General features: G+C 45.6%; 1 long non-coding RNA gene across 1 annotated transcript; it reads left to right on the top strand.

Annotated features, from left to right (window-relative positions):
• The first annotated feature begins 100,377 nt into the window (after positions 1–100,377).
• On the top strand, positions 100,378–101,048 carry LOC122944093. Its single transcript, XR_006390940.1, has 4 exons — positions 100,378–100,592; positions 100,698–100,769; positions 100,844–100,954; positions 101,033–101,048. It is a non-coding gene; the product is annotated as an uncharacterized LOC122944093 (long non-coding RNA).
• Positions 101,049–144,179: the final 43,131 nt, after the last annotated feature.

The following is a 144,179-nucleotide window of genomic DNA, read 5'->3' as shown; positions in this document are numbered from 1 at the left end:
AATATAACTACTATAATACTGCCCCTATGTACAAGAATATAACTACTATAATACTGCTCCTATGTACAAGAATATAACTACTATAATACTGTCTCCTATGTACAAGAATATAACTACTATAATACTGCTCCTATGTCAAAAATATAACTACTATAATACTGCCTCCTATGTACAAGAATATAACTACTATAATACTGCTCCTATGTACAAGAATATAACTACTATAATACTGCTCCTATGTACAAGAATATCACTACTATAATACTGCTCCTATGTACAAGAATATCACTACTATAATACTGCTCCTATGTACAAGAATATAACTACTATAATACTGCTCCTATGTACAAGAATATAACTACTATAATACTGCCTCCCATGTACAAGAATATAACTACTATAATACTGCCTCCCATGTACAAGAATATAACTGCTATAATACTACCTCCTATGTACAAGAATATAACTGCTATAATACTGCTCCTATGTAGAAGAATATAACTACTATAATACTGCTCCTGTGTACAAGAATATAACTACTATAATACTGCTCCTATGTACAAGAATATACCTACTATAATACTGCTCCTATGTAGAAGAATATAACTACTATAATACTGCTCCTGTGTACAAGAATATAACTACTATAATACTGCTCCTATGTACAAGAATATAACTACTATAATACTGCCTCCTATGTACAAGTATATGACTGCTATAATAGCGGCCACTATGTACATGAAAATGGAGTTTATCTATTAGGAGATTGTATTGTGTAGGTGAAGATGTGATTTTGTGATGATACAATTACATCATCAGAGAAAATAAAACCATGACGGCAGGAGCTGTATTCGTTTCTGTGCGCGCTCTCTTTGTGCCAGGTTTGTCATCTTTTACAGTCATTTTCTCTTGCTTCCTAGTATTGTTCGTTTCATTCTATGCCACTACAAATGGCTGAACACGTTCTCATTACATCGAAGCTTCCGTCCCGGCATTCCATCGGAGGGATTGGGCTGTTTTAAGAATTAGAACTAAAACCTTGTAAAATATTTGTGTCTTTGGGCACGTGGGTGTCCCCTATGTCCTCGGCTTTTTTAACTCTTCTTGGCTTAGGCTTGTCAGCGAAGTAACTTTTCTCATAATTTTTTTGCATTTGTGTTTTTTCTTTTCTTATTTTGCATTTATTTGAAAATGCAGAACAGATGCCATAATGGCTGAGAAAGGAAGGCAGCGGGGTAGAAAAATTCTGATATCTTTGATTGCAAGTATTTTCTGGCTTCATATGAGAAAGAGTTGTGTAAACTTTAGTCCAAGTTTCTTACTACATAGAAGATTGTGGATCGCAACCGATGCGTAGCTTTAAGGCCCTGGGCTAGAGAGCAAAAGTGATTGCAGAGCCCATGTTCTAATAGCCAGAAACATGACTGCATCCTCCACCGAACCTATAGTGACAGGAAAGGCCAATACTATTGGCACCATTTTTCATGTCTCCCTATCATCTTTTTAAAGTGCGTGTATCAGCAGGATCAATCTTATTAAGCCAAGCATGCTTTCCATTAGGATTGATCCTGCTGATAAAAATGATACCTGTCTTGTGAAAATCGGTTGTTGCATTCCCGGGGCAAAATACTTTTATTCTATATGCCAGAGAATGTTTCGGGGCACTGAGGGGTGTGGCCTAACCGCGCCTCTGCTTTCCAGTGCTGGCCACACCTCTCAGTGCACCGAAGCCTTCTTTCATGTAAAGAAGAAAACCAATTCTCACAATATGGGTATCATTTTAATCAGAAGGATCAACCTTTCCAGGCAGAATGTCAGATTTAATACAATTGAGCATCAGGAGGGATGACATACACATGTCATAAGCACTATATATGATCCCAACCAGTGAAGCCATGAGCATTCTGAGCTTGTACCTTGATGATGTCTCTGGCACAGACAAAGCAAAGAAAGGCAATTGTATTTAGACAGACGAACAATATGGCAAGTTCGGGATCTTATAGGGAAAGACTTAGGGATTTACTTAGATTGATTTAATTAATTGATAGTGAGAGGTTTTAATTAGGGACAGGACTCGGGTCAATTACTGTACTGTGTGTTACTTTCCTGAAGACAGTCATTCGTGTCCATTGAGGCTTTGCTTTCATTGCATATCAATATTTAAAGCTACAGTACTTCTTTTTCTTTCTAATTTTCAGGAGTCAGCTAGCAGCCCAATTTAATTCTGAAATCATACGTACTGGCTGATGTTTTTCTAAATACCATAGTTGCATTAGGCACTGTACAAGTTTCCTTTTTATTTATTTTTTGTAAAGAATGTTATTGTAAGTTTTCCTCAATTATTAATAAGTGTGCCAAACTGACCCGGTGCATTCTGCATCATCACAGTCAGCACGGGCAGGCATCTGCCCCAAGAAGGGATGATTTTGGACAGATTATTCAAAACAAGCCACTTCTTATTCTAATGCTACTGTGTGTGTATAAAAACCGGCATATATTTTCCCCTAAAATTGATCATTTTTGGACAGTTTTTAATTTTTTAAAAGTAAAGAAATCAGACAATGCAGTGTATTATTAAACAGTCTGTTTGTTACCAGCGGCTACCATGTGTCTACCCATGGCTACAGCATATGTCAGTGTCACTCTGACATTACTAATGCAGTCTTTTCATTAAGGAGCTTGAAAAAGGTTAGATACAGTCCTAGGAGACCCCAGAGTGGAATACACAACTTTCTAGGGCATTCTGAGAACTTAGGTTGAATTTGTTCATGCATTAATTAAATCTGCCAACAAAATCACAGGAATTGGACCTAAAACTAATTTCAAGAAATTGTAAATACCTGTGTGAGCCAGAAATTACCTGTTTGCATTTATTAAATTCTGGCTGCCTGTAGCTACCACTAGGGAAAGTGTGTAAGGAGTTCACTGTATGCTGTTCATATACTGGTTTCAATAATATACCAGAATGAGTAAGCTCTTAATCTCCTTCTAGCAGTTCCTGCCAGCAGGCATCTCCTAAGGTCCACCTAGTGGTGGCTATAGGCATGCAGCTCCTAAGCTCCCTCTAGTGGTGACTGTAGACAGGTAGCTCCTAAGCTCTCTCTAGTGGTAGCTACAGGCATGCAGCTTCTAAGCTCCCTCTAGCGGTGATTGCAGACATGTATCTCCTAAGCTCCCTCTAGTGGTGGCTACAGGCATGCAGCTCCTAAGCTCCCTCTAGTGGGCAGCAATCAAAGTCCTTCTAATGGTGAGTGCAGGTAGGCAGCTCTTAAGCTCCCTCTAGTGGTGACTGTAGACAGATAGATCCTAAGCTCCCTCTAGTGGTGGCTACATGCATCCAGCTCCTAAGCTCCCTCTAGTGGTGGCTACAGGCATCTAGCTCCTAAGCTCCCTCTAGTGGTGGCTACAGGCATGCAGCTCCTAAGCTCCCTCTAGTGGTGGCTACAGGCATGCAGCTCCTAAGCTCCCTCTAGTGGTGACTGTAGGCAGGTAGCTCCTAAACTCCCTCCAGCGGTGGCTACAGTCATGCAGCTCCTAAGCTCCCTCTAGTGGTGACTGTAGGCAGGCAGGTCTTAAGATCCCACTAGTAGGCAGCAATCAAAGTCCTTCTAATGGTGAGTGCAGGTAGGCATCTCTTAAAGTGATTCTGCAGTTTGTTTATACTAATAATCTATCCTCTGGATAGATCATCAGCATCTGATCAGCGGGGGTCCGACACCCGGGACCCCCGACGATCAGCTGTTTGAGAAGGCCACTGCCTCCAGCAGCGCCGCTGCCTTATCACTGTTTAGTGCTGGGCCAATGACGTCACGACTAGTATCAACTTGCCTGGGCGCGGCTAATATCCGTTCACTTGAATGGAGCTTAGCCGCACCCAGTCAAGTTAATACTAGTCGTGACGTCACTGGGCCAGCGGTAAACAGTGAGAAGGCCGCGGCGCTGCGGCCCCCGCTGATCAGATGCTGATGATCTATCCACAAACTGTAGAACCCCTTTAAGCCCTCTCTTGTGGTGGCTGCCAGCAGCCAGAATTTTATAAGCAAGGATATAAAGGACCTTTAAAAATTTTCTTTCTAAGCATTTTTCTAATATTGTCCATTAACTGAAGCCGAACTTACTGCTATAAAAATAAAATGCACATTATCTGCAATGTTTTATTTTCTTGCCCCACCTTTGCAGTAACTGTTCAAACTCTGAACTCAAAAGAGTTCACATACCTTTCCTACATAGACCTATTGTCTAGTTTTAGGTGATCACAGATCTCCTATTGGTTATAATTTGATTTGAGCTGGAACTGCAATAAAACTATACGAAATGAGCATCAGAGTCTTCCAGGAAAAATATTTTCTGGCCTGGAAGCAAAATGTTTATAAAGGATCTGATGGGTTAATTAGAAAAACAAATGAAATTATGTGGAAATTCTAAATTCTGAGTAATATCTACTTCTTGTAATCAGTGAAGTCTGAAATACATTGTGACTATCAGTGCTGGCGGGATCACAGTAAAGTCAGATTTAATCTACACTAATTACTACAATTATACTTCTCCTCTGAGGTCTACGCACAAAATACAAGAAAAAGTGAAAAATGTACATACATAATGAAAGATTTGGATCTCGTTGACCCAATCATCTTTTTTGTGCAGTAATGTGGATCAGGTGTGCTGACTTATAAAATACAAACCACACGTTTACCAAAATGTTGATGTGCTGATCACTGTTTGTAACTAGGGATGAGCGAACTCGAACTGTATAGTTCGGGTTCGTACCGAATTTTGGGGTGTCCGTGACACGGACCCGAACCCGGACATTTTCGTAAAAGTCCGGGTTCGGGTTCGGTGTTCGTCGCTTTCTTCGCGCTTTTGTGACGCTTTCTTGGCGCTTTTTGAAAGGCTGCAAAGCAGCCAATCAACAAGCGTCATACTACTTGCCCCAAGAGGCCATCACAGCCATGCCTACTATTGGCATGGCTGTGATTGGCCAGAGCACCATGTGACCCAGCCTCTATTTAAGCTGGAGTCACATAGCGCCGCCCGTCACTCTGCTCTGATTAGCGTAGGGAGAGGTTGCGGCTGCGACAGTAGGGCGAGATTAGGCAGATTAACTCCTCCAAAGGACTTGATTAACTGATCGATCTGCAGCTGTGGATCATTGAGCTGCTGATCCTCAATTGCTCACTGTTTTTAGGCTGCACAGACCGTTTGTCAGTCTCATTTTTCTGGGGTGATCGGCGGCCATTTTGTGTCTTGTGGTGCGCCAGCACAAGCTGCGACCAAGTGCATTTAACCCTCAATGGTGTGGTTGTTTTTTGGCTAAAGCCTACATCAGGGTGAAGCTGTCACACCAAGTGCATTTAACCAGCAATAGTCTGTTCATTTTTTGGCCATATACAAAATCAGGGGCAAGCTGCGCCTGTCACCAAGTGCATTTAACCCTCAATGGTGTGGTTGTTTTTTGGCTAAAGCCTACATCAGGGTGAAGCTGTCACACCAAGTGCATTTAACCAGCAATAGTCTGTTCATTTTTTGGCCATATACAAAATCAGGGGCAAGCTGCGCCTGTCACCAAGTGCATTTAACCCTCAATGGTGTGGTTGTTTTTTGGCTAAAGCCTACATCAGGGTGAAGCTGTCACACCAAGTGCATTTAACCAGCAATAGTCTGTTCATTTTTTGGCCATATACAAAATCAGGGGCAAGCTGCGCCTGTCACCAAGTGCATTTAACCCTCAATGGTGTGGTTGTTTTTTGGCTAAAGCCTACATCAGGGTGAAGCTGTCACACCAAGTGCATTTAACCAGCAATAGTCTGTTCATTTTTTGGCCATATCCCAGTCTAATTCTGTCACTAAATCCATACCGGTCACCCAGCGCCTAAATACTAGGCCTCAAATTTATATCCAGCTAAATCTGTCCCTAGTGCTGTAGCTGGGCGAGTTATTTAGTGTCCGTTCAAGCACATTTCTTGTTCTGGGTTGAAATACAATTCCCAATTTAGCAATTTCATAATTTAGTGGTTCCTGCTATATCAGAGCTCTTTGAAATCTATCCCAAAAAGGGTATATAATATTGAAGGTGCACATAGGGTCATTCAGAGTAACTTCACACACACCCGCTACTGTGTATTTCCAAGTCTAATTCTGTCACTAAATCCATACCGGTGACCCAGCGCCTAAATACTAGGCCTCAAATTTAATTCCCTCTAAATCTCTCGTTACCCACCGCTGTACTGTTGTTGCTGGGCAAGATATTTAGTGTCCGTCAAAGCACATTTTTTGTTCTGGGTTGAAGTACAATTCCCAATTTAGCAATTTCATAATTTAGTGGTTTCTGCTATATCAGAGCTATTTGAAATCTATCCCAAAAAGGGTATATAATATTGAAGGTGCACATAGGGTCATTCAGAATAACTTCACACACACCCGCTACTGTGTATTTCCAAGTCTAATTCTGTCACTAAACCCATACCTGTCACCCAGCGCCTAAATACTAGGCCTCAAATTTAAATCCCTCTAAATCTCTCGTTACCGTTGTCCTGTTGTAGCTGGGAAAGTTATTTAGTGCCCGTCAAAGCACATTTTTTGTTCTGGGTTGAAGTACAATTCCCAATTTAGCAATTTCATAATTTAGTGGTTCCTGCTATATCAGAGCTATTTGAAATCTATCCCAAAAAGGGTATATAATATTGAAGGTGCACATAGGGTCATTCAGAATAACTTCACACACACCCGCTACTGTGTATTTCCAAGTCTAATTCTGTCACTAAATCCATACCGGTGACCCAGCGCCTAAATACTAGGCCTCAAATTTAATTCCCTCTAAATCTCTCGTTACCCACCGCTGTACTGTTGTTGCTGGGCAAGATATTTAGTGTCCGTCAAAGCACATTTTTTGTTCTGGGTTGAAGTACAATTCCCAATTTAGCAATTTCATAATTTAGTGGTTTCTGCTATATCAGAGCTATTTGAAATCTATCCCTAAAAGGGTATATAATATTGAAGGTGCACATAGGGTCATTCAGAATAACTTCACACACACCCGCTACTGTGTATTTCCAAGTCTAATTCTGTCACTAAACCCATACCTGTCACCCAGCGCCTAAATACTAGGCCTCAAATTTATATCCATCTAAATCTCGTCCCTAGTGCTGTGTAGCTGGGCGAAGTTATTTAGTGTCCGTTCAAGCACATTTCTTGTTCTGGGTTGAAATACAATTCCCAATTTAGCAATTTCATAATTTAGTGGTTCCTGCTATATCAGAGCTCTTTGAAATCTATCCCAAAAAGGGTATATAATATTGAAGGTGCACATAGGGTCATTCAGAGTAACTTCACACACACCCGCTACTGTGTATTTCCAAGTCTAATTCTGTCACTAAATCCATACCGGTGACCCAGCGCCTAAATACTAGGCCTCAAATTTAATTCCCTCTAAATCTCTCGTTACCCACCGCTGTACTGTTGTTGCTGGGCAAGATATTTAGTGTCCGTCAAAGCACATTTTTTGTTCTGGGTTGAAGTACAATTCCCAATTTAGCAATTTCATAATTTAGTGGTTTCTGCTATATCAGAGCTATTTGAAATCTATCCCAAAAAGGGTATATAATATTGAAGGTGCACATAGGGTCATTCAGAATAACTTCACACACACCCGCTACTGTGTATTTCCAAGTCTAATTCTGTCACTAAACCCATACCTGTCACCCAGCGCCTAAATACTAGGCCTCAAATTTATATCCAGCTAAATCTGTCCCTAGTGCTGTAGCTGGGCGAGTTATTTAGTGTCCGTTCAAGCACATTTCTTGTTCTGGGTTGAAATACAATTCCCAATTTAGCAATTTCATAATTTAGTGGTTCCTGCTATATCAGAGCTCTTTGAAATCTATCCCAAAAAGGGTATATAATATTGAAGGTGCACATAGGGTCATTCAGAGTAACTTCACACACACCCGCTACTGTGTATTTCCAAGTCTAATTCTGTCACTAAATCCATACCGGTGACCCAGCGCCTAAATACTAGGCCTCAAATTTAATTCCCTCTAAATCTCTCGTTACCCACCGCTGTACTGTTGTTGCTGGGCAAGATATTTAGTGTCCGTCAAAGCACATTTTTTGTTCTGGGTTGAAGTACAATTCCCAATTTAGCAATTTCATAATTTAGTGGTTTCTGCTATATCAGAGCTATTTGAAATCTATCCCAAAAAGGGTATATAATATTGAAGGTGCACATAGGGTCATTCAGAATAACTTCACACACACCCGCTACTGTGTATTTCCAAGTCTAATTCTGTCACTAAACCCATACCTGTCACCCAGCGCCTAAATACTAGGCCTCAAATTTAAATCCCTCTAAATCTCTCGTTACCGTTGTCCTGTTGTAGCTGGGAAAGTTATTTAGTGCCCGTCAAAGCACATTTTTTGTTCTGGGTTGAAGTACAATTCCCAATTTAGCAATTTCATAATTTAGTGGTTCCTGCTATATCAGAGCTATTTGAAATCTATCCCAAAAAGGGTATATAATATTGAAGGTGCACATAGGGTCATTCAGAATAACTTCACACACACCCGCTACTGTGTATTTCCAAGTCTAATTCTGTCACTAAATCCATACCGGTGACCCAGCGCCTAAATACTAGGCCTCAAATTTAATTCCCTCTAAATCTCTCGTTACCCACCGCTGTACTGTTGTTGCTGGGCAAGATATTTAGTGTCCGTCAAAGCACATTTTTTGTTCTGGGTTGAAGTACAATTCCCAATTTAGCAATTTCATAATTTAGTGGTTTCTGCTATATCAGAGCTATTTGAAATCTATCCCTAAAAGGGTATATAATATTCAAGGTGCACATTGGGTCATTCAGAATAACTTCACACACACACGCTTCTGTGCATTTCCAAGTCTAATTCTGTCACTAAATCCATACCGGTCACCCAGCGCCTAAATACTAGGCCTCAAATTTATATCCCGCTGAATTTGAATACAATACATTGGGCCAAATAATATATTTGTTGTTGTGGTGAACCATAACAATGAGAAAAACATCTAGTAAGGGACGCGGACGTGGACATGGTCGTGGTGGTGTTAGTGGACCCTCTGGTGCTGGGAGAGGACGTGGCCGTTCTGCCACATCCACACGTCCTAGTGTACCAACTACCTCAGGTCCCAGTAGCCGCCAGAATTTACAGCGATATATGGTGGGGCCCAATGCCGTTCTAAGGATGGTAAGGCCTGAGCAGGTACAGGCATTAGTCAATTGGGTGGCCGACAGTGGATCCAGCACGTTCACATTATCTCCCACCCAGTCTTCTGCAGAAAGCGCACAGATGGCGCCTGAAAACCAACCCCATCAGTCTGTCACATCACCCCCATGCATACCAGGGAAACTGTCTCAGCCTCAAGTTATGCAGCAGTCTCTTATGCTGTTTGAAGACTCCGCTGGCAGGGTTTCCCAAGGGCATCCACCTAGCCCTTCCCCAGCGGTGAAAGACATAGAATGCACTGACGCACAACCACTTATGTTTCCTGATGATGAGGACATGGGAATACCACCTCAGCATGTCTCTGATGATGACGAAACACAGGTGCCAACTGCTGCGTCTTTCTGCAGTGTGCAGACTGAACAGGAGGTCAGGGATCAAGACTGGGTGGAAGACGATGCAGGGGACGATGAGGTCCTAGACCCCACATGGAATGAAGGTCGTGCCACTGACTTTCACAGTTCGGAGGAAGAGGCAGTGGTGAGACCGAGCCAACAGCGTAGCAAAAGAGGGAGCAGTGGGCAAAAGCAGAACACCCGCCGCCAAGAGACTCCGCCTGCTACTGACCGCCGCCATCTGGGACCGAGCACCCCAAAGGCAGCTTCAAGGAGTTCCCTGGCATGGCACTTCTTCAAACAATGTGCTGACGACAAGACCCGAGTGGTTTGCACGCTGTGCCATCAGAGCCTGAAGCGAGGCATTAACGTTCTGAACCTGAGCACAACCTGCATGACCAGGCACCTGCATGCAAAGCATGAACTGCAGTGGAGTAAACACCTTAAAACCAAGGAAGTCACTCAGGCTCCCCCTGCTACCTCTTCTGCTGCTGCCGCCTCGGCCTATTCTGCTGCTGCCGCCTCGGCCTCTTCCTCCGCCTCTGGAGGAACGTTGGCACCTGCCGCCCAGCAAACAGGGGATGTACCACCAACACCACCACCACCACCACCTCCGTCACCAAGCGTCTCAACCATGTCACACGCCAGCGTTCAGCTCTCCATCTCACAAACATTTGATAGAAAGCGTAAATTCCCACCTAGCCACCCTCGATCCCTGGCCCTGAATGCCAGCATTTCTAAACTACTGGCCTATGAAATGCTGTCATTTAGGCTGGTGGACACAGACAGCTTCAAACAGCTCATGTCGCTTGCTGTCCCACAGTATGTTGTTCCCAGCCGGCACTACTTCTCCAAGAGAGCCGTGCCTTCCCTGCACAACCAAGTATCCCATAAAATCAAGTGTGCACTGCGCAACGCCATCTGTAGCAAGGTCCACCTAACCACAGATACGTGGACCAGTAAGCACGGCCAGGGACGCTATATCTCCCTAACTGCACACTGGGTAAATGTAGTGGCAGCTGGGCCCCAGGCGGAGAGCTGTTTGGCGCACGTCCTTCCGCCGCCAAGGATCGCAGGGCAACATTCTTTGCCTCCTGTTGCCACCTCCTCCTTCTCGGCTTCCTCCTCCTCTTCTTCCACCTGCTCATCCAGTCAGCCACACACCTTCACCACCAACTTCAGCACAGCCCGGGGTAAACGTCAGCAGGCCATTCTGAAACTCATATGTTTGGGGGACAGGCCCCACACCGCACAGGAGTTGTGGCGGGGTATAGAACAACAGACCGACGAGTGGTTGCTGCCGGTGAGCCTCAAGCCCGGCCTGGTGGTGTGTGATAATGGGCGAAATCTCGTTGCAGCTCTGGGACTAGCCAATTTGACGCACATCCCTTGCTTGGCGCATGTGCTGAATTTGGTGGTGCAGAAGTTCATTCACAACTACCCCGACATGTCAGAGCTGCTGCATAAAGTGCGGGCCGTCTGTTCGCGCTTCCGGCGTTCACATCCTGCTGCTGCTCGCCTGTCTGCGCTACAGCGTAACTTCGGCCTTCCCGCTCACCGCCTCATATGCGACGTGCCCACCAGGTGGAACTCCACCTTGCACATGCTGGACAGACTGTGCGAGCAGCAGCAGGCCATAGTGGAGTTTCAGCTGCAGCACGCACGGGTCAGTCGCACTACAGAACAGCACCACTTCACCACCAATGACTGGGCCTCCATGCGAGACCTGTGTGCCCTGTTGCGCTGTTTCGAGTACTCCACCAACATGGCCAGTGGCGATGACACCGTTATCAGCGTTACAATACCACTTCTATGTCTCCTTGAGAAAACACTTAGGGCGATGATGGAAGAGGAGGTGGCCCAGGAGGAGGAGGAGGAGGAGGAGGAAGAGGGGTCATTTTTAGCACTTTCAGGCCAGTCTCTTCGAAGTGACTCAGAGGGAGGTTTTTGGCAACAGCAGAGGCCAGGTACAAATGTGGCCAGCCAGGGCCCACTACTGGAGGACGAGGAGGACGAGGATGAGGAGGAGGTGGAGGAGGATGAGGATGAAGCATGGTCACAGCGGGGTGGCACCCAACGCAGCTCGGGTCCATCACTGGTGCGTGGCTGGGGGGAAAGGCAGGACGATGACGATACGCCTCCCACAGAGGACAGCTTGTCCTTATCCCTGGGCAGCCTGGCACACATGAGCGACTACATGCTGCAGTGCCTGCGCAACGACAGCAGAGTTGCCCACATTTTAACCTGTGCGGACTACTGGGTTGCCACCCTGCTGGATCCACGCTACAAAGACAATGTGCCCACCTTACTTCCTGCACTGGAGCGTGATAGGAAGATGCGCGAGTACAAGCGCACGTTGGTAGACACGCTACTGAGAGCATTCCCAAATGTCACAGGGGAACAAGTGGAAGCCCAAGGCCAAGGCAGAGGAGGAGCAAGAGGTCGCCAAGGCAGCTGTGTCACGGCCAGCTCCTCTGAGGGCAGGGTTAGCATGGCAGAGATGTGGAAAACTTTTGTCAACACGCCACAGCTAACTGCACCACCACCTGATACGCAACGTGTTAGCAGGAGGCAACATTTCACTAACATGGTGGAACAGTACGTGTGCACACCCCTCCACGTACTGACTGATGGTTCGGCCCCATTCAACTTCTGGGTCTCTAAATTGTCCACGTGGCCAGAGCTAGCCTTTTATGCCTTGGAGGTGCTGGCCTGCCCGGCGGCCAGCGTTTTGTCTGAACGTGTATTCAGCACGGCAGGGGGCGTCATTACAGACAAACGCAGCCGCCTGTCTACAGCCAATGTGGACAAGCTGACGTTCATAAAAATGAACCAGGCATGGATCCCACAGGACCTGTCCGTCCCTTGTCCAGATTAGACATTAACTACCTCCCCATAACCATATATTATTGGACTCCAGGGCACTTCCTCATTCAATCCTATTTTTATTTTCATTTTACCATTATATTGCGAGGCTACCCAAAGTTGAATGAACCTCTCCTCTGCCTGTGTGCTAGGCCTAAATATATGCCAATGGACTGTTGCAGTGGTGGGTGACGTGAAGCCTCATTCTCTGCTATGACATGCAGACTGATTCTCTGCTGACATGAAGCCAGATCCTCTGTTACGGGAGCTCTCTCCTCTGCCTGGGTGCTGGGCCTAAATTTATGACAATTGACTGTTGCAGTGGTGGGTGACGTGAAGCCTGATTCTCTGCTATGATATGAAGACTGATTCTCTGCTGACATGAAGCCAGATTGTCTGTTACGGGACCTTTCTCCTCTGCCTGGGTTCTGGGCCTAAATTTATGAAAATTGACTGTTGCAGTGGTGGGTGACGTGAAGCCTGATTCTCTGCTATGATATGAAGACTGATTCTCTGCTGACATGAAGCCAGATTGTCTGTTACGGGACCTTTCTCCTCTGCCTGGGTTCTGGGCCTAAATTTATGAAAATTGACTCTTACAGTGGTGGGTGACGTGAAGCCTGATTCTCTGCTATGATATGAAGACTGATTCTCTGCTGACATGAAGCCAGATTGTCTGTTACGGGACCTCTCTCCTCTGCCTGGGTGCTGGGCCTAAATTTATGACAATGGACTGTTGCAGTGGTGGCTGACGTGAAGCCTGATTCTCTGCTATGACATGCAGACTGATTCTCTGCTGTCATGAAGCCAGATTGTCTGTTACGGGACCTCTCTGCTCTGCCTGTGTGCTAGGCCTAAATATATGCCAATGGACTGTTGCAGTGGTGGCTGACGTGAAGCCTCATTCTCTGCTATGACATGCAGACTAATTCTCTGCTGACATGAAGCCAGATTGTCTGTTACGGGACCTCTCTCCTCTGCCTGGGTGCTGGGCCTAAATTTATGACAATGGACTGTTGCAGTGGTGGCTGACGTGAAGCCTGATTCTCTGCTATGATATGAAGACTGATTCTCTGCTGACATGAAGCCAGATTGTCTGTTACGGGACCTTTCTCCTCTGCCTGGGTTCTGGGCCTAAATTTATGAAAATGGACTCTTACAGTGGTGGGTGACGTGAAGCCTGATTCTCTGCTATGATATGAAGACTGATTCTCTGCTGACATGAAGCCAGATTGTCTGTTACGGGACCTCTCTCCTCTGCCTGGGTGCTGGGCCTAAATTTATGACAATGGACTGTTGCAGTGGTGGCTGACGTGAAGCCTGATTCTCTGCTATGACATGCAGACTGATTCTCTGCTGTCATGAAGCCAGATTGTCTGTTACGGGACCTCTCTGCTCTGCCTGTGTGCTAGGCCTAAATATATGCCAATGGACTGTTGCAGTGGTGGCTGACGTGAAGCCTCATTCTCTGCTATGACATGCAGACTAATTCTCTGCTGACATGAAGCCAGATTGTCTGTTACGGGACCTCTCTCCTCTGCCTGGGTGCTGGGCCTAAATTTATGACAATGGACTGTTGCAGTGGTGGCTGACGTGAAGCCTGATTCTCTGCTATGACATGCAGACTAATTCTCTGCTGACATGAAGCCAGATTGTCTGTTACGGGACCTCTCTCCTCTGCCTGGGTGCTGGGCCTAAATATATGCCAATGGACTGTTGCAGTGGTGGCTGACGTGAAGCCTCATTCTCTGCTATGACATGCAGACTAATTCTCTGCTGTCATGAAGCCAGATTGTCTGTTACGGGACCTCTCTGCTCTGCCTGTGTGCTAGGCCTAAATATATGCCAATGGACTGTTGCAGTGGTGGGTGACGTGAAGCCTCATTCTCTGCTATGACATGCAGACTGATTCTCTGCTGACATGAAGCCAGATTGTCTGTTACGGGACCTCTCTGCTCTGCCTGTGTGCTAGGCCTAAATATATGCCAATGGACTGTTGCAGTGGTGGGTGACGTGAAGCCTCATTCTCTGCTATGACATGCAGACTGATTCTCTGCTGACATGAAGCCAGATTGTCTGTTACGGGACCTCTCTGCTCTGCCTGTGTGCTAGGCCTAAATATATGCCAATGGACTGTTGCAGTGGTGGGTGACGTGAAGCCTCATTCTCTGCTATGACATGCAGACTAATTCTCTGCTGACATGAAGCCAGATTGTCTGTTACGGGACCTCTCTCCTCTGCCTGGGTGCTGGGCCTAAATTTATGACAATGGACTGTTGCAGTGGTGGCTGACGTGAAGCCTGATTCTCTGCTATGACATGCAGACTAATTCTCTGCTGACATGAAGCCAGATTGTCTGTTACGGGACCTCTCTCCTCTGCCTGGGTGCTGGGCCTAAATATATGCCAATGGACTGTTGCAGTGGTGGCTGACGTGAAGCCTCATTCTCTGCTATGACATGCAGACTAATTCTCTGCTGTCATGAAGCCAGATTGTCTGTTACGGGACCTCTCTGCTCTGCCTGTGTGCTAGGCCTAAATATATGCCAATGGACTGTTGCAGTGGTGGGTGACGTGAAGCCTCATTCTCTGCTATGACATGCAGACTGATTCTCTGCTGACATGAAGCCAGATTGTCTGTTACGGGACCTCTCTGCTCTGCCTGTGTGCTAGGCCTAAATATATGCCAATGGACTGTTGCAGTGGTGGGTGACGTGAAGCCTCATTCTCTGCTATGACATGCAGACTGATTCTCTGCTGACATGAAGCCAGATCCTCTGTTACGGGAGCTCTCTCCTCTGCCTGGGTGCTGGGCCTAAATTTATGACAATTGACTGTTGCAGTGGTGGGTGACGTGAAGCCTGATTCTCTGCTATGATATGAAGACTGATTCTCTGCTGACATGAAGCCAGATTGTCTGTTACGGGACCTTTCTCCTCTGCCTGGGTTCTGGGCCTAAATTTATGAAAATTGACTCTTACAGTGGTGGGTGACGTGAAGCCTGATTCTCTGCTATGATATGAAGACTGATTCTCTGCTGACATGAAGCCAGATTCTCTGTTACGGGACCTCTCTCCTCTGCCTGGGTGCTGGGTAGTGTTGAGCGCGAATATTCGAAAAGCAAATTTTTTTCGCGAATATCGCAACTTCGCGATTTCGCGAATATTTCGAATATAGTGCTATATATTCGTAAAAACGAATATTCGTTTTTTGTTTCCCCCCCCCCCCCCACAAAATTACAGTACACATATAATTGATTGTTTCCCAAAGGTCCAACAGCTCAGATCTTACTCACATTGCCTAGAAAGTGATTGAGGCGCGAATCTTCGTAAGGCGATTTTATTAGCGCACATGCGAATATCGGCACGTCCCAGAACAGAGGCAAAGGGCTTTGCATTCATACATTAGTGAATTGAGTTGCGAATCTTCGTAAGGCGATTTTATTAGCGCACATGCGAATATCTACACTTGTCCCAGAACAGAGGCAAAGGGCTTTGCATTCATACATTAGTGATTGAATTGAGCTGCGAATCTTCGTAAGGCGATTTTATTAACGCAAATGCAAATATCTACACTTGTCCCCAGAACAGAGAGGCAAAGGCCTGTGCATTCATATAGTATAGCACCATATTCGCGAATACGTAGAACTTCGTAAAATTCGATTTACGAATATTCGTATTTTTTATTTTACTTTCCACCTTACAGATTACATTGATCTGTACTCTGTCAACTACTGTCATCACCCCCCACTGTATCTCGATTGATTCCCAAAAGTCTCACATTCCCTAGAAAGTGATTGAGGTGCGAATCTTCGTAAGGCGATTTTATTAGCGCACATGCGAATATCTACACTTGTCCCAGAACAGAGGCAAAGGGCATTGCATTCATACATTAGTGATTGAATTGAGTTGCGAATCTTCGTAAGGCGATTTCATTAGCGCACATGTGAATTTTGCATAGCATATGTATTATGCGATAATTCGAATTATCGCATATGCGAAATAATAACGAATTTGAATAATCGCGAATATTTTACGAATATTCTTTCGAATATTCACAAAATTTCGCGAATTCGAATATGGGACATGCCGCTCAACACTAGTGCTGGGCCTAAATTTATGACAATGGACTGTTGCAGTGGTGGGTGACGTGAAGCCTGATTCTCTGCTATGACATGCAGACTGATTCTCTGCTGACATGAAGCCAGATTGTCTGTTACGGGACCTCTCTCCTCTGCCTGGGTGCTGGGCCTAAATATATGCCAATGGACTGTTGCAGTGGTGGCTGACGTGAAGCCTCATTCTCTGCTATGACATGCAGACTAATTCTCTGCTGACATGAAGACAGATTCTCTGTTACGGGACCTCTCTCCTCTGCCTGGGTGCCGGGGCCTAAATATCTGAGAATGGACTGTTCCAGTGGTGGCTGACGTGAAGCCTCATTCTCTGCTATGACATGCAGACTAATTCTCTGCTGACATGAAGACAGATTCTCTGTTACGGGACCTCCCTCCTCTGCCTGGGTGCTGGGCCTAAATATATGCCAATGGACTGTTGCAGTGGTGGCTGACGTGAAGCCTCATTCTCTGCTATGACATGCAGACTAATTCTCTGCTGACATGAAGACAGATTCTCTGTTACGGGACCTCCCTCCTCTGCCTGGGTGCTGGGCCTAAATATATGCCAATGGACTGTTGCAGTGGTGGCTGACGTGAAGCCTCATTCTCTGCTATGACATGCAGACTGATTCTCTGCTGACATGAAGCCAGATTCTCTGTTACGGGACCTCTCTCCTCTGCCTGTGTGTGTGCTGGGCCTAAATATATGCCAATGGACTGTTGCAGTGGTGGCTGACGTGAAGCCTCATTCTCTGCTATGACATGCAGACTGATTCTCTGCTGACATGAAGCCAGATTCTCTGTTACGGGACCTCTCTCCTCTGCCTGTGTGTGTGCTGGGCCTAAATATATGCCAATGGACTGTTGCAGTGGTGGCTGACGTGAAGCCTCATTCTCTGCTATGACATGCAGACTAATTCTCTGCTGACATGAAGACAGATTCTCTGTTACGGGACCTCCCTCCTCTGCCTGGGTGCTGGGCCTAAATATATGCCAATGGACTGTTGCAGTGGTGGCTGACGTGAAGCCTCATTCTCTGCTATGACATGCAGACTGATTCTCTGCTGACATGAAGCCAGATTCTCTGTTACGGGACCTCTCTCCTCTGCCTGTGTGTGTGCTGGGCCTAAATATATGCCAATGGACTGTTGCAGTGGTGGCTGACGTGAAGCCTCATTCTCTGCTATGACATGCAGACTGATTCTCTGCTGACATGAAGCCAGATTCTCTGTTACGGGACCTCTCTCCTCTGCCTGTGTGTGTGCTGGGCCTAAATATATGCCAATGGACTGTTGCAGTGGTGGCTGACGTGAAGCCTGATTCTCTGCTATGACATGCAGACTAATTCTCTGCTGACATGAAGACAGATTCTCTGTTACGGGACCTCCCTCCTCTGCCTGGGTGCTGGGCCTAAATATATGCCAATGGACTGTTGCAGTGGTGGCTGACGTGAAGCCTCATTCTCTGCTATGACATGCAGACTAATTCTCTGCTGACATGAAGACAGATTCTCTGTTACGGGACCTCTCTCCTCTGCCTGGGTGCCGGGGCCTAAATATCTGAGAATGGACTGTTCCAGTGGTGGGTGACGGGAAGCCAGATTCTCTGCTATGGAACCTCTCTCCAATTGATTTTGGTTAATTTTTATTTATTTAATTTTTATTTTAATTCATTTCCCTATCCACATTTGTTTGCAGGGGATTTACCTACATGTTGCTGCCTTTTGCAGCCCTCTAGCTCTTTCCTGGGCTGTTTTACAGCCTTTTTAGTGCCGAAAAGTTCGGGTCCCCATTGACTTCAATGGGGTTCGGGTTCGGGACGAAGTTCGGATCGGGTTCGGATCCCGAACCCGAACATTTCCGGGATGTTCGGCCGAACTTCTCGAACCCGAACATCCAGGTGTTCGCTCAACTCTATTTGTAACAATATAACTACTATAATACTGATCCTATGTAAAAGAATATAACTACTATAATACTGCTCCTATGTACAAGAATATAACTACTATAATACTGCCTCCTATGTACAAGAATATAACTACTATAATACTGCCTCCTATGTACAAGAATATATCTACTATAATACTGCTCCTATGTACAAGAATATAACTACTATAATACTGCTCCTATGTACAAGAATATAACTACTATAATACTGCTCCTATGTACAAGAATATAACTACTATAATACTGCTCCTATGTACAAAAATATAACTACTATAATACTGCTCCTATGTACAAGAATATAACTACTATAATACTGCTCCTATGTACAAGAATATAACTACTATAATACTGCTCCTATGTACAAGAATATAACTACTATAATACTGCTCCTATGTACAAGAATATAACTACTATAATACTGCTCCTATGTACAAGAATATAACTACTATAATACTGCTCCTATGTACAAGAATATAACTACTATAATGCTGCCTCCTATGTAAAAGAATATAACTATTATAATACTGCTCCTATGTACAAGAATATAACTACTATAATACTGCTCCTATGTACAAGAATATAACTACTATAATACTGCTCCTATGTACAAGAATATAACTACTATAATACTGCTCCTATGTACAAGAATATAACTACTATAATACTGCTCCTATGTACAAGAATATAACTACTATAATGCTGCCTCCTATGTACAAGAATATAACTACTATAATACTGCTCCTATGTACAGAATATAACTACTATAATACTGCTCCTATGTACAAGAATATAACTACTATAATACTGCTCCTATGTACAAGAATATAACTACTATAATACTGCTCCTATGTACAAGAATATAACTACTATAATGCTGCCTCCTATGTACAAGAATATAACTACTATAATACTGCTCCTATGTACAAGAATATAACTACTATAATACTGCTCCTATGTACAAGAATATAACTACTATAATACTGCCCCTATGTACAAGAATATAACTGCTATAATACTGCTCCTATGTACAAGAATATAACTACTATAAAACTGCTCCTATGTACAAGAATATAACTACTATAATACTGCTCCTATCTACAAGAATATAACTACTATAATACTACTCCTATGTACAAGAATATAACTACTATAATACTGCTCCTATGTACAAGAATATAACTACTATAATACTGCTCCTATGTACAAGAATATAACTACTATAATACTGCCTCCTATGTACAAGAATATAACTACTATAATACTGCTCCTATGTACAAGAATATAACTACTATAATGCTGCCTCCTATGTACAAGAATATAACTACTATAATACTGCTCCTATGTACAAGAATATAACTGCTATAATACTGCTCCTATGTACAAGAATATAACTACTATAATACTGCTCCTATGTACAAGAATATAACTACTATAATACTGCCTCCTATGTACAAGAATATAACTACTATAATACTGCTCCTATGTACAAGAATATAACTACTATAATGCTGCCTCCTATGTACAAGAATATAACTACTATAATACTGCTCCTATGTACAAAAATATAACTACTGTAATACCGCCTCCGATGTACAAAAATAAATATACAAGACTCAGGCAGTTTGTACACACCAATGGTAGGATTATAAGGACTCTGAAGCCTGAGGAGTTTTTCTAGTAAACAGCCATAATAGTCTTTATCGTCTGTTCATCTAGGACACAGAGACAAGGTAGATTCTTCAATGTTACAACTAACATCTGGGGAGAGATCCAGTTTTGGATGGGCCTGGTCATCTCTTATCGAGGTCCTGTACAATGTGCTCCAGCAGAGATTCTGACTAGGGATGAGCGAATCGACTGGATTCACATAAAAGTTTGTTTGAATACTGTACGGAGCGAGAATGTATTGGCTCCAATCTCGCAAGACTTTGGGTAATAACTTCAAAAATTAATTTCTGCTGTTAAAAATCATTTCCCAAACTCAGGTTTGGTTCCAAGTGGTACCTTGGAACCGAACCCGAGTTCTGGAAATGGTTTATAACAGTAGAAATTATTTTTTCTGCTCCATACAGTTTTCAAACAAACTTTTATGCGAATCGATTTTGGATGTTTCTTCTAAAGTCGATTCCCTCATCCCGAATTCTGACCTTAAAGTCATTTTTCAGTTTGCATCAACGTCCCATAAAATTATCCTATATGAAGTTCGCTGTCATTGTGTAATGTATTTCCTTTACGTTTATCGCTTCTCTCTCCTGTTCTGGGTTGTGGTCACATGACCTTGTCCATGCAGCTCTTTCTTATTTCCTGTGATGTCATATCCATGGGAGGGGCAGTGATAGAGGTGTGTCTATGTAACTAGCCGGACTTTGTCAGGTGCGGCAATAGGGGAGTGTCTATGTAAGTAGCTGGTGGGAGGAGCTATAAACTAGCTGGGTGTTGTTAGGGGCGGTGCTGGAGCTGTGGCAGAAGAAGAAGTGCATCATGGGTTTGGTTGGATACAGGAAAAGGAAGTGCTTCATAGAGGAAGGAAACCAGAGGGATCTGTTCCCATGGTAAAAACAAGTCAAAGTGGAAAAAAAAAGTGTGGGGAAATGTCCATGAAGAAGCAGCTAGATATCTGGTAAAAAAAAAAAAAAAAAAACAGTAATCCTGAAAATGCTTTTCTGTGAGCTCAATCCTGTCTTCAGGTGCTGCACCTCACATGATGAAATAAAGAGGAAAGAGGGGTCCAATTCTAGCCTTCCTGGTCCCTCCTGGGTGGCCCACCAAGACCACAGAAGTTCCTCCAGTGCCCGTTTTGGTGCTAATTACCACATTTATCTTGCTAACTCCTGATCCCCCAGGTGTCTCCTCCTCATGGCGGCCATGGTGTTGCTTTGTGTCTGTCTTCTTGTGTAGCACATTTCACACGTGTCGTCTGGATTGTTTGGCTCGTGCTCTTTGTAGACTCCAGGGATTGGTTGTGTCCTGTCCTGCGTTCCTGCAGATCTTCAGGGATGATACAAGGTCCTGTACATGTGCATGCTCTACCATGAGATGAGCACCTGTGACATTGGAGGTGGCTCTTTAGCCCATGGGGGGCAGTAGGGGACAGGGATGCATTTTACAATTTTCTTTTCATCATCCATTTCCCCCAAATATGATATCCATTTCATAGTGGTCTAATAGAAGAAGGAAGCTGTAAACATTGTGGGGATTCTCTCTGGTAGGCAGGTTAGCGGACGCAGCATAGAGGCAAAGGACTAGGTTGTAAATCACTCTTCAGTGTTTATTCACACTTATAAAATACCACAACAGTCCCTTTTCAGGCTTGGTGCTTGTTCACACACGGAAAAACAAGTTCACCTGGTATTCCGAGTGTCAGTTCACACCCGGCTGAATGCTCAGCCTCAGAAAGTCCACTTGCAGGCTTTAAGGCGGCCATCTCGCCTGACACACGGTCTTCAGACCTCAGCACAGAGATCTCCAAAGCTCCACTGTGAGAGGGACCTAATCCACACCACCTGACAGTGCTGGCAGTTTTTTTTAAGCCTGCCACAACCTGGCCTGGAACATGGGGGGTAGTCACCCACCCAGCACTTTGACTACTCCCAGTAACAGCCGTCCCGGATCAGCTATACAGCTATACTAAACTGGCTCTTACTCCACCGAGGCCAGGAACCTCGGTGACACATACCTTCCAACAGCGACGGACCCTCGCGCCTTCGTACAACATGTTCACCCTGAGCTTTCTGGTTCATGAATATCACTCTACAACTTGAATTTCTATAATACTGCCCCTGTTATTGTGCTTGTTTCCTGGCACTGGACTAGAAGGACATCCAAATACACCATTTGTGTTCCTCGTGTCATGACCTGCGCACCATGGCATACTGTAGGTAGCTGCAGCCACTACCCAATGGCAGGTGTGAAGGTCTCTTCAGTGCATTGGACTTCTAGCTGTGGAAAAACCACAACTTCCAGAATGCCCTGAGAGCCTGCAGGGAATGCTAGGAGTTGTAGTTTTGCAGCAGATGGAGCAGCCAGAGGTTGGAGTCCATTGCTGTCGCTCTTGATATGATTGGATGGAGGTGAATCTCTGCTCTGGTCACACACAAATCGATTGCCCTTCCTTTATGTAAATTCTCATTTGGGCTTCAGGAGACGTCACTTCTATTTTTAGTGAAGCGTCCTCCTAACCTCCTTTCCATCACTTCTTATTAATGTCTGTTTGATACAGGACAGGAATGTCGGAGCAGGCGCAGGAAGGGTGGACGCAGTGATCTGTTGGGGCTCCCACCCTGGAGGAAGGAAATTCTGTCTGACAAAAGTGTTTACCTGTAGAAATTCAGAGAGTGCGCAGCTTCAGCCATTGGCAGTGACCGAGCGGGCGCGCTGGGAGAGGACATGCTGTTCTGCGCTGCGCTCACATGTGGAAACGCTTTGCAGATATCGTTACATTGTTACACTGGACTATAAATATATCATGTGTTAACAATGGGCGATCGCCTCGATAATGTTATCACCAGCGGAGGCAGAAAACAAAAACCTCATCAGTCAGCACAACAGCAAGAGGCAGATCGTGTCACCACCATCGCTAGGCTCACGGATCACGCATCCCGGGGCCCCTGGGATCTGATACCTGCAGCCCTCCACTCAGCTGCTTAAAGGGGTCCTCCGGTCTTCAAGCTTTATAAAAAAATTCTAAAGCTTTCTAATAAATTGTGTGCATTAAAACACTATTTTCAACATCTCTGCTTGTTGGCAGTGGAGAATATTTATTAAGGGGATTAAAACCTGAACAGGCATAAAACTTCTTGCATTTGAAGGATTCTTATAATTTCCAATCTAGATAACCTTCTATGAGCTAAACAACTACGTCTCCAGACTGATACATTTTACCTGCGCTGATACATTGTTACCAAATATCAGCACAGGGATGGGATTGCTGCTGAGCTTAGGTCACAGAGGATTGTCTAGATTGAATGCAACTATATCAAACCCTCCAGTATTATGCCAGGAGGAGTTTTTAGGCATGAATGTTTCCATTCACTGACATCAAGCAGATATCTTAAAAGAGGTTATTAATCAAAACATTAAATGTATCAGGTTTCAGAATGTTTTGTTATGCAATAAGTTAGATAATGATGACATCTTCAGGATAGGACATCAGCACCAGTTCATAGGGGGGGGGGGGGGGGTCTGACACTTGAACCTCTCACCAATTAGCAGCTGGCCCCAGAAACTATACAGTGGATACAGCTGGAAGGGGAAGGCTCTGTTCACTGCCTAATGGCCATGCCAGGGCTCTGCAGCTCAGCTATCATTCAGGTGTCACCAGTGGTTACAGCTTCCCAGTGGAGGGACCTCGAACAATCGGATACTGATTTCCTATCCGGAGGATAAGTCATCAATATCTTTCTTTTAAGCTTTATGTTTTACAACATCCCTTTTATTTATGTAACGCCAACATATTGCAGAGCGCTGCACAATTAGAGGAAGCGACAAACATGACGAGGCAAATTATCAACAAACAGGGAGACAAAGGATAGGAAATGCACAGCAGGCGCAGGCCTCCATTGTGGATTTTTTATGGGGTCTCCTTGATCTATAGCTCTGAGGTTCCAAAGTACGGCAGAAGTGAATCTTTAAGGGTACGACTCTGCCATGTCCTGCGCCCCAGTATCACAGTGTAGCAGGACAGAAATGAGGGGGGTCACAGCATGACTCACACTTTTGCCATGACCCTAGAATTACAAAAAATCCAACACTTCTTCTGGAATTTTTTGCAATTCTCGGGTTGTGGTCGTGGCAAACATGCAAGTGGCGCTATGACCGTATTCATTTCTACACTGCGATTCTTGGGGCGTGCGACATGTGTCATAGCCAAAACCACAGTGTAGCTGAGCCCTAAATGGAGATTCCTTGAGGTCAGACCCCCACAGGTCACAGTGATAGGGTATCAGCGATTAGTGATGGGAATACCCCTGAACTTGACAGATTTCTGGTGGCTTCTTGCTAATTTTTGGTTTTGCTTGATGCTTTAATTGCATTTTGTTCCTGAAAATGTTGGGCCAAGTGAGTAAGAAACAGCAGTTCCAATGCTTACCAGGTCCCTCCTGGTCTTCACCTTCTGGTGCCAGCTTGACACATAGGCAATGCCTGGAGCTGCCCGCTCAGCTGGTCATACGCATGATCTCAGTAGTGTAGTTGGTGGGGCTGGGAGAGGTTCCTGCATCGGGAGGAGTGGACAATTTAGTCCCTGGACAGAATCTGCTGATGTAAGTTGTCTTTATATTCCACAGTTGTACAGCCAGAGAAGTGAAGATGAGGCCGAGGAGCTCACAAGTCTCATCATGACCTCAGAATATTTCTATCTGTATGTTTATAATTATGTTTTTTGCCTTTTTTTCTTGCATTCCAGATTTCTCAGCTGCCAAGATTCTCCCAGTGATACAATGTATCCACCACATTCCAAAAACACAACAATCCTAATTATTTAACTGTCTGAGGGATCGTATAATTATCTGTAAATCATCATCCATCAAACTCATCATCGATCGCAGCAACTGCCATGAGCGCATCCAAGGGGGATTTCACTCAAGATATTGCATTGCAAAAGCATCCTGGAGGTAGTTAAAGTGTAAGAATATGCCATCATTTGTATGTACATTATTATTAAAGCCCCATTCATTCCATAGCGCTGTACATATGATAAGCGGTGCACATACATAATACAGACAATTGCACTAAACATGAACAAGACGAGTTACCAAACTGGTACAGAAGCCCGCGAGGGCTTACAATCTACATACATGAGGGGTAACACTGTATCTGACCATTGAATGACTGCATTGTTCACCTGTTTTCCCCTTTGCGGGCTTCACCTCTAATTGTCAGTTTTCCCTGAGCTAGCGGGCGTGGACTCGCTGCTATGATGTCCCTCATGCAGTGCAGGAGGACACTGCCCCCGTATCTCTCTGTAGCACCACCTCAGAAGTAGCAGCAGCACATAGGACATTATATAACACTATGCAGCAGTATAGCTGTGAACCCAGCACTGGGGTGAGAAAACTGACTAGATGTTGCACCAGTGTCTCTATGTCTTTGACTCCTAGCAGCTTACTTCTCCCTTCTCCATGAGCAGCATGCAATCTGATCCCTCAGGTCAAGAGCCCTGATGAGATAACCCCCTCAGCGCTGGATAGTGAAGAGAGGACTTCAGCAGGTAATGACACATGAGCTCATGTCCAAACGGTCTCTCTTAACCGGAGCATCCTTTCAATTATGATGAGGGGCTTCACCACACCATTTTTGCCCCATTTCTGGACCTCCTCAATGACTTCATTTTTTATTTTTAACATTTCTTACATTTTTTTCTTGACATTTTCCATCCACATCAGAGTTTAACCCATGAACATGATGATGACGATGATGATGAAGGCTTCCTGTGAGATAAGGAGCTGTGACAACTGATTTATGTGTTATTCTAGTGCAGGCATGCTCCACCTGCGGCCCTCCAGCTGTTGCAAAACTACAACTCCCATCATTCCCTGACAGCCTACAGCTATCCTACAGAAGGGCATGGTGGGAGTTGTAGTTTTACAACAGCTGGAGGGCCACAGGTTGAGCATGCCTGTTCTAGAGGATCAATTGTTTCTTTTTAGATTACATTTTACCTTAACTCCTTAATGGCGTATTCCCATCTGGACATTTATGACATAAACATAGGATATCCCATAAATGTCCAATGAGAGTTCTGGATATACATGCGCGCTCAGCTATTTTCAGGAGCGATATACGGGAGAGCTGCTCATGCACTGGCACCAGTCTCCATTCATGGTGGTGTTCTTGAGATAAGAGCTGGTATAGGCCTTGAAGGTCTACATGTGGGGCTTTAATGACTAGAATTTCCTTAAAGGGATAGGCTAAAGACTGAAACTTACGACATCTACAAGATTGGGGACAGATCACTGATTGGAGGACGTCCCATGTCCCCCATTTGAATTTTTATACCATTTTTATTTGCTTGTTAAGGCCTCTTTCACACGACCGTTTTTTTTTTCCGTTTTGCGGGCCGTTTTTTGCGGTCCGTATACGGAACCATTCATTTCAATGGTTCCGCAAAAAAAACGGAATGTACTCCGTGTGCATTCCGTTTCCGTATTTCCGTTTTTCCGTTCCGTTTAAAGATAGAACATGTCCTATATTTGGCCGCAAATCACGTTCCGTGGCTCCATTAAAGTCTATGGGTCCGCAAAAAAACGGAATGCATACGGAAATGCATCCGTATGTCTTCCGTATCCGTTCCGTTTTTTGCGGAACCATCTATTGAAAATGTTATGCCCAGCCCAATTTTTTATATGAAATTACTGTATACTGTATTTGCCATACGGAAAAACGGAACGGAACAACGGAACGGAAACGGAACCACAACGGAAGCAAAAAACGGAACAACGGATCCGTGAAAAACGGACCGCAAAACACTGAAATGGACATACTGTCGTGTGAAAGAGGCCTAATGTGCATAAAACTGCCAAAAAATAACATTTCTCATTTCTTTTGCATTTTTTGTCTTTGTCTTTAAAGGTACCACTATCCTGTTAGGACGGGCGCTCCATACAGTTGCTTTGATGCCTGTCATGCAGAGCTTTAGCGTCTGGCGGTTTTTATTTATTGCTTTATCTTAAATACTTTATGTCTTTGCTGCAACAAGTCTGAAATCTGTCCTGACCCAGTCCCGCTCACACAACTGATGGGTCGTTACAATGTACAATGCAGAAACTTGGAGCTCTGTGTCAGGAAATCTGAACTCTGACTCCTGATGTTTTATGAAATGAATCAGAACCAAATGTTGGGTTCCCAGAGCCGGTGTTAGCAGCTGACCCCCACACAGGACAGAGAAAACAATAGGAAATACAATGTAACAAATTGGAACTCATTTGTTTTGCAGCAGATTTGTTATTTTGCCCCTTTCCACTAATGATCTATCGCTCTAGTCAGTTTCCTGTGTGGGGAGGGGGCACTTTCTTTCACATCAAGGGTCTCACGTTGCTGGGTGAACTGGTGGTCTCTCCTGTTTTCACACAATATAAACATAACACAACCTAAATCTACTGTCACCGGCGGCCAAAATCGTCATATTAATTGGCTCTTTCCAATCACTTGGAACAACCGAGGATTTAAAAGGTGATGAAAAAAAAATGGTGGCTGCCCCCTTAACCTCATGTGAGACGCGGGGATGGGGGCTGCAGTAAATGGAACAAGATGTGCAGCTCTCGGCACGGCCATAATAACCGCTCTCAGATTGCTGCATGTGATAAGGTGAGAGATTTTATCTCAATTAGGTTTGGAAAGTAATCAGCGTCCGGAGGCCTCGGCGCGACGCTTCACTTTGCACGTATTAGGGCTTTTGTTATTTGCAGTATTGGCAGTATATTCAAGAGTATTATCCCCCCCCTCCACTCCAAAAAATTGCTATAACACAACTAGGAATGGTGGCGATTACAGCGGGGTCTCCACCCAGCTTTCCACAGACCCTGAATGGACAATAGTTACCAATCTATTAGAAGGTTCTCCCCATATTTCACTGACCACAGGGTGTCCTTCTGCAGGGACCCTCAGCCATCAGAACCAGGCAGGAAGCATTCCGTTACTCTGCAGTGCCACCACAGGTGAAAGGAGGGATTACACAATTCCCATGGAAATCAATGGGCTGTTCCTGTATTGCATGGATTTGTCAGGTCCTCCAGAGTTATAGCTACTCTTCGTTCAGGCAAATAGATCAGGGTCCTGAACACGGGGCCCCTCTATTACTGCAATTCCAAGGTTTCATGCTTAGTCTATTTAACATTTTTTAAACAAGACAATCCCTTTAAATCCTTCCCTATTGATAAATATTTTGCCTATGTCTCCATTTCCCTGTTCTAGCATTGTATTCATGAATCAATACAAGTCATATCCTAAAATGGTGCAGAAAGGTGCAGCACTTTTATAAAAAATGGTGCAAGTTTTGAATGTCTAAAAGATGTGCTCCTTTTTCTAGTTATTTGGGCGCCATTGTACATCCAGACTCTGAATTTTTATCTTGCTTTCCTCGTGAAGGTTTACAAGCAGCGCTAAGGCTTCTCCCTTCCTTCCTGCAATTACTTTAAGACTTTGGGGTAAGAAGCTGACCGCAGCCCTGACTTGTATCAGTGGAGGTACCCCTCCTCACAGGCAGTACCGTCTCAGTCATGTAATGCTCAGGATTCCAATTTATTGCACTTGAAACCAAAATGTATTCCAGATGCGGCTCGCAGGGCCTCGGCAAGGTCATAGCCAAGTTGAGGCACTCTGGTTGACCTGTGGTGACCTCAGGGTGTCCTGTAAATTTGGAGGCTTCCCCCCCAGCTGAGCCGTCAACCTACAGTTGGGACTTTTGGTTGAGATGTTTCAGAGCTGCGGTGCAGTGCCACTTACGTCCACTAGGTGTGCTTCATCTCTGTGTTGTATTATATTGCAACATTGTAACAATTCAATTACTACTACTGTTTTCTGTGATTACAGTATAGCGCACCACAAAAGCCCCCACTTATGGCTTGGTTGATAAAAGGGCATAATCGAAAAAGGCACAAGGTAAATAGCTATGGTTTTGTCATGAGTAGCACTTTTTTAATGCTTTGTTCCCCATATTTAAAGGGAATCTATCACCAATGACCCTCCCTTTACAACTGCATATACACATAGCTGTGGTCCACTTGATTAAAATGCTGTTTTTCTTTTGTTCATACAAGGCTCTGTTCATGAGTTATGATACTTTTTCTTGACATGCAAATTAGGACTTTGGTATAATGAGAACGCACCAGTACAAACCACTGTGCTGCCCATAATAATCTCCTGAGCTCTCTCTAGTAGTGGCTGTACATATCTGTATGTAGTAATCTCCTGAGCTCCCTCTAGTGGTGGCTGTATATATCTGTATGTAGTAATCTCCTGAGCTCCCTCTAGTGGTGCCTGTATATATCTGTATGTAGTAATCTCCTGAGCTCCCCTAGTGGTGGCTGTATCTATCTGTATGTAGTATTCTCCTGAGCTCCCCTAGTGGTGGCTGTATATATCTGTATGTAGTATTCTCCTGAGCTCCCTCTAGTGGTGGCTGTATATATCTGTATGTAGTAATCTCCTGAGCTCCCCTAGTGGTGGCTGTATATATCTGTATGTAGTATTCTCCTGAGCTCCCCTAGTGGTGGCTGTATATATCTGTATGTAGTATTCTCCTGAGCTCCGTCTAGTGGTGGATGTATATATCTGTATGTAGTAATCTCCTGAGCTCCCTCTAGTGATGGATGTATATATCTGTATGCAGTAATCTCCTGAGCTCCCTCTAGTGGTGGCTGTATATATCTGTATGTAGTATTCTCCTGAGCTCCATCTAGTGGTGGATGTATATATATGTATGTAGTAATCTCCTGAGCTCCCTCTAGTGATGGATGTATATATCTGTATGTAGTAAGCTCCTGAGCTCCCTCTAGTGGTGGCTGTATATATCTGTATGCAGTAATCTCCTGAGCTTCCTCTAGTGGTGGCTGTATATATCTGTATGTAGTAATCTCCTGAGCTTCCTCTAGTGATGGATGTATATATCTGTATGTAGTAAGCTCCTGAGCTCCCTCTAGTGGTGGCTGTATATATCTGTATGTAGTAATCTTCTGAGCTCCCTCTAGTGGAGGCTGTATATATCTGTATGCAGTAATCTCCTGAGCTCCCTCTAGTGGTGGCTGTATATATCTGTATGTAGTAATCTCCTGAGCTCCCTCTAGTGGTGGCTGTATATATCTGTATGTAGTAATCTCCTGAGCTCCCTCTAGTGGAGGCTGTATATACCTGTATGTAGTAATCTCCTGTATATACCTGTATGTAGTAATCTCCTGAGCTCCCTCTAGTGGAGGCTGTATATATCTGTATGTAGTAATCTCCTGAGCTCCCTCTAGTGGTGCCTGTATATATCTGTATGTAGTAATCTCCTGAGCTCCCCTAGTGGTGGCTGTATATATCTGTATGTAGTATTCTCCTGAGCTCCCCTAGTGGTGGCTGTATATATCTGTATGTAGTATTCTCCTGAGCTCCCTCTAGTGGTGGCTGTATATATCTGTATGTAGTAATCTCCTGAGCTCCCCTAGTGGTGGCTGTATATATCTGTATGTAGTATTCTCCTGAGCTCCCCTAGTGGTGGCTGTATATATCTGTATGTAGTATTCTCCTGAGCTCCCCTAGTGGTGGCTGTATATATCTGTATGTAGTAATCTCCTGAGCTCCCTGTAGTGGTGGCTGTATATATCTGTATATAGTAATCTCCTGAGCTTCCTCTAGTGGTGGCTGTATATATCTGTATGCAGTAATCTCCTGAGCTCCCTCTAGTGGAGCCTGTATATATATCTGTATGCTGTAATCTCCTGAGCTCCCCCTAGTGGTGGCTGTATATATCTGTATGCAGTAATCTCCTGAGCTCCCTCTAGTGGTGGCTGTATATGTCTGTATGCAGTAATCTCCTGAGCTCCCTCTAGTGGTGGCTGTATATATCTGTATGTAGTAATCTCCTGAGCACCCCTAGTGATGACTGTATACATCTGTATGCAGTAATCTCCTGCACTCCCTCTAGTGGTGGCTCTATATATCTGTATGTAGTAATCTTCAGAGCTCCCTCTAGTGGTGGCTGTATATAACTGTATATAGTAATCTCCTGCTGCCTGACCATGCCATACCTAGCACTGGGCCCCACCAACCAGCCATTACTTATATAGAAATTCTGTCCCTAGATCAGCACTCCTTCCATACACCAGGTGATTTTAATTAGCCTAGTATTCATTAGTGGGGGTTAAATTAGCCTATCGTGCTCTCAGCTGAAGTTTCTGTGAGCTTTGACAACTGTTCACATGGTGCGGTGCTGCACGGGGGCCACTGTGCTGTTTTTCTGGCTGGTTGGTGGGGCCCAGTGCTAGGTATGGCATGGTCCGGCAGCAGGGGTGCTGTTTGGCTGCTGGGTCCCAATGTTAGGTTAGGACCCACTCATAGAGGCAACCTTGGCGTGGTGAGTGGGCTTATGCCTTTTGATCAAAATGTACACTAATGCCTCATTCAGCATGTAGCATAGGAGGTGATACACATGCGCTATTTAGTGCTTTCTCCTGCAGTAGTGCAGGGATGAGATCAAAGTAAAGCAGTGGATGTGCGATTCATTTCTTGTCTTTTCTCCCTTTATTACTTATATAACTACTATAATACTGCCTCCTATGTACAAGAATATAACTACTACAATATTGCCTCCTATGTACAAAAATATAACTACTATAATACTGCTCCTATGTACAAGAATATAACTACTATAATACTGCTCCTACGTACAAGAATATAACTACTATAATACAGCTCCTATATACAAGAATATAACTACTATAATACTGCTCCTATGTACAAGAATATAACTACTATAATACTGCTCCTATGTACAAGGATATAACTTCTATAATACTGCCTCCTATATACTAGAATATAAGAATATAACTACTATAATACCATACTTTCCACTGTGTTCAAGAATATAATACTGTTTGCTATGTGCAATTTGATGACTGCTATAACAATGCAATGTAAATGTTTTAGCAATTTCATATTGTTTGTTTTGTAAATGATTATACAGATCTGCGCTGTCACTCGCCTGGGATGCTTCATCTGTTCTCACTTATCTGAATAACAATCTTTTGGCACAGTATAAACTGTAAGTGTCACAGTTCGATGAATTTTACATTATTGTTATATCTATAGTTACTGAGTGTAATTATTTGGAGAGTCAGTGATTTTTTTATTTTTTTTTAGCACCGATAATAACATGTTAAATGTGTGCAGCATCAAATTAAGAACAGACATGACGGTATTCAAAAAGACAGTGAACTTGGTGTCAGGCTCCTGCTTTGAAGTTGCACTCTTTACACAATATCCAAAAGATTCAGTCTATTTTTTAACAGGTGTAATCTGCTTTTATTTATGCCAGAAATATTGTCGTACCTACTGTATTTTCTTGTACATAAAGGGCTGTATCATAGTAGTTATATTCTTGTACATATGAGGCAGTATTATAACAGTTATATTTTTGTACATAGGAGCAGTATTATAGTAGTTATATTATTGTACATAGGAGGCAGTATTATAGTAGTTATATTCTTGTACATAGGAGCAGTATTATAGTAGTTATATTCTTGTACATATGAGGCAGTATTATAACAGTTATATTTTTGTACATAGGAGCAGTATTATAGTAGTTATATTATTGTACATAGGAGGCAGTATTATAGTAGTTATATTCTTGTACATAGGAGCAGTATTATAGTAGTTATATTCTTGTACATATGAGGCAGTATTATAACAGTTATATTTTTGTACATAGGAGCAGTATTATAGTAGTTATATTATTGTACATAGGAGGCAGTATTATAGTAGTTATATTCTTGTACATAGGAGCAGTATTATAGTAGTTATATTCTTGTACATAGGAGGCAGTATTATAGTAGTTATATTCTTGTACATAGGAGGCAGTATTATAGCAGTTATATTTTTGTACATAGGAGCAGTATTATAGTAGTTATATTCTTGTACATAGGAGCAGTATTATAGTAGTTATATTCTTGTACATAGGAGCGGTATTATAGTAGTTATATTCTTGTACATAGGAGCGGTATTATAGTAGTTATATTCTAGTACATAGGAGTGGTATTATAGTAGTTATATTCTTGTACATAGGGGCAGTATTATAGTAGTTATATTCTTGTACATAGGGGCAGTATTATAGTAGTTATATTCTTGTACATAGGAGCGGTATTATAGTAGTTATATTCTTGTACATAGGAGCGGTATTATAGTAGTTATATTCTTGTACATAGGAGCGGTATTATAGTAGTTATATTCTAGTACATAGGAGCAGTATTATAGTAGTTATATTCTTGTACATAGGGGCAGTATTATAGTAGTTATATTCTTGTACATAGGAGCAGTATTATAGTAGTTATATTCTTGTACATAGGAGCAGTATTATAGTAGTTATATTCTTGTACATAGGAGCAGTATTATAGTAGTTATATTCTTGTACATAGGAGCAGTATTATAGTAGTTATATTCTTGTACATAGGGGCAGTATTATAGTAGTTATATTCTTGTACATAGGAGCAGTATTATAGTAGTTATATTCTTGTACATAGGAGCGGTATTATAGTAGTTATATTCTTGTACATAGGAGCGGTATTATAGTAGTTATATTCTTGTACATAGGAGCAGTATTATAGTAGTTATATTCTTGTACATAGGAGCGGTATTATAGTAGTTATATTCTTGTACATAGGAGGCAGTATTATAGTAGTTATATTCTTGTACATAGGAGGCAGTATTATAGCAGTTATATTTTTGTACATAGGAGCAGTATTATAGTAGTTACATTTTTCCATCTTAGATCATTTGAGGTAAACAGCCAGATTAATCCATTCTACCTGCAGTGATATACTGTTACATAATAGAGATCAGTGTAGTTGTCCTTCTGAATTTTGTATCCCCCAGAGCAGTGTGAAGTTTAAATGCAATTTCTTCAGTGCCTCAGATTCAGAAGTGTTAGGGCGCCGACAGATGCTGCAGATTTTGTTGCAGAATTTTATGTCACTAAAAATCAGATCCATGTATCTGAAAGAGGCTTGTAGAAATGAATGGAACTGATTTTCTGTTGCGGAAAATTCTGCAACAAAATCCACAGCATGTGACGTTATCCTAAGGACTTTATACAATTCAGCGTTTAGGTGTAAAAAAATTTAATTGATTTACAGAAATTTAAGATCTTGAAAATATTGGGAAATTGAAACACGGAATCAGAAGCTGCAGATCGTTTCATTTTACAATGATAAAGCCTTATCTACCCCAGCCATGTTAAAATGACATTGCTCTAGAACAGGGGTGTCAAACTCAAATTCATCGGGGGCCGCATCAGCAGTTTGGTCACCCTGAAAGGGCAGGGGGCCGGCATCTGCTTTTGTAATGACAGCGGGGCCCGTGCAGTGACTATTCTACTACACGGGCCCCGCTCACTGTATAATCGTATCTCTAATAGTTAATGGACCGTATGTATATAATCGCATAAGGAGCGCTGTGTATTACCTGTACTTACAACTACAAGCGCTCGCCGAGAGGAGGGAGGAGGCAGGCCGGGAGGACAGGCGCCGGCAGCGTGAGTCATACGTCATGCGCCCACGCCGCCTGCTTCATTCATAAAGTGGGCGGCGCAGGCGCGTGACGTATGACTCACACTGCCAGCGCCCATCCTCCCAGCCTGCCTCCTGCCTCCTCCCGGCGAGCGCTTGTAGTTGTAAGTACCGGTAATACACAGCGCTCCTTATGCGATTTATTATCACTTCCTATCACTTTATCATATGCAAATTACCTGTCTACCAGCGAGTAGGGCGGTTACTTGCTGGTAGCAGCCGCATCCTCCTGTCATATAGACGCCCCCTCCTCATGTTGATTGACAGGGCAGCGAACGCGCTTGTTCTCTGGCTTGCCCTGTCTGCATTCAAAATCTGGCGCCTGCGCCGTACCTGTCTTCAGTCGGCGCAGGCGCACTGAGAGGAGGACGCTCGCTCGGCCGCTCCATCCTCAATGCTCCTGCGCCGATGACGTCACATCTACACCCGGTGCCTGCGCCGACTGAAGACAGGTACGGCGCAGGCGCCAGATTTTCAATGCAGACAGGGCGAGCCAGAGAACAAGAGCGCTCGCTGCCCTATCAATCACAATGCGGAGGGGGCGTCTATATGACAGGAGGATGCGGCTGCTACCAGCAAGTAACCGCCCTGCTCGCTGGTAGACAGGTAATTTGCATATGATAAAAGTACGTTTTTAGGAGAATCTACTGAACCAAAATTATATTATAACATTATGTATTGTTAAACTGCAGTATAGGGATTATAAGTAGCCAAAAAAATTAATAAAAGACTTTAGTGGGGTGACAGAAGCCCTTTAAACACTGTTACATTACACTTCAAATGCTTTATATTTATACCTTTTTAGAAGTGATTATCTGGTGTCAGGACTATCTTGGTCAGGTTGAAAAACCACTGCTGCACTGTCTGTAGGCAGGGCACAGTGGGCACTGGGCTGGGCACTACTTGGGCGCTGGAGCTGGACTGGAGAGGAGAAGAAGAATGATTTCAATTCTCCCTCCCTGCCTCTCTCTCTGATGTCACTTCCTGTGTGGACTTGACTTCCTTATCAGAGAGAAGGAGGGAGGGACTAGTCTGGGAGGCAGGGGAGGAGCGAGGAGGAGCAAGGAGGAGCAAGGAGGAGCAAGGAGGAGCAAGGAGGGGCAAGGAGGGGCAAAGACTGGAGACCGGAGACTGATTGAACACAGTGAGTGAGCAGCTGCGCTACACTGTAGTGACTGTGTAGACTAGAGGAGGGAGGGGAGGGACTCGGGGAGGCTCGGGAGGAGCGCTGGCTGCCTCAGTGAGTGACAGCAGCTAAGCTTATGCGATCGGAGTCTGTCTCACAGCACTCTCGGTCGGACATCCACACTGCAGTTTGTCAATCCTGGACGGGTGGCAACCCTAGGCTACGCGGGCCACATGACTAGGTCTGGCGGGCCGGATTCGGCCCGCGGGCCTTGTGTTTGACACCCGTGCTCTAGAACATTCAGTGACATCGTATGAGTAACATCGTCATAGAATACAGTCTATGGATATCGTATGTTTCTGTGGGGCTTCCATGTACATATACTCAGGGCTGTATTTAATATTGATTGGACCATGGGCAAGAATTTACTTGGGCCCCTTGGATCCCGCCTTTCCACACCCTAGCAGGCAATCATGCCCTCCACCACAACACACACAAAAAATGTGCAGTGTGTGAGTATATCATAGCCAACCCACTGCTATCCCATAGGGAAGCATTGGGAGGCTATGGCTCATGCGTGGCTTCATAGAGATGCTTTAAATCAATGCATTTCTATGAGGAGTGTTTAGCGTGAATGCCAGTGTTGCACAACTAGGGAGCGGCTCTAGTGGCCGTCTGATGAGTGGCCATCTGATGAGTGGCCGTCTGATGAGTGGCCGTCTGATGAGTGGCCGTCTGATGAGTGGCCGTCTGATGAGTGGCTGTCTGATGAGTGCCCACTAGAGGTGTTTACATTACAAAGCTTGCAGAGACGCGCTATAGACACCAGAACTACTACGTTTAGCTGTTGTGGTTCTGGTGACTATAGTGTCCCTTAATATAGAGAAAAGAAAAAGAATCAGCACAAAAGTATCAAATAAAATGGCTGTATTATTATTCAAAAAATTTAAAAAGCACAACTTCTGACACAAATATATAGTATTTTGCAGATTACTTTTTTTTTTTTTTTTTACAATGTGCAGATAGTACCATACTTTTAACCCCTCCATCCCCCCTCCTCCTTCTCCAACCACCCAGCACCCTTACTCACATAAAACAAGTAGTATATAAAATATCTCTCACAGTGAATTACTGTAAATACTTACAGCAGGCTCAGGGCAGAAAGTGGGCACCTCTCTGCAGTTCAGGAAGGAGACCGGGGCTCGGCTCACCTTAGCGTTACAGTGCCTCCTCGTGATGTCACGGCGCGGCGTACGCAATGGGCAGGGGAGGTCGGGAGGAGGAGCAAGCAAGTACCGTATTTTTCGACCTATAAGACGCACCTAGGTTTTAGAGGGGGACAATAAGAAAAAAATATTTTTCATGACACCTCTGGTCAGTCCACCAACCAGACCCCCAATGTTAATAAGACCCCAATAAGACCTCAGATCAGACCCCCAATCAGACCTCAGCTCAGACCCCAATGTAAATGACCCCCCAATCAGACCTAAGATAAGCGCCCCATGCCTCATATCAGCCCCCATATGCCTCTCTTCAGCCCCCATATGCCTCTCTTCAGCCCCCATATGCCTCTCTTCAGCCCCCATATGCCTCATATCAGCCCCCATATGCCTCATATCAGCCCCCATATGCCTCATATCAGCCCCCATATGCCTCTCATCAGCCCCCATATACCTCTCTTCAGCCCCAGTGCCTCTCTTCAGCCCCCCATATGCCTCTCTTCAGCCCCCACATGCCTTTCATCAGCCCCCATATGCCTCTCATCAGCCCCCATATGCCTCTCTTCAGCCCCCAGTGCCTCTCTTCAGCCCCCATATGCCTCTAATCAGCCCCCATATGCCTCTCATCAGCCCCCATATGCCTCTCTTCAGCCTCCATATGCCTCTCATCAGCCCCATATGCCTCTCATCAGCCCCCAGTGCCTCTCATCAGCCCCCATATGCCTCTCATCAGCCCCCATATGCCTCTCTTCAGCCCCCATATGCCTCTCTTCAGCCCCCATATGCCTCTCATCAGCCCCCATATGCCTCTCTTCAGCCCCCAGTGCCTCTCTTCAGCCCCCAGTGCCTCTCTTCAGCCCCCATATGCCTCTCATCAGCCCCCATATGCCTCTCATCAGCCCCCATATGCCTCTCATCAGCCCCCATATGCCTCTCATCAGCCCCTCATATGCCTCTCATCAGCCCCTCATATGCCTCTCATCAGCCCCCAGTGCCTCTCTTCAGCCCCCATATGCCTCTCATCAGCCCCCATATGCCTCTCATCAGCCCCCATATGCCTCTCATCAGCCCCCATATGCCTCTCATCAGCCCCCATATGCCTCTCATCAGCCCCCATATGCCTCTCATCAGCCCCCATATGCCTCTCTTCAGCCTCCATATGCCTCTCATCAGCCCCATATGCCTCTCATCAGCCCCCATATGCCTCTCATCAGCCCCCATATGCCTCTCATCAGCCCCTCAATGCCTCTCATCAGCCCCTCATATGCCTCTCATCAGCCCCCATATGCCTCTCATCAGCCCCCATATGCCTCTCATCAGCCCCCATATGCCTCTATCAGCCCCCATATGCCTCTCATCAGCCCCCATATGCCTCTCATCAGCCCCTCATACCTCTCATCAGCCCCCAGTGCCTCTCTTCAGCAGCCCCCATATGCCTCTCATCAGCCCCTCATATGCCTCTCATCACCATCAGCCCCATATGCCTCTCATCAGCCCCCATATGCCTCTCATCAGCCCCCATATGCCTCTCTCAGCCCCCATAGCCTCTCCTCAGCCCCCTATGCCTCTCATCAGCCCCATATGCCTCTCATCAGCCCCCATATATGCCTCTCCTCAGCCCCCATATGCCTCTCATCAGCCCCCATATGCCTCTCTTCAGCCCCCATATGCCTCTCATCAGCCCCATATGCCTCTTCAGCCCCCATATGCCTCTCATCATCCCCCATATGCCTCTCTCAGCCCCCATATGCCTCTCATCAGCCCCCATATGCCTCTCATCGCCCCCATATACCTCTCTTCAGCCCCCAGTGCCTCTCTTCAGCCCCCAGTGCCTCCATCAGCCTCATATAAAGTAAAATAAAAATAAAAAACACGTACCTTTCCTGCTCCGGACGACGCTGTTCCTCACCGCCCGCGCTCGGTCTTCCTCCTCTTCAGTCTGCTGTGCTGTGAACTGGAGCGCACAGCGTGAGGTCACAGCGCGACCTCACATCTACGCAGCCTTCACAGTGGAGAGCCAAGGACAAGGAAGAGGTGAGTATAGAGCTTTCACCGCTTCCTGGTCCTCCGTGTAAGTCCTTCATTATGCAAGCCACGCCGCTCGCATAGTGAAGGATAGGATCGGGGCACGGAGCCGGCGATTGTGGGCAGTGGCCAGCGGGGCACAAGAGGCAGCAGCATTTTTTTTGCCCTCACTTCGTTAAAGACGGCCCTGCATATACTTGCTCTTAGTTATGTTCCACACCTCTGGCTTGCATTTGTGTTTAGTTTTTAGGAATCTTTTATTTGGAGACTTCTTTGTTTTCTTGTGGGTGTCTCTGTGTTGGTGTGAAGATGCATTTTTTAGTTGCTTGGGCTTCTCATAGTAATTCCAGACAATGATGTGGGTGTAAAACATCCTAATAATTTCAGTCACCTACAATGTGCCTCTGTGTCCTCATTTCTGTCACCCTTTAAATCGACGTGAATTGTCCGATACTGATTTGAATTGCTGCTCTAGTTGCCTTTAGAGCTTAATTTATAATTCTGCCGGTTTTCTACTGTGGAATATCAGATGACTGTTAGCTCCTACAGCTTATTCGTTGGATCACCTATGTGATAGTGAGGTGCAGATAAATGTCAGATACATTCCAAGCAGCATTCAACAGTTTACTTTTGCTTTGAATCTGAATGGAGAGGAAACTTAATGTAGTCAAATGCTTACAAACATAGTGACATTGTATCGAGTAACAGTTGATAGACTTAGGCTACTTTCACACTTGTGGCAGGATGGATCCGACAGGTTGTTCACCCTGTCGGATCCGTCCTTCTACTATTTCGCAGTGCTGCCGGACCGCCGCTCCGTCCCCAGCGCAGCACGGCAAAAGGCCGCCGAACTAAAAGTCCTGCATGTCCGACGGCCTCTCACCCTAAACTGCATAGTCAATGTGAACGGAGAGGCGGTCCGGCGGCACGGCGAAATAGCGGAAGGACGGATCTGACAGGGTGAACAGCTTGTCGGATCCGTCCTGCCGCAAGTGTGAAAGTACCCTTAGGCCTCTTTCACATGGGCGTCATGTTTTTTGCCCTGGATAAGAGGAGGGTGCGTTGCGGAAAAATGCGTGATTTTTCAGCGCAAGTGCAAAACATTGTAATGCGTTTTTCACTTGCGTGAGAAAAATCGGCATGTTTGGTACCCAAACCCGAACTTCTTCACAGAAGTTCGGGTTTGGGATTGTTGTTCTGTAGATTGTATTATTTTCCCTTATAACATGGTAATAAGGGAAACTAATAGCATTCTGAATACAGAATGCATAGTACAATAGCGCTTGAGGGGTTAAAAAATAAAATACAAAATTTAACTCACCTTAATCCACTTGATCGCGCAGCATGACTTCTCTTCTGACTTCTTTTTTGCTGTGTGCAGGAAAAGGACCTGTGGTGACGTCACTCCGCTCGTCACATGGCCCATCACATGATCCATCACCATGGTAAAAGATCATGTGATGGACCATGTGATGACCGGAGTGACGTCACCACAGGTCCTTTTCCTGCACACAGCAAAGAAGAAGTCAGAAGAGAAACCGGGCTGCGTGAGCAAGTGGATGAAGGTGAGTTAAATTATTTTTTATTTTTTTTAACCCCTCCAGCGCTATTGTACTATGCATTCTGTATTCAGAATGCTATTATTTTCCCTTATGAAGGTACTTTATTGCACATTGCTATGTTAACGGTTTTATATTGTCAAAATAAGTGACAGATTCCCTTTAAAAACCAGAGTTTGCCGGTGACAGATCGTGCTGTCTAATAGCGATCTGCCGCTGGCAAACCACTAGACAGTATGGGGACGAGCAATGTCATAACGATCACTCCTCCCCATACTGCGGAGGAGATTGCTGAATGTAATAGCAGCAGTCTCCTCTGCTAGCTTGCAAGCGATTGCCGGCAGAGAACACTTACCTCCCGACAATCACTTGCTCAATCGGTTCGTGGAATACAGGCTTTAGTATTTCACACGGAGCTGTCCTCCCAGGTACATCACTACTGAATCAGGCATCGCTCTTCTTGATGGTCTGGGCTTTAGACCTTTCAACCATGACTTGGTGGGCAAAAGTTTAGGAATGGCAATATGCACTGGATTCCTATAATTCCTAGATATCTGGTTGCAGATAATGGCCGATGGGATAGAGAATGCGCTCATAGGGTAAGTAAATTCAACAAAACAAATCTCTAATAAAAGAAATGGTTTGCTCACCTATTGCGGTTGCATCAATTGGATGCAACTGCAATGGAGATCGAGTGAAAATAAGAGATGGTTGGTGCAGCCAAGATTCGTCCTAACACTTTGGGCAAGAGCCACCTTGTCACTAGGGTAATGGAAATGAGGAGAAGTACGCTGAACCTTAAGTGGAGCGTGTGGACTGCTGGGGGCGCACGAAACAACCGATCAAAGACAGTGTTTTGGTTTCAGTAATATTCCATTTATTCGTAAGACAACGCGTTTCGGGGTGCTAAAGTCCCCTTTATCAAGTCTAAAAGAGAGGTTAGGTAAGAAAGGAGAAACATATATTTGGAAACGTAAATTTTGTACTTCCCTATGGTAATTCTGTATAACAAACAGAAAAAGTAGATAAATAAAATAGATAAATAAATACAAAAATAAATAGGTATGGATAAATATAGAAACTATAGTATATACTGATAAAATGGTAAATCTCACAAAAGTACACAAGGAGAAGATTAAAAGTATATGTAGAAATAAATTAATAATATTAATAATAATCATGAACGATAAGATCAATACGGAATTAAAACAATGTTGTATCTATGCTGCTGTATTTATAATAAAATCTCTGTTATAAAAATAGGCTTTATGTTGTATTAAAAGTAGGAAAAAATATGGATGGGCACTCATATATGGAAAAATGGGACAGAATTTATTTAAACATATAATAAAACATCAATAAAACAAATAAATAGTAAAATGAAAATGTATAAGGATATTTTCTGGTTGGAGGTCACCTGCTCAGATAATCTCCACTAGTACGGATAACTTTCACCAGTACGGATAACTTTCACCAGAAAATATGCAGTCCTCTATACCATTAAGATTGTATTAAACATTAGCAATAAATCCTGTATCAAAAATGAAAATGTACACATAGGTGTCAAGCGCTGTTGATTTTCCTTAGTTGATATAATTTGTATCTTATTGTGAATATACAAGTAGCGATATGCAAGTAGCGATATAAATATCAACTATATGTCTTGTTATGGATGCACTAGAATAGTACCAAGTCCGAGTTATTTTTCCTATCCAGGTAATGAGAAATGTCCAGTCTCTATTGTTTGCTTGTAAAAAAGCTGGAAGATATTCTTGGCAGATCACTAGATATATTTTATCTGGTCTAGTTTCAATCTTGCTAATATATGAATTTACCGTCTCATAGTTCTTTACCCACTATGTGGGCTTACCTTTGCCTGGTATAGATTCACTGGGACAAGTGGATCGACTGCTGATCTGTGTTAGAAGCCGGCGTCCCGGCTGTAAAGTCCGTAGCGTTCCACGTGTATATCCCAGATACTTCCGGCAGCTGGTTTGGTTTGAGAAGCTGCGTACTCGTACCTTCAGGCGCAGGTAAATGACGTATTGGAGGTCTCGGGCTGGAGAAAGTTTATTTTTTCTTTCTCTTTCTTTTCCTTTAGAGTGCACTTTTGTCCATGGAGACGGGGTATTATTCAATTGTTCACCAAACGCGTTTCGGGGAGACGCTTTCCCCTTCCTCAGTGGTATACCCCGATTTCATAGATTAGCTTATTTTATACTTGCGCTTGGTCTCTTTCAAGATCTGGTTCGGACTCAGAGTTCATCCAAAGAGCCGGTCTGGATCTAATTATTAAGTGTCAATTATCAGTGTTGCGGCTTCTTTGCGATTTCTATGCGTTTTTCATACAAATGCGTTTTTCATTTTTTTGTTGCAATTCTGTATTTTCAGTTGGTTCCATTTCTGATTTTTTAAAGAACATCATTTATATTTCCTAATTGTAAGCTTTAGTATGGAATTTTCATATCTATAATTCTTCAGTATAACAGATATATATTGCTAGATCAGAATATTAATGTATATGTGAAATATAAATTATATAAATCACAGAAAAATACATATACTTATACTTAAATATATATATATATATATAAGAATATATAAAAACAATAAAATCTATAAAAACAAATATAAAAGTTGTCTATATAGGGGGGTACTTGTCTGAATAGGTATATCACATTTTATATTATTTCATTTTTTTCTTCCATTTCTCTTGGTGCACCTGCCCTGAGAGAGCAGGAGTGAGCGGATCTCTATAACATTTTTTCATTCTAATTTATGTTGTATTAGCCACAATACTGTAGGATAATAGTAACTGAAATCAAAAAGGGCATATGGTTGAAAAAGCACTATCAGATGTGGTTTGGCAGGTGTGATGTATCCACTAGCAGGATGTTAAAGGGTGTATTAAAACACTGTCTTTGATCGGTTGTTTCGTGCGCCCCCAGCAGTCCACACGCTCCACTTAAGGTTCAGCGTACTTCTCCTCATAGATATCTGGTTGGGCAGGGTTAAATTGGACTTTTGGGGCATTATGTATTACAACCTACTGTCAACTTTGATAGCAAAGCCCCTATCTGCAAGTGACATTCCGGGCTTTATTGGGTGGGTGAACCAAAATGGCAGGCATCAGACCTCACCCCATAGGACTAGCCTTATGGACCATGTTAAAAAAGAGATGTATGGCCTCCGTGAATGCACCACAGCAAAACATGACTGAACCAAAAGGGATCCTGCACCGTAACAGTTCTCAAACAACCAGAAGAATGTTGAGTGCAGCTCTGGATATGATTGGAGCATAAAACATGAATGTTGTGCTTGATGAATAATAGAATATTTGCAAAGTACACATTTTACAATTAATTGATTAATTTCCATATTTTAGCTCAGAAGAGGCAACTGGCTGACAAATATATGATAATGAACCGAAGCACCCGAGGTAGGGAATGACAAAACAGTAATCGTGATGCTGCAGCTGTACAGCGGCGTATGGACTATAAAGTCCAGATCCTAAGTCTGACCCAAATGCTGCCATCTGAGGTGTATCCCCATAAACTAGGATACAGTATATCACACATTCTCCGCACTGACAGTATGCAAACATCACCTCACCAGATACCAGTTGCTCGGAGCTGCAGTTATTAAACGACCAGTATTGCATAATCAGCTGGCTCAACACACAGGATTATTATTCTTAGTAATGATGTTGTGACTAAAACCACAGTCCTAGTGCCAAGAGCTCCGTCTGCAGCCGATATGATGTGCTACATTGTTTTGATCATCTTGTCATAAAACCTCATGGCCAAAAACACATTTGCTTTTGTAATTGGAATTTCATGTAGAAGAATTGATAGTAACACCGTTAACTGTCTATTTTCTACTGATCCTGAGTTACATCCTGTATTATACTCCAGAGCTGCACTCACTATTCTGCTGGTGCAGTCACTGTGTACATTACATTACTTATCCTGTACTGATCCTGAGTTACATCCTGTATTATACTCCAGAGCTGCACTCACTATTCTGCTGGTGTACATACATTACTTATCCTGTACTGATCCTGAGTTACATCCTGTATTATACTCCAGAGCTGCACTCACTATTCTGCTGGTGCAGTCACTGTGTACATACATTACTTATCCTGTACTGATCCCGAGTTACATCCTGTATTATACTCCAGAGCTGCACTCACTATTCTGCTGGTGCAGTCACTGTGTACATTACATTACTTATCCTGTACTGATCCTGAGTTACATCCTGTATTATACTCCAGAGCTGCACTCACTACTCTGCTGGTGCAGTCACTGTGTACATACATTACTTATCCTGTACTGATCCTGAGTTACATCCTGTATTATACTGCAGAGCTGCACTCACTATTCTGCTGGTGCAGTCACTGTGTACATACATTACTTATACTGTACTGATCCTGAGTTACATCCTGTATTATACTCCAGAGCTGCACTCACTATTCTGCTGGTGCAGTCACTGTCTACATACATTACTTATCCTGTACTGATCCTGAGTTACATCCTGTATTATACTCCAGAGCTGCACTCACTATTCTGCTGGTGCAGTCACTGTGTACATACATTACTTATCCTGTACTGACCCTGAGTTACATCCTGTATTATACTCCAGAGCTGCACTCACTATTCTGCTGGTGCAGTCACTGTGTACATACATTACTCACCCCGTACTGGACCTGAGTTCTATCCTGTATTATACTCCAGAGCTGCACTCACTGTTCTGCTTACATTTTATCTAAGCTCCTTTATTTAATAGGGGCAGTTTGGTGACTATATAGTGTCTGATATTAGGATAACACTTTCCAGAATGTCATTCACCAGAGATTATAGCTCTTAAACTTGCAAGATTGTGAATGCAGCTCTAGATTTTAGCATAGTGATAATGAAGAATGATGGAGGCTTGCAGTAGACTCTGGAAGGGGGGCTACAAACAGAAAAGGGATGCCCTAAGATGGTAAACATCCCCATGCAAACCGCTTATCTCTGTCTACAATTGTAAGCCCCCCGCCCAGTACCCGCAGACATACGAGGAGGCACGTTTCCTTCGATCTGCGGCGCGTCCTCCAGTGACATTCATATAAATATGTCTATAAAGCGATGGTTGAACCCCCCCCCCCACACACCCCCCACCTTCTGCTCTTGTTATGAAAATCAACATCTTTGCACCAGATGTTGAATAACACGAGTCCTGTCAATCATCTTCATCCACATGGAGGCCACGGATGGAACGTGCTCCGCTCTGTGTACAAGCCATCGGCGGCAGGAATAGCTGGGATTACAGAGATCTCACTGCTTGTTTGAGTCTCTCTTCAGAGGTTTTTTCTCTGTTTATGTATTTATATATCTATAGTGAGAAAGACGACGGAGATTATGGAGATCGTAGAGAAAGTTAGTCTTAGATTACAGAAAATCAAGGGTGGGATAAAAGCCGTATTGCTGGACGGCTGGGAAGAGCTGCCATTCAGGAGATTTCCTAAAAGCTTAGAAATTACTAGTAAGGAACTGCTCGCCCCCTCCTACAAGAACATGTATCCTTTTGTAGTGACACATAGTTTCTCCTCTGTTGCTAGGGGTTACCATTGACCTTGTTACCATGGCAATAACACCCATGTTGCACTGTTAAGCCTCATCCACAAGTCAGTGTTCCACGCAGGGCCGTCTTTAATATTGATTGGACCCTGGGCAAAAATGTACTTGGGCCCCCTGGATCCCGCCTTCCCACACCTTAGCATGCAATCACGCCCTCCACCACAACACACACACAAAAAATCCACACCCCTGGTAGAGTCCAGTGAATGACTGTAAATACTTCTGGTTCTGAAGACTCCAGCGGCTCAGGATCAGTGCTCTGGGCTGGAAGTGGGCACCGCTCTGCAGGAAGGAGACCAGGGCTCGGCTCACCCTAGTGTCACAGTGCACCCCAGCACCCCACAGTATGCAGTATAGCACCCTATAGCATACAGCACCACACAGTATGCAGTTTAGCACCCCACACTATACAGTACCCCACAGTATATAGTAGAGCAGTATAGCAGCCCACAGTATACAGCACCCCACAGTATACAACACCTCACAGTATAGCACCTCACCCTATACAGCACCCCAAACTATACAGTACAGCAGTATAGCACTCCACACTATACAGCACCCACAGTATACAGTATACAGACCCCCACAGTATACAGTACAGCAGTATAGCACTCCACAATATACAGCCCCCACACTATACAGGCCCCCATACTATACAGGCCCCCCACACTATACAGGCCCCCACAGTATACAGCCCCCAACAGTATACAGCCCCCCACAGTATACAGACCCCCACACAGTATACAGGCCCGCACACAGTATACAGGCCCCTACAGTATATAGGCCCCCCCACAGTATACAGCCCCCCCACAGTATACAGCCCCCCCCCACAGTATACAGGCCCCCACACTATACAGGCCCCCACCACAGTATACAGGCCCCCACACAGTATACAGACCCCCACACAGTATACAGCCCCCACACAGTATGCAGTCCCACATAGTATACAGACCCCCACAGTATACAGGCCCCCACTGTATACAGGCCCCCACAGTATACAGGCCCCCCACAGTATACAGACCCCCACACAGTATACAGTCCCACACAGTATACAGACCCCCACAGTATACAGACCCCCCCCCACACACACACTATACAGCACCCCACTATACAGTAGTTTACAGTATAATAACATAACAGCCCCTGTCACCTTTTTCTGATGTAATCTTCACACCAAAAAGCTCCACAGTTAACTTCTGCAACACTCCACAGGACCTGTGATGACCTCATAGCCATGTGACCAGTAATATTGCTAGGTTACTGGTCACATGTTGATGATGTCATCTAAGGTCCTAGAGCACAGCTCTAACACAGTACGATGCCTGGACTCAGTGCCGGCAGGCATGGCATGGCAGCACCCCCTGTGTAGCTGATAGCCTGACACCCGGGGCAGTGGCTAGCAGGGCTCAAGAGGCAGCTGCCTTGGGCAACTGGGCCCGGGGCAGCTGCCCCTTGGAAAAGACGGCCCGGACTTGTGCTGTACATGTTCTGTACGGATCAACACACGTCCCCATTCATTTTAATGTGTGTACACTGTATTCAGACGTCAGTGTTTTAGCGCAGTCCATGTTTTTAGCACGGAAGCATGCTATATTTCAGCATCACACCCATTATAGTCTATGGTTCTGTGAAAGCCACGGATGCAACACGGATGACATCTGTGTTGCATCCGTGTTTCACGGATCGTTAGGAAGAGATGCTTTGAAAATTATTTTTCAGCTGTGCAGGGTCAGTGAAACATGGACGGCACACAGACAGCAAAAAACGGACACAAACACGGATCCCTCATGGATGCATCACTGACCACCTTCTCACGGATTTGAGAACGGACGAGTGAATGAGGCTTTATGTTTACATAGGGAATACCAGGAATGTGATTACTATGTGAAATGCTCCTGTAGATGTGATGTACATTAATATGTCATGTATGAGACGAGATTGTGATGCTTGAGTAATGTATGCACCACTAGGGGTTAAATGCCCTGAGTATCTGTGCCGTGTGTAGGATGTCCAAGTGATAGGAAATTGGGGTGAGTGATGCTTGCAAATTGGCACACCACCCTAGGGATCTAAGTTAAAGGGGTTACCCCATGACTAATGTAAAAAATGAAAATCAGACCTCATATAATACATGGCAATCTCTTTCTCACAGAGCCAGAACCAGCCCGGTACCTCACATGGATCCAGAGATCTCCACGTTCATTGCTGTGCTAGATTTCTATCAAGCTGGCAGCTCAGGGGGGCGTGTCTTCTTTGCTGCAGATAAGGGGGCGTGTCTTCTTTGCTGCAGATAAGGGGGCGTGTCTTTTCTGCTGCAGATAAGGGGGCGTGTCCATGCTCTCCCTATCACAGCTCAGGAGGCAGGTGAACGATGAAACTGAGCATGTGCGACCATCTCAGTGATCAGGACAAAGAAATAAGTAATAGAACAAACAGCAGGTGGCGCTATACCGATACATTTTATTGAATAACTCAGTAGTCATGCTAACATTTTTAATTACATAAAATTACAAAAGTATTCAGATCCAGGTGCTGGTTTGAAAACTGCAGAAAATGTTTTGTGGGACAACCCATAAAGCCTGTTGCCTCTAGGAGTCTCTGCAATCACCAAGCTTTGGTCCCACGTGAGCTCAGTAAAAACGTTCTACTGTGTCTGCCTATTTCCATCCTCCATCCAGGGCATCCTTACCATGGAATCAGACCACGTGACTGCTATGGTGTGTGTAGGGAGAATACATCACTGAACTCCTCCTTCATCTGCTGCTCAACATAAATCCACAGTGATTTCCTGTAGCCACCACTAGGAGGCATGCAGTGCATAGAGATTCTGCTAATTCCATTGATTTCAGTGGTAACTGTATAAATTCCTTAGCCCCGAGCAGCCTCCAGCTTTATGATAACTTATAATGTAACTATGTGAAGTGAAGCAGAGGACTCCGATCCGTGCGGGGGAGATTTATCAGTGCATTTATATCAGTTGTCTATTCTAAAGACACTGAGAAATATGGCATTCAGAGTGCTGTATAGGGGGTCCGCACTGGGGGCTCTGGTGAAGTTTTGCTATGGGGGTCTATCATATCTCTGTGCTCCCCTGTCTCCATCTTTGAGTGAGAGCTACATATACTACTCACGGGCCAAAAGATCCTACATAGAACCTGACACCCCTACCTGACACCCCTTACATACTGAACAGACTTCAATGCAGTTCCAGAAGAGGACATCTCATGGATTTACAGTTAGAGGGATTTCATTTTACTTTGGAGGAAAGTCCTGTAATCCTTCTTACTCTGGTTATGAAAACAGGGCATGAAGAGCTCAGAGATGTAGTAGAGTTGAGTTTGCAAATTTACTGTAATGCACTGTGAGTGTAGTCATTTCATAATATAAAATGCCAAAAAAAGAGATATTTACTGGTGATTTAATTTTTTTTTTGGAGGCAAATACTCAGTAATATGAATCTGTAAATAACAATGATGTTCATTTCATGACTTAACCAGTACTGATCCCAAGTTACTCCAGAGCTGCACTCCTTGTTCTGCTGGTTTTTACTGTAAACAGTCAGCAAAGCTTGTCCTACTGTGCTTGATGAAAACAGGGAGCTGGGAGATTTCATATCTGGAGTGTGAAGAACAGTGAGTGCAGCTCTGGAGTATAATACAGGATGGAACTCAGGATCAGTGCAGGATAAGTAATGTATGTACACAGTGACTGCACCAGCAGAATAGTGAGTGCAGCTCTGGAGTATAATACAGGATGTAACTCAGGATCAGTACAGGATAAGTAATGTATGTACACAGTGACTGCACCAGCAGAATAGTGAGTGCAGCTCTGGTGTATAATACAGGATTTCACTCAGGATAAGTAATGTACGTACACAGTGACTGCACCAGCAGAATAGTGAGTGCAGCTCTGGAGTATAATACAGGATGTAACTCAGGCTCAGTACAGGATAAGTAATGTATGTACACAGTGACTGCACCAGCAGAATAGTGAGTGCAGCTCTGGAGTATAATACAGGATGTAACTCAGGATCAGTGCAGGATAAGTAATGTATGTACACAGTGACTGCACCAGCAGAATAGTGAGTGCAGCTCTGGAGTATAATACAGGATGTAACTCAGGATCAGTACAGGATAAGTAATGTATGTACACAGTGACTGCACCAGCAGAATAGTGAGTGCAGCTCTGGAGTATAATACAGGATGTAACTCAGGATCAGTGCAGGATAATTAATGTATGAACAGTGACTGCACCAGCAGAATAGTGAGTGCAGCTCTGGAGTATAATACAGGATGTAACTTAGGATCAGTACAGGATAAGTAATGTATGTACACAGTGACTGCACCAACAGAACAGTGAGTGCAGCTCTGGGGTATAATACAGGATGTAACTCAGGATCAGTACAGGATAAGTAATGTATGTACACAGTGACTGCACCAGCAGAATAGTGAGTGCAGCTCTGGAGTATAATACAGGATGTAACTTAGGATCAGTACAGGATAAGTAATGTATGTACACAGTGACTGCACCAACAGAACAGTGAGTGCAGCTCTGGGGTATAATACAGGATGTAACTCAGGATCAGTACAGGATAAGTAATGTATGTACACAGTGACTGCACCAGCAGAATAGTGAGTGCAGCTCTGGAGTATAATACAGGATGTAACTCAGGATCAGTACAGGATAAGTAATGTATGTACACAGTGACTGCACCAGCAGAATAGTGAGTGCAGCTCTGGAGTATAATGCAGGATCAATTCTGTATAAAGCAATGTAAATGTATGGACACAGTGACTGTTTATATCTGAACTATATGATGTTACACTGCAGAGAGCAAATCTGGTTAAGGGTACTTTCACACTTGCGTTTTTATTTTCCGGCACTGAGTTCCGTCAAAAGGGCTCAATGCCGGAAAATAACTGATCAGTTTTATCACCGTGCATTCTGAATGGAGAGTAATCCGTTCAGGATGTATCAGGATGTCTTCAGTTTAGTCTTCTTGACTGATCAGGCAAAAGAGAAAACCGCAGCATGCTACTGTTTTATCTCCGGCCCAAAAAACTGAAGACTTGCCTGAACGCCGGATCCGGCATTTTTTTCCATAGGAATGTATTAGTGCCGGATCTGGCATTGAAAATACTGGAATACTGGATCCAGTGAAAAGGTGAAAAAAATTAGTGCCAGACCCGTTTTGCCGGATGACACCGGAAAGAAGGATCCAGCATTTCAATGCATTTTCTTCCTGATCAGTCTTACAAACGCCATCAGTTGGCATACGTTTTGCCGGATGACTCTGCCGCAAGTGTGAAGGTAGCCTGACACTGACCTCCTATTGCAACATTGTATCCCTCTTTTTCGGCAGGAGATGCAGCTTTGAGAATCATCATCTGGGTCGCACATGTTTACTAATCAGGGGCATCGGGGTGACTATAACTAAAGCTCCTGTGTGTCCAGTAATGGAAACTTCCTCGCAGATTGTCTATAAAGTGTCTCAGAGCAGTTGTATAAACCCAGAGTCGAGCAACACGAGACGCATCATAAAAGATAATGTAATAAATATGAACTGTAAAACATCATCAAGTGTCAATGAGGATGAAGCCCAGAACCTCTGGAGCATCTCCTGGACTCGGGGTCACCTGGAGGCACTCCACCACAGACCATCAGGTTGTTTCTGAAGAATTTAGCAGTGACCCCAATGCAAAACATGTAATGGCCCCCCAACCATCACGTACCATTAATATTACTGTCATCTACTTAAGAAGCAGAGGTGTCACTGGGCGCAGTCTGTCTGCGTGTAGTATAGTAATGCCCCTGCATGTTGTATAGTGTTGGCTTTGCCTTAAAGGGTTTTTCCTGACTCATTGATGACTTCTTGTTAGATCATCAGTATCAGATTTGTGGAGGCCGTGTCGGACTGGGCTGTCTATGGCCCACCAGTAACATTTATTTTGGGGTCCCACCATACGGATACATCCAAATATTACCTGCCCACACAGCAGACAGCAGCAACACTCTACAAGATGATTGATGATGGGGGTCATCTCAGCCACATGAACATGTCTGTAATAATAAACTTTATATGGACTTAGGCTGGGTGAGGTGCTGTATGCTGCCTATCTATATGAAGTGCAGTAAGTCTATTATGCTTTGTGCCATTTTTGCAGGAGGTGGAGGAAAAGGGGCCCACCCTGCTCAGAGGCCCACCGGGGGATTCACCTGTATCCCTGTGGGCCAGTCCGAGCCTGTGTGGAGGTCCGACTCCTAAGAACATCCCACCACATGCCAGTCCCATTCTCCTGCTCCCACCCGAGCTTGCTGCACCACTTATGATACTGATGTCTTTGATCCAGCGGGTGCCCCCTATATCTATGCCCTGCCCTATGTAAGATGTAGATTTAGCTGTGTGATTGGGGTCCCCAGACATAGCTTTTCCTATCACACCATCGATGCTAAATCCACCCCTAGGAGATCTGCGTGGTGTCTTAGAGGGTCCTGGTACATGAAGGTCCTGAGACGCTGACATGAGTCAGAGCATTTTCCACATTCTACGTTGTAAATTTTTCATTTCTTCCAAATTCAACTGAACTTAATCACTTGTACAAGATTCTTGGTGCCTATGGTGTTATGGAACATTGAATAACAAAGTCTACTATTACAGTGTAACGGATCCTCTGCCAACAGAACATGGAACGCGGATAATTACCATGCTCAGTGCCAGGGCTTCAGCTTTTATTACCAGGGCTGTAACACCCGTAGGAAGCCGCTGCCATAAAACCAACACCTGCAGATGACACAAGGTCACGGCTTTAGCGTGTCGGCCGCATCAGCAATTGAAAACTTTAGTAATAGAGCAAGACCCCAACTATAGTGCAGGAAGACCCCAACGTCTACCAGATTACAGACCGATCTGAAGCCTTCAAGCATGACTTAAAGGGATCCTCAAGTTTAGACAACCCATTTTCAAATACCTTCTTGGGGAGTTCAGCATTAATAGAGGGGGTCCCACATCCAGGACCCTTATCTATTAGCCAGAGTGGTGACAAGGAGCGTCTCTCAATCTGGAAGCCTTCACAGTCTTAGGGTCTCAACCAGAGCCGGCGTTTCCATAGAGGCAAGGGGCAATTGCCCCCGAGTCCCTAGGGGCCCCCAAGCCCACCACCCGACACCGGAAGGTCACAGGGAGATGAACGCTTCCATTGTGGAAGCGCTCATCTCCATAGTCATCTGTATCGCCGTCCTCAGGACAGCGATACAGATGGAAGTGCTGTGGGGCAGGGGAGGGAGAGGCGTGTCCCTTCCCTGTTCCTCTGATAGGCTGCCGGCACAAGGCCGGCAGCCTATCAGAGGCCGGTGCAGGCGGCGCGATGACGTCATCGCGCCACCTGAGCCTTACAGCGTGGGACACAGGCCGGAAGAGGCCTGCATCACATCGCTGTGTCATGGAGGTAAGTACAGGTGTATTTTTAATTTTATTTTTTAATGCTGGACTTTTAATGCCACATGGGGGGAGCGGGAGGCACTTGATCCTGGCACATATGGGGGAAGTGGGAGGCACTTGATCCTGGCACATGGGAGTGGGGGAGTTGGCACTTGATATTGGCACATGGGGGGTTTGGCACTTGATACTGGCACATGGGGGGTTTGAGACTTGATTCTGGCACATGGGGGGGTTGGCACTTGATACTGGCACATGGGGGGGTTTGGCACTTGATACTGGCACATAGGGGTGGGGGGTTTGGCACTTGATACTGGCATATAGGGGTGGGGGGTTTGGCACTTGATACTGGCACATGGGGGTGGGGGGTTTGGCACTTGATACTGGCACATGGGGGGTTTGGCACTTGATACTGGCACATAGGGGTGGGGGGTTTGGCACTTGATACTGGCACATAGGGGTGGGGGGTTTGGCACTTGATACTGGCACATTATTATGGGGCACTATAAGGGCTTCTACTGGGGCCACAAAGAAGGGGTATTTTATATGGGGGGCTCTGTGTGGTACTTGTATTATCAGGGATATTATCTGTTTCTGCGGTATAGCACTGGGGAGCACAGCGGCACAGTATTGGGGGTAGTAGGATGATTTGTCCAGAAGATGAGAGGATGATGGAAAAGTAGTAAACAATTTTTTTGGGCGACAAAATGGTGGTCTGGTCTGAAAGGAAAGGACGAGGACAGAGAACATCTACATCAAAGGAGACGTCACTGGATGTAAGAGGTAGGGGGCGCTGTATTTCTGTAGTGATGGGGGGGACGTTAAAGTCAGCAAGTGTCGTGTGTGTGTGTGTGGGGGCCCCCTTATTGTTTTTCACCCCAGGGCCCCATTTCACCTAGAACCGGCCCTGGTCTCAACCGTAGGACACCCTGTGATCAGCTAATTGTCAGGGGACCTAAAAGAAATTGTCCAAAGTGAAGAACCCCTTATACGTGTCCGTCCTTTTCTGTATAACCTCTTTCTGTTTATCCAGTTAAATGGGGTTTTCAAGTATTATCTAAATAAAGTTAATTAGAAAAAAGTTGATTACTAGTGTCCATTGTGTTATTAGGGGACTTTCACACTTGCGTTGTTTGATTCCGGCAGGCAGTCTGAAAAATGCCTGATCAGTCAGAAAAATGCATTGCAATACCAGATCCGTTTTTCCGGTGTCATCAGGCAAAACAGATCCGGTATTTATTTTTTTCTCATTTTTAAAGGTCTGCGCATGCGCAGACCGGAAGGACGGATCCGGCAATCCGGTATTTTGAATGCCGGATCCGGCACTAATACATTCCTATGGAAAAAATGCCGGATCCGGTGTTCAGGCAAGTCTTCGGTTTTTTTGGCCGGAGATAAAACCATAGCATGCTACGGTTTTCTCTTTTGCCTGATCAGTCAAAATGACTGAACTGAAGACATCCTGATGCATCCTGAACGGATTACTCTCCCCTCAGAATGCATGGGGATATGCCTGATCAGCTATTTTCCGGTATAGAGCCCCTATTAGTTCGGGTTTTGCTACAGTTGTATCCACTGAAGACAATGCTCTGCTCTAGAGGTTTATTTGCATATATTAATACATTAGTGTTCTCAGCAATGCTGCACATATGAACATGGGACCAACACAGATGTCTTCAGCTGCCAAGTGCACATGTAACAGGTCAGCCGGTGTCATAGGGACAAAACTGCTGACAGATGCCATTTAAGCCAGAATAAGTTCTGATGGCTGTTAGGGATGGTCAGAGTCTGGGCCCACTGCTGCCCACTGGTAGACCAGTCTAATCCTAAACACAAGAGACCTTGGAACGAGGGCAGGGGCGGACTGACCGGTCGGGGTCGGGCACTTCGGACATGGTCCGAGGGCCCGGCCGAGATGGGGGCCCGCCGCAGAATAACATAACACCGGGCCCCGCTCACTGTAATACTAATATTCATATGTGAACAACTTGAAACTCTCTGCGATCCTCTCCCTCTCTGTACTCCCAAACTCAGTAGCAGGCCGGGCGGCAGCGCAACTCACTGACGTCACGCGCCTGCTCCTCCCACTTTATGAATGAAGTCAGTGAGTTGCGCTGCCGCCCGGCCTGCTACTGAGTTTGGGAGTACAGAGAGGGAGAGGGAGAGGATCGCAGAGAGTTTCAAGTTGTTCACATATGAATATTAGTATTACAGTGAGCGGGGCCCGGTGTAATAGAATACAGTGACTGCACCGGGCCCCGCTGCCATTACAACACCAGATGCTGGCCCCCAGTCCCTGTATTGGGGATCATTCACTCACAGGGACACTGTTATGGGGGATCTGTGGATGACACATCTATAGCATAAGGTGCTATATATGTGTCACCCACAGATCCCCCCCCCCCACAACAGTGTCATCCACAGATCCCCACAACAGTGCCATCCACAGAGGCCCCATAACAGTGCCATCCACAGATCCCCTCCATAAGTGCCATCCACAGATCCCCCCATAACAGTGCCATCCACAGATCCCCTCCATAAGTACCATCCACAGATCCCCCCATAACAGTGCCATCCACAGATCCCCCCATAACAGTGCCATCCACAGATCCCCCCATAACAGTGCCATCCACAGATCCCCCCATAATAGTGCCATCCACAGATCCGCCCCATAACAGTGCCATCCACAGATCCCCCCCATAACAGTGCCATCCACAGATCCCCCCCATAACAGTGCCATCCACAGAACCCCCATAACACTTTTTGGTTCAAAATATTTTTTAATTTGGCTATTCCCCACCCCTCTTGTAATTGTTCCGCTACTTGTGGGCTGCGCGGGAATGAGTTCAGTCACTTCGGTGGGCAATCCTGTCCTGCAGCGCGTGATCCTGCAAAACCTGCCGCTGTAGGTCACGGGTCTCGTTGGATCACGCGCCGCAGGATGGGATTGCGCACCAAAGTGACTGAACTCATGCCCATGTAGCCCGCAAGTAGCGGATCAGTGGAACAAGGTGGGTGGGGGGATGATCTGTGGGGTTGCCCAGACGGCTAGGCCCTTCACAGTAGTTATTAACCCCTTTCAGCAGTCCCCCATTCACTGAAGGGGAGACTGCTGAAAGGGATTAATAACTATTGTGAAGGGCCTCCCCCCCTTTCACAGTAGTTATGCCCAGATATGTGCCCCCTTCACAGTAGTTATGCCCAGATATGTGCCCCCTTCACAGTAGTTATGCCCAGATATGTGCCCCCTTCACAGTAGTTATCCCCAGATATGTGCCCCCCTCACAGTAGTTATGCCCAGATATGTGCCCCCTTCACAGTAGTTATGCCCAGATATGTGCCCCCTTCACAGTAGTTATGCCCAGATATGTGCCCCCTTCACAGTAGATATGTGCCCCCTTCACAGTAGTTATGCCCAGATATGTGCCCCCCTCACAGTAGTTATGCCCAGATATGTGCCCCCTTCACAGTAGTTATCCCCAGATATGTGCCCCCCTCACAGTAGTTATGCCCAGATATGTGCCCCCTTCACAGTAGTTATGCCCAGATATGTGCCCCCTTCACAGTAGTTATGCCCAGATATGTGCCCCCCTCACAGTAGTTATGCCCAGATATGTGCCCCCCTCACAGTAGTTATGCCCAGATATGTGCCCCCTTCACAGTAGTTATGCCCAGATATGTACCCCCTTCACAGTAGTTATGCCCAGATATGTGCCCCCTTCACAGTAAATATGCCCAGATATGTGCCCCTTCACAGTAGTTATGCCCAGATATGTGCCCCCCTCACAGTAGTTATGCCCAGATATGTGCCCCCTTCACAGTAGTTATGCCCAGATATGTGCCCCCTTCACAGTAGTTATGCCCAGATATGTGCCCCTTTTACAGTAGTTATGCCCACACTGCTTCTAACAGAGGCTCACCAATGGACGCTGAGATTAGATCACCCCATACGAGAGCATTGAATCAATGCTTTCCTATGGGGAAAAATTTGACCCTGGAGGGTGTGAGGACGTCCAGCGTCAGATACCGGACCAAAGGTCTGTTTTCCTCCAGGAAGCCCTCAGGTGCCGGCCACTAGAGGCTGACTTATTGCTGGAACGTAAACAATGCAGTTTCTCTAGAACATTGCAGCTCGATTTGCAAAAGGGACACTGTACCCCGACCACGTCAATGAGCTGAAGGGGTCTGGGTGCCTTTTGTGTCACTTTAACTTTGAAATCTTATTAAAGATTGTGTAGGGTGTGGCTGGAGGTGGGGCAGGGAGGCGGGACAAGGGTGGGGCTTGCAGCAGAACATGGGTGGGGCCTGTAAGGGGACCCTTGATTTATTTTGCCCGGGGGCCCTGAGGGTTCTCAGTCCGCCCCTGAACGAGGGGACAGCACAGTATGAAGTATGAAACCTTCCCTAGAAGCAGCAGGTGCTGGAGCGATAACCAAAGCTGATGCCAACTGCCATCACCTGGCCTGTGACCATAAATTGTGACTCATAGTGAGCGGCTTCCTGGAAATGAGCGGCGATCTCGCTACTTCTTCCATTAGTTGTTTATTCTTGCAGAGTGAGTCAGTGAGAAGAGCGCAGAGCGAGCGCCTCGAGATGCAGCCCCTGTAAACACAAACACAGACGCAGTGATGTATATAATACCATACACATCATCAGATCCGAGAAGTCAGTCTCCGCGGAGCGAGCGCCGCATTCCTGCCCCACAGTCCACACGTCTTATACTGCGTCTGAGGAATCTCTCAGTTTCCTTCTAGTAAATTGCTACAAATATATTTATCTCCTCCAGGTTATATGGTTTCTGGGAAAGCTGAGTAATAACCAGTATGACCAACATTATACGTAGGGCTGGACCCAGAGGTAACGTTTAAACTGATACATTGTAACAAGCACATCAGCTGTGTCTGTAAGTGTTTACTGGAGAAAGGTGGAGATTATTCTTCTGAAATTCCTGGGAGTTTTTCTTCTGTTACACAATTCTTGTAATTTGTGACATGATTTTCACTCACAAGACAAAAGAGTTATTTCTGCTGCCAGTTGTGTAGGAGTTTTATACTTCATGATATAACAGCTCGATGAGAAAACAAACCAACAAGCATATGTGCTGTAATATGAGGTCTGTATTATACACCAGTCTCTATAATATATGGTCTGTATTATATACCAGTCTCTATAATATGGGGGCTGTATTATACACAAATCTCTATATTATGGGGTCTGTATTACACACCAGTCTCTATAATATGGGGTCTGTATTATACACCAGTCTCTATAATATAGGGTCTGTATTATACACCAGTCTCTATAATATAGGGTTTGTATTATACACCAGTCTCTATAATATGGGGTCTGTATTATATACCAGTCTATATAATATGGGGTCTGTATTATACACCAGTCTCTATAATATGGGGTCTGTATTATATACCAGTCTCTATAATATGGGGTCTGTATTATACACCAGTTTCTATAATATGGGGTCTGTATTATACACCAGTCTCTATAATATGTGGTCTGTATGATACATAAGTCTCTATATTATGGGGTCTGTATTGTACACCAGTCTCTATAATATGGGGTTTGTATAATCTACCAGTCTCTATATTATGGGGTATGTATTACACACTAGTCTGTATAATATGGGGTCTGTATTATACACCAGTGTCTATATTATGGGTTATGTATTACACACCAGTCATCATATTATGGGGGTCTGTATTATACAGGTCCTTCTAAAGAAATTAGCATATTGTGATAAAGTTCATTATTTTCTGTAATGTACTGATAAACATTAGACTTTCATATATTTTAGATTCATTACACACAACTGAAGTAGTTCAAGCCTTTTATTGTTTTAATATTGATGATTGTGGCATACAGCTCATGAAAACCCAAAATTCCTATCTCAAAAAATTAGCATATCATGAAAAGGTTCTCTAAACGAACAATTAACCTAATCATCTGAATCAACTAATTAACTCTAAACACCTGCAAAAGATTCCTGAGGCTTTTAAAAACTCCCAGCCTGGTTCATTACTCAAAACCGCAATCATGGGTAAGACTGCCGACCTGACTGCTGTCCAGAAGGCCATCATTGACACCCTCAAGCAAGAGGGTAAGACACAGAGAGAAATTTCAGAACGAATAGGCTGTTCCCAGAGTGCTGTATCAAGGCACCTCAGTGGGAAGTCTGTGGGAAGGAAAAAGTGTGGCAGAAAACGCTGCACAACGAGAAGAGGTGACCGGACCCTGAGGAAGATTGTGGAGAAGGACCGATTCCAGACCTTGGGCAACCTGTGGAATCAGTGGACTGAGTCTGGAGTAGAAACATCCAGAGCCACCGTGTACAGGCGTGTGCAGGAAATGGGCTACAGGTGCCGCATTCCCCAGAAACAGCGGCAGAAGCGCCTGACCTGGGCTACAGAGAAGCAGCACTGGACTGTTGCATGTTGCTAATTTTTTTAGATAGGAATTTTGGGTTTTCATGAGCTGTATGCCAAAATCATCAATATTAAAACAATAAAAGGCTTGAACTCCTTCAGTTGTGTGTAATGAATCTAAAATATATGAAAGTCTAATGTTTATCAGTACATTACAGAAAATAATGAACTTTATCACAATATGCTAATATTTTTTAGAATGACCTGTATATCATGGGGTCTGTATTATACACCAGTCTCTATATTATGGGGTCTGTATTATACACCAGTCTCTATAATACCCGGCCTGCATTATACACTTGTACCTCTTACTTCAGCCGGGGTATGTGTCTTTGAGGGTCTATTTAGTGGGGTCACTGGTTGATGTTTTTTTCCCATCCCTCTTCTGAGCGCTGTCTTGGGGTGATTGTCCCTATGGATTCTGTAATAAATATCAGGAGATTCATAGTGGATAGAACTGCTCGGTGTCTGGTCTGTGCTGCTGTGTTTAGTCTACAGAGGATTGGCTGTACTGATACACTGTAACAAACAATCTGTGGTGTCACCACATAGCAAGGTGTAGATATAATCCTATCGGCCAGGCATCAGGTGATGTCATTTCAGGGTAGGACTTATATTCCATTACATTTGAACTAAACTGTTGAAGATATCAGTTTTTTGGGGGCTGATGTTATCCTCCCGTCCTGGATTCCATCAGTGTCTGTCTGAATGGTTCCTGAGCCAAACAACCTGCAAAACAGACAAACAAATCACATCCTAATGCGAATGAGCAAGGAAAGAAGAACTTCCAGCGTCTTAAGCAATGAGCTGGAGGATGGGACTTGTAGTCGATGGTAGTGATTCCACCATATTTCCTTTCACTCTATTGCAGTGGCTGCTACGACTGGAGTTTTTCTGCAACAGGCGCCAAGTTGTCATGTGACACCTACCACCAACAAAACTGCCATCGTACAGCCATTACTGCTTTTATAACACAAGAGTCACTCAATCTATTTCTATGTAGATTATATAGATACAAAAATAACTACACCCATCTCTCCCTGTAAATGATGTTGGTACAGATAGTACTGCCTCCCTATCTCTCTTTGTAAATAATGTTGGTACAGATAGTACTGCATCCCTATCTCTCTCTGTAAATTATGTTGGTACAGATAGTACTGCCTCCCTGTCTCTTCCAGTAAAAAATGTAGGTACAGATATTGGTGTCTCCCTGTCTCACCCTAATGATGTAGGTACTGATAGTACTGCCTCCCTGTCTCTTCCTGTAAATGATGTAGGTACAGATATTGGTGTCTCCCTGTCTCACCCTAATGATGTAGGTACTGATAGTACTGCCTCCCTGTCTCTTCCTGTAAATGATGTAGGTACAGATATTGGTGTCTCCCTGTCTCACCCTAATGATGTAGGTACTGATAGTACTGCCTCCCTGTCTCTTCCTGTAAATGATGTAGGTACAGATGGTACTGCCTCACTGTTTCTCCCTGTAAATGATGTAGCTACAGATAGTGCTGCCTCCCTGTCTCTCCCTGTAATTGATGTAGGTACAGATAGTACTGCCTCACTGTCTCTCTCTAATTCACCCTGTTAATAATATAGGTGAAGATAGTACTGCCTCACTCTCTCTCCCTGTAAATGACGTAGGTACAGATAGTACTGCCTCTCTGATTCACCCTGTAATAATATAGGTGACGATAGTACTGCCTCGAGGTCTCTCTCGTTAACTAATGTATGTGCCTGATAATACTGTCTCACTCTCTTTGCCTTTAATTGATATGGATACACATAGTATTACCTTCCTGTATCTTCCCCAAATAATGGAGGCATTTTTCTCTTGAAGCACTGGAGACAACATATTGCTGTAGTATGGAGCAGCAGGGCCTCACTACATATGGCACTGCAGTGTGTTTGGTTCCTTGGCTTTGGGCTCATATTGGTAGATTTCATTCTTGTCATTGGCTAATTATTTTTTGTAATCGGCGTGTCAAATAATTTCTCACCCTCCAGTATAAACTGTGCTACAAATAGCAGCTGTCAATGTATGAAAAAGCACAAAACACAACACGTTCATACATCAGCCATGTAATATACTGGAGAAATGAGGTCCGGCACCTTGTAGACATCAGAACTTACTGGCTTACAGCTCGTAAATTAACCCCCGAAACACAAAGGACATTCTGTTCCAGGTAGGGACCCTTAAGAGGGTCTGTGAATGGCTGCTTCTCTCCAGTAGCCGGTCCTATAATTTATCAGTGTAATTAGCGCTACCTACAGAACAGTTACTATAATGTACATATAAAGCTCATAGAGTCAGCTATTATCACAGGCGGAGGAGGGGGCTCATGGTTTATGACATTAAACTGTATCACCTTTTTAAAAAATATGGCTCCTAAGCATTACTAAGGTGGGAGGGAAAGTCTGGGATCTTAATAAATATAATAAAAATGCCAAGAAAAAAATGACACTAACAACAATAATAATAATAATTGCAATAATAAATGTGTGCTATTGTGATAAACACATTCTTACCACAGTGAATACTAACTTCCAATCATTTAATGAATGCAGTAACTGAGAATGCTTTATGTATACCAACATCATTTACAGAAAGAGACAGGGAGGCAGTACTATCTGTACCAGCATTATTTACAGGGAGAGACGTTGAGGCAGTACTATCTGTACCTACATCATTTACAGAGAGAGATAGGGATGCAGTACTATCTGTACTTACATAATTTACCAGGAGAGACATGGAGGCAGTACTATCTGTACCAACATCATTTACAGGGAGAGACAGGGGGCAGTACTATCTGTACCAACATAATTTACAGGGAGAGACGGGGCAGTACTATCTGTAACTACATCATTTACAGAGAGAGATAGGGGGCATTACTATCTGTACCTACATCATTTAAAGGGAGAGACAGCGAGGCAGTACTATCTGTACCAACATCATTTACAGGGATAAACAGGGAGGCAGTACTATCTGTACCTACATCTTTTACAGGGAGAGACAGGGAGGCAGTACTGTCTGTACCAACATCTATTACAGGGAGGGACAAGGAGGCAGCACTATCTGTACCTACATCATTTACAGGGATAAACAGGGAGGCAGTACTATCTGTACTACATCATTTACAGGGAGAGACTTGGAGGCAGTACTATCTGTACCTGCATCATTTTTATAGAGAGAAATTGAGGCAGTACTATCTGTACATACATCAATTACTGGAAGAGACAGGGAGGCAGTACTATCTGTACCAACATCTATTACAGGGAGAGACAAGGAGGCAGTACTATCTGTACATACATCATTTACAGGAAGAGACAAGGAGGCAGTACTATCTGTACATACATCATTTACAGGAAGAGACAAGGAGATTGTACATTGCCTATATTATCAGGTGAATAGATTCAATGCTATCTATCTATCTATTTATCTATCTATCTGTTTATCTTTATCTCTATTTTTGGTACATTTGGATAAATATAATTTGCAAAGTGAAATCTCCAAGGATCTGAGGATTAATGATTTACAACGGCTTCAGACTTCAGAGCTTGTGGAGTTATTGTACGGAAGTCTTCACATTTCCTCACATATTCACATTATTTCTTCAAAGAGCAATTACCTGTGGATTCATCAAGACTACAAAGGAAGGAAAATATACAAATCACGGTACAAGTCTGATTATATAACACATGTAACAGGAGGCACAGGCTGTGCATCATGGTTACCCCTAATTGGAGAAGCCACTAATTATTAACAGAGAATTCCTCATTTAATGGCCTCAACTTAGCCAAGATCCCATAATGCGCTGTAAGGGGGCAGACTGCACAACGGGGATGTGAAGATTACATATCTTAGGGCACTTTCACACTAGCGTTGTTCGGATCCGGTGAAATACTGATCAATCTCTTCCGGTATCATCTGGAATAACAGATCCAGTATAAAACAAAAATTTCACAGACCAAAAGCAAAAAGAGGTTCCTCCTAAGTCCCGGCGCATGCGGAGACCGGAAAACCGGATCCCGCAACGCGGCAATTTCTGGAACACTTGGTACCGGATCCGGCATTAATATATCTCTATGGAAATGAATGCCGGATCCGGCAAGTGTGATAGTGTTTCGGGATTTTTGCCGGAAAAAATACATCAGCAAGCTGTGGTATTTTGTCCGGTGAAAAACCGTATAAGGGACAGAACGGACGACATCCTGATGCATATTAAACGGATTGCTTTCCATTCAGAATGCATTAGGACAAAACTGATGCGTTTGTTTCTGGTATTGAGCCCCTTTACCGGATTTCAATACCAGAAAAGAATAATGCTAGTGTGAAAGTACCCTAACAATGCTGCACAGCGAGGTATACTTTACATAACAGAGTATCAGAGAGATCTGGGGCTCGTTTTTCTAAGGGAATCTGGGATATTGTAAATGCAGCCCTGGATGTCATAGGAGTACTGACAGGCATGATGTAATAGTCCTGTGATGTCACAGTACAGAGATAATAAACACAGTGATGTCACAGTACAGGGATAATAAACACAGTGATGTCACAGTACAGAGATAATATACACAGTGATGTCACAGTACAGAGATAATAAACACAGTGATGTCACAGTACAGAGATAATACACACAGTGATGTCACAGTACAGGGATAATAAGCACAGTGATGTCACAGTACAGAGATAATAAACACAGTGATGTCACAGTACAGAGATAATACACACAGTGATGTCACAGTACAGAGATAATAAACACAGTGATGTCACAGTACAGGGATAATACACACAGTGATGTCACAGTACAGAGATAATAAAGCACAGTGATGTCACAGTACAGAGGATAATACACAGTGATGTCACAGTACAGAGATAATAAACACAGTGATGTCACAGTACAGAGATAATAAACACAGTGATGTCACAGTACAGGGATAATAAACACAGTGATGTCACAGTACAGGAGATAATACACACAGTGATGTCACAGTACAGAGATAATAACACAGTGATGTCACAGTACAGAGATAATACACACAGTGATGTCACAGTACAGAGATAATAAACACAGTGATGTCACAGTACAGGGATAATACACACAGTGATGTCACAGTACAGAGATAATAACACAGTGATGTCACAGTACAGCGATAATAAACACAGTGATGTCACAGTACAGAGATAATACACACAGTGATGTCACAGTACAGAGATAATACACACAGTGATGTCACAGTACAGAGATAATAAACACAGTGATGTCACAGTACAGAGTATACACACAGTGATGTCACAGTACAGGATATACACAGTGATGTCACAGTACAGGGATAATACACACAGTGATGTCACAGTACAGAGATAATAAACACAGTGATGTCACAGTACAGGGATAATACACACAGTTGATGTCACAGTACAGAGATAATACACACAGTGATGTCACAGTACAGGCGATAATACACACAGTGATGTCACAGTACAGAGATAATAAACACAGTGATGTCACAGTACAGAGATAATACACACAGTGATGTCACAGTACAGGGATAATAACACAGTGATGTCACAGTACAGGAGATAATAAACACAGTGATGTCACAGTACAGGGATAATACACACAGTGATGTCACATTACAGAGATAATACACAGTGATGTCACAGTACAGGGATAATACACACAGTGATGTCACAGTACAGAGATAATACACACAGTGATGTCACAGTACAGGGATAATAAACACAGTGATGTCACAGTACAGAGATAATAAACACAGTGATGTCACAGTACAGGTATAATACACACAGTGATGTCACAGTACAGGGATAATAAACACAGTGATGTCACAGTACAGGTATAATACACACAGTGATGTCACAGTACAGAGATAATACACACAGTGATGTCACAGTACAGGGATAATAAACACAGTGATGTCACAGTACAGGGATAATACAGCACAGTGATGTCACAGTACAGGGATAATACACACAGTGATGTCACAGTACAGAGATAATAACACAGTGATGTCACAGTACAGGGATAATAAACACAGTGATGTCACAGTACAGGATAATACACACAGTGATGTCACAGTACAGGGATAATAAACACAGTGATGTCACAGTACAGGGATAATAAACACAGTGATGTCACAGTACAGAGATAATACACACAGTGATGTCACAGTACAGGGATAATACACACAGTGATGTCACAGTACAGGGATAATAAACACAGTGATGTCACAGTACAGAGATAATACACACAGTGATGTCACAGTACAGAGATAATAACACAGTGATGTCACAGTACAGGGATAATACACACAGTGATGTCACAGTACAGAGATAATACACACAGTGATGTCACAGTACAGAGATAATACACACAGTGATGTCACAGTACAGGGATAATACACACAGTGATGTCACAGTACAGAGATAATACACACAGTGATGTCACAGTACAGGGATAATACACACAGTGATGTCACAGTACAGAGATAATACACACAGTGATGTCACAGTACAGAGATAATACACACAGTGATGTCACAGTACAGAGATAATACACACAGTGATGTCACAGTACAGGATAATACACACAGTGATGTCACAGTACAGAGATAATACACACAGTGATGTCACAGTACAGGGATAATAAACACAGTGATGTCACAGTACAGGGATAATACACACAGTGATGTCACAGTACAGGGATAATAAACACAGTGATGTCACAGTACAGGGATAATACACACAGTGATGTCACAGTACAGGGATAATAAACACAGTGATGTCACAGTACAGAGATAATACACACAGTGATGTCACAGTACAGGGATAATAAACACAGTGATGTCACAGTACAGAGATAATACACACAGTGATGTCACAGTACAGAGATAATACACACAGTGATGTCACAGTACAGAGATAATAAACACAGTGATGTCACAGTACAGAGATAATACACACAGTGATGTCACAGTACAGGATAATAAACACAGTGATGTCACAGTACAGGGATAATAAACACAGTGATGTCACAGTACAGGGATAATAAACACAGTGATGTCACAGTACTGGGATGATAAACACAGTGATGTCACAGTACAGGGATAATGCACACAGTGATGTCACAGTACAGGGATAATGCACACAGTGATGTCACAGTACAGGGATAATGCACACAGTGATGTCACAGTACAGGGATAATGCACACAGTGATGTCACAGTACTGGGATGATAAACACAGTGATGTCACAGTACAGAGATAATACACACAGTGATGTCACAGTACAGAGATAATACACACAGTGATGTCACCGAGATAATGCATATCACGGAAGAATATCACAACACAGGCTTTATTACACTGAAATAAAGTTCATTGTGCACACTGTGACATCACAGCTCATTATGATGTCATCCTGCAGATATAATACATACTAGATGTTAGAGCACAGTAATAAGGAAATAGTAATCCGTTTTTTACTGTAAAAAAACATCACTAACTGCTCCAAAGGCATCATGCACACGACATGTGTGCCAGCCGGGCCTGTGCTGTGGACCAAACATTGCACGGCACCGACCGTAGGGCTGCTGCATGCAGATTGCAGACGCGGACCCATTCACTTGAATAGGCTCCGCGATCCGCATCCGACGGTCTGCGGAGGCGCGGACAGAAACCCCACGGAAGCATTTCATAATGCTTCTGTAGGGTTCTGTGCCTCCGTTCCACACCAACCTTCCGGATGGCGGACCCATTCAAGTCAATGGGTCCACATCCGTGATATTCTGTTATACCATAGCAGAGTCCGGAGTGCATGCACAGCAGTCCTGACAATGTATTTCAGTGCAGCTTTACATTCCGACAACGGGGGACATTAGGAAAGTAGAAAATGGTAATCTGGACTCCTTATCTGCAGCACTACTCATGCATTATAACAGATAATAGGGTCCGACACCGGTCGCCCTGCTGATCAGCTGTTCTGCAGTCGTCCAGCCCAAGGGGCCAGTGGACCGAGTTTGTTATTGCAGCCCTGCTCCCATTCACTTCAATGGAGATGGGCCCCTTGACTTTATTGGGCCCTGTAGCTCCGGCTATCTTGCTTTGTACATCTCTTCTGTATGGGGAAGAGTCATGTTCAGTGACTACAAATATAAAACCTTTTGTCTGTAACCAATGCTTGCAACATCCCGTACAGTGTTACAGTATGAAGTGCAGCTCTGGAGGACAAAATGAGGGATGGACAGTGACATCCACGATCTGCGGGAGGTTTGCATTTGGCTGGACAGACCTGGACCATGGCCGAGCAGCACTTAGGAATGATGGGTAACAGGTCCGCCTCATATCCTATGGATGTATGGGTTGTATATTCAGCTTTTATAAGCAGTGCCTGACATGATTCACCCCTCCCCCGCTCAGCGGGCCCCAAGTGGAAATATCTCAGGTAAAGCCTCCTGACATCTATTAGTATTATTAATGCCGCATTAAAATGATTGATGTCATTCTCCAGCGAGATAAGATCCCGGGAGGGGATTACATCGGAATGCTTATGGGATCGATGACCGTCCAGACGGAAGAATGTTGTTTTTCTGCTCATCCTTAATTTGAAAAAAAGTTAAAAATGAAAGTAAACAAATAGATAAAACTCCTATATGCGCTGCGTTTCACAATGTCCATAGGCTTACAGTTAACAGGTGAGGTTTTTTATATAAAAAAATTGGACAAAAACCTCAAAAGTCAGCAAAAATGCAAAAAAGAATGTGTGAAACCAGCGCCTGCACAGTAAACTTCAACCTTGCAAATAGTTTTGGTTAAAAACTCTTTTAGCATTTTGTGTGTGGCTCCTGTGCAGAGCGATGTATGGATGTGGCGAACGTCGACACTTAAAGGGGTTATCCAACCCCCACAATGCCTGGGCTTATACCCGCACGGCCGCTTCAGCATCTCCCCATCTCGCATATCAAAACATCTGGCGGCAGGGGGGTCATCATTGGGGGTTGCTAGCCAATGGCGGGCCGCGACGGGAATGAGCCTCCCTAGCATTGCTGGCATCTCCATGGTTACAGACAACAAACACACCCTATGTAGTCAGGTCCTGCAGCCTTATGTTCTGCCTCCTCTCCACCAGACTACTCAGGGTGTGCTTGTAGTCTGTAACCATGGAGACACACAGTACTGCCTGGCAGCTGTATATACAATGTGGCAGATCAAGTCTAGTTGCAACAATTTAATATTTCTGGTAACAAAATCATAAGGGTCCATTCACACGTTCGTAATTTGGGTCCGCATCTGTTACGCAATCTGCGGAACGGGTGCGGACCCATTCAGTTTCAATGGGGCTGGAACGGATGCGGATCCACATCCGCATTTCCGGGATCCGTATTTTCAGGATCTGCAATTCCGTTTCCGACAAAAAAAGAACATGTCCTATTCTTGTCCGCAATTGTGGACCAGAAAAGGCATTTTCTATTATAGTGTCGGCGATGTGCAGTCCGCAAATTGCGAATCGCACATTGCCGGCGTCCGTGATTAAGGGACAGCCTTTAATATAATTGCCTATTCTTGTCCGCAAAGCGCGGACAAGAATAGGACAGGTTATAGTATTTTTTGCGGACCACGGAATGGAGCAACGGATGCGGACAGCATCTTTTGCGGCCCCATTGAAGTGAATGGGTCCGCATCCAAGCCGCAAAAACAACGGTCGTGTACATGAGGCCTAAGAGGTAAAACGACACAATAATCAGCTGCAGGAGTCTGGCTGCCATTACTGACCCCAGCTTACCCAAACCCATGAGCCATTATGTAATTCACGGTCTCGCTGAGCGATGATGATGGCTATTATTCACCCAGCTTTCCTGGATTTGGGAGGGAGGATATTTTGGATGGGTGCACCCCCCCTCCTCAGGAGCACAGAATCCATTCGGCTATCGCTCCGCTGGGATTATCTGCTCTTCTGCTGAAGGGTCCATAATCTAATCCCATAAAATGCCAATGACTGGTGCCCACTTGACGTTTATTAGGGCCCCCACTTGCCTCATTAAGCCACTTTTCACGTGCCAGTATATTGCTGCATAAATTATGAGCCCCCCGTCTTATAATATGGAATGTCGAAATGTTATCCAAAATCCCAAACCATTGCGGAGTCGGCAAATAAAAAGCACATGTGCGCACCATTCTGCTGGCTGGGGTTCAGCTCGGCGTATTAACCCTTGTGCATCTGTGTACTCATGTAGCAGAGCCGAACTGGATTCTCTGCAGCTAAGATGATGCGCATGGTGCCAAGTGACAAACTCTGCCCTGCTACATCTGTATGCTGTTTGGCCGGCTGGTCCTCTGGGCTGCGGTCTATGAGAACCTCTGATGACCTTTATGTTTTGCACAGCAGCAGACATGGCGTGTAACATGTGAGGTTTTCTAGGGATGCGTGTAAATCATCCCCGATGTTGGCACCCAGCTTTTCGCAAGCCCTGAATATTGTTATGCAGTTACATTCTTTCTCCATGTCCCCTCTCAAGTGCTCTGTCTGTGTCAGTTTAGACTGCAGCTCTGGTATTCCACTCTTGAGCCAGGAAACTAGTTCATATACAGTATATATCTAGTTCCATGGGGCCCCTCCTGTATTGACCAGGGAGCCCCTACTGATATAATGAGGGGTGCCCACATTAGTTTTTGTCTTTTCTCCTTGCACTGGATTGGTCAGGGGCAGTGGTTGCAATATATGTACCTCGGGCCCCTAAATGGAAGATAAGGGTGGGGGGCCATTCAGTCAGTGCACCTAATAATGGGGGTTTTAGGGTGTGTTCACATGCAGCAGATTTGCTACAGACATTTCTATAACTGGTCCAGTCATTTCATTGGATCTCACAGATGTGTTTGCCACCAGTGTAACCACAGTCCGATGAATGTGAATACAGTCTTGGAATGTTGGATCAGTGGGGTCCGCAGCCCCTTCAGCCAGTACAGGCAAGCAGCACCCCCTGGAGCACCCACTGGAGCACCCACTGGAGCACCCAGCTCCTCCATGCTGCCGATAGGTGCAGAGCTTGGGGAAGGTCTGCATCTACCCTAAGAATAGGAAAACCCAAAAGGGACCCTGCACACACATGTGGTTTGCTGGGGTTTTAATTAGTCCCAAAAAAAAAAAACTCATCAGTATTTGGAGTATTTTTAGGTGATTCTTTTTACCAATTGTATGTTTTACTACATGCATTTTTGTGACTTTTTTCTTTACAAGCCATTTGTTTTTTTAGACTGGAAAATACATATCCCCCCCTCTGTTGTCACGTCATCAGTAGGTCACTGGGGAAAAAAAAACATAGTAAAGAAAAGTAACATTGTAAAAACATCACAAAAAACACATTTTGTGTTTTTTCAAGTAGGCATAAAAACTCAAAAAAAGCCAAAAAACAAGTACTGGACCCAAATCTGTGCCACAAAAGTAAAGAAAAAAACATCAATTCCCATAAAATTACAGCTTACAAAAACTCTGCAAACACCTGTCTACATAGGAAATATGTCTTCCTGGATGTCAGAGGTGCCGGATTACTGGGTATTCTGAATGAAAGGACTCCTATCATCCATATATATGCGCTGGTAGTATGTGGATGGCGATCGGGCTTCATCAGGATGTTTGCACCTTCCATGCATCTGGAAACCACCCGACTATCCCTTAAACCCTATTGGAGTGAATTTATTCTCTGCAGACTTTTTTACCGACTGATAATCTCTTCCATTCACCTGATTGGGGCTGTTCTGGCGCAGGGGCACGGACTTCTGCAACTTCTATCCACATAAGGGCTCATGCACGCGGCTGTAGATTAGATCCACATCCGATCTTTTGCGGATCAGATGCCGACCCATTCATCACCTGTGTGCTGGCAACATCTGTGTGTCCGTTCCCGCTCTGCAGAAAAATAGAATATGTCCTATATGGCTCTCGGCCAGTATCCGTGTTTAGCAAAAATGGATACGGTCATGTGCATGAGCCCTACATGAAAGACAGAAATGTATGCACCAAGTCTGCAGTGTGTGAAATCGTCCTTAGGGCTCATGCACACAAACATATTTTCTTTCTGTGTCTATCCCATTTCAATGGTTCTGCAAAAAAAACGGAAGTTACTCCGTGTGCATTTCATTTCCGTGTATTCGTTCTGCAAACAAATTAGAACACGTCCTAATTTTGTCTGCATTACGGACAAGGATAGGACTGTTCTATTAGTGGCCAGCTGTTCCGTTCCGCAAAATATGGAATGCATCCGTAGTTTTTGCAGATCCTTTTTTCGGACTGCAAAATGCATGTGTTCGTGTGCACGAGCCCTCAGTTTGAAGCACTATGTTTGTCACATGCTAGATTATCAGTATGAATTGCAATAATAGTCACAGATGAGTAAAGTGAAGATCTAATGAATACTGCGTGGACGCTCCGTGTGGCCCTGACCGGGGGGGGGGGGGGGGGGGGTATGGCGTCAAGTTCCCTGGTGGTCCCTCCTCCAGCTGCTTTCTTTCTCCTGCAGACAATGAAATGCGTTTTATTCCATTGTTTCTCTGATTTGTCCTGAAAACCAAAATATTCATCCACAGTAACGACAGCGTCAGTGCCAAATATCACAGCGGAGGAGGAGTGGCTGACCGTCCTGTGGGGTCTGGGACATAATTAAAACGGGGCATGCAATCTACTGAATGGCGCTGCCAGGGTCCGACCCACCTGACAATGGCCATAGATGGACTGAACAAGCTGGAGCCACTCTACAGACAACCTGCCATGATTCCCTGCGGACAATGCCAACAAGCTGGGCTGCAGTGTAAAGCATAGTGGAAAGGCAGAGCCTGAGCCCTTGATAAACAGGAGGTGGATTTCAGACACCCTTTAACAATACAGATAAGATAGAGTTACTAATCATAGTTGTGCCCTGGTGGCAAGGAGTTGCAGTGTAAAGCATTGAGGATGGAGTGACAAGCAACTTGAGCTCCTGATGAGGCAGAAGGCGGATCTCCGACCACCGTAGATTCCAATACACAATGTAGCTAAAGCTGGAATCATTGATCATTGCGTGGAGGAAATGTAAAAAGTCCTGAATGCATAGCTGACAGGTTTGCTACAATGTATCAGTTTAGACAACACTATGTGAGCTAATAAATCTCCTGTCCTGGTCTGATAGCCGGTACCTACACTGATACACTGTAACAAGACTCTCAGCTCTCAGGTCAGCGGCCTCATTAGCAGAACCTCTGGTGGGCGCACAGACTGACCTCGGGGAAGATACATTGTTGCCATGTCTCTGTATTTTGGGTGCAGAGGATCAGATATCCAGAACCGGGTCCTGTGTGGCGTACAATCAGATAATCGCCACCACGTCCACTCATCAGATATGAAACCACAGGAGCTGAGCGGCCGCAGAGCGGTTTCTGGTATACGCCCCAGTGACTGATGTGGATGGGGGCAGAGATCTGTGGTTTAGTTAAGAAAAATTATAAAAGTTAAAGCACTTTGAAAGCAGTAATGTAAAAAGGACAAAATTCCGGTGGTCTTAAAGAGGTATTCCCACCTGGGGCGTTGATGGCATGTCACTAGGATGTGCCATCGATGTTGGATAGGTGCGGGTTTCACATCTGGGACCTGCTGCTATTTCCAGAACAGGACACCTGAAGTGAACAGAGCGAAGTGTCTGGCTATTTTCGGAACTCCCATGGCGATAACTGGAGAGCATGCTGCATGGGCAGTAAATAAAAACTTTGGAAAAAATGTATTTTGTCATTTCACTTTTCACCCCCATATTCTGACCCCCCCATAACTTTTTTATATTTGTGTCTACGGAGCTGTGTGAGGGCTTCAATTCTTTGGGGAGGCAAAGTCACAAAAAGATGGCAATTCGGCCATTGTGATTTTTTTCCCCCCAGTACAGTGTTCACCATGTGGGATAAATGTGTAATATGTTATTACTTTGGGCGTTTTGGGATGTGGTGGTGCAAATGATCTTTATTTTTATTATTGTATATTTTTATTATGGTGAAAGTGGGAGTGATTTTAATTTTTATATATATATATATTTTTTTTTTAAACCCCCTCCCCCTTTTTTTAAATCCTCTCCCCCGTGTGGACCTAAACATGCAATCTTTAGATCGCTTCTCCTGTATACTACTGTGATTTGATACAGTAGTGTATGGGACATTCAGTATATTCTTATCGAGCACTGCCACCTGCAGGCGTCCATGAGAATATACCTGAGATAGGCCTGGTATCCTCCAGAAGGCTCCAGCCTATAACCACCAATGGACGGCTTCCCCAATCTCAGCATAGGGAAGTCATTCAGGCCTCCTCAGATGCTGTGGATCCCAAGTGACCATGGCATCTGAGGGATTTTAAAGGTTAAAATCATTCTCTAGGTATATGTAAACTATAGGCTTTTTCTGGTTTGATGTAAATTAAGGTTAATCTCTGCATAAATGAAAAGTTCTACAACTTTCTAATAGACGTTATGTTTCAGTTTTTCACCATCTTCCAAGATGTCTGCTTGCTGTCAGTGAATGAGAACTCTCCTGTTCCCATTCAGCGGAAGTAAACCTGTGCACAGCTAGTCCTGCTGGGCAGTAGATACAATTGTATCCAGTGCAAACAGCCTGGACTCCAGACCAGGGGCGGACACAGACAGCAGAGGGCCCCTGTGCAAAGAATGTGCATATTTGCCAGATTGTGGCCGTACCCCATTATAGTTAATGGGGCCAGCGGGCGTTCTGTCTGCATCCAGCAGTGCCGGATCCAGTGAATTCCCGCAGGCTGTTCTCAGCTGGAGCAGCCTGCCAGAATCACTAACGCAGATGTGAAAGTAGCCTAACACAGCGCCACATACCTCGTACATGCAGTGACGTCTTCTTAGATATTCTCTTTCCTCATCTTCTCCTTTCAGACCAGACCACCATGATGATTCCTTTCAGCCGTCTCTTCTCTCTGCAGAGTTTGACAGACAGACATCTTAGTTTCCTACTTTTCCAACATCCGCCAACCTTCTGAACCTCCCATCCTGTGCCGCTGTGCTCCTAATACTATGCTACAGAAACAGACAAACCCCCTGCAAATACTAGCACCAGATCGTGCCCCTTCAATAATTATTGGCACACAGTGCCCTAAAAAATAACTGCGCCTGGCAGATAGTGGCCCTGACACTAATAAACATAATAGTAACATAGTAACATATTATATAAGGCCGATAAAAGACATTTGTCCGTCCAGTTCGGCCTGTCATCCTGCAAGTTGATCCAGAGGAAGGCAAAAAAAAAAACATGTGAGGTAGAAGCCAATTTTTACGACTTAAGGGGAAAAAAGTTCCTTCCCAACTCCAATCAGGCATCAGAATAACTCCCTGGATCAGCGACCCCTCTCTAGTAGCTATAGCCTGTAATATTATTACACTCCAGAAATACATCCAGGCCCCTCCTGAACCCCTTTATTGTACTCACCATCACCACCTCCTCAGGCAGAGAGTTCCATAGTCCATTGTGTACAAACCTTCTTTCCTCCAGACGCAGAGGATGTCCCCTCGTCACAGTCCTGGGGATAAATAGATGATGGGAGAGATCTCTGTACTGACCCCTGATATATTTATACATTAGATTAGTTATTAGATCTCCCCTAAGTCAGGGGCGTAGCTACCATAGCGGCAGACCATGTGACTGCTATGGGGCCCGGGGCAAGAGTGGGCCCAGTCTTAGTTGGGATTATCTCCTCTTCTACTGGGGGTGAAAACTTGGTCAGGACTCTACCCTCTAAAGGGACAACTTTTTGCAATTGAGGCAGTGAAAAATGGCCAACGGGTCATTGAAAAGGGTTTAGGTAGAAACCCTTCTGTCCTGTGTGGGGGGCCTGGTTTGATCCTTGCTATGGGGCCCTTACTTCTCCATGTACGCCACTGCCCTCAGTAATATTTTTTCTAAAGTGAATAACCCTAATGCTGATAATCTTTCTGGGTACTGTAGTTCCCTAATTCCAGTTATTACTTTAGTTGCCCTCCTCTGGACCCTCTCCAGCTCTGCTATGTCTGCCTTGTTCACAGGAGCCCAGAACTGTACACAGTCCTCCTCTGATAGGCTGCAGGCACTAGGTCTGCAGCCTATCAGAGGAATGGGTAAGGGAAACACCTCCCCCCTGCCCCGCTGCAGCATCCATCTGTACCGCTGTCCTGAGGACGGCTATACAGATGAATATAGAGATGAACGAACGCTTCCACAATGGAAGCGCTCATCTCTCCCTGCCACAGAACCTCTCACGGGCCCCCTATCGCACTGGGCCCCTGTGCAGTCGAACCGGCTGCACAGGCGGTATGTCCGCCCCTGCTTCAGACTGATATCTCTGCTAGTTTGCTACAATGTAAGTACAGCTTCTGCTGCAGATGTGTTGAGCTCACAGAGCATTGTCTGAACTGGATACATTGTTTCCACTTCTCAGATGAGAGCAGGACTGACTATGAGCAGGTTTACTGTCTCTGAATAGAAACAAGAGTCTTCTCATTCACTGACAGCAAAGACATAACTTGAAAATGGCGAAGAATTGAACCACAAAGATTATCGTGAAGTTATAGAACTTCAATTACTCGCTGATTAACCCTCATTTACATAAATTGTTGTCAAACCCCAGAATTCGACCTTCAGAGTCCAAACCAAACACTGGACAGAACAATGAGTCCGGCAATGAAATAGACCTGAGTATCACGAAAGTATTTCAGCTGAAAAACACATGACCTCACACGGAGCCGATTCCTGGAACTGGGAATGTATACATTGCTATATCACAAGTACATCTAAACACCGAGCGTCCTGGGGAGATCGCAGGCGAGGGTTAACCCCTGTGGTGCCTCTGCTGGGGATTTAATGACTTGCACATTGAGCGTGACAATTAAAATTATCCTTCAAAAAAATAAATGTACATAATATTTCCTTCCTCCAGAAGAACAGCCCTGGAATGAGGCGAAAACGTTCCCTCGAAGCCGGCGATTATGGATGTTTTCCTGGCACGTTGGCACAGCGAGGTTATTTTTCATTGTGCCGCAAACTCCTATGATTTACTGCTCCTTCATAAATGTTATTGGATGGTGGAAACCAAAAGCCGTTGTTAGAATCCGCCCGCCCGTGGAGAATTATACTGATATTCTCATATTTTTGTGTTTTTTGTTCCTCTCTGCTTTTGGCACGAAACTTCAGTAAGTGGGCAAAAACGTATAAATGCTTTTCTGTAATGAAGTTTCATTTTATGTATTACAGGTACCAATGTTATGTTACATGCGGGAGGGTGACTGGGTGACCAGAAGATCCGGTTTTCTACCTGAAGAATAGCTGACTCTGGTTGGTATTCCCTGACCCTGCTTACAGTAGGAACCGCAGCTCTGGAGGATTGAATGCTGCTCTTACAAGTGGAATTTGCTGTCATGACTGGAGGATAGGTACAGGTTTCCATGGGTTCATCTATAGAGAAGGATGAGATGTAATGAGCTGTACCTCTCCACGATGGGCCGCAGATGGCAGAGAATAGATTTTGATATCGGAGAGCCCAGTTATGTATAGAAGACCCTCTTTTGACAATTGGATAATTTAGCACCAATATCAGACCTCCCAACCCCTTAAAGACTCCCACCATGACTGAGAATGGTGGCAAAAAGCATCTCTCTCTGGACGACCCAGGAAATTATATTCAATATACTCCATGTAATGCCTCATTTCCCCTGTGAGGGAGCTGTGGGGCATTTGAGCACTTGCTGCTTGGTTTCCCTGCAGATTACAGATGATTGCTGGAGGTCCTAGTAGCAGAATGCTGTCACGGATGTAATATGGGAGCACACCAAAAGACAACAAGAAGGAAGGGGAAAGACACTAGGCCTCACCGCTAGGAAAGGAAAAGGGTCACCACCTATAAAACCCTGCTCCTGGACCTAACTCCTGTCCGTATGGGCACCTCTCGATGGTAGAGATGCCCATACACAGCAACCTAGAAAACCCTGGTGACCCTCAGATGCCCTAAAGGTAATGACAGGGCAGAGACAACCCATTCCTTCCCTGGTGAAGGAACCAGCGTCTCTATGAGGCCTAGTAAACAACAAAGGTGGGGGGGGGGATACAAAACACAACAAGCGGAACACTTAACTTCTGATGATGATGGATGAACAGGACTTCAACACGAACCACACTCCAGCTCTTCCAAAACCAAATGAGGCTATCCAGAGCAAGGAGTGATGGGTAAAGTCAGACTAAATGAAACCAAAAGAGGCTGTCAGATCACTAATGTGCAGATAATCTTTCAGACCTTCTAAGACCTGTCACAGGAGTGACACATGCACTGTGATCAGTTTATTTCAGGGGATCCATCTAACAAAATTGGATTATGAAAAGTAGACAACCTCCAAGATTGCGGATAGATCCTTGTGCCACTTAGGTTTCTATCAAACTGAAGGCCTAAAGCAGGGCCGTCATGTGTCCTTCTCATCAGTGTCTTGACTATTACCCTTGACCCGTTCGTGAACCTCCAGCCTGACCTGTAGAGGACTTTCCCCAGTTTGGGTTGCACCACCTCCTGCTGACATGGAAGGTCTTCTCCTGCTCTGATCTTTACAGCATGTTGCGCAGTTGGCCCATGACCTCTGCTGACCTATCTCCACCTTCAGCCATCCACACCGTTGTCCTGCTTGTTCTACAAGAGACAGACCTCCGCACACCTACACTCCCATCTCAAGAGCAAATCTTTAATTTTAAAGCTGCTCATGATGAGAAGAGAAATTCTGCTCCAGAAAAACAAAATCTCCAAGTCTAATAACCCTGCCGTGACCTTCCGACCTCTGATGAGGCTCCTCCACGTTCAGCAGGCAAAATGAGGCTTGAAAGAAAATGCACAATCAGGATTCTGTCTTCTGGGTTCCATTCAAGCCGATGGCCCGCTGGCCTCCAACCCCAGGGGGCTTTTCATGTTTTGCCTACACGCTCAGCTGACAGAAGGCAATGTCTTCTGCAGGTTTCATCTCTGAAGGCTTCACTTTCCGTGTTCTCCTGCAATACAAAGATATTGGACACATAAAAGTCCTCGGCAAGTGGAGCAGAATGGATAGGGGCGTCACCGTGACTTCCTTCACTGGAGAAAGTGTCAGAATAATGGGACTACTGTGTATATTAGTGGTGGCCAATTCTTATCAATATCTGGTCAGTGAAGGTCCAACTCCCTGCGCCCCCGGCCATCAGCTGAATGAAGGGGTAGCGGCTTTGCTTCTTGCCTACTAGTCACAGTGCCATGCATTTAGTTGTGGCTGTATCTGGTACTGCAGCTCACTCCTATTCACTTCAATGGAACTTGCACTGCCACAGCCAAATGCAGGGCGCCGTGCCTGGTGAACATTGAGGCTAGTGCCATGGTGCTTTCATTCAGGGGGATGCAGGAGTCATACCCCAATGATCTGATATTGGTGGCCAATCCTACGAACAGGCCAGTGGCGTAACAAAATTTTTGAACGGGACCCCCCCCTCCTCCCGTTTCCTACAACGTCTAGATCTTTTTTCATCAATGCTTACATATCACAAAGGTTTAGCAATAACAGAAGCCGTGGCCGGCAGTGACATCGCAGGTGCCATCAGTTAATGAATCAGCGCCTGATGGATCTTTCCACCGGGGATGGAAACAGTCAAGAGATATTTAACCATCCGCACATATTTCACAGCCTGACAGAGTTTGCATAGGACAGTAATGGGTCAGATCCAGAGAAAGTGTATGGAGAACGTATCTGGAGGCTTCTCAATGAGGCGCAATCGTCACCTGATTCATCTTGTCAAAGAGTAGACTTATATACGAAAAACAGATCCTTCAGGAAATGTAGATTTTTTTTATTCTAGTTTCTGCTCATGGTTATGTGGATGGTAATAATCTTTCTACAGCTTCTATTAACGGTTTTTAGAAATTTGCGTTACAGCAGCCGCGTGGACCATGGGAACCTGTAGACTGGAGATGACTCGTTGACTTCAATAGGAGAGTGTTGTGTGCATGCCTTATGACCTGTGCAGAGGTCATTGTGCAGGGAGGGGGAATTTTTGAGCTGTGACATCACCTATTGTGATTGGTGGATCCTGCTTTATCTACACATAGGTGTTATCTCTCAATGTAATCTAGCCTCTGATGATAATGAGATAACTGCAAAAAAGTGATCACTACAGAACAGAAAGCATCAGCTGATTATGAGGCAAAAACTGCAAGATTTTAAGATTTTAAAAAAGACAATGACATAAAAAATAACTGAAAATTCTTAAACAGAATGATGATTGTCTGTTTACCTGGTTGTCTAGGCAGCAACAACGTTATTGTCAACATCCCTGGTGATCTAGTGCAGTGAAGGGGCAAATGCCAGAATCCCCGGCAGTATAGGGCAGGAAAGGGGTTAATCTCAGTATACCTGGTAGTCTAGGGCAGTGAGGGGTTTAATTGCAGTATCCCTTGTGGTCTTGGGCAGTGAGGGGTTTAATTGCAGTATCCCTGGTGGTCTTGGGCAGTGAAGGGGTTTAATTGCAGTATCCCTGGTGGTCTTTGGCAGCGAAAGGGTTTAATTGCAGTATCCCTGGTGGTCTTGGGCAGTGAAGGGGTTTAATTGCAGTATCCCTGGTGGTCTTGGGCAGTGAAGGGGTTTAATTGCAGTATCCCTGGTGGTCTTGGGCAATGAAGGGGTTCAGATAAGGCCAATGGGAGGGAATAAAGAGGATGAAGCAGATGTAACTGTACCATGTCACCATGGGCTCTGTTAAGGTTTGGGACAGAGCAATTCAGAAGCACTCTGCCTGATCATTGAGTGTGGTGAGGGGGGCACGTGGACTCCTGGTTTAGCTGTGAATGCTGCTACGCCAGTGGAGGATGGGTGGTGTAGTTACCAGATGAGTGCAGAAGCAGGTGCCGATGTCTGCGGTGAAGCCGTGCTATTTACCCTAATGGTTATTACAGTCTCTGCAGTATAATTGTCCGTCGCTCGATCCGCATCCATCTCCTTGGTTATTTCACTCACATCCCGGCCTGCTAGTAATTTCCCTCGGTGCAGGTCCATGAGGGTCTACGAGGGGCACATGTCATCCAGAGTGTGTGAAAAATGAACTGGAACTAGGATCGGGAGGGAATGCGGATGCAGATCGCTGATAAATTAGTGAAAACAGAGCGCGCTCCCCGCGGTGATATTTCGTAATCTTCACGCTGACAATTGTTTTGCTCGCTAATGTCGGTGATGTCATTAGAAATCATTAAAAAATACTTAGCAGAAATTCCTAGAACTAGCTGGAGCGCTGACTAGGAGCAGGTCCACGCTCATAACGGGAGGGTCCTTCAGGAAACGATCAGGAGGTCTTCAAGGGTTCAGAGTAACAGAGACGAGACGAGGTCCAGGAAGAACTATAGGACTAAAGAGTCACCCGTGAGATGTGGCAAAAGTCCAAACACGTGAGACCCTGACCCTCTGGTAGCCCCTCCGGGAATGGAGGCTCTGAGTAACCTGGCCACCAGCTGACACTTGGCTTGGCCTTTGCGCACTTCTCTTTGACCTGATGGGGGCCTGCCTCGCTCGCCACGCTCTTTGCTTCCTGCCTTACGTACAAGTTAATACAAACATTGTGGATTAAAATCACATCGACTTAAATGATGACAAGGAGACGGAATGATGATAAATGTAACAAGGGACTTTCTGCAGTGCAAAAAATGGGCATTTCTACCAAACAAGGGATTCATCTGGTGCTAAGTGCAGTACATGGCGCACGCCAAATTTGTTACATTTTTAGACAATGTTTAGCTTTTTTAGTGTCAATTTTGAAAAGTGTCTTCAAATGCTTAAAATCATCAACAGCGTTCACTAGACTTTTTGCACAAAATATGAATGTTAGGCGCTGCAGCCATGAGGTGGTGTGAAGACGACTAAGGCCGGGTTCACATCACCGCTATTTTTCCATCCTTCTGATTAGTCAGAAGAACAGGAAAATAAAGAAGAAAACGGATCCTGTAAAAAACGTATCTGCTGACTGATCTACAGGGTCACGCACTCAAAATCATATAGACTCAATAATAAATTGTAGTGTGCTACTCAGCTCCCCCTAGTGGTGACTGCAGGTAGCCATAATCTATCTCTGTGGGGCTGTGGGTTACATGGATTTGGAGCTATTCTGACTCCTATATAGGGTGAAACATCAGGTGCATTTTGAAGAAATTGTATGAGTGATGTTAAATACTTTTGAGTTAAAAAGGACAAAAAAATATTCTAGCGGTGATACCTTTATTCAGTTTGCAAGCTTTCAGCGCACAGAGGCTCCTTCATGAGGGAAACTTGTATGTAATTAGAAGAAAGGTGCCATCCTTGTCAATGGGTTGCAGGTTTAGCCGTCTTTTACTGTATGCCACCCCCTTAATGCCGCCCCCGCCTGCTCCGCCTATGACCGAGGCAATCCCAGGGTATGACTGTGAACACAAGATCTGCATGGAGTTTCTGTGTGCTCCTCACACGTTGCCTACCAACATATTAATAGGTTTTTATAAAATTGAGTGAATTAAGCATATCTATGGCCAACTGCCCTGTACTATACTCCCAGATCATAGACCATAGAGCTGGACTATTCCAAAAACTTGCCGGCCCCCCAATGTATACAGACCCAGAAATTACAGGCCCCTCTAAACACATACAGTCCCTATATTATACCAAACCCAAAAAGTATACACATGGAATCAAACCAGACCTTCTAAATACAGGTCAGACAAGATCCGCTAAATAAATTCAGACCCCCGACTTCCTAAAATGCAGTCCACACTCTGCCCTCCGGCTTCAGGACCGGCACACACCTGACCTTGTCTCTACAGTTCCTGTGAATCATTGCACAAAGCTATTTTCCGGGAGGTTTTGTGGCAAAAAATGCAAGAAACCTCAATGTGCCTGAAGCCTTTGGACACTTGGACGTGCTGGCCCTGCAGTCTGGCAGGATGGCCCAGGAGCAGTTACAGTACAGACAGCGGTTCTTATTTTTGCTTCTAGACCCTTCGGACCCCTGTATAATGCTATTTTCTTACCTTTTAACCTAAAGAACATAAACTCTGCGTAACTACTGAGGATTCTCAAGCACATGTAAATGGCTTCTGGAATTCTTTGGATCACAGTATCTTCTTGGTAAGAGTCCAACACAAATGGAAACTTTTTTTGGAAGTGAATCCAGGTTTCACCAAGGCAAATGTTGGCAATCTGCAAGACCTTAAATATTAAGAAGCCCCTTCCTCCCCCTCCACCACCACCACACCTGACACCTGCAAATTTTCATGAGGTTTTGAAGTGACACCAATCTGGTCATGGCTGGAGAAATGTCTGGAGTTGAGAACAGTTGGGCTGAATTTGCAATGCAGACCAGGAACCTTTGCCCACTACATGCAGGATGTGGTGTATCCTGTTCAAAGAGTCGCATAGTTGCCGTGTTGTTTTTGGCTTCCTGCGCCCGGTGCTCGCTGCGAGCTCGTCCAGCTTCACGTGAGCCACCGGGATAATGTTACTTCTCTTAGTTGTGTTTAAGCCCCTAAATAAAAACCATCAAACCGAAGATTAAAAATAAACCGAAAACTGTTTCGTAAATCCAGGAATGGAAGCGACTCTATTTATAGCCGTCCAATCACTTCCCGGTCTGCTAACGAGGGGGGACTCATGACGACTGACCATGGAGAAATACCACCCGAGGTGCAACCAAGTGATGACTGAAGATCTTGCCCTAAAATTGCTTTTCATATCACTCATAGAACAAGAAATCAGGATGTTTTATGAGAAAAATGAAAGGATAGGAAGGATAATGTGTGTCGCTATAATGTGTCACGTATTAAGAATTATCTGGAAAATATGTCATGAACAGGAACATTGGCCAAATACAAGAGAATAGTCTGATTCATAGCACTCAGAGCCAGGCAGCTGCTGTAAAGCACGAGCAGGTCCTGCCAGAGAAAGAAACTGAAATAGATTAAAAGAATTTAAAAAACATGTTTCAAACTTGGGATATATGGTAAATGAGAAAATGTGTCACAAACTGGCAAAATGATACAAAGTAGACTGAATCCTAGCACTCAGAGCCAGACAGCTGCTGCAAAGCATGAACAAATTTGTGCCACACAAAGAAAATAAAACAGATTAGTAAAATAAAGCAATGTTTTTTCAAATTTGGGGTCCATTTTTCATCAGATGCAATATAGCATAGCTCGATGAGCATCTTCTTTAGTATCGCCCATCCTTTCACCTTTTTATTGCAGCTTCCATATAGTAGATGTGATCTAAGTAAGCAGATCTCATCTTTTATACTTTATGCCTGGTTGGACATGCATCCCCGGCCACCTCCAGATGTGGGATTTTCATGGCAATAGTTTTGCTTTGTAGATATCATGGCTGAGCCCCAGGGGCAGGGTCTGGGATTAGCGCTGTGGGCGGCTTTATCTGGGATAATGTGCATGAAGGTGGAGGGGGCAGAGCGACGTCGCTCAGGGGAGTATGCGTAAGCCTCCATCCATTACTGAGGCGCTGAACGAGGCGTACCACTAACAACACAATAGAAGAAGATATTCCATAGCCCCTTCAGGACCCGGCGATTTTCCATTTATATCATTTTTTACTCCCAGCTTTTTCAAAGCCATAACTTTTTTACTTTTCCGTTCACATAGCCATGTGAGTTGTACTTTCTAATGGCGCAATTTATAGGTGCATACAATGTAGCAGGGAGGCGAGGAAAAAAATCCAAATGGGGTGGAATTATAAATAATGCAGCAATCTGCCACAGTTTTGTGGGTTTAGTGTTTACTGCGTTCCCTGTAAAACTGACCTGTTACTGTCATTCCCCCGGTCAGTCCGATTACAACAATACCACATATGTATTGTTTCTCTTGCTTTTTAATACTGAAAAAAATAAAAATATTTTAAAAAAATATTTTGTTTCTTTCCATCGCCATATTCTAACCCCATAACTTTTTACATTTTATGTGTACGGAGCTGTGGGAGGGCTCATTTTTTGTGGGGCAATCTGTACTTTTCGTTGGGTGTGTATGACTTTTCGATCACTTTTTATTTCATTTTTTGTGGGAGGTGAAGCGTCCCAAAAACCGTGAATTGGCCATTTATTTCATCATTTGCCTATGGGATAAATATTTTTATATGTTGATAGTGCGGGCGGTGACCATGATGTTTATTTTTTTAATTGTTTATGGGTTTTTATTTGGGGGAAAGGGGGTAATTTGAATTGTTACCGTATATACTTTTAAATTATTTTTTAAAACTTTTTTCTTTTTTTTAACACCAAGTTCATTAGATTGCGCCTCCCACAGACTCCAATGCATGAGAATTTCACTGTGGTCCTATGAAGCGCTGCCACAGGCAGACTCTCCATAGGAACTAATATGCGGCCACCTAAGATCACTCAGGAGGACTGAGGCTGCTGCACACATTATCTGGCTCCCCCGATCCAGTGAATGGCTGGGAGCGCGCACCACCGGCTTTTGAACTCCCAGATGATGTGGTCACATTTGACCACAGTATCTGAGGGGTTAAATGTGTGTGATCGATGTTATCATTTAAAACAGCAGGCATGATGTCCGCCGCTCGCCATCTTTAAATACCTGATAGACAGATAGATATTAGCTAGGTAGTATCACGTGCTGAGTCTAACATATACTGAGGTTTCTCTCTGAGAAGCAGAGCACTACCACTCCCATCATAAGATGAATTTCGTAAGAATTGTTTTCCTTGTATTGTAATTAGTTCTATTGAATTGTGTTCTGTGCACTCGGCCAAAATTAATGATTCTGAGAAATAAACTCTGCATTCTGGGGATTAGATACACTGATTCCCACTAAGGATTAGATACACTGATTCCCACTAAGGATTAGATACACTGATTGCCCCTGCAGATTAGATACACTGATCGCCCCTGCAGATTAGATACACTGATGGCCCCTGCAGATTAGATACACTGATCACCCCTGCAGATTAGATACACTGATGGCCCCTGCAGATTAGATACACTGATTCCCACTAAGGATTAGATACACTGATCGCCCCTGCAGATTACATACACTGATTCCCACTAAGGATTAGATACACTGATCACCCCTGCAGATTAGATACACTGATTCCCACTAAGGATTAGATACACTGATCACCCCTGCAGATTAGATACACTGATCGCCCCTGCAGATTAGATACACTGATCGCCCCTGCAGATTAGATACACTGATCGCCCCTGCAGATTAGATACACTGATCGCCCCTGCAGATTAGATACACTGATCACCCCTGCAGATTAGATACACTGATGGCCCCTGCAGATTAGATACACTGATTCCCACTAAGGATTACATACACTGATCGCCCCTGCAGATTAGATACACTGATTCCCACTAAGGATTAGATACACTGATCACCCCTGCAGATTAGATACACTGATTCCCACTAAGGATTAGATACACTGATCACCCCTGCAGATTAGATACACTGATCGCCCCTGCAGATTAGATACACTGATCACCCCTGCAGATTACATACACTGATCGCCCCTGCAGATTAGATACAGTGATTCCCACTAAGGATTAGATACACTGATCGCCCCTGCAGATTACATACACTGATTCCCACTAAGGATTAGATACACTGATCACCCCTGCAAATTAGATACACTGATTCCCACTAAGGATTAGATACACTGATCACCCCTGCAGATTAGATACACTGATTCCCACTAAGGATTAGATACACTGATCACCCCTGCAGATTAGATACACTGATCGCCCCTGCAGATTAGATACACTGATCGCCCCTGCAGATTAGATACACTGATCACCCCTGCAGATTAGATACACTGATGGCCCCTGCAGATTAGATACACTGATTCCCACTAAGGATTACATACACTGATCGCCCCTGCAGATTAGATACACTGATTCCCACTAAGGATTAGATACACTGATCACCCCTGCAGATTAGATACACTGATTCCCACTAAGGATTAGATACACTGATCACCCCTGCAGATTAGATACACTGATCGCCCCTGCAGATTAGATACACTGATCACCCCTGCAGATTACATACACTGATCGCCCCTGCAGATTAGATACACTGATTCCCACTAAGGATTAGATACACTGATCGCCCCTGCAGATTACATACACTGATTCCCACTAAGGATTAGATACACTGATCACCCCTGCAGATTAGATACACTGATTCCCACTAAGGATTAGATACACTGATCACCCCTGCAGATTAGATACACTGATTCCCACTAAGGATTAGATACACTGATCACCCCTGCAGATTAGATACACTGATCGCCCCTGCAGATTAGATACACTGATCGCCCCTGCAGATTAGATACACTGATCACCCCTGCAGATTAGATACACTGATGGCCCCTGCAGATTAGATACACTGATTCCCACTAAGGATTACATACACTGATCGCCCCTGCAGATTAGATACACTGATTCCCACTAAGGATTAGATACACTGATCACCCCTGCAGATTAGATACACTGATTCCCACTAAGGATTAGATACACTGATCACCCCTGCAGATTAGATACACTGATCGCCCCTGCAGATTAGATACACTGATCACCCCTGCAGATTAGATACACTGATGGCCCCTGCAGATTAGATACACTGATGGCCCCTGCAGATTAGGTACACTGATCTCCCCTGCAGATTAGATACACTGATTCCCACTAAGGATTAGATACACTGATCACCCCTGCAGATTACATATACTGATCGCGCCCTGCAGATTAGATACACTGATGGCCCCTGCAGATTAGATACACTGATCGCCCCTGCAGATTAGATACATTGATCGCTCCTGCAGATTAGATACACTGATCGCCCCTGCAGAGTAGATACACTGATCGTCCCCTGCAGAGTAGATACACTGATCACCCCTGCGGATTAGATACACTGATTGCCCCTGCAGATTAGATACACTGATTGCCCCTGCAGATTGGATACACTGATTGCCCCTGCAGATTAGATAAACTGATCGCCCCTGCAGATTAGATACACTTATGGCCCCTGCAGAATAGATACATTGATCTCCCCTGCAGAATAGATACATTGATCTCCCCTGCAGATTAGATACACTGATTGCCCCTGCAGATTAGATACACTAATTGCCCCTGCAGATTAGATACACTGATTGCCCCTGCAGATTAGATACACTGATGGCCCCTGCAGAGTAGATACACTGATCGCCCCTGCAGATTAAATACACTAATCGCCCCTGCAGATTAGATACACTGATCTCAGATTAGATACACTGATTGCCCCTGCAGATTAGATATACTGATCGCTCCTGCAGATTAGATACACTGATGGCTCCTGCAGAGTAGATACATTGATCTCCCCTGCAGATTAGATACACTGATCGCCCCTGCAGATTAGATACATTGATTTAGTATTTGGATGCATTGCTGTCTTCGTGAAAAACTACAGCAGAGGACACACAAGAATGGACTGTAGGTCATTTTGTGCACTGCATGGCACTAATGTTTAGACTCTTTATGAAACTGTGGTGGTTTACTATATAGCGTTATTATTATAGAACTATATGGTACCCATATATGTGCACTATATGACATTATTATTTGGGCACCGCATGACATTATGAGAGCACTCTGTGCTGTAATTGTCTACTACATAGAAGTATTATAGGAGACATATATGGTACATACTTCTAGATAGGCCCTCTATGGTGCTATGTGGCAGTAATATGTAGGCATATGAAGGCATTGTATGGTATTCTATATGTTCACGGCAGGAAACTATTATGTGGGCATTGGATACCACTAATGTTCACCTTCTGTATGACTCTATGCTGTGCACAAGTTTGCACTATATGTCCCTCCTATATGTGCACCACATAGCACTATTATGTGAACACTGCGTGGCACTATTGCCATGTCATACACAGCATGAACTGGAAATGGCCCTATAAATGCTCATTGTATGGTAGAGTTACTTGGACATTGTATGTTACTATTACATGAGAACTGTATGGCGCTATTATAGAGTTACAGTATGACACTATTATAGAGACAGTGTATGGCTACATTATCTGCACACCAAAAATACTCCAGTTGCATCTCCAAAAAAACGAATTCAAACCGCACATTCAACCAAGTACAGAATAGGCACCTTACATACGAGGGTGGCAGTACTATATATGGAGTGTGGTACTTGGCGGGTACAGATTTTGCATTGAGGCTCAGGACCTGCAGCTCTGGTCCCTGCAGGAAATGATCCCTGGAGAAAGCGTTGTGATTCTGGCAGCTGTGCGGTCTTCACCAAGGCTCCTGCTGTGACATAAAATACATGTAATTCCGCTATAGCCGAGCACTGCACTTTCCATATTACGGTTTTATGTCCCAGCCAGAACATGAGATGGAATTAATGGCCTATAAACATTTCAGACATTTCGCTTGTTGGGGCTTTTGTTCATTCAATTGCCTAGGATGGCGGCGCTCTAATCAAACCGTCAGCCGTTAACGACTTGTGCAGAGACATAGAAAATCCGGCCGTGTTCTGCATCCTCTGCATTTGGACACTTCTGGACATAACTGATGTTCAGGAAACCAAGACGTTTGTTTTTAAAAAAAATATAATTGAGTCTTTTACAGTAAAGTGATTGCAACTTGTAGTTTCATACATAAGTCATAACCTGATGGTAAAACGCTGCACCCTATAGACCCTAACCCTGGAGGCGCCTACGCTGTCCTTAAAGTGCACTTGTTTTTGTTGTTGTTGCTTATTTCATTAGTACGTGTAAATATATGGAAACATCTAGTGTCATCTTCCTCCCTCCCCCCAGTAGCCTGTAGCTCCTCTTTCCTTGCCTGCGGGGTCTTTGTAATGATCACAACCTCCTTACTCACCCAAAAATCCATCTAGTATAAAATGCACAGAGAGGAGGGAGAGGAGGGGATGCAGCTGCAGCTTCTCTCTTTCACTTACCCTGGTTTCACACCTAAGCGTTTTTGATAAGCGCGTTTTGTCGCGCGTTTTTATGCGCGTTTTTATGTGCGTTTTTGTAATAGTAAAATGCGCGTTTGACGCGCGTTTGTGTGATTGACTGCAGTGTTGTCCAATGAGCAAATATCCCTGTCTATATGAAGTTTGGCCAATCATAGGGCATTGTAGGTGTGAAATTCCATGTGTGTTGGTAGAGTGTGTGGTTTGGAGTCATCATGGAATGCTCTAGACGGCGACGTGTTGCGGCACTTGTTGCAGCTATTGAGCTGGAACGCTTGAGGAGAAGGCGGGCCAGCAGGCGACGTTTCTGGGTCCATCCTGTGATCGCAAATAGACAGGAGAGGGGCCAGTTCTGGGCACTGTATGTGAACCTCCGTGCCCATGAGGACAAGTTTTTTGATTACACCAGGATGTCCATCCCGAGGTTAGTACGTATACGTTGTAGCCAGGTTTTTTCCATGGTTAAGCTAAGTGTTTTGTGCTTTTTGTATTGTTAACCATGAACTTTTTATTCTTTCCCAGCTTTGACGAGCTCCTGGTGCTGTTGTCCCCTCATTTGCAGCGTCAGGACACCTTCATGCGGGACTGCATCCCACCAGTGGAAAGACTGGTCATGACTTTGCGGTAAGTAGCCTATTATTGTGGCCAGTGTTTGTGCGGGGGGTATGTGATGTGTGTGTTGCCAACATGTGGCATAGATATCCCATACATGCATCATGTATCCACATTTGGCCATGTTTTACCCCTCACTTTCAAAAAATAGTCCAAACATTTGCTTCTATTTTTTTATCTTTGGTGAATGTATTAACATTGTACATTTCCAAATTAAAGGTGGTAACTCTGTTTAACCAACAAAGGAGCAATATTTTTTCAACAACATAAAAATATTAGAAACCGTTTTCTATATTTGTGGTCGAGGCTACGGATGTTGAGAGGACGAATGGTGGCTGCGTGGCCACAGGTGACCTGGCATAACTGGCCTGAGGTGTGCCTGAAGCCATGTCCGAGGGTAGGCCTATAAGGGGGCCTACCCGGGTGAAACTTAAGGAGAAGGGAGGGAAGAGGGTGGGGCACCGCAAGAGCCCGCAATGAGAGGGGGGAGGCTTGGAGGATTTATAAGCCTCCGCCCCTCCCACAATTACAGGCTGTGAACAGCCTTAATATTTGTGGTCGAGGCTACGGATGTTGAGAGGACGAATGGTGGCTGCGTGGCCACAGGTGACCTGGCATAACTGGCCTGAGGTGTGCCTGAAGCCATATCCGAGGGTAGGCCTATAAGGGGGCAAAAGAGACGGTTAGGAAGAATTGATGTTTATTGAAGTTACAACACGAGGTTACAGAAAGCGTCGGAGATTTCTTTGTGCGGATTGGGAATGTAACGGGTGAAGCAGGAGGACTGCCAGCGGCCCATTTTCCGGATGATGTGGCACGGGACGTTGTGTTTTGATGCTGCTGAAGCGGCACCTATGCGGAAGGAGTGACCTGATATGGTTTTGGGATCGTGGCCCAACCCCTTGGCCAGGATGCGAATATGATGGATGAACCGGGCCGTGGTGAGAAATGTACCTTTGAACGGTAGGAGTGGTTCGTTCTTGGAGGAATGTGCCAGCAGGGCCAATAGCTTGTTGAGAATCTGGACCGGGCACCACTTATTGAAGGTTTGGAAGAATTTGATTTGGACAGGCGGCCCGGATTGCGATGTTTTGGTGGATGGTAGGTTTAGTACGAGGTGATCTGGGTGACGAATTAACTGGCTTTTGGTTAAACCTTTAGTTTTGGATGACCCTGCGGTGAATTCTCCCGGGCGCAAGAAGCCATAAAAACTCAGATACATTGCGGCTTTAATGACCATGGAAGGAAGAAGGCCAAAAGGAAAACCGTCTAATGAATCTGAGAGCTTTCTGAACAGCTCCCCTGACACGGGTTGCCTGCTGGGCGTGCTGCTCCGGCTGTTCCTGAGGATGCCCCTAAGGGTGGCCTTGACTACTGGGGACGTGAAGGCTGACTTGCTACCTGGGTCTCTCAGCATGGAGTGGTGCTGAACCCCTGACAAATACAGTTTAATGGAGTTGTAGGATAGCTTGAGGTGCGTGTGACAATATGCGAGAAAGGCTATTAAATATGTGGACTTATCTGTGTTGGTTCTAGGATGGAGATGGGAAAATTGTTTATAGATGTTCCAACCGGTCCTGTAGTTCCTGGTCGTGTTGGCGGAAAGAGAGCTGAGCATGAGGGACTTTGCAGTGGAAATGAAATGTCCTAATCCATTCGAAGGGTGTGGTAATCCGGAGGCAACAGACTCGTTGGTTCCGCCTCTGGCATGATCTGGAAGAAATTATCAAGGTTAAAACGGGACAATGCATCAGCGGCGGTGTTACGAATGCCCGGGATGTGCCTGGCTGAAATGTGGAAATTGTGACGTAAGGATAGCCATACTAGCCTGCGAACAAAGGACATGATGTGAGGACATTTGGAGCGCCCTTTACTGAGGATATCCACCACTGATTGGTTATCTGTGATGAAAGCAACTGGGGAATCTGCCCATTGATTACCCCAAACCTGAGCAGCCGCCACGATAGGGTAGATCTCCAGTAGAGGAGAAGATCTGAGGAAGTCGGGTAAGGAGGAAATCGCGGCGGGCCATGGTGCGGCGAACCACTGTGTGTTGTAAATGGCCGCAAAACCTCTGGATGCTGCGGCATCTGAAAAGACCATGGGGAAATCGGGACTCCATTGGGGAATAAACAGGGAAACCCCGTTCCAGTGAGTAATGAAGGAATTCCACATGGTCAAATCAGCCATTGCCTGGGCATCCAAGAACACAGTGGAGTCCTGCTCAGGAGCTGAAGGTAACAGATCTAGAAGCCCGGACATGAAAGCTTTCCCTTGGGGCATGATCCTTGTGGCGAAGTTTAACATGCCAAGGAGCGACTGTAGCTCTCGTTTGGTGAGGACGTGGGAGCCCGTGAACTGTGTGATGATTGACCTGATTTTGAGAAGCTTATCGGCTGGTAGTCTGGCTTCCATTTTCTCTGTGTCGGGCATGACACCGAGAAAGGTGACCACCGTGGCGGGTCCCTCTATTTTGGACGGGGCTACCGGAACCTGGAGATCTTTGAGAATGCGCAGGAAGTTACTAAGTTTGCATGGTTTAACACTGGGGGGTTCGATCAGGAGGAAATCATCGAGATAGTGTAGTGCCATTGGACATTTGCAGCGATTGACCAAGATCCAGTGGAGGGCTTGGGCAAACCGGTCAAACAGCCAGGGACTGCTTTTTGAACCAAAAGTTAAACGGGTAGCAAAATAGTAACTGTCCTGCCATTTGATGCCGTGGAATTTCCAGAGCTGGGGATCGATGGGTAATAGCTTGAACGCGTCGGCTATGTCTGCTTTAGACAACCAGGCTCCTTTGCCTGCTAACAGAATGAGGGAAATGGCTTCCTGGAGTGAGGAATATTTCATGGAGAATTCTTCCGACGGAATCAGGGAGTTTAGGCTGGGGATGTATGAACCATGAGGCGCGGACAGGTCGTAAATCAGTCGTTTTTTATTGGAGAATTTCTTGGTAACGATGCCGACGGGGTTAATCCTCCAGGAGTCGAAAGGAACGTAAGGGAAGGGGCCGATAAGGAAACCCTTCTCTACTTCCGACTGGATGAGGGAATCCACCGCGTCGGCATCCTGAAGTGCGGACAGTAAATTAGGACCCTCCCAGGTGGACTGGGGAAGGGCGATGAGACCCGTGTGGAAGCCCTTGCTGAAACCTGAAAGCAAAAAATCAACCTGATCGGGGCTGTGGTGGTTCTGGAGCAACCTGCCCAGAAGCTCCACGTTGACCCCGCTTAGTCACTTGTGCTTGGCCGTTCTTTGTGGGCATACTGAGATGGGGTGAGCCCGGAAGCAGGAGGAACAGACATGTAGGGCCCTGCACTGATTATAGTTACAGGAGGCTAGGTTGTAGTTGTTACAGATTTGGCTGTTGCCTAAGAAAATGATGGGGCGGCCCAATTTGTCGGTGTTGCTGTGTCTAACTTGGGTGCCGGAGGGGCCGGGCGTGGGTCTGCTGGGAGCCGCTGGTTGGCCGATGGAGGGACACCAATCGGAGGTGTGGAGGATGGACTGGCAGGAGCTGCAGGCTGGAGCTCTTAAACCGGCGAAGTGCCGGCAGAAAAGCTCCATGTCCAGACACGCCCAGTTGGTGACCCGCTGGAACTGAGCCAGCGCTGCAGCGGCTTTGGCTGAGAAGGAGCGGTGGTAGTCGTAGAATGCGGATCCGCCGTATTTGTACCCCAGGTCGGTGACTCTATACATGTACAGGTCCAACTCCTCTCTTCTTTCGGGGTGGGCAGTGCAGACTATATCCCTAAAGAGGCTAAAAGCCAGGACAAACTCGGGAACGGTGAGTTTTTTGTTCAGCCGAGCGTCCCTGGATTTAAGGACAATTGAAATGTTTTCGCACGCGATTGTCTTGTTTTCTACGATGTCGTGGGTGGCTATCAAGATGGCGGCTAAGTTAACGTCTTTGCCCTCCAGAATGTCTTTTTTTATGTTGTCTGTGAGGAAGTGGGCTGGAGCTATCTCGGGGAGGCTGGAAACCCTACCTGGGGAGGTGGACTGAGGTGGGGGAGCAGGAACGGAAGGATGCTCTGGAGGGGTGACTGCCAGGTGCCTGGATTCCACGGCTGACAGTCTATTTTGGACGTCCAGGACCGAAGAGGACAGGTTGTTGAGGGTGGCATGTAACTGAGTCAATGACAGTTGGATGGTAGCCATTGACACGTTCTCCCTGGGTGGGGATGATGAGCCGGACATCAAGAGCCTGAATAATTCCGCCTTTCTGGCGGAGGCCGGGTAAGGTATCCCTCTCTTGTTGAGCTCGGCGATTAGTCTAGGGATGGTCCAGTTCCTGAGAGAAGTAACGCTGGCGTGCTCTGAGGCAAGGGTCTCCGGAATAGACGAAGTCTCCCCCATGTTGTCCAGATGAGACATGCTGGAATTTGGAAGGATTACAGTTACTGCTGAAGGATTGACCCAGGAATCGTGCGAGTGTTGTGTATTCGGTGATTTGTTAAGAAGACCCGGAAAGGGAGGTGAGATGAGCTATGTCACTGCGTGTGCCCGAGGTTTAAGAGATTGACATACCTGATGGTTTGAAGCTCCTGGATTTGAAACCAGTCTTGGGAAAATTCAGTTCCGTAGGAAAGGACCGCGATCGAGCTTTGAAAAAATCGTGACAAGTAAGTGGGTGGCTGAAGGTAGAAGTAGAGTGAAGGGGTGAGGGGTCGAGCCCAGTTGGAGAGGCTTCTCCGAGCGGTGTGAAACAGGACGATCCTGTAACCTGAGACAGAAGAAGGTACGCGAACCTTCAGGACGTGACTGAGCGAGGCCTGGATCGTGGATTGAAGGACGAACGGACAGGGAGACGGGGATGGATTAAGAATAGGGCCTGAATGACGGGACGGCGTGAAGTATGGCGGCGAGGCTGATGACGTGGCAGACGTGGCGCCTGGAGGAGTGGAGGAAGGACCTTGGACGTGGTGGAGGCCTGGGTGGCGTGAGCGGGCGTGAGACGTGAAGGAGAAGGAGGCCTGAGTAACGTGAACAGGCAAGAAACGTGTACGAGACGGAAGCCTGAGTAACGTAAACAGGCGTGAGTCGTAATGAAATGAAGCCTGAGTAACGTGACAGGCGTGAAAAACATGTACGAAAGGAGGCCTGAGTGACATGAACAGGCGTGAAACCATGGACAAAAAGGAGTCCTGAGTAACGTGACAGGTGTGAAAACATGTACAAAAGGAGACCTGAGTAACTTGACAGGTGTAACAAGTATGAAAAGGAGGCCTGAGTAACGTAAACGGCGTGAAAACATGTACGGAAAGGAGGCCTGAGTAACGTAAACAGGCGTGAAAATATGTACGAAAGGAGGCCTGAGTAACGTAAACAGGCGTGCAAATATGTACAAAAGGAGGCCTGAGTAACGTAAACAGGCGTGCAAATATGTACGAATGGGATGCAAATATGCGTGCAAATATGTTCGGGATGGCTTTAACTTCGAGGATTCCCTCAGCCATTCCTTGGAGAGTCCCAATCCGAGTGGTGTGCGTGGGACCAGACACGGTGCGGCTGTCCGGGACCACCTCACCGCTTATTTTTCATCCCCACATGGGGCGTTACCATGGCAATGGGAAGCCATCTAAATGTATTAAAATTTATATTTTTCAGCTGAAAAGTGTTTGAATATTATTCTCTTTTCAGATTTGGTTGTTTATTACTAGGGTGAAATTACAAAATTACTCATGATCTTTTGTGCATTTCGGATTTTTCACCTATATATAGTGCCCCTTGAGGATGCCCCTATAGTGGCCATCAATAGTCGCACATTATTAACAAGTGTTTAAAAATGTGGGCGAAATCATGGGTCCCATTTAACTCCCCAATACTCGGCCAGTAGAATAAAAGCCAATGTGGGTGAAATAACGGATCCCATCAAGGTGCCCAATACTGGCACGTTAGAAACAGAAGCACCTCACATATGCCTGCCCACCCATAGCCCACAAACAGTGTAAATTCGAAAATGTACACAATATCAATAACAACTTCGGATTAAAATCCCTCAGCCCAAACTTCGGCCTAAATTTAAAAATGCCACCACATTTGCGGATTGAGAAAGAGCGCTGTCTGGCACAAGACAGTGGAACCACTGCAAAATGAACATACTGGGCCATTGCATTGTACCAGAATGTGGGGGAGGGTGAACCAGGACAGTACTAAAAACTAAAGGGGTGAGGGGACACTATACCACATGTAATGTGCACATCATTCTTTGTAAACTAAGGCCACTGAGTGCCCATATACAAGAACAGGGATGGTGAGGCTGCTTCCCTCTAGCTGTTGCTAAAATCCAACTCCATGCATGCCTGCACAGGCTCCAGCAAGTACAATACAGCCCAGCATTTGTGGAGGTGGCGTTTGACAACAGCTGGAGGGCTGCAGGTAGAGCTGGCCAGGGCTATTACATATAGTTGGTACACCACTGCACACAAGGAGTTTACTTTCACTTTACAACACACATGGAAATACCTTTTCCCTGTTTCACTGTCTTGGTGAAACTTGTCCAATCTGGCCAGATGCTTTGGCCAATATACTCCCAGGCCTGCTGCCTGCTCCTCTTATTTTTGTAGCTGCCATCCTGTGTGTCATACAGGCAGCGTTTGGCTTGCACCAGCCTGATGAGGGTCTCTGTGTCACAGCCGGACTCCTCCATGCTGGCTTCTCTCCACAAAACTGTGCTTTGCACCTGGTGTTGAGCCTTTTCCTGCATGTAGCAAAATCCCAAACGCGCGTTCGAACGCGCGTTTTCTGTGTCAAAAGCGCGCCAAATTCAAGCGTTTTGCGTTCCCATTGAAGTCTATGGGCCAAAACGCGCGTCAAACGCCCCAAAAAAAGCTCCTGAACTTGTTTATGCGTCGGGCGTTTTACAGCGCGTTCAAACGCGCTGTAAAACGCGAAAATGTGAACCAGCCCCATAGGGAAGCATTGGTTTTCATGTGTTGCGCGTTTTACAGCGCGTAGGAACGCGCTGTAAAACGCTCAAGTGTGAACTTAGGGTTATAGACTGAATGCTGTGAGAGGGGAGGAGGAGCAGAAGCGAGTCTGGTTGGATCCATGCCCCTTATATCTGAAGGGTTCCAGGCGCTGAAACATTAGCATGAGGAGAAAGCAGAACCGGATCGGCGGCGCTTCTGTCCTACAAGGAGGGCAGTTAAAACAAGCACTAGAACCACCTGCCCAGTTAAATAAGACCAGTGCTACTGGCCTGCTAATAAGGAAATGGCTGTTGTGTATATTTATCCTATAATTACTCCCCTCTTTCCCCATGACAACACTGCCTGTCCATGGCCTCCATCTGCTCTGTTTTACTGCTGTATATGACCAATGGACATCTCGGGAGAAAATTTGATCACTGCTGTTTAGTTGCAGTGACGTTCAATGTCCCTAAGACAACACCTGAGCTGACCAAGCACAGTGATAGGAAGTTTTGTCATGAGATGACAGGCAAAAAAACATCTCATGAGTAGAGTTGAGCGAACACCTGGATGTTCGGGTTCGAGAAGTTCGGCCGAACATCCCGGAAATGTTCGGGTTCGGGATCCGAACCCGATCCGAACTTCGTCCTGAACCCGAACCCCATTGAAGTCAATGGGGACCCGAACTTTTCGGCACTAAAAAGGCTGTAAAACAGCCCAGGAAAGAGCTAGAGGGCTGCAAAAGGCAGCAACATGTAGGTAAATCCCCTGCAAACAAATGTGGATAGGGAAATGAATTAAAATAAAAATTAAATAAATAAAAATTAACCAAAATCAATTGGAGAGAGGTTCCATAGCAGAGAATCTGGCTTCCCGTCACCCACCACTGGAACAATTCTAGTAAGAAGCAGGGCGGCAATACCAGAGGGTTAGACGGATCGTTAGTGATAGGGATATGTGTCAAACAAGATTAGACGATATGACCAATAAATTTAGAGAGCGAGGCTACCCCCCTGATCTATTGAAAATACAGCGTAATAAAGCTGAGATTACACCACCAGATAGAACTAAGAAAGAAACAAGGATCCCCTTAGTGATTAAATACCATCCCTGGTCCCAGCGCCTTAGGACTATTGTTAATCAACATTGGCACATATTATCTAAGTCCTATCCACGGATAGGAGAGTTCCAGAGGCCACCCATGATATGCTATAAACGGGCAGAAAATATTAGGGATAAAATAGTCCGGGCGGATGTGGGAAGTAATAAAATAGAAAGAGGACAGAGTACTTTATCTACACCTAGACGGGGCACTTTTCCTTGTTTAAACTGTGTCAATTGTTCCAGCGTTATAAAGGGTTCATGTTTCTCCCACCCTCACTCAGGTGAAAATATTCCAATAAGGGGCACGTTCACTTGTGATAGTAGATTTGTGGTTTACATTCTTAAATGTCCATGTGGATTAGGGTACTTTCACACTAGCGTTCGGTTGTCCGCTTGAAGGATCCGTTTGAAGGCTCTTCCAAGCGGCCACGAACGGATCCATACGGCCCCAATGCATTCTGAATGGATGCGGATCCGCTCAGAATGCATCAGTCTGGCAGCGTTTGGCCTCCGTTCCGCTCAGCAGGCGGACACCCGAACGCAGCTTGCAGCGTTTTGGTGTCCGCCTGGCCGTGCGGAGGCGTACGGATCCGTCCTGACTTACAATGCAAGTCAATGGGGACGGATCCGTCTGTCATGGCTCCGCTTTGACACGGATCCGTTCGAAACCGTTCATGTTTCTGCGCATGCCCAGTAACTTCCTGTCCCTCCCCCTCATCTGTCCCTCCCCTCATCGTCGGCCATTTTGGAGAACCGACTTGCTGAGACTGGTAAGTGTATGAAGTTTTGTCTGTTTGTCTATCTCTCTTTTTTTACTATCTATCCATCTATCTTTCTATCTCTCTCTCTATTTCTAGGGTGGGGGGGCTGCTGGCACTTGGGAAGGGGTGTGTGTGTCTGGAACAATGGGAGCCGCTGGCACTGGTGGTGTGGGCTGCCTTTATGGGGGGGCTTCTGGCACCGGGGGGGAGGGCGCGTGTGGCTGGAACTGTGGTTGCTGCTGGCACTGCGGGGGTGTTTGTGGCTGGAACAGTGCGGTTTGCTGGCACTGCGGGGGTGTTTGTGGCTGGAACTGTGCGGTTTGCTGGCACTGCGGGGGTGTTTGTGGCTAGAACTTTGCTGCTGGCACTGCGGGGGTGTTTGTGGCTAGAACTTTGCTGCTGGCACTGCGGGGGTGTTTGTGGCTGGAACTGTGCGGTTTGCTGGCACTGCGGGTGTGTTTGTGGCTGGAACTGTGCGGTTTGCTGGCACTGCGGGGGTGTTTGTGGCTGGAACTGTGCGGTGCTTCTGGATGGAACTGCAGGGTTTTTTGTGGCTGGAACTGTGCGGTGCTTCTGGCAGTGCGGGGGTGTTTGTGGCTGGAACTATGCGGTTTGCTGGCACTGCGGGGGTGTTTGTGGCTGGAACTGTGCGGTGCTTCTGGATGGAACTGCAGGGTTTTTTGTGGCTGGAACTGTGCGGTGCTTCTGGCAGTGCGGGGGTGTTTGTGGCTGGAACTGTGGGTGGGGGCTGCTGGCATTGGGGGGGCTCTGGGCACTGTGGGAGAGTTGTTTGGAACTGGGAGCCTGATGTCATTGTGGGGGGCTGCTGGCACTATGCAGGGCTGCTGTCTCTCGCGGTGTTTATGTAACTTGGGGGGATTATGGCTTCTGTCGGATTAATTTTTTTAATTATTTTATTATTAGGGTCGTACAAAAAAAGAAAAAAAGAGATCTGCGGTGGGGAAGCCAATATCGATATTTTAAAAAGTAAGTATTAAAAAAAACTAAAAAAATGTTGATATATGAGGAAATAGTGCTCTACAAGTTCCTTTAACGGTATCTGCATTTTGTCTGGTATTTTGTTGCGTACAGATGTCATCTAAGAAGACATCATCAATCGACTGGCGTAACCCACCCAGAAGGCGCCGCCATATCCAGTGGCCCGTAAGTATAAAATCAACACTTGGACTTTTTACTGTTTGATTTGTTGCATTAATCAGTATGTGCTCTTATTATAGATTTCTTCATCATCTTCAGAGGAGGGCTCTCCCGAAGTGGGCGGTGCTGCCGGGGCCAGCTCACCAGCATCCAGGGGAGGTGGACCAAGCCCGGACCGGGGCTGTCAAGAAGTAAGTATATATATATATATAGATTTCTTAAAAATTGGTTTAAGTACGGTCTTCTAAAATTTTTTTTATTTGTATTAGCAATCTGCACCTAGAGCAGCCAGCGAGGATCCCCCAGTCGCCTCCAGAGTCCGCGGGAATGAGCGTGGCGGTCGTAGACGTGTAAGTATTAATTTAGTAGTTTATTTAGCATTTTGTATTAGGATTTACATTAAATTTTGTATTTCCTTTTTTTTCAGGGTTCCCTAGGCTCCACCAGGGAGGATGAGGAGTTCGGGTTTCCGAGCATCAATAACCTGCTCCTCATCCGACTGGTGGAGGCGCGTCCAGCGTTATGGGACCACGCCGACCGCCACCACGCCGATTATCGCCATACCCAGCGGCTCTGGAGGGACATCTCTGCAGAACTTTTAGAGACCTGGGGGGATCTAGATGCGGCGGCTCAGGAGAAATATGGTAAGTAAAACAATATGCATTTTAATAAATTAAAATATTCTTGTTTTCCTTTCATCATGCTGATTTTAGTTTTTATTGTTTTTTTCCATAGTCAAACTGGTTATAACGCGTTGGCGATCTATCCGGGACCGCTTCAGGAGGGATTATAACAAGGAGGGTCAGGCCCCGAGTGGCTCCGGAGGAACCTCAGGGGCCACATACATCCATACGGCGGCCCTGGGGTTCCTACGAAAGGCCATGGCACCAAAAAGGTAAATATTTATAACAACTGTTTAAAAAATAAATTGTAAAGGGGCTGTCCGAGACAGGGTAGCGTTTGGCTCCCCTGTTTTAGACAGCCCCCCACAGTCAGATGGACAACTGTTCTCTCCGTCTGAGTGTAAGGGGCTGTCTGAGACAGGGTAGCGTTTGGCTCCCCTGTTTTAGACAGCCCCCCACAGTCAGATGGACAACTGTTCTCTCCGTCTGAGTGTAAGGGGCTGTCTGAGACAGGGTAGCGTTTGGCTCCCCTGTTTTAGACAGCCCCCCACAGTCAGATGGACAACTGTTCTCTCCGTCTGAGTGTAAGGGGCTGTCTGAGACAGGGTAGCGTTTGGCTCCCCTGTTTTAGACAGCCCCCCACAGTCAGATGGACAACTGTTCTCTCCGTCTGAGTGTAAGGGGCTGTCTGAGACAGGGTAGCGTTTGGCTCCCCTGTTTTAGACAGCCCCCCACAGTCAGATGGACAACTGTTCTCTCCGTCTGAGTGTAAGGGGCTGTCTGAGACAGGGTAGCGTTTGGCTCCCCTGTTTTAGACAGCCCCCCACAGTCAGATGGACCACTGTTCTCTCCGTCTGAGTGTAAGGGGCTGTCTGAGACAGGGTAGCGTTTGGCTCCCCTGTTTTGGACAGCCCCCCACAGTCAGATGGACAACTGTTCTCTCCGTCTGAGTGTAAGGGGCTGTCTGAGACAGTGGAGCGTTTGGCTCCCCTGTTTTGGACAGCCCCCCACAGTCAGATGGACAACTGTTCTCTCCGTCTGAGTGTAAGGGGCTGTCTGAGACAGTGGAGCGTTTGGCTCCCCTGTTTTGGACAGCCCCCTATGCTATACGGTAGACATAGCATAGAACATAGATGTTTTATTATTTAAAGAACAATTCCTAACTTTCCTTTTTTTTTTCCTACAGAAGTGCCAGCCTCACTCGGGAGCCTGACCAACCTCCTGAGGCGGAACCGGAACAGATCGCCAGCGCCAGCCCTCCTGTCCCTGATGCATCGGCTCAGGATAATCCGGGTCCCCTACCGGGTCCCTCCGCTCAACAGAGGCTCTTAGGTTTCAGTCAAAATTTAAGAGCCCTGGTGAGCGGGCAGAGATCTGGTAGGCCAAGTCGAGCCGATTATGCAAACCTTGTAGAGGTCGTTTCCGACGCTCTAGAAGGTTTTGCCCGACATCAAATGGAGTTTGGTGCTGACTTGATTCGCCGCTGGCAAGGGGCGGAGTCGGCGCATCAACGCAGCCCAAACTACCATTATGGGCTAAACATGATCGGTTTGATGGACTCAATGACGCCCGAGCAGTTGCATCAGTTTAAGATCATGGTAGAGAACGGGTCATGGGAAATCATGCACCGCCCCCAACCCCCACCCCCACCCCCATCCCACACCTACCCCCCATCCCACACCTACCCCCCATCCCACACCTACCCCCCATCCCACAGCAGTGGCCAGTACCGCCAACCTTTCCCTTCCCACCCCCCCGAGCATGTGTTTCCTTCTTCTTCTTTTTCTTCTCCTGCCCCTTTTCCTCCTACTTCTTTTCAAACTCCCTCCACCTCTACACATGCTCGGGTCCCCTCCTCCTCCTCAGACCCTTCCTTTCTCCACACCCCTCAATTACGCCCTGCATCCTTTCCTATGGCCCGTAGTTTATCCTCAGTGGCTCGCCAGGACAGGGGGGCTACCATTGCCAGCCCCAGCGCAAGTCCACGACAGTCCACCTCCCCTACCAGTTATGAACAGTTGTGAAAAAAATAAAAAAAGTTTATATTTTGTTTATTTATTTATTTATTGATTGACATAAAAAAAAAATAAAAAAAATTATACTTTACTGCACTGTGTCTGTCTTTTTATTGTCCTGTACAGGGAACATTGGCACTCTAGCTGTGTTGAAATAAAAACTACCCTAGTCTCACTACTGTGCGTTTATTACAACACCCTTGGTAGTTTTTATATCAAAACAGCATTAGTGCCAATGTCGTAAGATCCATTAACACCTGCCCATCAATAATGAGCTAAATTTTGGCTCTTTATTGATCGTAGAACCTATGATTGGAACATGAACAAGCAAATGCTTGTTCATTGTTCAATCTTGTGCCCTTTCATATGAGCCCTTGTGGGAGTCACGGTCTGTCAGCATCATCAGGAATTCATTAATTGTGATTTTAACGTTTAATGATTTCCCGATGACGCTAAAATAACTAGTGTGATTACCACAAGGGACACGCAAGGGACATAGAGTTTTTAAAGGGGTATTCACATAGACAATGGGGGGATTTCACTTGAATATGCCCCCATTGTCTGATAGGTGTGGTAACATTGGTAGGACCCGCACCTATATCGAGAACGGAGCGGGGAGCACTGTTGCTGTAGGACACATTTCCCATGGTATGTCCACCACCAAGCGCTAATCCCCGCCTCTCCCATAGAACTGAATGGAGGGCGGCAGCACAGTGCAACCTCATCTACTTTCTTGGCTTCGTTCTCAATATATGTGAGGGTCCCAGCCGTGGGACCCGCACCTATAAGACAATGTAGGTATATCTTAAAGTGGTATGCCCCCATTGTATGAGATGAGAAAACCCCTTTAAGGCCTCTTGCACACGACTGTATGCCCCAAGAGACATACGGTCCGTGAGCAGGCCATATGTCCCGTAGTGGCATTGATCGTGCACACGAGAGTACACAGCATCATAGTGTACAATCATCCTGTGCTAGTTGAGCTGCCCGCGGGGATATAGTCTTGCACTAATAGATCATATGAGTGCAGGACAATAGCCCAGTTTGCGGCACAACATGGTCAGCATCATGATGCTCTGTAATACTCCTGTACGACGATCAGGGACATATGGCCCGCTAACGAACACTATACATCTTTATAAGTGCATGTAGTCGTGTACAAGAGTCCGAAAGGTGTGGTCCATTATCAAAGTCGGACCAGCTTTGGAACTTCAACAAGATAGCCATGGAGAAATATAGGAGCATTACAACCCTATAGATCTCAATACATGAAGATGGAACCTAGAGATGCTTTTCCTTTCAAAACGGATCCGCTAAACGGATGACAAAACGGAAACCAACGTGACAAACGGATCCGTAATACAGACGGATCCGTACAAACGGATCCGTCTGAATTGCTTCTGTTTGGCTCCGTTATTGACGGATCCGTTTGAAATGCCGTTCAAGCGGATCCGTGAAACGCTAGTGTGAAAGTAGCCTTACTATATGTGGGGGAAACCTCAATGAGAATGAAGGACAGACTAAGTAAACACAAATCTACTATCCGTAAACAGAATTTATTACTCCCAATACCCCTTCATTTTTATGATAAAAAACACAACATCTCGCAGTTGAGGTATCAGATTATTGAAGGTGTATCATTACCCCGTCGAGGGGGTGACAGAAATAAATTGTTATTGAAAAGGGAGGCTTACTGGATCCATCGTCTTCAGACAATGGAGCCCAGGGGCCTTAATCGTGAGTACAATGTGTCCTGCTTCCTATAAGGCATTCGGCCTTATGCAATCTGATAAATATATTTCTTTTTTTCTTCAGCGTGATTAATCACTGCAAGAATGGACTATGTGACTGAAAATCTTCGCCAGTATAGAGTGGATATGTTTTTTGCGAATTTTCAATTGCGAATTTTCAGTTGCGAATTTTCAGTTGCGAATTTTCAATTGCGAATTTTCAATTTTCAATTGCGAATTTTCAGTTGCGAATTTTCAATTGCGAATTTTTCAATGCGAATTTTTCATTGCGATTATTTGATATGCGAATTTTATTTAATGAGGGAGGCGGAGCTTCTTTGATGATGTCAGTTCCTTTGTGTTTCATTTATGTATAAATAGCTGGAGTGTAAGATGTTTTATGCAGTCTGATGAAAGCACATCTGTGCTGAAACGCGTCACTATGCCATTTTGAATATGTGACTGAATAAATCTACATTGTGATCTACATCAGCGAAGTGCCGGTCCTTTCCTTTGAAACCACCACTGGAACAGTCCATTCTCAGATATTTAGGCCCCGGCACCCAGGCAGAGGAGAGAGGTCCCGTAACAGAGAATCTGTCTTCATGTCAGCAGAGAATTAGTCTGCATGTCATAGCAGAGAATGAGGCTTCACGTCAGCCACCACTGCAACAGTCCATTGGCATATATTTAGGCCCAGCACCCAGGCAGAGGAGGGAGGTCCCGTAACAGAGAATCTGTCTTCATGTCAGCAGAGAATTAGTCTGCATGTCATAGCAGAGAATGAGGCTTCACGTCAGCCACCACTGCAACAGTCCATTGGCATATATTTAGGCCCAGCACACACACAGGCAGAGGAGAGAGGTCCCGTAACAGAGGATCTGGCTTCATGTCAGCAGAGAATCAGTCTGCATGTCATAGCAGAGAATCAGGCTTCACGTCAGCCACCACTGCAACAGTCCATTGTCATAAATTTAGGCCCAGCACCCAGGCAGAGGAGAGAGGTCCCGTAACAGACAATCTGGCTTCATGTCAGCAGAGAATTAGTCTGCATGTCATAGCAGAGAATGAGGCTTCACGTCAGCCACCACTGCAACAGTCCATTGGCATATATTTAGGCCCAGCACACACACAGGCAGAGGAGAGAGGTCCCGTAACAGAGAATCTGGCTTCATGTCAGCAGAGAATCAGTCTGCATGTCATAGCAGAGAATGAGGCTTCACGTCAGCCACCACTGCAACAGTCCATTGGCATATATTTAGGCCCAGCACACACACAGGCAGAGGAGAGAGGTCCCGTAACAGAGGATCTGGCTTCATGTCAGCAGAGAATCAGTCTGCATGTCATAGCAGAGAATCAGGCTTCACGTCAGCCACCACTGCAACAGTCCATTGTCATAAATTTAGGCCCAGCACCCAGGCAGAGGAGAGAGGTCCCGTAACAGACAATCTGGCTTCATGTCAGCAGAGAATTAGTCTGCATGTCATAGCAGAGAATGAGGCTTCACGTCAGCCACCACTGCAACAGTCCATTGGCATATATTTAGGCCCAGCACACACACAGGCAGAGGAGAGAGGTCCCGTAACAGAGAATCTGTCTTCATGTCAGCAGAGAATTAGTCTGCATGTCATAGCAGAGAATGAGGCTTCACGTCAGCCACCACTGCAACAGTCCATTGGCATATATTTAGGCCCAGCACCCAGGCAGAGGAGGGAGGTCCCGTAACAGAGAATCTGGCTTCATGTCAGCAGAGAATCAGTCTGCATGTCATAGCAGAGAATGAGGCTTCACGTCAGCCACCACTGCAACAGTCCATTGGCATATATTTAGGCCTAGCACACAGGCAGAGGAGAGAGGTCCCGTAACAGACAATCTGGCTTCATGTCAGCAGAGAATCAGTCTGCATGTCATAGCAGAGAATGAGGCTTCACGTCAGCCACCACTGCAACAGTCCATTGGCATATATTTAGGCCCAGCACACACACAGGCAGAGGAGAGAGGTCCCGTAACAGAGAATCTGGCTTCATGTCAGCAGAGAATCAGTCTGCATGTCATAGCAGAGAATGAGGCTTCACGTCAGCCACCACTGCAACAGTCCATTGGCATATATTTAGGCCTAGCACACAGGCAGAGCAGAGAGGTCCCGTAACAGACAATCTGGCTTCATGACAGCAGAGAATCAGTCTGCATGTCATAGCAGAGAATCAGGCTTCACGTCAGCCACCACTGCAACAGTCCATTGTCATAAATTTAGGCCCAGCACCCAGGCAGAGGAGAGAGGTCCCGTAACAGACAATCTGGCTTCATGTCAGCAGAGAATTAGTCTGCATGTCATAGCAGAGAATCAGGCTTCATGTCAGCCACCACTGCAACAGTCCATTGGCATATATTTAGGCCTAGCACACAGGCAGAGGAGAGGTTCATTCAACTTTGGGTAGCCTCGCAATATAATGGTAAAATGAAAATAAAAATAGGATTGAATGAGGAAGTGCCCTGGAGTCCAATAATATATGGTTATGGGGAGGTAGTTAATGTCTAATCTGGACAAGGGACGGACAGGTCCTGTGGGATCCATGCCTGGTTCATTTTTATGAACGTCAGCTTGTCCACATTGGCTGTATACAGGCGGCTGCGTTTGTCTGTAATGACGCCCCCTGCCGTGCTGAATACACGTTCAGACAAAACGCTGGCTGCCGGGCAGGCCAGCACCTCCAAGGCATAAAAGGCTAGCTCTGGCCACGTGGACAATTTAGAGACCCAGAAGTTGAATGGGGCCGAACCATCAGTCAGTACGTGGAGGGGTGTGCACACGTACTGTTCCACCATGTTAGTGAAATGTTGCCTCCTGCTAACACGTTGCGTATCAGGTGGTGGTGCAGTTAGCTGTGGCGTGTTGACAAAAGTTTTCCACATCTCTGCCATGCTAACCCTGCCCTCAGAGGAGCTGGCCGTGACACAGCTGCCTTGGCGACCTCTTGCTCCTCCTCTGCCTTGGCCTTGGGCTTCCACTTGTTCCCCTGTGACATTTGGGAATGCTCTCAGTAGCGCGTCTACCAACGTGCGCTTGTACTCGCGCATCTTCCTATCACGCTCCAGTGCAGGAAGTAAGGTGGGCACATTGTCTTTGTAGCGTGGATCCAGCAGGGTGGCAACCCAGTAGTCCGCACAGGTTAAAATGTGGGCAACTCTGCTGTCGTTGCGCAGGCACTGCAGCATGTAGTCGCTCATGTGTGCCAGGCTGCCCAGGGGTAAGGACAAGCTGTCCTCTGTGGGAGGCGTATCGTCATCGTCCTGCCTTTCCCCCCAGCCACGCACCAGTGATGGACCCGAGCTGCGTTGGGTGCCACCCCGCTGTGACCATGCTTCATCCTCATCCTCCTCCACCTCCTCCTCATCCTCGTCCTCCTCGTCCTCCAGTAGTGGGCCCTGGCTGGCCACATTTGTACCTGGCCTCTGCTGTTGCCAAAAACCTCCCTCTGAGTCACTTCGAAGAGACTGGCCTGAAAGTGCTAAAAATGACCCCTCTTCCTCCTCCTCCTCCTCCTCCTCCTGGGCCACCTCCTCTTCCATCATCGCCCTAAGTGTTTTCTCAAGGAGACATAGAAGTGGTATTGTAACGCTGATAACGGTGTCATCGCCACTGGCCATGTTGGTGGAGTACTCGAAACAGCGCAACAGGGCACACAGGTCTCGCATGGAGGCCCAGTCATTGGTGGTGAAGTGGTGCTGTTCTGTAGTGCGACTGACCCGTGCGTGCTGCAGCTGAAACTCCACTATGGCCTGCTGCTGCTCGCACAGTCTGTCCAGCATGTGCAAGGTGGAGTTCCACCTGGTGGGCACGTCGCATATGAGGCGGTGAGCGGGAAGGCCGAAGTTACGCTGTAGCGCAGACAGGCGAGCAGCAGCAGGATGTGAACGCCGGAAGCGCGAACAGACGGCCCGCACTTTATGCAGCAGCTCTGACATGTCGGGGTAGTTGTGAATGAACTTCTGCACCACCAAATTCAGCACATGCGCCAAGCAAGGGATGTGCGTCAAATTGGCTAGTCCCAGAGCTGCAACGAGATTTCGCCCATTATCACACACCACCAGGCCGGGCTTGAGGCTCACCGGCAGCAACCACTCGTCGGTCTGTTGTTCAATACCCCGCCACAACTCCTGTGCGGTGTGGGGCCTGTCCCCCAAACATATGAGTTTCAGAATGGCCTGCTGACGTTTACCCCGGGCTGTGCTGAAGTTGGTGGTGAAGGTGTGTGGCTGACTGGATGAGCAGGTGGAAGAAGAGGAGGAGGAAGCCGAGAAGGAGGAGGTGGCAACAGGAGGCAAAGAATGTTGCCCTGCGATCCTTGGCGGCGGAAGGACGTGCGCCAAACAGCTCTCCGCCTGGGGCCCAGCTGCCACTACATTTACCCAGTGTGCAGTTAGGGTGATATAGCGTACCTGGCCGTGCTTACTGGTCCACGTATCTGTGGTTAGGTGGACCTTGCTACAGATGGCGTTGCGCAGTGCACACTTGATTTTATCGGATACTTGGTTGTGCAGGGAAGGCACGGCTCTCTTGGAGAAGTAGTGCCGGCTGGGAACAACATACTGTGGGACAGCAAGCGACATGAGCTGTTTGAAGCTGTCTGTGTCCACCAGCCTAAATGACAGCATTTCATAGGCCAGTAGTTTAGAAATGCTGGCATTCAGGGCCAGGGATCGAGGGTGGCTAGGTGGGAATTTACGCTTTCTATCAAATGTTTGTGAGATGGAGAGCTGAACGCTGGCGTGTGACATGGTTGAGACGCTTGGTGACGGAGGTGGTGGTGGTGGTGTTGGTGGTACATCCCCTGTTTGCTGGGCGGCAGGTGCCAACGTTCCTCCAGAGGCGGAGGAAGAGGCCGAGGCGGCAGCAGCAGAATAGGCCGAGGCGGCAGCAGCAGAAGAGGTAGCAGGGGGAGCCTGAGTGACTTCCTTGGTTTTAAGGTGTTTACTCCACTGCAGTTCATGCTTTGCATGCAGGTGCCTGGTCATGCAGGTTGTGCTCAGGTTCAGAACGTTAATGCCTCGCTTCAGGCTCTGATGGCACAGCGTGCAAACCACTCGGGTCTTGTCGTCAGCACATTGTTTGAAGAAGTGCCATGCCAGGGAACTCCTTGAAGCTGCCTTTGGGGTGCTCGGTCCCAGATGGCGGCGGTCAGTAGCAGGCGGAGTCTCTTGGCGGCGGGTGTTCTGCTTTTGCCCACTGCTCCCTCTTTTGCTACGCTGTTGGCTCGGTCTCACCACTGCCTCTTCCTCCGAACTGTGAAAGTCAGTGGCACGACCTTCATTCCATGTGGGGTCTAGGACCTCATCGTCCCCTGCATCGTCTTCCACCCAGTCTTGATCCCTGACCTCCTGTTCAGTCTGCACACTGCAGAAAGACGCAGCAGTTGGCACCTGTGTTTCGTCATCATCAGAGACATGCTGAGGTGGTATTCCCATGTCCTCATCATCAGGAAACATAAGTGGTTGTGCGTCAGTGCATTCTATGTCTTTCACCGCTGGGGAAGGGCTAGGTGGATGCCCTTGGGAAACCCTGCCAGCGGAGTCTTCAAACAGCATAAGAGACTGCTGCATAACTTGAGGCTGAGACAGTTTCCCTGGTATGCATGGGGGTGATGTGACAGACTGATGGGGTTGGTTTTCAGGCGCCATCTGTGCGCTTTCTGCAGAAGACTGGGTGGGAGATAATGTGAACGTGCTGGATCCACTGTCGGCCACCCAATTGACTAATGCCTGTACCTGCTCAGGCCTTACCATCCTTAGAACGGCATTGGGCCCCACCATATATCGCTGTAAATTCTGGCGGCTACTGGGACCTGAGGTAGTTGGTACACTAGGACGTGTGGATGTGGCAGAACGGCCACGTCCTCTCCCAGCACCAGAGGGTCCACTAACACCACCACGACCATGTCCACGTCCGCGTCCCTTACTAGATGTTTTTCTCATTGTTATGGTTCACCACAACAACAAATATATTATTTGGCCCAATGTATTGTATTCAAATTCAGCGGGATATAAATTTGAGGCCTAGTATTTAGGCGCTGGGTGACCGGTATGGATTTAGTGACAGAATTAGACTTGGAAATGCACAGAAGCGTGTGTGTGTGAAGTTATTCTGAATGACCCAATGTGCACCTTGAATATTATATACCCTTTTAGGGATAGATTTCAAATAGCTCTGATATAGCAGAAACCACTAAATTATGAAATTGCTAAATTGGGAATTGTATTTCAACCCAGAACAAAAAATGTGCTTTGACGGACACTAAATAACTTTCCCAGCCACAACAGGACAGCGTTAACGAGAGATTTAGCAGGATATAAATTTGAGGCCTAGTATTTAGGCGCTGGGTGACAGGTATGGGTTTAGTGACAGAATTAGACTTAGAAATACACAGTAGCGGGTGTGTGTGAAGTTATTCTGAATGACCCAATGTGCACCTTGAATATTATATACCCTTTTAGGGATAGATTTCAAATAGCTCTGATATAGCAGAAACCACTAAATTATGAAATTGCTAAATTGGGAATTGTATTTCAACCCAGAACAAAAAATGTGCTTTGACGGACACTAAATAACTTTCCCAGCCACAACAGGACAGCGTTAACGAGAGATTTAGCAGGATATAAATTTGAGGCCTAGTATTTAGGCGCTGGGTGACAGGTATGGGTTTAGTGACAGAATTAGACTTGGAAATACACAGTAGCGGGTGTGTGTGAAGTTATTCTGAATGACCCAATGTGCACCTTGAATATTATATACCCTTTTAGGGATAGATTTCAAATAGCTCTGATATAGCAGAAACCACTAAATTATGAAATTGCTAAATTGGGAATTGTATTTCAACCCAGAACAAGAAATGTGCTTGAACGGACACTAAATAACTCGCCCAGCTACAGCACTAACGACAGATTTAGCTGGATATGAATTTGAGGCCTAGTATTTAGGCGCTGGGTGACAGGTATGGGTTTAGTGACAGAATTAGACTTGGAAATGCACAGTAGCAGGTGTGTGAAGTTATTCTGAATGTCCCTATGTGCACCTTCAATATGATCTACCCTTTTAGGGATAGATTTCAAATAGCTCTGATATAGCAGAAACCACTAAATTATGAAATTGCTAAATTGGGAATTGTATTTCAACCCAGAACAAGAAATGTGCTTGAACGGACACTAAATAACTCGCCCAGCTACAGCACTAACGAGAGATTTAGCAGGATATAAATTTGAGGCCTAGTATTTAGGCGCTGGGTGACAGGTATGGGTTTAGTGACAGAATTAGACTTGGAAATACACAGTAGCGGGTGTGTGTGAAGTTATTCTGAATGACCCAATGTGCACCTTGAATATTATATACCCTTTTAGGGATAGATTTCAAATAGCTCTGATATAGCAGAAACCACTAAATTATGAAATTGCTAAATTGGGAATTGTATTTCAACCCAGAACAAGAAATGTGCTTGAACGGACACTAAATAACTCGCCCAGCTACAGCACTAACGAGAGATTTAGCAGGATATAAATTTGAGGCCTAGTATTTAGGCGCTGGGTGACAGGTATGGGTTTAGTGACAGAATTAGACTTGGAAATACACAGTAGCGGGTGTGTGTGAAGTTATTCTGAATGACCCAATGTGCACCTTGAATATTATATACCCCTTTAGGGATAGATTTCAAATAGCTCTGATATAGCAGAAACCACTAAATTATGAAATTGCTAAATTGGGAATTGTATTTCAACCCAGAACAAGAAATGTGCTTGAACGGACACTAAATAACTCGCCCAGCTACAGCACTAACGAGAGATTTAGCAGGATATAAATTTGAGGCCTAGTATTTAGGCGCTGGGTGACAGGTATGGGTTTAGTGACAGAATTAGACTTGGAAATACACAGTAGCGGGTGTGTGTGAAGTTATTCTGAATGACCCAATGTGCACCTTGAATATTATATACCCTTTTAGGGATAGATTTCAAATAGCTCTGATATAGCAGAAACCACTAAATTATGAAATTGCTAAATTGGGAATTGTATTTCAACCCAGAACAAGAAATGTGCTTGAACGGACACTAAATAACTCGCCCAGCTACAGCACTAACGAGAGATTTAGCAGGATATAAATTTGAGGCCTAGTATTTAGGCGCTGGGTGACAGGTATGGGTTTAGTGACAGAATTAGACTTGGAAATACACAGTAGCGGGTGTGTGTGAAGTTATTCTGAATGACCCAATGTGCACCTTGAATATTATATACCCTTTTAGGGATAGATTTCAAATAGCTCTGATATAGCAGAAACCACTAAATTATGAAATTGCTAAATTGGGAATTGTATTTCAACCCAGAACAAGAAATGTGCTTGAACGGACACTAAATAACTCGCCCAGCTACAGCACTAACGAGAGATTTAGCAGGATATAAATTTGAGGCCTAGTATTTAGGCGCTGGGTGACAGGTATGGGTTTAGTGACAGAATTAGACTTGGAAATACACAGTAGCGGGTGTGTGTGAAGTTATTCTGAATGACCCAATGTGCACCTTGAATATTATATACCCTTTTAGGGATAGATTTCAAATAGCTCTGATATAGCAGAAACCACTAAATTATGAAATTGCTAAATTGGGAATTGTATTTCAACCCAGAACAAGAAATGTGCTTGAACGGACACTAAATAACTCGCCCAGCTACAGCACTAATGAGAGATTTAGCAGGATATAAATTTGAGGCCTAGTATTTAGGCGCTGGGTGACAGGTATGGGTTTAGTGACAGAATTAGACTTGGAAATACACAGTAGCGGGTGTGTGTGAAGTTATTCTGAATGACCCAATGTGCACCTTGAATATTATATACCCTTTTAGGGATAGATTTCAAATAGCTCTGATATAGCAGAAACCACTAAATTATGAAATTGCTAAATTGGGAATTGTATTTCAACCCAGAACAAGAAATGTGCTTGAACGGACACTAAATAACTCGCCCAGCTACAGCACTAAGGACAGATTTAGCTGGATATAAATTTGAGGCCTAGTATTTAGGCGCTGGGTGACAGGTATGGGTTTAGTGACAGAATTAGACTTGGAAATACACAGTAGCGGGTGTGTGTGAAGTTATTCTGAATGACCCAATGTGCACCTTGAATATTATATACCCTTTTAGGGATAGATTTCAAATAGCTCTGATATAGCAGAAACCACTAAATTATGAAATTGCTAAATTGGGAATTGTATTTCAACCCAGAACAAGAAATGTGCTTGAACGGACACTAAATAACTCGCCCAGCTACAGCACTAACGAGAGATTTAGCAGGATATAAATTTGAGGCCTAGTATTTAGGCGCTGGGTGACAGGTATGGGTTTAGTGACAGAATTAGACTTGGAAATACACAGTAGCGGGTGTGTGTGAAGTTATTCTGAATGACCCAATGTGCACCTTGAATATTATATACCCTTTTAGGGATAGATTTCAAATAGCTCTGATATAGCAGAAACCACTAAATTATGAAATTGCTAAATTGGGAATTGTATTTCAACCCAGAACAAGAAATGTGCTTGAACGGACACTAAATAACTCGCCCAGCTACAGCACTAACGAGAGATTTAGCAGGATATAAATTTGAGGCCTAGTATTTAGGCGCTGGGTGACAGGTATGGGTTTAGTGACAGAATTAGACTTGGAAATGCACAGTAGCGGGTGTGTGAAGTTATTCTGAATGTCCCTATGTGCACCTTCAATATGATCTACCCTTTTAGGGATAGATTTCAAATAGCTCTGATATAGCAGAAACCACTAAATTATGAAATTGCTAAATTGGGAATTGTATTTCAACCCAGAACAAGAAATGTGCTTGAACGGACACTAAATAACTCGCCCAGCTACAGCACTAAGGACAGATTTAGCTGGATATAAATTTGAGGCCTAGTATTTAGGCGCTGGGTGACAGGTATGGGTTTAGTGACAGAATTAGACTTGGAAATGCACAGTAGCGGGTGTGTGAAGTTATTCTGAATGACCCTATGTGCACCTTGAATATTATATACCCTTTTAGGGATAGATTTCAAATAGCTCTGATACAGCAGAAACCACTAAATTTTTAAATTGCTAAATTGGGAATTGTATTTCAACCCAGAACAAAAAATGTGCTTTGACGGACACTAAATAACTTTCCCAGCCACAACAGGACAGCGGTAACGAGAGATTTAGCGGGATATAAATTTGAGGCCTAGTATTTAGGCGCTGGGTGACCGGTATGGATTTAGTGACAGAATTAGACTGGGATATGGCCAAAAAATAACCACACTATTGCTGGTTAAATGCACTTGGTGATGGGCGCAGCTTGCCCCTGATGTAGTATATGGCCAAAAAATGAACAGACTATTGCTGGTTAAATGCACTTGGTGTCACAGCTTGACCAACCACACTACTGAGGGTTAAATGCACTTGGTGACGGGCGCAGCTTGCCCCTGATTTAGTATATGGCCAAAAAATGAACAGACTATTGCTGGTTAAATGCACTTGGTGTGATAGCTTGACCAACCACACTACTGAGGGTTAAATGCACTTGGTGTGACAGCTTCACCCTGATGTAGGCTTTAGCCAAAAAACAACCACACCATTGAGGGTTAAATGCACTTGGTCGCAGCTTGTGCTGGCGCACCACAAGACACAAAATGGCCGCCGATCACCCCAGAAAAATGTGACTGACAAACGGTCTGGGCAGCCTAAAAACAGTGAGCAATTGAGGATCAGCAGCTCAATGATCCACAGCTGCAGATCGATCAGTTAATCAAGTCCTTTGGAGGAGTTAATCTGCCTAATCTCGCCCTACTGTCGCAGCCGCAACCTCTCCCTACGCTAATCAGAGCAGAGTGACGGGCGGCGCTATGTGACTCCAGCTTAAATAGAGGCTGGGTCACATGGTGCTCTGGCCAATCACAGCCATGCCAATAGTAGGCATGGCTGTGATGGCCTCTTGGGGCAAGTAGTATGACGCTTGTTGATTGGCTGCTTAGCAGCCTTTCAAAAAGCGCCAAGAAAGCGTCACAAAAGCGCGAAGAAAGCGACGAACACCGAACCCGAACCCGGACTTTTACGAAAATGTCCGGGTTCGGGTCCGTGTCACGGACACCCCAAAATTCGGTACGAACCCGAACTATACAGTTCGAGTTCGCTCATCCCTACTCATGAGCAGCCTGTAGCCTCCACTTCCAAGATGTTTTTTCCCCCAATCTTTAGGCTGCTTCAGATCTTCAGCTAGTTCCCCTGACAGAGAAGGTTGAGACTCTCTGAAGTTCCAGTCCTGCGAGTGTGTAGATTATAAGAGCAGTAAGATATTATAAAATACAGAGAAAACATCCATCTCTTTGGACACAAGTTGAACTTTTTGCTCTTGGAAACTTGTCGAGAGCCAACTTCCCAATCACTGGAAATTAGCAGATAAAATTAGAGTTTCCGAGATTTGGCAGAAGTGTTGGAAAAGTGGAATTGGATCTTGGAGTTTCTTAAAAGCGTTGAGTCGTCTTCATGCCAACAGCGACTGTGTTACAATGGAAAATAAGAAAATATTTCACACATAAGGTGCGAAAGACACAAGCCTGGCCACAGAACAAGGGACTTCTACGGAAGGACACGAATGTGACCACAGTATAGGGGACTCCTGAAGAAGGACATGAGTGCGGCTACAGTACAGGAGACTCCTCCAGAAGAACATGAGTGCGGCTACAGTACAGGAGACTCCTCCAGAAGGACATGAGTGCAACTACAGTACAGGGGACTCCTCCAGAAGGACATGAGTGCGACTACAGTACAGGGGACTCCTCCAGAAGGACATGAGTGTGGCTACAGTACAGGGGACACCTGAAGAAGGACATGAGTGCAACTACAGTACAGGAGACTCCTCCAGAAGGACACGAGTGCGGCTACAGCACAGGAGAGTCCTCCATAAGGACATGAGTGTGGCTACAGTACAGGAGACTCCTCCAGAAGGACATGAGTGTGGCTACAGCACAGGAGAGTCCTCCAGAAGGATATGAGTGTGGCTACAGCACAGGGGACTCCTGAAGAAGGACATGAGTGCGACTACAGTACAGGAGACTCCTCCAGAAGGACATGAGTGCGACTACAGTACAGGAGACTCCTCCATAAAGGGCATAAGAGCGACTACAGTACAGGGGACACCTGAAGAAAGACATGAGTGCAACTACAGTACAGGGGACTCCTGAAGAAGGACATGAGTGCGGCTACAGTACAGGGGACACCTGAAGAAGGACATGAGTGTGGCTACAGTACAGGGGACACCTGAAGAAGGACATGAGTGTGGCTTTGGTACAGGAGACTCCTACAGAAGGACATGAGTGCTACTACAATACAGGAGACTCCTACAGAAGGACATTAGTGCGGCTACAGTACAGGAGACTCCTGAAGAAGGACATGAGTGCGGCTACAGTAAAGCTGACTCCTGAAGAAGGACATGAGTGTGGCTACAGAACAGGAGACTCCTACAGAAGGACATGAGTGCGGCTACAGTACAGGAGACTCCTACAGAAAGACATGAGTGTGGCTACAGTACAGGAGACTCCTACAGAAGGACATGAGTGCGGCTACAGTACAGGAGACTCCTACAGAAGGACATGAGTGCGGCTACAGTACAGGAGACTCTTCCAGAAGGACATGAGTGCGGCTACAGTACAGGAGACTCCTACAGAAAGACATGAGTGCGGCTACAGTAAAGCTGACTCCTGAAGAAGGACATGAGTGTGGCTACAGAACAGGAGACTCCTACAGAAGGACATGAGTGCTACTACAATACAGGAGACTCCTACAGAAGGACATTAGTGCGGCTACAGTACAGGAGACTCCTGAAGAAGGACATGAGTGCGGCTACAGTAAAGCTGACTCCTGAAGAAGGACATGAGTGTGGCTACAGAACAGGAGACTCCTACAGAAGGACATGAGTGCGGCTACAGTACAGGAGACTCCTACAGAAAGACATGAGTGTGGCTACAGTACAGGAGACTCCTACAGAAGGACATGAGTGCGGCTACAGTACAGGAGACTCCTACAGAAGGACATGAGTGCGGCTACAGTACAGGAGACTCTTCCAGAAGGACATGAGTGCGGCTACAGTACAGGAGACTCCTACAGAAAGACATGAGTGTGGCTACAGTACAGGAGACTTCTACAGAAGGACATGAGTGTGGCTACAGTACAGGAGACTCCTACAGAAGGACATGAGTGCGGCTACAGTACAGGAGACTCCTCCAGAAAGACATGAGTGTGACTACAGTACAGGAGACTCCTACAGAAAGACATGAGTGCGACTACAGTACAGGAGACTCCTACAGAAAGACATGAGTGCGACTACAGTACAGGAGACTCCTACAGAAAGACATGAGTGCGACTACATTACAGGAGACTCCTACAGAAGGACATGAGTGTGACTACAGTACAGGGGACTTCTACAGAAAGACATGAGTGCGACTACAGTACAGGAGACTCCTACAGAAAGACATGAGTGTGGCTACAGTACAGGAGACTCCTACAGAAGGACACGAGTGCGGCTACAGCACAAGGGACTCCTGAAGAAGGACATGAGTGTGGCTACAGTACAGGAGAGTCCTCCAGAAGGACGTGAGTGTGACTACAGTACAGGGGACTCCTACAGAAGGACATGAGTGTGACTACAGTACAGGAGACTCCTACAGAAGGACACGAGTGCGGCTACAGCACAAGGGACTCCTGAAGAAGGACATGAATGCGGCTACAGTACAGGAGAGTCCTCCAGAAGGACGTGAGTGTGACTACAGTACAGGGGACTCCTACAGAAGGACATGAGTGCGGCTACAGTACAGGGGACTCCTACAGAAAGACATGAGTGTGACTACAGTACAAGAGACTCCTACAGAAAGACATGAGTGTGACTACAGTACAGGAGACTCCTACAGAAGGACATGAGTGTGGCTACAGTACAGGAGACTCCTACAGAAGGACACGAGTGCGGCTACAGCACAAGGGACTCCTGAAGAAGGACATGAATGCGGCTACAGTACAGGAGAGTCCTCCAGAAGGACGTGAGTGTGACTACAGTACAGGGGACTCCTACAGAAGGACATGAGTGTGGCTACAGTACAGGGGACTCCTACAGAAAGACATGAGTGTGACTACAGTACAGGAGACTCCTACAGAAGGACATGAGTGTGGCTACAGTACAGGGGACTCCTACAGAAAGACATGAGTCCGACTACAGTACAAGAGACTCCTATAGAAAGACATGAGTGCGACTACAGTACAGGAGACTCCTACAGAAGGACATGAGTGTGACTACAGTACAGGAGACTCCTACAGAAGGACATGAGTGTGACTACAGTACAGGAGACTCCTACAGAAGGACATGAGTGCGACTACAGTACAGGAGACTCCTACAGAAAGACATGAGTGCGACTACATTACAGGAGACTCCTACAGAAGGACATGAATACAGCCTCAGCATAGAGGACACCTACAGAAGGACACACGTGTGACCACAGTATAGGGGACTCCTACTGAAGGTCATGAGTGCAGCCACAGTTCAGGGGACTCCTACAGAAGGACATGAGTGCATCCACAGTATAGGGGACTATAGAAGGTCATGAGTGCATCCACAGTATAGGGGACTATAGAAGGTCATGAGTGCAGCCACAGAATAGGGGACTCCTATAGAAGGATATGAGTGTGGCTACAGTATAGGGGACTCCTACAGAAGGACATGAGTGTGGTCACAGTGTAGGGGACTCTTATAGAAGGATATGAGTGTGGTCATAGTGTAGTGGACTCCTACTGAAGGATCTGTATATGGGCGCCAGCATATAGAACATAATTTACTCCACGTATCCAGAATTTCTCTCTTGTGCAATCTTCACTGTATTTTGTAATTTCTTACACATGTGAGAAGAGAATTGCTTGCGGCTCATAGTGAGGAGTCGTCATAAAATAACACTACAAAATTACAGATTCTGCTAAGTAAGCATACGGTGCAAACACTAATTACTGATTCTAATTAGATTTCCACCGGTCCCTAAAACATACAACAATAATGTGTTCTAAGTGTCAGAATTTACATCCTGGAAGTCAGGATTTATGGGTAACATTACTTTGGGTTGATGGAGCAGGTTACAAGAGGATATCTCAAGAGGGCACTCGTTACATGGATTTATTTGAATTTTCTTTAAGTTATCCTATCAGCAGTGCCAGAAAGGGAACCACCATCCATGAGGCAAAATGGTTCAAAGCCCCCCTAGGGGTTCACGAGAGGAAATGACTTAAAAGGTCTTTTACGGCTAAGTTGGCAAACTTGGGCAGGTGCCAGGGTCAATTGGGTTGGGGTGGCATGGTCTGGGTTAACATGCAGTACCCAAAGTGCCTAATGTCACCAGTTATTCAATGGCCACATACACCTGGATCCAGATTGAATTATTAGTTATTTCAATGATTGATGCCCATTATTGCCCAGAATAGGGGCATTTTACACTGGCAGATTTCCTGCTCGCAATAAGTGTCAATTGGTGATTTAGCAAACTGCATGAGGAATAAATAATCGTTAGTACAGGGAGTGCAGAATTATTAGGCAAATGAGTATTTTGACCACATCATCCTCTTTATGCATGTTGTCTTACTCCAAGCTGTATAGGGTCGAAAGCCTACTACCAATTAAGCATATTAGGTGATGTGCATCTCTGTAATGAGAAGGGGTGTGGTCTAATGACATCAACACCCTGTATCAGGTGTGCATAATTATTAGGCAACTTCCTTTCCTTTGGCAAAATGGGTCAAAAGAAGGACTTGACAGGCTCAGAAAAGTCAAAAATAGTGAGATATCTTGCAGAGGGATGCATCACTCTTAAAATTGCAAAGCTTCTGAAGCGTGATCATCGAACAATCAAGCGTTTCATTCAAAATAGTCAACAGGGTCGCAAGAAGCGTGTGGAAAAACCAAGGCGCAAAATAACTGCCCATGAACTGAGAAAAGTCAAGCGTGCAGCTGCCAAGACGCCACTTGCCACCAGTTTGGCCATATTTCAGAGCTGCAACATCACTGGAGTGCCCAAAAGCACAAGGTGTGCAATACTCAGAGACATGGCCAAGGTAAGATAGGCTGAAAGACGACCACCACTGAACAAGACACACAAGCTGAAACGTCAAGACTGGGCCAAGAAATATCTCAAGACTGATTTTTCTAAGGTTTTATGGACTGATGAAATGAGAGTGAGTCTTGATGGGCCAGATGGCTGGGCCCGTGGCTGGATTGGTAAAGGGCAGAGAGCTCCAGTCCGACTCAGACGCCAGCAAGGTGGAGGTGGAGTTCTGGTTTGGGCTGGTATCATCAAAGATGAGCTTGTGGGGCCTTTTCGGGTTGAGGATGGAGTCAAGCTCAACTCCCAGTCCTACTGCCAGTTTCTGGAAGACACCTTCTTCAAGCAGTGGTACAGGAAGAAGTCTGCATCCTTCAAGAAAAACATGATTTTCATGCAGGACAATGCTCCATCACACGCGTCCAAGTACTCCACAGCGTGGCTGGCAAGAAAGGGTATAAAAGAAGAAAATCTAATGACATGGCCTCCTTGTTCTCCTGGAACCTGTGGTCCATCATCAAATGTGAGATTTACAAGGAGGGAAAACAGTACACCTCTCTGAACAGTGTCTGGGAGGCTGTGGTTGCTGCTGCACGCAATGTTGATGGTGAACAGATCAAAACACTGACAGAATCCATGGATGGCAGGCTTTTGAGTGTCCTTGCAAAGAAAGGTGGCTATATTGGTCACTGATTTGTTTTTGTTTTGTTTTTGAATGTCAGAAATGTATATTTGTGAATGTTGAGATGTTATATTGGTTTCACTGGTAAAAATAAATAATTGAAATGGGTATATATTAGTTTTTTGTTAAGTTGCCTAATAATTATGCACAGTAATAGTCACCTGCACACACAGATATCCCCCTAAAATAGCTAAAACTAAAAACAAACTAAAAACTACTTCCAAAAATATTCAGCTTTGATATTAATTAGTTTTTTGGGTTCATTGAGAACATGGTTGTTATTCAATAATAAAATTAATCCTCAAAAATACAACTTGCCTAATAATTCTGCACTCCCTGTATGATCACTTGTCCTCCATGCAGTTTATGTATCATTGGCACTGGTTACATAGGAAGGTGTCCTCTCAACAAAGACCCATTTTCCAGCTACATTTGTTGGCTAATCGGAGGGAGGTTTAGATGGGCAAATGATCAGCTGAAATTAAAGCATCTATGAATGTTTGTTCTTCATCGGTCTGTGTACAGGGGTCTTTAATGTAGGGGTCTCAGATGCTATCAGAAGACTCTTCTCCATTCAGAGAATTATTTACACAGGTTCCAAAAGTTATCTAGGTATTGAAAGTTCAGAGACTTCATTGTTGTCCTCACCACACAGATACCCATTGGTTTTCCTTAACAACTCAAGAATTACTTTAAAAAAGATAGCTGGTTACAATGTATCAAGCTGTGACTATAGTATCCTCATTGTTAGAAACTTCCTAGACAACAACCTGCTCATCCAACCCTTTGATTCCTCAGCTTTTGCTGCCAATGTTCTTGACGTAATCTTAAACCTCATCTATTTGTGTTCCAATCTTCGTCTTCCACCATATATCTTGGTCATTGCTCCTTTAGGTCTTTGGTGCCTCTAAAAACCTACACATCACCATTATCTTCTCCAACTGGATCATTAATTTAACCACAATAATGAATGTCTTAAGTCCCTCTCTGGTGCCCCACCCGGCAACGTGGACATTTTGGAGCATGAAGATTACTCAGATATGTATTTTTCAACATGTCACCCCAAATATAGATTGTGGGGCCATAGGTTGTGACAAACTACAATGTCCTGCCTGTAGTGGCTTGTTTCCCTGTAAACAGAAGCTCCTTCGCTGCGCCGGGTCATGTTTTATTTTAGCAAATGACACATTGAAAAGAAAGCCGTCAATTCTGTATATTTCTCTCAGGTCTCATATAAATAAATTCCAGTCGCTGTAATATACAGCGATATTTACACAGTGCATACCATCAGCAAAACTCTGGTTATTATTATTAACAGAATGTCAATAGTAACCATGTAGACGGTGCTGTGCGACCACTGCAGATACATAAACACATTCTCGGAGGTTCTGGGACCTGAATACACTCATATTTTTATTAAGGGGCAGGGTAGCTCTCAGCTTTAATGTTTGACCTGTACCCCCTCCCGCTGTCACGATTATAAGAATCAAATACATTTCTGTACTTGCTCTGATAATATTAAACTTCATTCGCTGTTCAGTGCCAAAATATAATGACCCTTTTCAGAATTTCCAGAAGTGGCCCCACCCCCGAGGTTCCCCTTACCATAAAACACTAGATTTTTATAATACCACAATAACTCCTATTTTTTTACTTTTGCCAAAATTTATTCCAAGTGGGCAATTATGGTTCTGGGCTACATACAAAACCAAGAAATAAAATCTTGTCAATCTAGAATCAATTATAAAACCCCATTCTTATTGTCTAAGAAATGCTTGAGAAATGAGGTAATGTCGAAACATCGCACAGTTGGTGAATAAACTTTATACTACTGAAGACAGAGAGTTCTGCGGTCATCAATTTCTCCTATTGTCTAAGGAAGTAACTTCCAGATGTAAAGTTTGCTCTACTGCTTGAATCCACCAATTTTTTTGAATGATGAAGAAATAATAATAAGTCATTGATCACACCAATCGGTGTTCAGTCTAAATTTCCATGACTTTTGATGGCAAGAATCATGCATACAGCTCCGAGTCCTGAACTCTTTCCTGGACTTCATTTCCTGCGTTGACTATTGTGCGCTCTACCATCATGCTTAACTCCTGCCTAGTACATCTCCTAGCTCAGGGGTGCACAACCTGCAGCCCAGGGGCCACATGCGGCCCTTGATGACATTCTGTGCAGCCCCCAACCATCTGGTAACAGACATGTATGCCTATCAGTGTTGGGCGAGTGATGCTCGAGTCTCCGCGCACGTTTGTTGACTGCTACACAGCCAATAGACATGCGCGGGGGCACTGGCACTCACTGTAATACTGTAGCCATGTTGGCTACTGGAATTACAGTGTTTGGCTGGCCAGAACGCGTCATCGGGTGCTGTATAGCACCCGATGACACGTGGTTTGGCTCAGTCTTAGTCAGGGAGAGCAGAAGGGACAGATAGTGTAGGGACAGTAATTGGTTTGTTTGTTAGGCAGGTTTTACTGGTGAAAGGTGTTAGAGACCCAAAAGTCCTTTTAAGGACTATTGTTTTATCTGGCTGCAATATATATGTTATTAGTGCAACCAGTGCTAAATTGCGTGCAATTGTTTGGCCGCTGCTGAGAGTGACACAACCTCTGCAACATTTGTTGTGTTACATTTGCGCTGTGAAATTCAACACAATTGTTTAGCGGCTGCAGGCAGTTACATTATCTGCGCTACATTTCCTGTATAACGCTGGCGCATCATAAATATCAGTGTCATTCTGTGTACTTTATTTGCGCATAAACTTACTTTCAAGCATATATACCATTTAATATGCAGAAGGCGAGCAGTAAGGGACGGGGAAGTGGCCGCGCTGCTGATGGTGCACGCAGAGGCCGTGGCCCTGGGCGCGGTGAAACTGTGCCTGCTGCCAGAGCACAAGAAACACACTCATCCACAATACCGAGCTTTATGTCCCAGTTTGCAGGGCGGCGCAGGACACCACTCTCGACGTCTGACCAGTGCGACCAGGTGGTCGGTTGGATTGCAGCAGATAATGCTTCCAGTCGGTTAATCACCACCCTGTCTTCCACAAAGTCCAGTCTCAGTAGACAAGAGTCTGGTCAACAGAATCCTCACCCTGATCCTCCTTCTTCCCACCATGGAGAGTCTTGCCAAACAAGTGATCCCACACTCGGATATTCCGAGGAGCTCTTTTCAGCGCCATTACTTGATTTGGGCCTCTCGCCAAGCACGCTTGAAGAGGGACATGAGGAGATCTTGTGCACTGATTCCCAAACTCTTGAGCATCCACAGTCAGGAGAAGATGACGGTGGGGAACGGCAATTAGTGTTTTACGAGGTGGATGATGATGATGATGATGATGAGACAGAGTTGCCAATAAGTCAACTGCAATTAGTGTCTCAAGAGGTTCATGATGAGGATGAGACACAGTTGTCATTAAGTGAGGTTCTTGTTAGGTCAACAAGTCCGGAGGATGACCAGAGTGAGGAAGTGGAAGAGGAGGTGGTGGACGATGAAATCACTGACCCAACCCGAGAAGGTGGCAAGCCGAGCGAGGACAGCAGTACAGAAGGGAAGGGATCGAGGGGGAGGGATCTGCTGCACCACAACAGGCTGGAAGAGGCAGTGGGGTGGCAAAAGGGAGAAGGCGTGCCACACCAAACAGGCTCGCAACTATTTCCCAGAGCACCCCCTTGCGGCAACCTCCCTTGTCATGTTTAATACTGTGCATGCGCAGTTTTTATGACCGATGCATGGGCTGTTCAGGCAGATGTAAAACCACCAGAGGTGACTTGCTTGGCATGTGGTCTGTAGACAGAGACACAAAGGACCACACAAATGATCTCCAAACTCTGGTAATTTTCGATTTTGTAAATTTCACTCACTGAATCTTTTTCAAAACTTACAAAACCTGCAGCATACTTGGTCTGCTCTAGACTCAGTGGCCCAAACCCAAACCAAGGTTTCCGGAGAGACCGGAGATTGTTGTTCAGCTGAAACCATTTCATGCACAGTATTCATCCACATAAGAACCGGGGCCTCAATATTTCGAAACATCTGCTCTGTTATGTTGCAATAAAAACAAGAACAAAGAAAAAAAACATATCAGAATTCTTTAAATGCTTTTTTGGACAAGGCCATGGGAAGTGTTTTAATAAACATCAAAAAGTTGAAGATTTTATTTACAAAACATGGAATTTATTAATCTATTAAGTAATTGATTAAATTAGAAAGACACGTCTGCACTTATCATACCAGAAATGAAATAAAAGCATCCGAAACGTTCTACAGGAGCAAGAATTATTACATAAACGTGTCAACTGAATTCCTGTCCATGTAAATCCTTATACTGTCCATAGGGGAAGGATAAAGGTGCCTCACACATTAGATGGCTGTCAACCAAATGCTTGTTAGGCCAGAAGCAATCCCCCCCCCCCCCTCCCCATACAAAGGCATACATGGATTACCACAGTGTGCAAATGTTCTCAGTGCGGAATCAGCAGCTGCTGGAGATCTCTGGTGGCATCTCAGGTGCCTTAAAAATAAAAGAATTAGGCATGTTCTATTCTTATACATAGACGGCAGTATTATAGTAGTTAAATTCCTGTACATAGGAGCAGTATTATAGTAGTTATATTCCTGTACATAGGAGCAGTATTATAGTAGTTATATTCTTGTACATAGGAGCAGTATTATAGTAGTTATAGTCTTGTACATAGGAGCAGTATTATAGTAGTTATATTCCTGTACATAGGAGGCAGTATTATAGTAGTTATATTCTTGTACATAGGAGCAGTATTATAGTAGTTATGTTCTTGTATATAGGAGGCAGTATTATAGTAGTTATATTCCTGTACATAGGAGCAGTATTATAGTAGTTATATTCCTGTACATAGGAGCAGTATTATAGTAGTTATATTCTTGTACATAGGAGCAGTATTATAGCAGTTATATTCTTATACATAGGAGCAGTATTATAGTAGTTATATTCTTGTACATAGGAGGCAGTATTATAATAGTTATATTTTTGTACATAGGAGCAGTATTATAGTAGTTATATTCCTGTACATAGGAGCAGTATTATAGTAGTTATATTCTTGTACATAGGAGCAGTATTATAGTAGTTATATTCTTGTACATAGGAGCAGTATTATAGTAGTTATAGGAGCAGTATTATAGTAGTTATATTCCTGTACATAGGTTGGCAGTATTATAGTAGTTATATCCTTGTACATAGGAGCAGTATTATAGTAGTTATATTCCTGTACATAGGAGTCAGTATTATAGTAGTTATATCCTTGTACATAGGGGCAGTATTATAGTAGTTATATTCTTGTACATAGGAGGCAGTATTATAGTAGTTATATTCTTGTACATAGGAGCAGTATTATAGTAGTTATATTCTTGTACATAGGAGCAGTATTATAGTAGTTATATTCTTGGACATAGGAGGCAGTATTATAGTAGTTATATTCTTGTACATAGGAGCAGTATTATAGTAGTTATATCCTTGTACATAGGGGCAGTATTATAGTAGTTATATTCTTGTACATATCAGCAGTATTATAGTAGTTATATTCCTGTACATAGGAGCAGTATTATAGTAGTTATATTCTTGTATATAGGAGCAGTATTATAGTAGTTATATTCTTGTATATAGGAGCAGTATTATAGTAGTTATTTTCTTGTATATTGGAGCAGTATTATAGTAGTTATATTCTTGTACATAGGAGCAGTATTATAGTAGTTATATCCTTTTACATAGGGGCAGTATTATAGTAGTTATATTCTTGTACATAGGAGCAGTATTATATTCTTGTACATAGGAGGCAGTATTATAGTAGTTATATTCTTGTACATAGTAGCAGTATTATAGCAGTCATAATTCTTTTCTTAAAACTGTAGGCATAATTTTATTGGAAGTGATGATGGTGGGGTTTACAGTATTACAGGCGGTGTCCGGAATTTCTATAATGTAGAAAGTAATCAGGGATTTGTTTTCCCTTTGGCTTACATATGACAGTGATTCAGATCAGAGCTGTGTAGTGAGGGAAACTGCTTTTGACCTGGGATGGTGGAGTAACAATTAGTAGTGAGCATTAATAGCCCTGGAATTCCATGCATTTCCCGAAAGAAATCTGAAATTGTGAGCTTCGCTTTGAAGGTTGTGTTCCCAACGATCAGACGTCAGTACTCCATGGGATTTTCCTTTTCTTATTGTTAACATCTTATGTGCTGAGCCTTCATATAGGATTTGCTTTGTACTCATGTAAGTTATAAAACTGTGCTCTCTATATTCCTCCCTTCCCTTTAAATGACAGGGCTGGACATCTCATCCAGCTCTGCCTTCTTGCAGCAGCGCTGAGGCTCTGTAATTTGGCGCTTGCGCAGTGAATTACATCTTTCTTCTTCAGCTTGGGAAAACTCTGTGGCTGTCAGTGGATTTGATGAGCGCTGCCGTCCTAACTCATCAGATCCACTGCGCATGTGCCAAGTTACTGAGCCTCGCCGCTGCCATGAGAACAGAGTCCAGTCCTGTCATTCAAAGGGGAGGGGACAATGCAGAGGACACAGGGTCGTTGCGCTATGGCCAGCCCCCTCCCCTGGTGGTGCAGCTAGGTAATTAAAATTAATATATCTCGGCTATTATTAACCCTTTAAACAAAAGGAAGATATTGTTTTACTCAACATAATCAACCCTACCAGGTAATAGGCTTGGCTTAATAATGTTCATCATGCTGACAGGGGTGGACTGGGAACTAGTGATGATCGAGCACCAAAGTGCTCTGGTGCTTGAGTAGAACACTTTGGGATGTTCAGTTGCTCTACCGAGCACCCGAGCACGATGGAAGTCAATGGGAGAACCCGAGCATTAAACCAGGCAGCCCTGCTCTGAAGAGGGGAGGGCGTCTGGTTCATAGGAAAAGGTCAGAAATTAATGGAAACACCAGTGAAAAGGTTCGGGAACAGCATGGGGAGCATGTCTGGATGCATCTTGGACTCTCAGGTCGCTGCTGGGAACCATGTTGTCCGAGTAGTGCGCCACTTTTACAGACTGACAATAATAGGCACAAACCCGAAGATAAAATCAATTTTAGAGGAAAAATTTAGGATTTTCCTAAGTCATGACGTAAAGTCATGATTTTATGAAAGACACGGAGGCGAATATTTGCTTAACTCTTTCTTTACTGAACATTAGCAGCAAAGATAACTGAAGAAAATGACATCAGTGTAACCATGGTAATAACTCCACCCCCATAGCCCCTATATAAGGCGCATCACCACATGGACACTTCCTCTTTCTTTGTGGTCTTCAACTGACGAGAACCTGGAACCTTGAACGGTCAACCGACAGCCCGAACTGCAGCCGGGAACAACCAAACTGGAATGCAGGAAAGGCGAAAACCTGGAAACAGTTGACGAGGGTGATCAACCTGAAGAGAGAACATAAGATCATGGTAATATGGACATCAACGAACCGAGTATGGAAATCACACCCGGACTCATTCCCTGCGGAGGCAATAAGATATTAAATAACACATATATACGTAACAGTCCAAGAAGGTCACGAGATACCCCAGACCAGATGGGTGGGCATAAAAACAAAGGGAGGGAAATATTCGCCTCCGTGTCTTTCATAAAATCATGACTTTACGTCATGACTTAGGAAAATCCTAAATTTTATTTCAAGACACGGAGGCTCATATTTGCTAGTTTAAAGCTGAGCAATCACTGAGGAAAAAGCGTGAGGAACCGGTCTAAAATAGAATTCCCGAAAAGTAGCCACGCGGGACCAATCCGCTAAACGTAACACATCCTCCAAACGAGCACCAGCCACAGACATAGAGGTAGCCGCTGCCCCGCGCACCGAATGCGCGGTAAAGATGGACGTGTCGATACCAGATAGGGAAAGGATCCATTTAACCCAACGGGACAGTGTGACGCTTGAAACCGGCGCAAAGGGGCGGCGGAAGGAAATGAAAAGCTGGGGATCATTCCCAGAGCGAAAAGCCAGAGTGCGAGCCTCATACTCCCTGAGACAAGCCACCGGACACAACTGAAGAGAGGAAGGGAAAGCCGGGTAAGCAACGGACTTAATGCCCGTCTTAGTGCGCCGAGAAATATTGAACAAAACTCCCTCCGGTGTAAAATAGCGAGCATCAATATCCAGAGCCCGGACATCAGAGACGCGTTTACATGAAATCAAACACAAAAGGGTCACTAATTTGGCCGAAAGCTGTCGGAGAGACAACATGGAGTTGGAAGGCCAACCCTCTAGAAATCTGAGAACTGACGCCACGTCCCAGGTGGAAGAAAAACGAGGTCGTGGAGGCCGCGCTAAACGACAGCCGCGCAACAACCTGCATACTAATGCATGTTGGCCGGCGGGAACACCGTCAAAACCCGAATGCCTGGAAGAAATGGCAGACCGGTACACATTGAGAGTACGGTAAGCCTTCCCCGCCTCGAACAGAGACGTGAGGAACTGAAGAATGTCCGTCACAGGGGCAAGTACGGGATCCAAGTCCCGAGAATCGCACCAACGACTCCAGACGTCCCATGCAGCGTGATAGGCTCGTCTAGTGCCTGGGGCCCATGCAGACTCCAACAGACGTCTAGTCGCCGCCGAAAAGCTGGAGGAGTCCCAGGAACCCCTGAAATCCGACAGGCGAGAAGATGAAGCGATCCGTCCAGGAGTAGAGGGTGAGAACGGCCGTAAGGGTCGAGCAGGAGGAGGGGGAAAGATGGCAAGAGCCGAGGTTCCTCCGACAGAAGGCAAAGTAGCTGGGGGAACCAAGACTGCGTTCTCCAGTAGGGAACTATCAGAACCAACTGGGCCTGTTGGCGACACACCTGAGCGAGCACTCGTGGGATGAGTGCGAACGGAGGGAAGGCGTAAAGTAGAGACCCGCCCCAGGGCTGGAGGAAAGCATCCACTGCTTCGGCCTCTGGGTCTGGACGCCAGCTGAAGAACCTGGGGAGTTGCGCGTTCAAACGCGACGCGAATAAATCGATGGACAACGGGCCCCAGAGAGATACAATACCCTGGAAAACCCCCGAATCCAACTTCCAGTCGCTGGAATCTGAAAGACAACGAGAACTCCAGTCGGCCAACGTGTTGTGTAACCCAGGAAGGTACTCGGCCACCACTGATAGCCCCCTGGACAGGCAGAACTCCCAAAAATCTTTGGCCAGAGAAGACAGGACCTTGGAGCGCGTCCCACCCAGGCAGTTCACATAACGGACGGCCGAGACATTGTCCATCCGTAAACGAACACACGCCCGAGCCGACCCGTGAGCAAAGCTGCGGATCGCAAAAGATCCCGCCAAGAGCTCGAGAGCGTTGATATGCAGGTGTGACTCGTCTGGGGACCACGCTCCTCCCGTGGACACCCCCTGACAATGGGCCCCCCATCCCATGAGGCTGGCATCCGACTCGATGACAAGGTCGGGGCTGGGACCGAAAATGGCTCGGCCATTCCACACAGATAAATTGTGGATCCACCACACCAGTTCGTGCCTGGTCTCCGTGTCTAAGATCAGAGTGTCTGAGAATGAAGCCCCCGCCCTGAGGTGAGCAATTTTGAGCCTCTGAAGGGCTCGATAGTGGAGAGGAGCTGGGAAAATCGCCTGAATGGAAGAAGTTAGAAGACCAATCAGACGAGCCAGTTGACGGAGAGACACCCGCGGGAGGGCGAGAGAATGGCGGATCTCTTTGCGTATCGCCTTGACCTTGGACGCAGGCAGACTGAGCGTTTGACTTCCGGAATCTATGGTAAACCCTAGGAACTCTATGGAAGTGGCCGGTAAAAGGCAAGACTTTTCCAGGTTGAGAATGAACCCCAAGCCCTGAAGAAGGTCTTGGGTCAACTTCAGATGACCAAGTAAAAGGGGCGGATCCTGAGCCATAATCAGGATGTCGTCCAAATAAATGATTAGACGAATTCCTCTCCCTCTGAGCCAGGCCACTGCCGGCTTCATGAGCTTTGTAAAACACCATGGGGCAGACGACAGACCAAACGGGAGGCAGGTAAAACGCCAGATGCGGTCTCTCCAAAGAAACTGGAGAAGACTTCGGGATGCAGGGGCCACTGGCACTGTGAGATATGCATCCTTTAGATCTAATTTGACGAACCAGTCTCCTGGTTGAAGCATATCCCTCAACAGATGGATGCCCTCCATTTTGAAATGTCTGTAACGAACAAAGACATTCAAGTTCTTTAGGTTTATGACTGGACGGAATTGGCCGCCTTTTTTCTGCACTAGGAAAATACTGCTCAGTATTCCCGTGTGAGGTTCGGGGGATACCTCTATTGCCTCCTTCCGTAGGAGGGAGGAAAGCTCTGCATCTAAGAGTGTCTGTATCTGGTTTGAACAAGAAACCCTTGGGATGGGAGGAAGGTTTCTTGGGGCGGACACCAACTCGATGGTGAACCCCTGGACCGTGGAGAGGACCCACTGGTCTGAGGTGATCCTTGACCACGCACGGAAAAAGAAACGGAGCCTTCCCCCAACCTGTAGCGAAATCGGATAAGACACAGAGAGATGGCTTACCATATGGGCGTCTGGATCCTGGAGCGCCTCGGAATCCTCTGGAACGGAAAGAACCTCCGCGAGACGGGAAGAAGGTTGGCTGGTACTTGGGATCCTGAAGGGACTGACGATAATTAAAGGAGCCTCTGCCCGTGCCTCTGGGCTGGAAATTGGAGCGGCCGGACAGTCGGCCCCTGAGGCTGCCGGCCCTGGATGAAAAACGAGACTGGAAAACGCGGCGCATAGAACTTTGCGCCTTATCAAGGGCCGTAAAGGCCCCAACATATTTCCCCAATTCCTTAATAAAAGGATCTCCGAAAAGGAGGCCTTGCGCCTCCTTACCAGACTCAGATAGGGACAGATTTGCTAACTTGGGCTCTATCTTCATCAAGATGGCCTTTCGTCTCTCTATGGCAATGGAGGTATTTACATTGCCCACTAAACATATAGCCCTTTGGGCCCAGCCGCTAAGATCCTCTGGGTCGACCTGCGTGCCCGCTACTCTAGCGGTCTCGGCTAAATCCAAGATTTTCGCCAGTGGGCCGGTCACATCAAGCAGTTTATCCTGGCAAGCTTTGAGCGCAGAATCAAGCCCCTTGCGAGGGTTGAAACCGGTTTTTGCCAGAAATTGGACCACTTTAGGATCCACAGTAGGGGTTTCGCATATCCTGTTAGGGATCAAGGGACGGGGACATTCCGCGCGCAGCTTGCTGCGAGCCTCCTTGGAAAGAGGCGTGCGGATCCTAGCTTCAAGATACTGGGTGACATGGGTGGCAGGAAGCCATTCAGAGGACCGTGGATGGTGTAGTTGGTCTGGATTAAATAGAGGATCCCCCATGGGGTCTATAACTGCGTCTTTGACGTCTTCAAGCGGCTCAGTAATGACACCCGTTGTCCGAGACGGGTCATCTAAGGCAGTGTCAACTGCAATATCAGCTAACTCGTCCCCTGAGTGAGTAAACCAACTCTCACCTGCCTCCTCAACAGACTCTGCGTCTGAATCTGATACCGGATCCGGGAGAGCCCGGGCGGTTTTCCAAGATCGCACCCTTTCTGCCGGGCGCGGGTTAGCTCTTTTGCGTGACTTATTCACGCATTCAGTGGATGGGCCAGAGCCATCATTCAGGAGTGTTCTGGAGGCAGGAGGGGGCATATCAGAAACTGGATGTGCCCTAAGGGCCTGTGATATGGACTGCGTCAGAGAAGCTGACATGGTCCCCATTGCAGCCACAATTGCATCTGAGATAGATTGCTGCAAATGTGCAGCCTGCACTACAGTAGCAGGCGCATCATTAACCCTGTTTAGAGGAGTAGTGGGAGCTACCTGACCTGTGTGTCTGTCCTGGACAGAAGCGGCAGGGGAAGCTGGCACAGAGGACATGATGGGTATAATACTGTGGGAGTGAGTCACCCCAACAGAACTAACAGGGGAACGTAGAAGATGAAATATTGGACCGAATGTGCGGCGCGGGTGAGGCACAGTAGGTAAGGGAAAGTACTCAAAGAACAAACCGTGTGGTGCTGAAAGAAGCAGTCGATCAGTACTGGCAGCCGGAGCGTACTAAGGAGAAAGCCCGGGAATCGGAGGGGAGTGGAAAAAACCTAAGTCTCCACCTCCTAGGAGTGAGGGCCAATGAACGGACGCCAACGAGATGACGTCCGCAATCTCGCGAGATCTCGGTGTACAGAATCCACCGAAGTAAGATGGCGCCCGAGAATCTCGCACCTCGCGAGATTACGATCGCGCGCAGCCCGGGAAGAAGCGGTGAAGAAGGTAAGATCTAGAGGAGTGGGGGGGGGGGGGGAAATGGCCGAACGCAGTACAGAATAAAGGAAAAAGTAGGAGCGCCGGGCACAGGCACCGGAGACCAAGCGGCACAACAAAGGCCTAAGGAAATATAAGCAATAACTACCAGGAGGGCCCTGACAGGGGAAGAACAAAAGAAAGGGGGGGAAGAAGTCCCACAGAGATAAGTGAGATAAAGGGCAGACAAATGAGCCCTAACCCACTAACGGACGCCACGGAAGACGTCCGCAAATCGAGAACCCTATCCTTATATAGGGTTAATAATAGAAACACAAAGCAATGAAAACTATACAGATTAAACCATGTACTTATCTGTGAAGCAGCAAAGAAAGAGGAGTGTCCATGTGGTGATGCGCCTTATATAGGGGCTATGGGGGTGGAGTTATTACCATGGTTACACTGATGTCATTTTCTTCAGTTATCTTTGCTGCTAATGTTCAGTAAAGAAAGAGTTAAGCAAATATGAGCCTCCGTGTCTTGAAATAAAATTGTTAGGAAACATTCTTTCCTGTATATTTACTTGTATATAAAGTGCAAGTGCTGCCAAAAATTACAAGGAAGAGGCACTCCGATACAACCTGTATATCACATAAAGGAGGCCTCATTCACATTGTGGTACAATAGTTCAGGTAGTGGGACTCCTACACTTGTAAAGCCTATGCACTAAAGGAAAGGGCTGCCAAAAATTACAAGGAATCGGGACTCCGATACACCCTTTATTACACATAAAGGAGGGCATCATACACAGGGTGAAAAATTATGATTGATAGCCTGCTGGTGACCCTCAAACTCATTTGGGGCGAGGGCCTGCTGCTGATTTGACCATCTAAAACATTATGGACGAGGGCCTGCTGCTGATCTGACCATCTCAAACATCATGGGCGAGGGCCTGCTGCTGATCTGACCATCTAAAACATTATGGACGAGGGCCTGCTGCTGTCACGATGGAGAGTGAGGAAAACTACCCACCATATAGCATAGGAAAACGGGAAAGCAGCTAGGCCTGGACACCGAGGACAAGGAGCAGGTCATCTCCTAATGCTTCCCTAATCCTCGCCCTTACTCCTCACCATATGAGTGGACCTGGATGGTAGGATGGCTCATATCCAGGAACCTCGGACCCTGAGTCGCCCTGATAATCCCTCATAATAGGGAAGGGGCTGAGACGACCTGTTCCTAGCTGTAGGGAAAAGAGGAGACCATAAACAGCAACTAGATCTGCAGGTAAGAACACAGAACAACACACTTACCTGCTGCTGCCACGACAACTGGAACCCGAGCATAAGTACTGGAGCCCACACACCAAACAGGTCACCGTACCAACAACACACACAGGTAGAGTTGAGCGAACACCTGGATGTTCGGGTTCGAGAAGTTCGGCCGAACATCCCGGAAATGTTCGGGTTCGGGATCCGAACCCGATCCGAACTTCGTCCCGAACCCGAACCCCATTGAAGTCAATGGGGACCCGAACTTTTCGGCACTAAAAAGGCTGTAAAACAGCCCAGGAAAGAGCTAGAGGGCTGCAAAAGGCAGCAACATGTAGGTAAATCCCCTGCAAACAAATGTGGATAGGGAAATGAATTAAAATAAAAATTAAATAAATAAAAATTAACCAAAATCAATTGGAGAGAGGTTCCATAGCAGAGAATCTGGCTTCCCGTCACCCACCACTGGAACAGTCCATTCTCAGATATTTAGGCCCCGGCACCCAGGCAGAGGAGAGAGGTCCCGTAACAGAGAATCTGTCTTCATGTCAGCAGAGAATTAGTCTGCATGTCATAGCAGAGAATGAGGCTTCACGTCAGCCACCACTGCAACAGTCCATTGGCATATATTTAGGCCCAGCACCCAGGCAGAGGAGAGAGGTCCCGTAACAGACAATCTGGCTTCATGTCAGCAGAGAATCAGTCTGCATGTCATAGCAGAGAATCAGGCTTCACGTCACCCACCACTGCAACAGTCCATTGTCATAAATTTAGGCCCAGCACTAGTGTTGAGCGGCATGTCCCATATTCGAATTCGCGAAATTTTGTGAATATTCGAAAGAATATTCGTAAAATATTCGCGATTATTCAAATTCGTTATTATTTCGCATATGCGATAATTCGAATTATCGCATAATACATATGCTATGCAAAATTCACATGTGCGCTAATGAAATCGCCTTACGAAGATTCGCAACTCAATTCAATCACTAATGTATGAATGCAATGCCCTTTGCCTCTGTTCTGGGACAAGTGTAGATATTCGCATGTGCGCTAATAAAATCGCCTTACGAAGATTCGCACCTCAATCACTTTCTAGGGAATGTGAGACTTTTGGGAATCAATCGAGATACAGTGGGGGGTGATGACAGTAGTTGACAGAGTACAGATCAATGTAATCTGTAAGGTGGAAAGTAAAATAAAAAATACGAATATTCGTAAATCGACTTTTACGAAGTTCTACGTATTCGCGAATATGGTGCTATACTATATGAATGCACAGGCCTTTGCCTCTCTGTTCTGGGGACAAGTGTAGATATTTGCATTTGCGTTAATAAAATCGCCTTACGAAGATTCGCAGCTCAATTCAATCACTAATGTATGAATGCAAAGCCCTTTGCCTCTGTTCTGGGACAAGTGTAGATATTCGCATGTGCGCTAATAAAATCGCCTTACGAAGATTCGCAACTCAATTCACTAATGTATGAATGCAAAGCCCTTTGCCTCTGTTCTGGGACGTGCCGATATTCGCATGTGCGCTAATAAAATCGCCTTACGAAGATTCGCGCCTCAATCACTTTCTAGGCAATGTGAGTAAGATCTGAGCTGTTGGACCTTTGGGAAACAATCAATTATATGTGTACTGTAATTTTGTGGGGGGGGGGGGGGAAACAAAAAACGAATATTCGTTTTTACGAATATATAGCACTATATTCGAAATATTCGCGAAATCGCGAAGTTGCGATATTCGCGAAAAAAATTTGCTTTTCGAATATTCGCGCTCAACACTACCCAGCACCCAGGCAGAGGAGAGAGGTCCCGTAACAGAGAATCTGGCTTCATGTCAGCAGAGAATCAGTCTTCATATCATAGCAGAGAATCAGGCTTCACGTCACCCACCACTGTAAGAGTCAATTTTCATAAATTTAGGCCCAGAACCCAGGCAGAGGAGAAAGGTCCCGTAACAGACAATCTGGCTTCATGTCAGCAGAGAATCAGTCTTCATATCATAGCAGAGAATCAGGCTTCACGTCACCCACCACTGCAACAGTCAATTGTCATAAATTTAGGCCCAGCACCCAGGCAGAGGAGAGAGCTCCCGTAACAGAGGATCTGGCTTCATGTCAGCAGAGAATCAGTCTGCATGTCATAGCAGAGAATGAGGCTTCACGTCACCCACCACTGCAACAGTCCATTGGCATATATTTAGGCCTAGCACACAGGCAGAGCAGAGAGGTCCCGTAACAGACAATCTGGCTTCATGTCAGCAGAGAATCAGTCTGCATGTCATAGCAGAGAATGAGGCTTCACGTCACCCACCACTGCAACAGTCCATTGGCATATATTTAGGCCTAGCACACAGGCAGAGCAGAGAGGTCCCGTAACAGACAATCTGGCTTCATGTCAGCAGAGAATCAGTCTGCATGTCATAGCAGAGAATGAGGCTTCACGTCACCCACCACTGCAACAGTCCATTGGCATATATTTAGGCCTAGCACACAGGCAGAGCAGAGAGGTCCCGTAACAGACAATCTGGCTTCATGTCAGCAGAGAATCAGTCTGCATGTCATAGCAGAGAATGAGGCTTCACGTCACCCACCACTGCAACAGTCCATTGGCATATATTTAGGCCTAGCACACAGGCAGAGCAGAGAGGTCCCGTAACAGACAATCTGGCTTCATGTCAGCAGAGAATCAGTCTGCATGTCATAGCAGAGAATGAGGCTTCACGTCACCCACCACTGCAACAGTCCATTGGCATATATTTAGGCCTAGCACACAGGCAGAGCAGAGAGGTCCCGTAACAGACAATCTGGCTTCATGACAGCAGAGAATCAGTCTGCATGTCATAGCAGAGAATGAGGCTTCACGTCAGCCACCACTGCAACAGTCCATTGGCATATATTTAGGCCTAGCACACAGGCAGAGCAGAGAGGTCCCGTAACAGACAATCTGGCTTCATGACAGCAGAGAATCAGTCTGCATGTCATAGCAGAGAATCAGGCTTCACGTCAGCCACCACTGCAACAGTCCATTGTCATAAATTTAGGCCCAGCACCCAGGCAGAGGAGAGAGGTCCCGTAACAGAGAATCTGGCTTCATGTCAGCAGAGAATCAGTCTTCATATCATAGCAGAGAATCAGGCTTCACGTCACCCACCACTGTAAGAGTCAATTTTCATAAATTTAGGCCCAGAACCCAGGCAGAGGAGAAAGGTCCCGTAACAGACAATCTGGCTTCATGTCAGCAGAGAATCAGTCTTCATATCATAGCAGAGAATCAGGCTTCACGTCACCCACCACTGCAACAGTCAATTTTCATAAATTTAGGCCCAGAACCCAGGCAGAGGAGAAAGGTCCCGTAACAGACAATCTGGCTTCATGTCAGCAGAGAATCAGTCTTCATATCATAGCAGAGAATCAGGCTTCACGTCACCCACCACTGCAACAGTCAATTGTCATAAATTTAGGCCCAGCACCCAGGCAGAGGAGAGAGCTCCCGTAACAGAGGATCTGGCTTCATGTCAGCAGAGAATCAGTCTGCATGTCATAGCAGAGAATGAGGCTTCACGTCACCCACCACTGCAACAGTCCATTGGCATATATTTAGGCCTAGCACACAGGCAGAGGAGAGGTTCATTCAACTTTGGGTAGCCTCGCAATATAATGGTAAAATGAAAATAAAAATAGGATTGAATGAGGAAGTGCCCTGGAGTCCAATAATATATGGTTATGGGGAGGTAGTTAATGTCTAATCTGGACAAGGGACGGACAGGTCCTGTGGGATCCATGCCTGGTTCATTTTTATGAACGTCAGCTTGTCCACATTGGCTGTAGACAGGCGGCTGCGTTTGTCTGTAATGACGCCCCCTGCCGTGCTGAATACACGTTCAGACAAAACGCTGGCTGCCGGGCAGGCCAGCACCTCCAAGGCATAAAAGGCTAGCTCTGGCCACGTGGACAATTTAGAGACCCAGAAGTTGAATGGGGCCGAACCATCAGTCAGTACGTGGAGGGGTGTGCACACGTACTGTTCCACCATGTTAGTGAAATGTTGCCTCCTGCTAACACGTTGCGTATCAGGTGGTGGTGCAGTTAGCTGTGGCGTGTTGACAAAAGTTTTCCACATCTCTGCCATGCTAACCCTGCCCTCAGAGGAGCTGGCCGTGACACAGCTGCCTTGGCGACCTCTTGCTCCTCCTCTGCCTTGGCCTTGGGCTTCCACTTGTTCCCCTGTGACATTTGGGAATGCTCTCAGTAGCGTGTCTACCAACGTGCGCTTGTACTCGCGCATCTTCCTATCACGCTCCAGTGCAGGAAGTAAGGTGGGCACATTGTCTTTGTAGCGTGGATCCAGCAGGGTGGCAACCCAGTAGTCCGCACAGGTTAAAATGTGGGCAACTCTGCTGTCGTTGCGCAGGCACTGCAGCATGTAGTCGCTCATGTGTGCCAGGCTGCCCAGGGATAAGGACAAGCTGTCCTCTGTGGGAGGCGTATCGTCATCGTCCTGCCTTTCCCCCCAGCCACGCACCAGTGATGGACCCGAGCTGCGTTGGGTGCCACCCCGCTGTGACCATGCTTCATCCTCATCCTCCTCCACCTCCTCCTCATCCTCGTCCTCCTCGTCCTCCAGTAGTGGGCCCTGGCTGGCCACATTTGTACCTGGCCTCTGCTGTTGCCAAAAACCTCCCTCTGAGTCACTTCGAAGAGACTGGCCTGAAAGTGCTAAAAATGACCCCTCTTCCTCCTCCTCCTCCTCCTCCTCCTGGGCCACCTCCTCTTCCATCATCGCCCTAAGTGTTTTCTCAAGGAGACATAGAAGTGGTATTGTAACGCTGATAACGGTGTCATCGCCACTGGCCATGTTGGTGGAGTACTCGAAACAGCGCAACAGGGCACACAGGTCTCGCATGGAGGCCCAGTCATTGGTGGTGAAGTGGTGCTGTTCTGTAGTGCGACTGACCCGTGCGTGCTGCAGCTGAAACTCCACTATGGCCTGCTGCTGCTCGCACAGTCTGTCCAGCATGTGCAAGGTGGAGTTCCACCTGGTGGGCACGTCGCATATGAGGCGGTGAGCGGGAAGGCCGAAGTTACGCTGTAGCGCAGACAGGCGAGCAGCAGCAGGATGTGAACGCCGGAAGCGCGAACAGACGGCCCGCACTTTATGCAGCAGCTCTGACATGTCGGGGTAGTTGTGAATGAACTTCTGCACCACCAAATTCAGCACATGCGCCAAGCAAGGGATGTGCGTCAAATTGGCTAGTCCCAGAGCTGCAACGAGATTTCGCCCATTATCACACACCACCAGGCCGGGCTTGAGGCTCACCGGCAGCAACCACTCGTCGGTCTGTTGTTCTATACCCCGCCACAACTCCTGTGCGGTGTGGGGCCTGTCCCCCAAACATATGAGTTTCAGAATGGCCTGCTGACGTTTACCCCGGGCTGTGCTGAAGTTGGTGGTGAAGGTGTGTGGCTGACTGGATGAGCAGGTGGAAGAAGAGGAGGAGGAAGCCGAGAAGGAGGAGGTGGCAACAGGAGGCAAAGAATGTTGCCCTGCGATCCTTGGCGGCGGAAGGACGTGCGCCAAACAGCTCTCCGCCTGGGGCCCAGCTGCCACTACATTTACCCAGTGTGCAGTTAGGGAGATATAGCGTCCCTGGCCGTGCTTACTGGTCCACGTATCTGTGGTTAGGTGGACCTTGCTACAGATGGCGTTGCGCAGTGCACACTTGATTTTATCGGATACTTGGTTGTGCAGGGAAGGCACGGCTCTCTTGGAGAAGTAGTGCCGGCTGGGAACAACATACTGTGGGACAGCAAGCGACATGAGCTGTTTGAAGCTGTCTGTGTCCACCAGCCTAAATGACAGCATTTCATAGGCCAGTAGTTTAGAAATGCTGGCATTCAGGGCCAGGGATCGAGGGTGGCTAGGTGGGAATTTACGCTTTCTATCAAATGTTTGTGAGATGGAGAGCTGAACGCTGGCGTGTGACATGGTTGAGACGCTTGGTGACGGAGGTGGTGGTGGTGGTGTTGGTGGTACATCCCCTGTTTGCTGGGCGGCAGGTGCCAACGTTCCTCCAGAGGCGGAGGAAGAGGCCGAGGCGGCAGCAGCAGAATAGGCCGAGGCGGCAGCAGCAGAAGAGGTAGCAGGGGGAGCCTGAGTGACTTCCTTGGTTTTAAGGTGTTTACTCCACTGCAGTTCATGCTTTGCATGCAGGTGCCTGGTCATGCAGGTTGTGCTCAGGTTCAGAACGTTAATGCCTCGCTTCAGGCTCTGATGGCACAGCGTGCAAACCACTCGGGTCTTGTCGTCAGCACATTGTTTGAAGAAGTGCCATGCCAGGGAACTCCTTGAAGCTGCCTTTGGGGTGCTCGGTCCCAGATGGCGGCGGTCAGTAGCAGGCGGAGTCTCTTGGCGGCGGGTGTTCTGCTTTTGCCCACTGCTCCCTCTTTTGCTACGCTGTTGGCTCGGTCTCACCACTGCCTCTTCCTCCGAACTGTGAAAGTCAGTGGCACGACCTTCATTCCATGTGGGGTCTAGGACCTCATCGTCCCCTGCATCGTCTTCCACCCAGTCTTGATCCCTGACCTCCTGTTCAGTCTGCACACTGCAGAAAGACGCAGCAGTTGGCACCTGTGTTTCGTCATCATCAGAGACATGCTGAGGTGGTATTCCCATGTCCTCATCATCAGGAAACATAAGTGGTTGTGCGTCAGTGCATTCTATGTCTTTCACCGCTGGGGAAGGGCTAGGTGGATGCCCTTGGGAAACCCTGCCAGCGGAGTCTTCAAACAGCATAAGAGACTGCTGCATAACTTGAGGCTGAGACAGTTTCCCTGGTATGCATGGGGGTGATGTGACAGACTGATGGGGTTGGTTTTCAGGCGCCATCTGTGCGCTTTCTGCAGAAGACTGGGTGGGAGATAATGTGAACGTGCTGGATCCACTGTCGGCCACCCAATTGACTAATGCCTGTACCTGCTCAGGCCTTACCATCCTTAGAACGGCATTGGGCCCCACCATATATCGCTGTAAATTCTGGCGGCTACTGGGACCTGAGGTAGTTGGTACACTAGGACGTGTGGATGTGGCAGAACGGCCACGTCCTCTCCCAGCACCAGAGGGTCCACTAACACCACCACGACCATGTCCACGTCCGCGTCCCTTACTAGATGTTTTTCTCATTGTTATGGTTCACCACAACAACAAATATATTATTTGGCCCAATGTATTGTATTCAAATTCAGCGGGATATAAATTTGAGGCCTAGTATTTAGGCGCTGGGTGACCGGTATGGATTTAGTGACAGAATTAGACTTGGAAATGCACAGAAGCGTGTGTGTGTGAAGTTATTCTGAATGACCCAATGTGCACCTTGAATATTATATACCCTTTTAGGGATAGATTTCAAATAGCTCTGATATAGCAGAAACCACTAAATTATGAAATTGCTAAATTGGGAATTGTACTTCAACCCAGAACAAAAAATGTGCTTTGACGGACACTAAATATCTTGCCCAGCAACAACAGTACAACGGTGGGTAACGAGAGATTTAGAGGGAATTAAATTTGAGGCCTAGTATTTAGGCGCTGGGTCACCGGTATGGATTTAGTGACAGAATTAGACTTGGAAATACACAGTAGCGGGTGTGTGTGAAGTTATTCTGAATGACCCTATGTGCACCTTCAATATTATATACCCTTTTAGGGATAGATTTCAAATAGCTCTGATATAGCAGAAACCACTAAATTATGAAATTGCTAAATTGGGAATTGTACTTCAACCCAGAACAAAAAATGTGCTTTGACGGACACTAAATATCTTGCCCAGCAACAACAGTACAGCGGTGGGTAACGAGAGATTTAGAGGGAATTAAATTTGAGGCCTAGTATTTAGGCGCTGGGTCACCGGTATGGATTTAGTGACAGAATTAGACTTGGAAATGCACAGAAGCGTGTGTGTGAAGTTATTCTGAATGACCCAATGTGCACCTTCAATATTATATACCCTTTTTGGGATAGATTTCAAATAGCTCTGATATAGCAGGAACCACTAAATTATGAAATTGCTAAATTGGGAATTGTACTTCAACCCAGAACAAAAAATGTGCTTTGACGGGCACTAAATAACTTTCCCAGCTACAACAGGACAACGGTAACGAGAGATTTAGAGGGATTTAAATTTGAGGCCTAGTATTTAGGCGCTGGGTGACAGGTATGGGTTTAGTGACAGAATTAGACTTGGAAATACACAGTAGCGGGTGTGTGTGAAGTTATTCTGAATGACCCTATGTGCACCTTCAATATTATATACCCTTTTAGGGATAGATTTCAAATAGCTCTGATATAGCAGAAACCACTAAATTATGAAATTGCTAAATTGGGAATTGTACTTCAACCCAGAACAAAAAATGTGCTTTGACGGACACTAAATATCTTGCCCAGCAACAACAGTACACCGGTGGGTAACGAGAGATTTAGAGGGAATTAAATTTGAGGCCTAGTATTTAGGCGCTGGGTCACCGGTATGGATTTAGTGACAGAATTAGACTTGGAAATACACAGTAGCGGGTGTGTGTGAAGTTATTCTGAATGACCCTATGTGCACCTTCAATATTATATACCCTTTTTGGGATAGATTTCAAATAGCTCTGATATAGCAGGAACCACTAAATTATGAAATTGCTAAATTGGGA

The sequence above is a fragment of the Bufo gargarizans genome, chromosome 7, assembly GCF_014858855.1.
Source record: "Bufo gargarizans isolate SCDJY-AF-19 chromosome 7, ASM1485885v1, whole genome shotgun sequence".
Classification (NCBI taxonomy): Eukaryota; Metazoa; Chordata; class Amphibia; order Anura; family Bufonidae; genus Bufo; species Bufo gargarizans.
The sequence above is the reverse complement of the archived record's forward strand: the minus strand, read 5'-3'. Positions and strand labels throughout refer to the sequence as shown.